At 38.7% G+C, this 109,086-nt stretch overlaps 2 protein-coding genes across 3 annotated transcripts; one reads left to right on the forward strand and one right to left on the reverse strand.

Moving 5' to 3' along the window:
- Positions 1-25,912: 25,912 nt before the first annotated feature.
- CTPS2 (CTP synthase 2) lies at positions 25,913-84,934 on the reverse strand. Of its 2 annotated transcripts, XM_058824840.1 has the most exons (19): positions 84,746-84,934; positions 83,162-83,367; positions 81,661-81,831; positions 81,239-81,339; positions 79,332-79,448; positions 78,557-78,640; positions 75,982-76,062; positions 74,475-74,626; positions 74,095-74,227; positions 71,899-71,987; positions 71,111-71,205; positions 70,249-70,311; positions 69,596-69,639; positions 41,636-41,732; positions 39,762-39,817; positions 38,941-39,037; positions 37,406-37,550; positions 29,108-29,218; positions 25,913-27,469 (listed from the first exon to the last, which is right to left on the reverse strand). In XM_058824840.1, exons 2-18 carry the CDS (start codon positions 83,343-83,345, stop codon positions 29,149-29,151), a joined length of 1,779 nt encoding a protein of 592 aa, XP_058680823.1. In that variant the 5' UTR covers positions 83,346-83,367; positions 84,746-84,934; the 3' UTR covers positions 25,913-27,469; positions 29,108-29,148. The 2 variants fall into 2 exon arrangements, with proteins under 2 accessions (XP_058680823.1, XP_058680824.1); XM_058824841.1 differs by lacking the exons at positions 81,239-81,339; positions 83,162-83,367; positions 84,746-84,934.
- A 153-nt stretch (positions 84,935-85,087) lies between these two features.
- Positions 85,088-103,873, forward strand: SYAP1 (synapse associated protein 1). The gene is made up of 9 exons (XM_058824873.1): positions 85,088-85,318; positions 88,391-88,509; positions 90,615-90,681; positions 92,076-92,149; positions 92,487-92,626; positions 94,582-94,727; positions 98,076-98,134; positions 99,076-99,220; positions 100,761-103,873. Exons 1-9 carry the CDS (start codon positions 85,123-85,125, stop codon positions 100,886-100,888), a joined length of 1,074 nt encoding a protein of 357 aa, XP_058680856.1. The 5' UTR covers positions 85,088-85,122; the 3' UTR covers positions 100,889-103,873.
- Positions 103,874-109,086: the final 5,213 nt, after the last annotated feature.

Genomic DNA, 109,086 nt, shown 5'->3' on the forward strand with positions numbered 1-109,086 from the left:
CAGAATGATAAGTCTTTCACTGTATACCCTTGAGAATGAATTGACCACAGGATGTACATAGATCATCACATCCTTGATGGCATGTAACTGTGTAATCAGTGCCTGATAATGGCTTCAAGACATTAAAGCAATGAGGTTTTAAAACAACCTTCTTGTTAGAGTTGTGGGAACAACAAAATAAGTCATCCTTAAGCTGGAGCCCGGTGTGTTTCTGAAAATGACTGCAAGATGATGCTGCCTGCAGCAATGGGAGAGTGGATTTTTTCTTTTTAATTTTACTTTTTTTCCACAGTTTTTTTTTATTTGCTTGTTGTGAGCAGGGAGGGAAAGGGGCTTTTCCCAGTGTAAGCTTACAGAAAGTGAATGTCAAAGCTGCCTGCAGAAGGGACAGCCGCCATGCACAGCACCCTGGGAACAGATTAGAAAGTGCCAGCACAAGATCTAGCAAGAAAGCAGGGTCATTAAATGCCTGCCTGCACCTGTGGTAGGTCCCACCCATGCCTAAGAGGTGAAAGGATTTGTTTTACTGCACAAGAGATGGACATTGTGCATTAGACTGACCCCAGCTGATCACAGACTCAGTGACAGCTGTCAGTCTGCCTTCAGAGCAGAGAGCACCTGGCACTGCTAACTTGCCAAACCACATTAAAATAAACCATAAACTATTTTCCAAATAAGCAGTTGTTCTAGCTTTTGGAGAGCAAATAAAAGCAGGGAGGAGAAGGAAGGTGGTCTGCAGGTCAGAAAGAGAAATAGGGACACATGGCCAGAAGATGATCTCACAATTGACTGTGATCTGCTTTTCAAAAATAGTTTCTACTCCATCTGCACCAGTATATTTGATGATAAATGATACTCCTGGAAGAGTGGCTAGACATCTTAAGACAAAATTGAAGGGTTTATTTGATTATTTGGGGACGAAGCATTTGCGCAGGCAATGCATAATTAAATACCACACTCTCTACAGCCCTCAGAATGTTGCTGCAAGGTTACGGTATTGTCTTTTTGCCTCCTTTGTGCACTGATTGCATTTTGCCTACACACATGCTCACACACACACACAGAGTCTGTCAGTTTGCTGGATTTGCCACTTTTCTCCTGGTTTGAAATAGTCTTTCCTTACTGGAAAAAATACTTTTGTATCACTGCCAATAGCTTCCCAAATACTGCTAGTATCCAGGGAACAATGACAGGGAATGGTTTATTCATCCTGTGTGTTTCTGTCACTGATCATACCTGGAGACTGAATCCTATTTGAAATACCGACATGTTTCCTGACTGTCTGCCTAGAAAAACAGGTATCTGAATGACAAAGGCTGAAAGGGAACCTGTGGTAGAACAGTATTCTTTAATTTTTTTATTGAATTTTAAGTAGGAAAAATTTTTCTGCAGTGCTGCATGGCAGGGAAGCCCAGGAGTTTCTGCCCAGCACCTGCTTGATGTCTTTGGAGCCCAGATCCCAGGAGCAGACTGTAGGGAGTCTGCTTTCTCCCAGTGTTCTGCCACACCTGACCTAACACAACTGAATGTTTCATTGTCTGTCTCTGCACAGAAGGCAGGCAACATTGTTTTGATGGAGTTTTTAAAGCGCATCTGAGTGCTTTGGCACATAATTATTTCTACAAAAGCTCTCCTCAGCTTCTGCATTCTGTGCCTACCTCACTGCCCTTTTCAAGCTGCCTTTTTCAGTTCAGCTGCTGAAACTCTGCCATGGGAGAGGGCACCTGCTGTTTGTTCTATCTCTGTCTACCACCCCGTCCATGCCTATCCAGGGAAGCTTGTCAGCTTATTATATTGTCCAGAGGGGGGCAAGGATGGCCTTTGGTGAGCACCCAGCATGCAGGGATCTCTCTCTGAGCAAGCACTTCTGAGCACAACAGCAACACAAACATATTGACAAAACAGTATTTGAAATAGAAACAGGATTCTGCCACAAACACTCTGGAGAGCCCCTTTCCCCTCTCTGTTGTAGGAGTTTGATCTCTCTGTGCACCACTTTCACAGCACACTCAGGGGTTCTGAGTAATTTCAAGGGTTTCAAGTGCATTTCTCCTATGTTTTGAATGCAGACATAATAATAACATCTCCTCCTTGATTTTCTTGAAGAGTTTTGTTAATGCATTTCATAGGGATTTGACTTTCTCTCTACTCCATATTTTTAGATGTTTTTCTGGCAATAAAGATGTATTCTCCCTCATGAGAGAGTGAAGACTGTTTACTCCTCAGCTCTTTAGATCTGCTTCACTTTACTCCATCTCTTTCAGGATGAGCCATTGATAGCAGGGCTGGAGAAATACAGAACATTAAACTTTCTGAAACACGGCAGGAGCAAAAAAATCTGGGGTGGGATGGTTCTAGCATGGGGTGGCACAACACTGGTGCCACATCCTGGTGATGGAAAGAAGGATTCAGCAGTCATCACTGCTGAAGCCCTCAGAGACCCTTCTCACCCAGATCTGGAGCTGGCATCCACAGCCTGTTTCCCAGAAAACTACCAGTGGTGAAACACATGGCAAATTATAGCATATGTCTAAATTCTTGAGAAAAATACTCAAAATCCCTCATGTAGGGATATAACAATCCAAGCTCCTTGAAGGGAGGGAGAAATGGGGTAAAATGCAGCATGGATGAGGAAGCAAGAGGACCAGATGGGACATCCCCTGCCAGCAAGATGGCAGTGGGATCAGTGAAAGGGTCTCCGGAACAATGGCACAACACCATGGGCATCAAACATCACGTGGCTGTTGAGCAGATATTTTGGCAGTCAATTCTGTGGGGAGAGTTTGTCCTGAAAACTCATTCCTCATTGCTTCATGTCTGGAATAAAAGCAGAGAGCCTGAGGGAAGTTTCATCCTCACAGGTTCAAAGGCCTTCATGTAAAACATGACTGGAGGTGACATCAAAGAAAGTTCTTCTTGCCCAGCCTTTGTCTGGTGATCCAGCTTCCCTCTTGCCACTCCAGATTCTACTTCATTTCAGTCATCTGGAATAGGTAATGCATTATTCCTTCATGCTCATATACAGATAATGGCCCAGAAGTCTCAAAAATAATGATGGTATCAGATTAAGCCAAGCTTAGCTTTTGTCCTGAGTATGGACTTCAGACCAACCCAAGTTACATGTAAGCTCTTTGTGAGGCTGGTTCTGAACTCTTCAACAAGCAAAAGGCCTCTTTGGATACAGACTCATGTCACTTGTTTCTTTTCATCATACCAATATCTCACAAATCTGCCTTGATCTGAAAGGAAATGATTGCTAAGCTCTTGAATCTGAAACATGTTTTTTGCTTCTTAAACCTAAAAACAAAGGAAAAAAAGGGTGTGTTGATAGCTGCTGTTAGGCAAGAAGAGATCAAAATGTGCTAAAATAGTTTCTTTAGCAGTCTGCCAGAGCCTTCAATTTTTTTTCACCTAGTAAAAATTTGGGATAGTAGCAAAGACTGATTCAGTCTAGGCAATTAAGGAATTTTTATAATGTTTTGCACTTTTTGAAGTATCTTAAGCCATATGTAATTCACTGTAGTTCTAACATCTGTCATTTCCTTGGGAATACTTCACCTGTCAGAAATTAAAATGCACTACTACTAATGAGATATTCTGATTTCAGATTGTCATTTCCGATTCTAAATATAAAAGTAATTACCAGCACATATGACCCCCCACAACTGAACAATTTTATCATCATTCTCAGAAGAAGCATCAGTACTTTTGCTTTTTTCTTGTAAAAGAAAATCCTTTACCATAGTGACACCCTTATAGTCAAGTGGAAAACATTACATAGTCACAAAGGAATGAAATAATTGTATCAGTGTATCAATATTTTCTACATAAAAGAGAAAAAATGAAAACAAGAGGACAGTTATTTAAGTTCTTATGTACAGTCATATAAAGCAGCTTTTGGGTTTGTTTCAAAATGCATGGAAAAAAGTACCTAAAAGCAGAGTCTCTGAAAACTGAGTCCCAGCTTAGTCTCTGAAAGCTGCAGCAACAGCAGGAATGTTTGTGCTACTTGTAAGACTCAATAAATGCTGTTTCTTTTCATCATACCAATATCTCACTTTGCAAACAACACAGCTATCCATGAGAGAACTTTTAAAATACAAGAGGCAGATTCATAAACAAGCTGGATTTCAGAGATAGATGTTGCCAAATGCAAACCTCATATCCATCTCCTGCTGTGCTTTTCCTTTTTCATCAGACCCCTCGCAGTAGGCAGGAGTTCCTGTTGGCATTGTCATCCAATTCACTATTTGGCCCTCTCAAATGGATGCTCTATATTGCATATCCTGTATTTGATATAGAGTATAAGATGTCTCAGAAAGGAGCCAATAAGTAAGCAGGCTTTTAAAGACTCTCCCTTTATCTAGCACATGTAGTTGGAATTATCTAAATAATTGCTGCATTCATACAACCTGTTCCTATTCTGTGATTTAATGCCTCTGCACATCTCTATACACTATAGCACTCCTCTGCATAGCCCCTTCAATGTTTTACAAGTTGATTTTAGATGAGTATTAGTAAGTGTATTGATAATGGTGATTAAATAAGTAAGAGTATTTCCTCACTGCTTACTACTAGGGACTGAGAAACTGTATTTTGAACAAACTGCTCTGGTTTATACTAATAGGAAAATATTTCAGAATAAAGCAGTCTAGTGGATATCTGGTTAGATCAATATTCAGACAGACATTAACTATGTCCTCTTTTCCCATTACTTGTCCAGTTGAAAGACAAAAGGAGTTGGCGGATTTTTGCTCAAATTCTTCTCCTTTTTCTGAGGATAAGACCATGTCAGGAGATTAGGAGAGAAAGGATTTTCTTGTGTCATCAGATCTAGCTTTCTGTTACCCCTATTAGCCATGTCACACACATTTTTCCATAAAGAGACAAGTATCTAAGTTTATTTTTCATTCATATCAGTGACCATCTACTGGTTAGGAATATTGGGCTCATTTCCACTTGGAAATTATTCTTGTCCTTGTTTATTTCCAGTTCTTGTATCAGCATCTGGGTCAGTTAAATGCAGTGAGGTCCTTTGGTTAGCTGCCAGAAAATGGGCTTTCCTTTCTTCTGATTCTCCTCTCCTTCTTTACCCCTGTTGTTTCTCCTCTTCAGACAGAACAGATATCACAACCACGTGCTGTGTTTTGGGTGGGACCTCATCAGTGGTTCTCAGAGGGTGAATAAGACTTTTCCAGTGCCTGCTGAAAGCTCTCTGCCTGATCCAGCCACAGGCCTGTGCTGGCCTTCCCACAGTTCCATCCCAACCTGCTCACCCTGCAGCTGCTTACAACAACAAGGTCTTGTTCCTTCTTCCTTTGTTTCCAGCAGATGAGCTCCAGCTCACAGCAGGAATTTTAGCTACTTAGAGACCTTGTAATTTTGACTTCCATAATGTCGTTATTTCTTTATTATGTCAAGATTTAAAGTAATCCTTTTGTTCCTGTACTGTTCTTCCTCCCAGCTGTTACCACCAAGAACTCATCAGCATGTTTCTACTTTTTCTGCCAAACTCTAAGATATTTCTGAGTCCCATATCCAGTACCCAAGGAATTCAGTTCTTCTTTTTTCTACTACTGATTAGTTCCCCTCGTCCCTTGCATTTTGTTTATCAGACATTTCCTTAGTTATCATATACAAATTAACACTCAAAACTGCAGCCTTATTAATCATTTCCAGTGAGGAAATGTTTAAGTCCAGGCAGATTGAAGCTATTTCACTCCCTCTTTTATCAAAATTTAATTGAATCATGAGGGATAAGTATTAAGTTAGACTGACAAAATCTACTGTCAGGAGATGGCAAATCTACTTTGTGTTTTATACCATTCCCCATCTAGTTCATTGCCTTTAATTATGCTTTTAGAATTATGGGATGAATATTGCCTAAGTGTCTAGTTTGTCTGCATTCAGCATTTTGAATTCAAATTTGTTTATGGGAATTGGCATATTTTATCATCAAGTTAAGAATTACTGGGCTCACTTGAAAACACAATAAGGTTTAATTATTTTTAAGGTTTTCTGTGATGGAATATGTCTATTTCAGCAACTATTCTGCTGAATAAACTTCTTATTTGATTTAAAGTACATTGTGAAGTCTAAGTAAATGCCATTTTTCCACCATCATAATCTTCTTGATTTTGAAATTGTCTTTTTTTGTTATGGATCTGCTCTTTCATTTTTATATGATCAGTCTAAAGAATGCCTTCTTCTCTATACAGAAAAATATACAGAGAAAATCCAGGAAAATTGTGCCTCAACGTTTTTTCAATGGTTCTTCATTCTACATCTGAGAAGGGAGTTTCCTCATCCATATTGCAATTCTTAAAATGGTTTTAACTTGAAGAAGTACTCAAATATTAATCTACTCCAATGCATTCACACAAGCAAGCGCAGATATTAACATAAGGGAGGAAAACCAGCCAAAGATTGTAAGAGTCATTAATTGTGAATCACACAGCACAATAGCACATTTGTTTTTTTCAAACTAGCACAAAAAGCCTTTCTCACTGCCATCCTTACAAGTGTCTCTGTAATCACCTGGCGCATTTGGCTTCACATGTTGGAGAACTAGAGGATTTGACCTAGTTGCTAGATTGAAGGGAAACAAGACATACTAAGGAGGAAGCTGGAGGTTTTCAAGACAAGATGTTGCCAGGGTTACAGGAATTTGCTCGTGCCATCCTCTCCACCACAATTGAACTATTCCAGAGCTGCTTCATGTGCCTGCACAAGGAAATAAGTGCATACACCAAGGTCTTGAGAATGTTATTTCCAGACAAGAAGAAACACAAGATGCTGTGTTCAACACTGTTTTCAGCTCATTTTGTTCCTTATTCCTTATCAAACCAAATATTCTATGTAAAAAAAAAAAAAAAAAAAAAAAAAAAGAAGAGGATTGAGAGGAATGAGGTTATCTTGGTGACCTTGGTTTGAGAGAGCTCTACAGGGGGTCAAGATGTTTTGTTTTGTTACTGTTTTGAGAATGACATCATTTGAGCAGAGACTTAATATTTCATACTGGACTTCATGGTAGTACTGAAGAGTTGTAGAAAAGTAAACCCACTTTTAAAGTGTATATTCACTCATATTTCACCTTATCAGTATGCAACCAAAATAAAATATTTGTTATAAAAGACTACACTGTAAAACTCCTTTAGATTAAGACAAATATTAAGATTTGAACCATGTGGAGCTTCCCTGGCCCTGCCTGGACTTACACCACAGGCCCCTGGTCATTGTCACATCCCAGTCCTGACTGCCCCTGTGTCTTGTGTGAACCTCAAAGTCACATTGCAGCAGTTTCTCTGCTGCTGCCAGGTGCATTCTGGATGTGATTCACTACCTTGCTTCCTCTGGGATTGTTGGTGGATCCTGCCATGGTCACCAACCCACCCCTGCTCAGAGCCTGTGGGACAGTGCCCATTGCAGAGGGCAAACTAAACCCCAGCTCCAAAGGCACCAAGGGATGACAGCTCTGTAAAAAAAATGCTCAAGTCCTGTGGGAGCTGTGATGAGAATGAGTCTTCTTCTTCATTCTTGTAGACAGCTCTGACTTTCCAGGCTGGGGATCAGTCCAACTCAGCCCAGTCTGTCAGCAGCCTGACACAGCTCTTCTGTGGAACTGTCCTTTGAGCAGGAGGAATTATGGTACCATGTGCCTTGTAAGCCTTGCAAGCCACTGGAGAGGTTTATTCTGCCTGGGAAGGTGCTTCTCTTGTCATGTTACAGCCACCACCCCATAGCAGGTACCAGTCATGCTTCTGAGCTTCCCTGGGCATCTACAGGGCCCAGGAGAAGCCAGCAGTGTGTGAAGCTTGATTTCATCTCAGAAACATCCAAGTAAGTCTCTGGATGCTGGTTGCTACAGGTCTTACACAGGGTGTAAGAAACTAACCCCAGTTTCCTTGGGTGCCCCATCCCTTTCCTCAGACTGTGCTTCTAGTTCTAGTCTTTGCTTTGTTTTTCATGGCCAGTCATTAATTGCCCCATTGATTGATGTGAGGATAGGTTGCTTTTGGCATCAAGGAACTTTTAAAAAAAAAACTTCATTCAGGAAAGCCAGTGATGTGGTTGGTCTGAGGCCCGTATGGACAGAACCACAGGACATGTTAGACCCCCTAGTAAGGCTGAGACCAGAATGATCTCATGTGCTGTATTTTCATTACTAAAATGCACCTCAGCAAAGGTGAATTACTTGAGCATGTCTTACCTGGGTTTTTGTGAGAACTCTTAGTGAACTTCCCAGCACACCTGAGTTTTGAAAGACTCACACAGAAAGGGGCAGAAACAGGTCCAGCCTGCTACAGGCACTCACCCATTGTGACTGTATTGTGGTGTTACACAAATGTAATCCCAACAGCCCCAGTGCTGTTCAGGCACATAATCCCCAATGAAATGCAGTGTTCAGAGCAGAGGCATTACACCTTGCCTTGCATCATGGCATACAGCCCAGCCCAGCTGCCCTTTGCACAACCTGGCCCAGAGCCTCTGGATTCCTGACTCCACAAGCAGCTCCTGGGGCTCAGCAGCAGAGCAGAAGGGCAGAAGCCAAGCTGTGCATCCCCACCTGCCCCTAAAGCAGCTCTCCTGGTTCCCAGCCTTGCCTTAATAAGGAGCAGGGTTCCTGTAGGGCATACAGGAGGCTTTCTGAATCCCTGAAGGAGGAGGAAGAGGAGATGAGGGCAAAGATTATGCTGGAGTGAAAAGCTGGGGCAGGAGAATTCATGACCTTGAATTGCATTGTTCAGTGTGGAGACGCATCACAGACTTGTCACCTCTCCTTTGTTCCTGTTCCAGCTGAGCACTCAATGTTCCAATTCCCTCCTAATCAGCATCAACCTTTGCAAGCAACACAAAACGTTTCCCATTTTCTAGATACATCAAAATAATGCCTTGATTTAATCTCCTTCCTGCAGAGAAACAGAGGGAGAAAGACCTTCTTCCATCTCTGTCCCTATACTAAGAGCTGTTTAGTGCAGCCTTATTGACAGTACTCAGAAAAAAATCCAGCTTACTGCCTTCAGAACTGAAAAACAGGACAATCAGGAATAGCAAAAAATCTATGCTGTCACCACTTTAAAAGCCCTTTAAAGGACAGCTCTTAAACCCAGCATCAGAACAGAGGCATGTCCAGGCAGAGAACAGCTTAAGATGCTCTGACAAGGTTACAAATCCTAGGCCCCTCCATCTCATCTGCTCTGAAGTTTTTCTCCATAGTCTTGGACTCAATAAGTAACTGCAAACACCCACTGAAGAGAGATTGTCTTCTTGAAATGAGGTGACACTCAGGTACTGGATGACACTGAGCACTAGTGGAACCATAGTTAAAATACCCTTGTTAGATAGAGACAATATATGTTCTGCTAGACAATAAATATATTTTTGCAAGCATTTTGTATTGGAAGTCCTGAAAATCATGCAATATGGTTACTTAAATGCTTGGCGCAGCTACTGAAAAGGGACAGCTTCAGATATAAAAAGAGACTGTCAGTTTGTGGGAACTTATTGCATGGTCTGATGGTCTTTGGGGCAGCAGAAGAGAACCTGTGCATGAAACAAGAAAACAGGCAAATGAACAGTGATCCTGACAAATAGCACAGCAACTTATTCTAATTAACTAAATTTAATTACTGGAGTCAGACAAACTGTCTTTTTACAACGAGCCAACAAAATCAATACCAAGGATTAGTCATAGCAAATTTTGTAGTGCTGCCTGTTAGGAAAGTGGCTGGACTTTTCTTATTAGAAAGTCTGCTTTTGATCTAAATATTCCTTGCACAGCTTCATCTGTCTGAACTGAAATTGTCCATATGTGATATCTAATTTTGACTAATTTTTCCAGAAAACGTTATCAAAAAGAGTATAACCATTTCCAAGAATCAAAGCAGTGAACAGGATACTGCTTAGCCATGTAACTTTCCAGGCAATTATTTCCACCTTCTTACCCTTTGCTTCAGAGGAGGTACTTAAAATGCAGTAGAAAGTGGAAGCTAGCATCAGAAACTGGAACTGTGCTTCCCACAGGGTCCAGCTAAACTCAGCTAAGCTTCACAGTCCTCAGACACTCCACAGACGCTCTGAAGTGTTTGACAGCTGAACTGCCCAGAGGTACAGCCCTCCCTGAGCACAGTGCACCCATTTCCCTCACTGACGCAATCCAGGAAACTTCTCAACATGCAGGAGCTCTGGGAAACTCTCCTGAACAGCTGCTCTGACTCATTTGGGACTTACCTGGGATAAACAAAGAATTTGTACTTAATTGTACCTTAGGTGGCACTCAAGCAATCCAAGGGAGGGACCAGCTCTTTATGAGTAAGGGCTGTAAATCAAAATAACAAGAAATAAAAAGACTGGCCAGGCACAGCAGATTCAGACCTAGGCCTGGGGCAGGAAGAAGAGAGGCTGAGGCACAGGAGCCAAAGGAACAAAAGCTCAAGAGCTGGGCCCATGGGAATCTCATGAGGTCAAACAGGGCCAAGTGTAAGGTGCTGCACCTGGGTCAGGGCAATCACCAGCATCCAAAGGAAAGCTGGACATGAGCTGGCAGAGTTAGACTGACAGGAGATAGCAAATCTACATTGTGTTTTATACCATTGCCGATCTACCTCCTTGCCTTTAATTATACTATTAGAATTAGGGGATGAATATTGCCTAGGCTTCTAGTTTGAGTGCATTCAGCATTTTGCAGCCCTGCTGTGCGAGGGCATATGTGGCGCTAAATCCGGCTAGCAGAGAGGGAGAGATGGCCGACACCCTCCATGCATCAGAGACCAGCCCCCCTTGGCGTCCAGGCCTCAGGCTGGGCTGGATGACGGAGCAGGATATTGCGCAGGAGAGACGAAGTGAAGAGGCGACCACTTGCTGGGGTTAACTCGTTGGTTTATTGATGGTTCATGAAGACCAACAGGCGGAAGGAAAACCAACAGCAAATGGCCCCGAGTAGGGGGTGAACCAAAATTTTAAAGGAGAGGGGTGGAGAAGGGAGGGAAGCCCAGCTATCCAATAGGAAAACAAAAGGGAGGTACCAAACATAACTGACATAAGAGCGTATCTAATAAACATGAAGTGAAGGAGGGGCCCCGGGACACCAGCCAACCACAACCCCCAGTGGGAAGAAGGTTCTCGAAAGCAGGGAGGAGTGAGGGGTGATTGACTGGGCCCAGGGAGGAGGGAAAACTTACTTATAAGGTAGGGTAGGGGAGGGGAAGTTACATAACTTAAGTGACGGGCAGCTGCAGGGGAAGGGGTAACCATAGTAACGTAACTGTAAAAAACTCCGAGGCGGGAAAACTGGAGAGGAGGGAACCATTTACAAAGAACAATAGGGGGAAAATACATAAAATGGGGGAGCAAACCGAGAAACTTAAAAACACACTACAACATCCTGTGGCCTGAGCTGCATCAAAAGCAGCGTGGCCAGCAGGGTGAGGAAGGGGCTCGTGGCCCTCTGTTCTGTGCTCTTGAGACCCTACATGCAATACTGCACCCAGCTCTGGGCTCCCTGGCACAGGGAGGACATCAGCTTACCTGAGTGAGTCCAGAGGAGGCCAAAAATGACCAGAGGGCAGCAGCACCTCCACCATGGAGACAGGCTGAGAGAGCTGGAGTTGTTCAGCCTGGAGAGAAGGCTTGGAGGTGACATTATAGCACCTTCCTAAAGGGGAAGGTACCTAAAGGGGACTACAAGAGAGCTGGGGAGGAACTTTTTACAAGGATGTGTAGTGATAGGACAAGGAGTAGTGGCTTTGAACTGAATGATGGTAGGGTTTGATTAGGTATTAGGAGGAAAGTCTTGACTGTGAAGGTGGTGAGGCTCTGGAACAGGGTGGCCAGAGAGACGGTGGATGGCCCATCCCTGGAAACATTCAAGGTCAGGCTGACCAGGGCTCTGAGCAACCTGGTTTAGTTGAAAATGTCCTCGCTCACTGCAGAGGGGTTTGGTCTAGATCACCTTCAAAGGTCTGTCTCAAACTGTTCTATGATTTTATCTCGAGACAAGCACCCAGGTGGTATTACAGCGGCCTGAGTGGGTCGCTGCTGGTGAGAGAGAGACGGTGAATCTTGTATCTTGATCAGAAGGCTGAATTTATTAATATATGATATAATACATTATAATTATACTAAAAAGAATATAGAGAGAGGTTTGCAGAGCTGCTAGCTAAGCTAAGAATAGATAGAAAAGAATCCACAACAAAGTTGTGTCCAGGGACTCAGTCCCCTGGCTTGCACTGATGATTGGCCCTTAATTATAAACATAGAAAATGAGCCAATCAAGGTGAATCCTATTGCATTCCACAGCAGCTGATAATAATTGTTTACCTTCTCTTCGGGGGCCTCTGGCTCCCGAAGACACAGAAATATGAAAGAAAAGGATTTCTGTGGAGAAATGTCTGCGACATCTCACCTTTCTAAATTGTATAAAAATAAAAGAAAAATGCTGATGTGGAATGAACAGGAAATTCCTTCACCTATAAAATATAGAATACTAATAATTCACTAAAACAATCCTACAGTATAAGAAAATTGCAAGAAACAATGCAAAGAGAATTCAAGTCCATGCAGCTGAGTTTCAGGAACAGTCCATCAGCTGAAGTTGTTTCTTTTGGACATCTGAGAGTCCTTTTTGGTCCTGAAACAGCATAACACAATTTTAAACAATTTGAAACAATTTGAACAATTTTTCGAATGTCCTTTTCTGGCCCTTCAGTGCTTCAGCACTTCAGAGCTGCTGCCCGCCTATTTTCAATCTTTTTTATTTAATTTTTAATTTTTTTTTTTTTTTTTTTTTTTTTTTTTTGATCGAAAAGCAAAAGAGCAGTAGCCGAGCAGAGCAGTGCCAGAGAAGGAAAGGCCCTGGGGGCCCTGGCCCATACTGGACCAGGAACCCCAAAACTGGCTCACACAGGGGGACCCGGACCGGTAGGACAAACCAGAACCCCTAGACACAGGTGGTGTCTCTAGTCCATAATCTCTGAAGGTTCTTACACATATCAGTGTCCTCTCCAAGATGGTTTCCATGTGGACAAAATTCCCTCAGTGAAAACCAGAGAGAAACTTCAATGAAGTCCTAGAGGTTTCTGAGTGCAATGAGGAACTCCAGGACAAGGGGAAGAACAGGGACTGGATGGAACCAGAGGATATGACACATCACAAGGCAGGAGAAAATACTGCTGTGAGTGACAGAAAAAGATTAATATTTCTTATAAAAGCAGAATTCTAATCAATACATATTAAAATGTCAGTGAGGCAAAATAAACACATTAATTTTATTAATCCTCTCCTCTTCTAGCATGTGTGCTGACTATTCCTAGCCCACAACAGAAGAGACAACCAAGCTTTATCCAACCAGGCTATGAAGCCATCTAACCCTGCCACCACTATGCCTGAGGGAATTCTCTCCTAACCCATTTAAGTCTCAGTGAGCTTAGGAATAGCTGTCAGAGCAGACCTTGATGATCTTTCTAGTAATCTTTTCAGGCCACTGGGGAAGAAATAAAATTGAACATTTTATTATCTGACTTGTTGTGGGTTTGGGCTTGGTTGTTCTTTTCGTTTCTTACTTGAGAAATCCAGCCTTTGAAGGACTGTCTTCAAAATCTTTCTACTCATCTCCTTGAGTGGGGCCTTCCTTCAAAGGGAAATATAACCATGATCATACATGTCTACACAAATGACTGTTGAACTATTTTTTGTCACTTCCCTGCTGGAGATGAACACTTCTCCATCCCAGTGAGGAGAACTGAGTGGTGTCCTTAATCAGTCCTGTACCAACATTATGTTGATTAAATATTCACTAGAAGACAATTTAACCTGCTCTGGCTTACTTTACCCTGAGGTGGACAAAAAGACCTCATATTTGCTCCACCTGGGGGAGCAATCACCTCTGAAATCATCACAGGTATTCCAGCAGGAATGATCTGTCTTCAGCCTCAACTTTTGTTGTGCAAATTCTTAGCACAAGTTTGTGCCCCAGAGCATCTCTTTGCTGCCAAAATTTAGTCCTAGTAATAAAAATGAAAAAAAAAGAGAGAGAGAGAGAGAGAGGGAAATGTGGAAAACACAACAAGTGCTGCTGTATTTCAGTAGTTGTCAAACATTTGGGCTGGAAATGCTGAGTGACATACAAACACTGAAAGGTGAACAAAGTAATCTCCAGTCTTTATTCATACTAGGTTTCCCTGTAATATCTACCTGTTAAGGGAAAAGGCTAGCTTATTTCCTATGCCTCCTCTCCTGTGAATCTGAATCCTGAAAATGCATGAAAAAAACTCCAGCAAAAGCAATTCAAACATGAATTAAGTCATGCTTTGTAAAAAATTGACATAAATTTGTATGGACAAGTGGCCAAACACAGGGAAAGCATTAGAATGCAGCACACAGACAGGCAACTCTCTTAATCTCAAAATAATTTAGCTTTAATGTTCTTAAAAAGCAGATGTCATTGTACAATATTGAATCAGACATGCAGAGCTGTGACTGATGAGAAGCCCAGCCAGCAGTCTAAGCTGGCATTCCTGCTATTTTGCTTCATCACAGAGAGCCCCTGAAGTGTCTGCTCCTTGTCGATAGCAGTCATGAAGACAGGCATTGCCAGCACTGCACCACCTCCCTCCAGCTTCCTGTCTGCACTGGTGGGAAAGGAGACATGAAACACCTGGAGCCACACTTAATGCTGAGAATCTCAACTCATTCTTCACAAAATAGGTTGAAAACCTGAAATCTTGTTTCAATCTATGCTAGCTATCAGATAACCTGATTTCTTTCAGGGCAGGTTTTTAGCTGACACATATCCTGGGGAAAAGCCATAGTGCAAGGACTATTCCACAGCCACCTTTAGAAAACTGCTGCTGTGGTTTCAGATGTAGCAAAGGGCTAATCCCATTTCAGACAAGTGTAAGGAGAGGGAGGGAGAACAGAAACCCACTTTCCTCTCTTCATCTCAAATTGCAGCATTTAATGATGTTAGTAGTGCAGTGGTCAAGTCTGGCTGAGAGCCCTCACATAATTTGTTCCATGGCAAAGAAGGAACCTCAGGAAATAAAAGCCCAGAGAATCACACCTGTGATTCTCTTCCCAGGTAGGCACACCTGGCTTTAGGGAGTGTAAGGATTTCCCTAAGGAAACTATAGGAAGCAGTGTCAATAACTTCTTTCCCTACACTGGGTCGGTTTAAATTTGCTGCCAATTTTTTTATTTGGAGCATTGTTACAACACTTTGATACAAGAAAATAATCACTGATGGGAGCTAGTAATTATCTATGGCAGAGATCACAAGAAGAAAAGAAAGAAATGATAAAACATCCACTGAAGTGTAGCCCATTAACTTCATGTCTTCCAATTCTTCTCAGCTTTCATCTCCTTTTATTTTAGCTACTGCTACTCATCTCTGTGTGGCCTCCTATGGTTCCTGATCCCTTCCATCCAAAAGGCATACATTAAACCTTAGAACAGTGTCAGGCTTTTTCCTAATGAACAATTGTTAAAAAAAAAAAAAAAAAAAAAGAAAAAAGAAAAAAGGAAAAGAAAAATACAAAAAAATGACACGTTTTTTAAGTCACTGCATAAACTTACCCTCTGGTTTATCTTACTTCCAGCTCCCAAACATCTCCTGTTCATGTAAGAATCAAATAGGGATTATTTTTGCTTTCATACAATGTGTCTTCCTGGTCTTATTCCAACACGCATTTGTTGTCATCCTTGCAGTAATAAAAAATGCAGCTGATCTCTATAAGAAAATTAAGCTTCAGCAGAAAAGAACTTCATGGGGCTGATATGTCTCTGATCCCTCTAGTCCAAGTCTCTTCCTTTCATCTTTGGGATGAGAATACAGACAATATGCCTGTTTGAAGGACACTAAAACCTTCTCTTTTCCAACCCCAGGTGGCTGAAATGCTCCCCAGTCAATGCCATAAGGAGTCCTTCCTTGCAGCTGTCTTGATGCACAGTTCTCTCCATAGGACTGGTTTGCTGATGACAGGACAGAGCTGTGAGCTTTGTGCCCCACCCCTGAAAGCCACCAGATGAAACAAGAGCAAGGATTTGGATATTTAAGCAGCACGTGCTCTCTGACCCTGAGCCCTGTGAATAATGACAAAGTTTAAATGCCAAAGCTCTCTTAGCATCATACTTTTGTCACCATGAGCTATTTCACTGTGATAAATTACATTAGTGCTTCTGTGTCTCTCATGGCCAAAGCCAGCCTTGATCTACAGACCCACCAGTTTTGGTGACACTCATGCCCAGGTTTTTACAGTGTGCTAAAATCTTTGCAATATCTGGTTCCACTTATATCGAAGAGGAGATCTGGCTTCTTAATGGGTCTATCATGGTGAGACTAGAGAAAGTCTAATGAAATCCATGCTGGGCTATTTCATTATCTTGCAGGCAATAAAACCATCAAAACACAGCCATTCATTATCTTTCCTATTAAGGAAGAAAACAAGTGATCTATATCATTTAGATTATCTTATTGTCCTCCCTGTTCAATAATGATAGTAGCATAATGAACATTAAAAAAGGCAATGTATATTATTCACTCGTTTCTTTCCACAGTAAGAAAGCAGTGCCTTAGAAGGAAGAATAAGCTTGAGGGCTCAGCTGCATAAAAATTGCCTATTTTACAGCTCATTGCATTGTTAAGTAACATTATAGTGTAATTTGGCCTTTGGGATATAGTTTTACATAGGGTAGACTAGCACTTGCAATTTTTTAAAAATATTCTTTTCCCCCAAATATGTTACACATAACCAAATTCAATATTTGGACTTTCAAATCTGCACTAAGTGGAAATGATTATAAGCATACATGACAGTAGGCTGCTTCTGGACTCCAATTCAAAACCATAATTTTTTCTAAAGTGATATATTAAACACTTCAGAATTGCTCATCTCTACTGTCTATCTTTTTAAAACAGATTATAGGGTCTTTATGATAAGAGCTCTGTCACATTGACATGCCATAAGGCTGGGATTGTAGTAAGATATTTGGAAGGTTAAAAAAATACAATTATTATAATAATTTTTGTCCTGTTTTCATAAGAAGAAAATTATTTCTGTGACTGCAGCATTTTTCCCTATCCCTTCCTCAGTTTGTCAGTTCTAACAACTTCCAGGAAATTTTCAAACAAGTGCAACACAGAAACATGTGTCAGAAATTTAATTCCTCCAAACTTCATGGAAACAGGTTAGAAATGCCAAGGTAAAAGGCAGTTACTGCTGCCAAAGGACACCAGAGAGTTGGGCAATTGCATTGGCTACACTGCTACCAAAGCAAGCCTTGGTAGGAGCACTTCTGGCCTGAAATCAAAGGCAACTGCTCTGGGGCTCACCCTTCATCTCTGATGGCAATGCAAATTTAAATAAAAGGGGGTTTTAAAGGGTATTTAAAGTACTCCAAAGCACACATCTTCCACAGCTGTCTAGAGCACTGGGCACAAATAAAAACAACACCTCAGCTGCAGAGTCGCCATTGGTAGCATGGGAAAGAGATTCAGTATTGACCTTGTGTTTAATGAAAATTGCACTAGAAGTGGACCAGGGCAACTGTGGAGTAGGTTTAGCCAGTGTTTGAATTCAACAAGGCCAGAATTTTACATCTAGGGAATGCCTTTTCACAGTTTCCATAGCATTTTTATTTCAATTAAGCCAAAATGAGATTCTAGTCTCCTTGGCTGTAGGAAATATACTGAAGCTAAAATATATTGCTTCGAGGCAGTGACTGAAATCAAATGCAAATTCAGAAGAATGTGTCATTATATTGCCCATTTCTAGATGACTAAAGAAAACAGCATATAAAAGAGCAGAATCATATATTTTACTTTCAGACTGGATTCTCCTACAAATAAATATCAAAATCCCCAGCAGGTAGTAAAGACAACCAGACTATGTGAAAGCAAAAATGTTCCAGTTCCCCCTAATAAGAAATTGCCCTACAAAGAATTTGACCAGCACACATCATTTTTTAAAAAACTAACTTGCAATAAGACTTTTTTATTTAGTAGAAGAAATTGAAACTAGGAAGCAAATAGTGATATTTCATCTCAGAAGGGGAGGGGAAATTCTGGGTTATATTCTGGAATTAAATTTTAATAAATAAATGCATTATTAAAAAATTAGTAATTCAGGCATCTAAAATGGTTATGTGGCAGCACCTCAGTCCTGTGTTACAGATTCACTGTAATATCCAAATCTTTAATTGTAAGCTGGCAGTAGAAGGTCCTTTGTGGTAATTTAGCTTTAAAACAATTAAGTTCTTAATGCCACTGCAGCATAAATTTTTCCTACCATTTACAGCTTAGCTGAAGGGATAAGGCCAAATGTTGCCTTTGGACAACTGAAGCTGGAAGTAAGGAATGGGAACAAAACCTCTGCCTTGGATTTCCAGAGGGTGGACTTTGGGCTGTTCAAGACACTGGTTCAGAGAGTCCCTTAAGAAACAGCCCTTAGGGGTCCATGGAGGCTGGACATACTTTAAATGAGGAAATCTTGGTGGCACAGGAGCAGCTCATCCCTATGTGCCAAAAAAAAGTCAGAGAGGAAAACCAGTCTAGCTAAATAGGAAACTGTCCCTTGAACTCAGGGGGAAAAAAGAGAGTTTAAGGTATTTGGAAGAAGGGGCAGGTAATTCGGGAAGAGTACAAGGATGTCATTAGGTCATGTAGAGAGGGAATTAGAAAGGCAAAAGCTCCGCTAGAACTCAATCTGACCACTGCTGTGAAAGATAATAAAAAAGTGGGTTAATAAATGCATTAACAACAAAAGAAGGGCTAAGGAAAATCTGCATTTTTTGTTAGATGTGGAGGCAAACATTGTAACCAAGGGTGAGAAAAGGACTGAGATGGAAGGGCTGGAAAATTCCTTCTTTGTCTCAGTCTTCAACAGAAAGACAGGTTATCCTCCAGGCAACTGGCCCTGTGAGCTGGTAGACAAGGATGGGGAGCAGAATGGACACCCTGCAATCCAGAGGAGTAGTTAGTGACCTGCTGTGCCACTGCTGTGCTCACAGGTCTCTGGGGACAGATGGGATCCGGGGAACTGCAGGTCTGTCTGCCTGTCCTCAGTGTCAGGAAAGGTGATGGAGCTGCTCATCTTGAGTGCCATCATGTGGCACACACAGGTCAGCCAGGGGAGCAGGCCCAGGCAGCACAGGCGGCATTTAGGAAAGGCAAGTCCTTCTTGACCAACCTGAGCTCCTTTTATGACCAGGTGACCTGCCTGCCTTTGGATGTGCCTACCAGGAGCTCAGCAAACCCTTTTTCACATCTCTCACAGCATTTTTCTGGAGCAGCTGGCAGCCTGTGCTGCTCTCCCTCTTCACTGGGTTAAGAACTGGCTGATGGCTGGGCCCAGGGAGTGGTGGTGAATGGAGAAAAATCCCAGCGGTGGCTGGCCACCATTGGGGTCTCTCAAGGCTCATTATTAGTCCTATTTAATACCCTTATCAATGATCTGGATGAGGAAATCAAGTGCACCCTCAGTCAGTTTGTAGATGACACCAAGCTGTGCAGGAGGGAGTGTTGATCTGCTAGAGTACAGGAAGGCTCTGCAGAGGGATAGGGATTTTTGGGGTGAAGTTGTGTTTTTATTAGATCAAGATATATTGCTGGGAACAGCAAACTAAATTTCAAGTACAGAAGCTCTCCTTCAGATGACCCAAAAGCTTGCCAAAACACTTCTAAATAAGTATTTCCATTTAATGGAAACAGTTACATCTGCCATCAAGTTTGCTTCTCTAACTTCCTAGTCAAAGTGTTAACCCATGTGCAAAAAGTCAGCAAAGCAGAGGGCATTCAGACAGCAGCAGAAACTCATTCTTTTATCAAGTTCATGGTCCTGAACACTACAGCAAATATTACCAGAATTTTTTAAGCCTGTACAGTAGAAACAAAAATGACATAAATTAACAGCCTTGTAAATTAAGACTCCATACTGCTAAAGAACAAAACAAACAGACTGGGTAAGGGTCTTTTATCTTTTTCACACTCACATATTCTTCTCACACAATGAGATGACCAACAGATGTTGTACAAATGATCTTGGGAAACGCAGTTTCAGAGAACTGGCACTGGCACATTTTAATTTGTACCTAGGTTTTTACTTTATACAGACATATTTTAAGCTATGATTTTGGTTGAACTTTTACATTTGCAGCACTGCAACAATATAAAAAGCACACAAGCATGACCTTTGTGTGATTCCTCTGACCCACCCTAGTAAGCTTTCTGTCAAAATTCTCAAATAAAACAATCCCAGGAGTTCTTCTACACACTTCTCAAATTAATAAGCAATCATGTCTCTGTTCCCCAGCAAAGTCAGAGCTGCATTACCCTGAGTAAAGATCAGATCATTACATTTATAGTCTCATCCCTAATTCACTTAGCTATGTGAGTAGCAAATCTCCTAGATTCTGCCCCTCAGGAGGTCTGATTCTCTCCTGCTCACAATATTACACTGCTGCCTGACTTTGTGTAGCCAGGAGAGCTCTGTATCTTCAGTGAGTTGGAGAGAAATCTTTGTTGGTCAAAACCTTTCTTTCTTAAAGCTCATGTAAAACTGAAAGGAGATATTCTCAAGAGCGATATCCCAGTAAGTTTGTAAACAAAATTTGGCAGTAAGATAACATACACAGAACAATCTTTAAATTGTTAACCTGCTTCAAAATCAACTACACACTAGCACTGTCCAAACTTTGTAAAAATGGCACATTATGCCCCCAAGACTAAACACAGGGGAAGTACATTAGCCAGCCACAAGCCTTAGAAGTCAATGTTTTGACTGTTCAAAATTTTGGATGCCTTTTCAATTTCTCTAACCTAGACTCAACCAAGGCATATTATTAGGCAGGTATGTTAAGAAGAGTTCAAGCTCTTCCAGGCATTGGAACTTTGCTGAGTTTACTTTTATGCGTACAGGCTTCCTTCTATCCCTTTTTGGGATAAAATAAATGACAATCCTGAGTAGGACAGATGATGAGTAGCATATCCAGCAGAGGAAAAGATAATAAGCTGGTGCCTGAGGCTGGCACTAAAAGCAGCACAAACTGGCACAGGCTCTTACAAGCCAGCAGGGACAATAACTGGATGGACAAAGCAATAATGCAGCAACTTCCATCCATAGGGGAGAAAAAAAGAGAGAAGGTGCTGTCACTCCTTCCTGTTCAGACAGTGGGCAAGTTTTTTAGTCCCTTAGGAAGAACTATTCAGTGGTACCTTTGTAAAGGCTCCTGGCTGTTGATACTTGCAACTGAAAAGGGAAGTTGAGGAGCATCCTCTGGATGAAGTGGAATGTTGAAAAAACAATCCTTCAAATCAATGATTAAAAGTGGCCCCTCTCTTGGGATCATTGAAAGAGAGGGATGTCCAAGTTGAAGTGGTCCCATTTCCTTGATGACCTTATTAATTCTTCTAAGATCATGAAGTAATCTCCAATTAGAAGTTTTCTTGTGAATAACGAACACTGGGGGATTCCAGGAACTGTTTGTTGGATTAATGGGGTCTTTCTGCAATTGTTCTTTCACTAAATGTTCCAGAACACTAATTTTCTTTTCTTCCAGGGGCCACTGGTCCACCCATACTGGGTCATTCATTTTCCAGGGTAATTTTAGGGTGCACCACCTCAGAGAAAAGGGTTCAAGACTGGCTTGCCCAAAATCAGAAAGCCTCTTTTTAATGGCATTGGTTTAAGAAATGGGAGTCCTGTGCTCTGGCTCCTTTTCCAATGACAGTTTCTGTCTTTTGTTCATTATCTATTTAAAATTCATACACAGTCTAAAGACATGGGCTCAGGCGCTCTCCCTCCCTCTCAAGGAAGCTCTTGTTGCTTCACCTGCAGAATCATATCCTTGCTGGTTTTCCAATACAGGCCAGTGGGGATTTTGGCAGATGGCCCTGGTATTATGAGAGCCATGAACATTGGTACTGAGAACTGGCTTTAACCTGGAGGAGTGGGCAGCCCCCAGAGGACAGGGGGCCTGGCTGCTTCTGAAAGTCAGGAGGAAAGGGATCATGTCTCCTACATCCTGGGGGAGTGCCCTGGGAAAGGGATGTTTACCCAAGCACCTACACTGGGGAAACATAGGGAGAGGCCCCTGGCTGGGCTTCAACAAGAAAGGTTGCTACATTCAAGGCTTTGACTAACACAAAAATGGGTTTGAGGCCCAAGAGAAGAATGAACTCTGTATTCTGAGGAAGTTCAGCCTGTCTGGGGGTGAGACTGCTCAACTGAGCCCCCCAAAACCAGGGAGCCAGATACATCTAGCTGATTAGTAACAATGAGTAGATAGTAGTTGTGGAGGGATTGAATGTAAGAAAATAAAGATAGTGCAGAAGGTAGTCTCACCCCTGAGGAGTTACAGCTGTACCAATCACCAAAGATTAGGAACAGGCCTGCCCTTAATAGGCCACAGCTGTGTCCAATAAGAAGAAGAGTGCTACAAAAGAGTGGCTTAGCTGGGTATGAAGAGTTGGAGTTTGCTGTCTGTGCTGTGAAGAGACTGGAGTTTGGTTGCTTTGTGAAGAAGAAGGAGCTGCACATGAGAAATCACTGAGAAGGATGGAACTTTTGCAATATGATGACAAGTAGTGACTGATTCCCAGTTCAGCACCTACAACTATCAGGAATAGAATCATCTGACCCAATCTATGTATTTTAGCCATTTGGGCTGGGCTCTTTTTTAAGGTTTATGCCAAGAAAGAAGCAATACCCACAGGTAATTCATCTGATCTGCTAAGGTTGACTTGAAAAGTTCCTGGTTTGTCTGCTGAGGACAAAAGGAGCCTGTAGTAGTTCACACATAGGCATCAATATTTAGCAGTGCAGGTGCGATACAAGCATGGCCCACAAGGCCCAAAGGACTGTCTGTGATGCTGTATTTTGCAGTGTCCCATCACTCAAGTAGGACGCTTACCAAGCTCAAAGAGGACCAGGACTGTGCTGCCTGGTTTCTGGTCTTACATGAAAACACATCCCCAGCAACTCAGAACATGGTGCCTGTGTGGAACCTTGAGGAAGCTTTCAACAATAAAAAATACAAACAAACAAAAACCAACAACAAAAAAACCACAACAATGACAAGGCTGATAGGAAGGTGAATACAAAACCCATACATATACTATGGCAGTGTTCTTCCCTGGGTGGGTTCAGAACTGAATTACACTGCGTTTTGGAATGAATCTTCAAATTTATTTCCTGAAAAGGATCTGAGGTCTGGTGCACAACAGCTGCTGTGCGAAATCAATCACATGTAGTGAGAATATTTGCTCCAAAACTGCACTATTTCTCCAAATTGCAAATCTATATTTAGGCAATGAGGACCATGTTCCAAAGGTAGAACAAGTGATATTCAAACAAAAAGACACCTGAGGTCATATTTTTATTGCTCAGATTGACTCTGTGAAATCAGGGATTATTGAAGCTGCTACTGGATGAGGATCTGTTATGCAGAAGCTCAGAGCAGACTATCCTGACTATTCCTTTAAATAGATGGAGTCTTGGATTATGCCTTAATCCAAGACTTGGGTCAGTCCTTAGGTTATCCAAAGGATGCTATTGTGAACTTCACTAGCATCTCCCAACTTTCCTTAAATTATTAACTGAGGGTCCATAGAAGTAGAAAAAATAGCCTTACCTTTCCAGGAGCATTCCTGAAATACAGAATGTTGTCCACACTTCAGGAAAAACTGGTTTTCTAGGCTCTGATCCAAATTTGAGAGCAGGTTACCAGGAGTCCAAAAAGGCAACCAATTTCTTCAAATGAATTAGAATGTTACAAGCAGGGCAAATATTTCATATACAAACAAATCATCAAAGTCTAAAGATTAAAGTACACAATTTTTACAAGATGAAAGACATTTTAATAGAGTTTATTCCAGCGGTAGGTCAGCTAGGTCACAGCAGGATGTTAAATCCTGCAGTCTCTGAGGTGTTTTAGAGAGCAAGAAACCAGATAGTAGTCAAGATGACTTACTTTTATAGGAATAAAGAACAATAGAACTGACCCACTTCTGTGTTCCATGAAAAGTTAATTCACATTAAACAAAAAAAAGTTAAAAAATGTTTACAGATAAAATCAAGATGATCAACCAGAGATTGGAAAATCAGCATTTCTGGAATTGCTATTCAGAGGGAATTTCCAACTGAGGCAACATAGATATTTTCTTTGGCCATCTAATAGACGCTGATGTAAATATTCTGAGCCATTTTAGGGCATCTATACAAATATGAGCCTGCTGCATAGTAGAACATATGCAGACTCTTTTAATGCAATTATTGTAGATGAGCTCTCAATTCATTTCACCTTGTTAGCACATGCTAGTTACCAATTCAGACAAAACTGAATACCTGAAAAATCTAGACAGTAGCCAGTAAAGGGAGAAATAGCTGAGATGCTAAGTTCATTGTTATCAAAAATACAAAGGCTGCTACCTGAGACAATGTGAGAAATCCCTGAACAAAGTACCAACCATAGCAACAGTGGGGACGGGGTGAAGTGATAAGAGGAAGAGTTTGTCTGGAGGTTATCACAGAACTAACAGCTACCAATTCACTTTGCAAGCAGGGAAAAACTGAGCACTGTATGGGATAAAATGCTGAGCACAGAAATGCACCACAACTCCCATGCAGATGTCCCAGGGAACAAGCCTCCTTCTACCTGTGTGCAAGGATAAGGTGTTATTCAGTCCTAGGTACAGAAAGAAGTGTATAATTTGTTTATTTCCCTGTCAAGCTGAGTAAGTGAGTTTCTGCAGCATGTTGGAAGAGGCCACATGTTCTCCCAAGGACAATATTATTCTGATTGCCCCCTGCTCCCCTTTCTCAGCTCATTTTGCTCACCTCACATATGCAGACAGCAAAGTTGAGGGAAATGAGCTTCAGCCAGTCCCACATAGGTTTCCACAGCCCCTGTTCCCTTGTGCTGATCTGGCTTTGCTGCTAGCTCAGAAGCCCTCTAGGCTGTAATCACACTCCCTTCTGTCATTGATACACACAGAGTTTGGAGAGAATCTTTCGTTTGCATTGCCATGGCAGCTGTAACAGCTCTCCTGAGGAGGTTAGCTCAGGCTGGTAAGTCATTTGTTGCACCTACACTTGACTCTCCCTTGTCATGCTCCACATCATTTTGGGCACCAAGACCCTGCCCTTATGATTAGTGACAACCTGCCTTTTCTCTCCTGAAAACTTCCTTTAGTTTTGGGCTGCAATTCCTGCTTACACAGGTTCTTGCAGAAAACTCAACCTCTACTTTTAAGGTATTGCTCAAAACTTCCAGTGTCTTCCTGGAAAGCCAGGGCTTAGATGCCTCTAGAGGATTTCAGAAGTAGTATGCCAGAGACCCACGAATCTCAGGTCACAGTAAGCCTTTTTTGGTACTACTTTGAACCAACAATCACACTCTGTCTGATATTATTATCTTCAGAAAAACAGCAACCTAATGTAGCATCTGGCCCACCCTCCCACAAGAGCTCCCTGATGAGGAACTGTCTGTTTGGTCAAGCAAATCCTCCTCATTAGATCCAAACTCTGCAGGCATTACCCACTTGCACATGCAGATTCTGTCTCCAAGCAGTTACATAATGGGAAGCAATCTCAGCTTTGGGGTATGCATTAAATATGTTAGGCAGGTGCTAAAGGAGCTCACCTGTAAAGCTGACAGTGAAACAGGAACCCACACTGCTCAGATGCAGCACTGGACTGCAGACAGTAAGAAACAGCTCTGTCCACAGAGTCAGTGAAGTGCAATACCTACCCTGCAGTCCCATCCAAACTTGCATGCTGCTCCCCTTCCTTACAAACAAGCACAGATTCATTAAATGATGAATTCTTTCTTTAACACCACAGTTCACATCACATTGGCACCATGATTCTTTAGCAGTACCCAAACACTTCCAAATAACACAATTTATTGAAAATGTTTTGAAAATACATTTGCAAATTACAGTCAATCTTAGGAAATTCTTCACTTTTCACAAAGCAGTGGCCAGTGTCTCATTGGGGAAGACCTACAGTGACACCAATGATGCTGTCAGCATTTCTAAGGCACATATTCACAAACTACTTTAGGAAAGTGCAGCCATAAAAATACATTTTATGTTTCATTACCATTAAAGCTTCTTTTAGTGAAAAGACAAATTTGATGTGTAACCTGAGATTTTCTAGAGCAATGCACAGCCCTCAAACTTGCTGTTTTACAAAGCTGTAATAAGGAACATGGTGCTACTTATTTTTGTGCAGATATTTACTTTTGATGAATTAAAGCAGACATTTTTGAGAGTTTGACACAACTCTCAAAATTCAGAATTTTTCTTTATAGGAAAGTGTGCCCCAAGCATCTAGAGCCCATCAGTTACATGGATCAGATTCACCTCCTGTGACAGGTTTGATGATGCCCCAATGCTAATAGGATGCTTACACCCCTTACACTTTAATGCTGCCTTACACCCAGAGCAGCACCTCTCACCTTCCTCTTCTGTCCCAGTGGTTCAGGCTCCGGCCCTGGCCTTGCAGGGCTGCCTGAGCTGTGATGCAGTTAAATAACTTGTGATTTCTAAATTAAAACACATCATTCCATTCTATTGGGGAATAAGTGCCATGATGATGGAGTGGTCACAGGATACAGAAAACAAGGGTGAACCTTACTTAATTTGCTTCACACTTATTTACTACAACTAATTGAGTGTGACACAGCTGGAACCCAGATAACACCCCAGGTTTATGACTGGTTTTTCTACAACTTTCATAAAAGTGTTAAAACTGGAGTTTAATATATTAACGTATTTACTTTCTCTCTTACAAAATACAAATATGAAACCACCTTCTAGTATCACTTCTGTAATTTTGTAGGTCAGACTTATGTTCAGCATTATCAGACTTCCAGGAGAAATAGAGAAAATGAATTTATGTGAAATCAAATTGCTTATAAAAGCAAAGTGAAAAAACTTATATCCAACATTAATTACTATAATCACACAGAGCTGAGGTACAGCAACCATTTTTCATTTGTACATATTGAACAGCAAAAAAAGTAATAAAAATATATATATACAAACTTAATAGGAAAAAAACCTGAAATGGTTTTCTACTGCTCAAGAGAAAGACAATTTTCTCTTAAATGCTTTAGTGCATGGCCCTCCTCATTCCCAAGAGCTAATGCATTTATTCTTCCTGTTCCAAGGCAAACTGAAACCAGTCAAATCTTTCTTCAAATCAAGAAAGGTGTGAACTAGTGAATTGATACATATTCACCTGAGATTACTCTGAAATATAGGACAAGATAACAACGATTAACAGCTAAGGTGCACAACTGTTTGGTAACTTTTGAAGCAGCATTTACACAGAACAGTTTTTGCTACAGAACAGTAAAACTGCCATCTGTAATGAGAATTATTGAACATAGCAGGGGAAGAAACAGTATGAGAACTGCAAGCAGCTTACTCTTCTACTTTCTTCTATTCAATATTGTCCTGTTCCCAAGTTTTCTGTAACATAAAAAGAGGGAGAGAAAGGAAGAATAAATTTTAAAATATCAATTATTAAAAATATTTAATCTTTAACTCAGTTTATTTCATGCTTATGTAATTCTCACCCAAATGTGTTGACTCATTTCAAAGTAGTGCTAAGTAAATTCTATGAGTTTTATCTAAAGTGAAACCACAAAGCTAAATATAATCTACACATGTATTCAGTTTTGATTAATGGGTAGAATTAACCACGAGATTAAAAAAAAAAAGCCAATGCTTTTCTTATTTTTTGAAATCTGGATTTAGTTATTTAATCTTTTCTAGAGTAATTCTGTTGAATAAAAATCGTTATCAACTAGTGACAAGTTCAAACAAAATCAGCTTGGCTACTGATAACCACTTAAAAGCATCACAAAAGTGCATTCATCCAAGCACTGAACAAGTCACCTGCAACAGAGAACTACCATCCATAAATTCCATTGAGGAAAGCAAGGGCTTTTCCAGAGGCACTGTCCTGTACCTTGTGTTGGCTCAAGAAACAGAACCATTGTGATGTTTGGAGGTGGGAAGGATCCAGGCAAGAGTGAAAAGGAATGTCTTGTCTACTTATTTTTTGGTTATTTTAGGGCAGGCATCAGTACTATATGTACATGTGCCAGGTCATTTAATCTCTTAACATTCTGTTCTTTGCTCTCGTAATTTGGGGATGGATCATTATCTTTAACATGTAGTACAGGAGAGCAAAAAAGAATTCAATTGAAAATCATAGAAGAAACCCCTGCATCTAAGGACTGAACTCCAGTTTCTAGTATCCCATGCCACTACTTGGATCAGGAACCATCAGGCAGAAATGCTGTTCATATGTAGCCTCAATTGTCTGCTCAGCACAGCTGCTCAGTGTCAACACCATGTGAGACATGTTCAGAGGGGAAAGTTGTGCCCTCCTCACAAAAGTGCTCAGAAATACTGAAAAGCTGAATGGGACACTCATACCAGCCCCAGCTCTGATGAATCTGCATAGGAAAAATAAAGTTTCAAGCCCAAGTTTCAAGCCCAGATCCTGCAGAGATCAGGTGTCTCATAGGAAATACAACCTCCAAACCAAAAGGAAATGTACGACTACCACGTTTACAGGTGAATAAACAACCAATCCAACATCACTCTGGCAAAAGCTATGGCAAACAAAGCTACAATTTTATAAAACCTGTTTGTATCTCTATCACTCTGCAGATTGAATACAAGTATTTATGTTGGGATGTCTTAGTTGCATCAATGCAATTACAGGTGAATATTAAGGCAAAATAAAAACTAATGTCTACACAACGTAGTTGAAGTGATTCTAAATTGTAAACTGAAGACACAAAAAAATTAAATATAATTTAAAAATGCATTTTTAATATATCTTCAAACACACAACTTGGTTTTGTACAGCATCCTACATAAAAGATGTACCCAAAATACTTAGCAGACTTTAACATCTCAATTTGAGAGTTAAGCAGCAGATGAGGAAAACAATTAAATGCTACAGACAAGAAAGAAGACATAAGCTCTCAGATGGGACTTTACACAAATGGGAGAATTAAGTTAACTTTATTTCCTGTTTTAAGTCTAAAATAAATCAGTGTCATAAAGCAGTATCAAAACATTTCAGTTTACCTCAATAGCATCATCCATTTCCGTGCTCACATACAATAATTTCAGCTTGTGTCAGAATAAGGAAACTCTTTTTCTGGAGAGCTGTCATCACTTAGGTCACTGTAGCTGTCACTGTTGGAACCAATAAGAATTCAGAAAGATCTAAACCAAATATTTCATTTCAAGCCCTCCAACCCATGATGCATATGATCAACACTTTCCTCAAATGCAACCCATTTCCAGAAAACTTCTTTAGGCTCATGCTAAAAACATGGTATTTTAGAACACCTTCTTCTAAAGGAATGGGCTGAAGTCTGGAGTTTAAGACCTGATGCAAAATAATGCTCTACCTGATAAACAGTACATTCAATTTCTTTTTGCTTGCCTCCTGTACATTCATTCTGCATTTTGCTGGTGCTGTGTGTCTAAGATCATGGTTAACATGATAGATAATAACAGGTATTCCGAGCTAAAATAAAAGGAATTTCTCCCTTATGGTAAAGAAAATCATTAAGTTAAGACAACTTTATTAGCTCACAATTCTACACTTAAATTATAGTTCTTGCTCTTTTAGTAAGAACACAAATAATTTTCATTGCACCAAGCAATATCCTGACAGTTTTTCTAGAGGTTTTATCCCCATTTGTTGTATCCTGAGAGAAGCAGACTGGTTTTCAGAGACCAAATTGCCATGCAAGTGATTGTTTTATAAGTGGTAAGAACAAGGAAACAGCGAAGAACAGGAATCACCACAGTGACTGAGAGAAAGAAGTGCCCATAAACCACATTTTCAGTTAGTGTCTATTGGGTCTCCAAGCTTATCTTAAATTTAAGTGTACTTCAGAAGTGCCTCCAGCCTCAACCCCTCCCTACTATACTTCATGCTACAGTCTGTTTTCCGGATCTTTTAATTTCCCCAGATGAGAAGCCAGCAAAGGCAGCCCAGGGAACAGATTAGGTACATTTGAGCAGCAATAATTGTGGTCAGCCCTGTGACCCTTCAGAGCCCAGGCCATGGTTAGCACAGCACAGTGGGGATCTCAGACCCCATTTGTGTGGGATCATGACAGCCTTGGGTGCCAACTCTGTGCCAGGCACTGACTGCACAGCTGTCCTGTGACACCTCCCCTTTACACACCCCTTCATCCTCCAGACAACAGGACCCTACTCATGTTGTGTTCCCCATCTCTGGGCATGATCGCCTACTGAGACATGGAGCGCATAGCCCAGCCAGACAGAGCCTTATCAGTGACTGCCTTATCAGTGCCAGAGCCTAATCAGTGACTGCCTGCTGGACACTGCTGCAAGGGAGCCATGCAGCCCCACAGTCTCTGATGAGGCTGCATTGGGGAACAGTGAACAAACTGCACTCAGCTACTCTGCTGCTTGCTACTGAGCACTGCTTTATAGCCTGAATTTCACCCTCTCTTCTTTGAGAGAAAAGGAAAACTAAAGAAAGAATAGGTAAAAAACAGACACTTAAACAGAGTGGGACAGGAGGAATGGCACCAAGAGTCACCTCATTTAATTTCTACCTCTGTTAGGAAAGTTTCCCACAGTTACAGCAAGTCACTGTACCAAATCTGTGTAAAACAGCATAGATATTCTGGCTGTCCTGACATTCAGACTTTGTCTACAGCATTCTGCCCTGGTCTGTGTGACACACACACTGCTGATGTGTTCTTATAAAGGGTGTGTCACATCAGGCTAGTGTGAAATGTTCAATTGGATCATTTCATCAGCTGGTGATCAATTACACAGTTCAAGTGAGGAAAGTGTTGTTAACAGTATGATCAAGCATGCCAGATGCACAAGACAAACACAACATTACCAACATTGTACTTACTTTTTTCTGAAAGTACCCATGGAAACATGGAACAAAAATTCAGTATTATTAAAACAGTTTTGCATTTTCACATCACAGCAAAATAGCAAATACTGTCCACAGAGCAGAGAGTAAAACTGATTGTAGAGAACTGCACAATCTTATGACAGCCATGATTTAAGACCCAAAGTTTTCAGAGCACTTCTATTTTTTTAATTATCTCTGCTAGCCAGTGGCAATCCCAGCCCAAAACCATGCCAGAGCTCTGTAAACAACACAGTATGGGAGTCATGCTTAAGTAGAAGTGCTCACCAACCAACGGGGTGAGTGGGCAACTGCCCAGCTTCATCTCTTGAAGGCAGTCAGGTGCTGATCCCCACCCAGCACTCTCCTCATAGGTCCTCCCCCACTCAGTGACACAGGTTTTAGAGGGATTTGCCCACAGAAGTGGATGCTTCTCTGGTTTCACTGACTTACCACCCAAACTTCTTAAGCCTGTTTTCAGTTTCCCAAAGCTGAGGCTCACCTGGCCACTAGTGCAGAGGCTAGAACACTTAACTCGGATGATGACAATTTTGTTCCCGCTCCCACACTGCCCAATTTCAGTACAGGATTTGACACCAAATCCCAGAGAAGGGACATTCCTGACATCACCACATTCTTGATTTCTGCAGTAGCACCTCACAGTCTCCCCTACTTTAGGGCTGATCTATGGGGTGAAAGTCAGTTTGATGTCTCACAAGCAGGTCACAGGGCAAGAAAGGCAGGGGAAATACCCAGGTAAGGATCAGCGCTTGGGCTTCAGACTCAGGTAGAGGCTATCAGCCTCTCAGGTTCAGCTGCTTGAATGATTTGTCTAAGCATACCCAGAACATGTGGCATCATCTTAAAAATAAAAACTTGGGCCTCAAGGAAACCTGAACTTCAAGAGTTAGGCTGCCAGTGGACTTGAAAGCAAATAGGGACTCCTGAAACTTGGCATATCTGCACCTGTGTGTTACAGCTTCAAAGCAGCACTGGTGTCAGGTTTCTGAGATTTACTCTGATTTCAAACATATTAGTATTAGGTGTAATCTGAAGGAAAAGTTCAGATTTAGGTGGCATTAACCAGGAGCAAGCCATCTTTTCTCTTTGGAATAAATGTATACTTTGTTCCAAATTACAATGAGTTGTACACAGACACTAAACATAAAACCCTAATGGATGCTTCGTGCTCACAGCTGGTAATATTCAGTAACCTTATTTAAATCTGCTGGCTGTGAAAGTGGTAGTGGTGAGAAACCAAATAAGCCCAGCTTTCTTTAATGAAATTCTTTTGCACACTGAGCCAACCACTGAAAAAATATGCTTACATTTGCTTCAGCAAATTAGTCTGTTTTCAAATTAATCAGTAATTATTTTGTGCAGGAGCTCGACACCCACTTCATCTTATTTGTAACAATTCTTACAACAGTGGACAACAATAAGGAGGTATTGAGCAGATCTGAGGCCACCAGATCTAAGACCTAGCCCCAACAGGTTATGTTTGTTTGTTTTTGTTTGTTTGTTTTTGTGGGATCTCAAGTATATAGTGGTGGCCAAGGGAAAAATACATAACAAAACTCAATGTAGTGTCACTGGCTCTAGTCAGTCACTTCAGATGATGAATTTTGGTCACCTCACTCCCGTAAAACTTTCTGGTTTTCACTTGGAAAATCCACATCAATATTCTTTAGAAACAAAGCAGCAGTTTCAAGGAAGCTTTTCCTTCATCCATTTTTAATGTACAATTGATAAAAAACTCCTTTTCCAGAAACATAAGGAATTAAAATAATTACTACAGTAATGCTATACCCTGCAAGGTGCCAAGCTAAGTGCATTTCTTCCTCAGTGCAAATTAAAGATACATGAAGTACAGATAAATTTAATACAGACTGCAGTTGTTTAAGTGTTTAGCTTTTGAGGACTCAGCAAAATGAAATCTGCAAATTATAATAATTAATTTCCCCCCCAAAAATCTGAATTATTAAAATTATTATGTCATTAAAACATTATTCTGAATAAATGCATATTTGATGGTGCAATGGTTATAATTGCAGTCACCCATATTCTTGGTACATATTTTTATGATTATTATATGGTCATAAAAATCTCAGATATCATTTATGGTAATAAAAAATTTATCTGTCATTTAAAATCATGATTATCCTTTAAAACGATGGTCATCATGATACAACCCTATGCCTCCATAAAACATCATTTAATTTGGGAATCCCTCAGCACAAACCCAAAACTCCCCAGTCCTGACCTGTGAGCCCCCTGCCCTCACATAACTGGACCTAAGATAAAATCTTCATCTGGGACAGGCAACAGCAGCTCCCTACAATCACTGAAGAGAAATAGGCTCTGGCAGTGTGTAATGCAGAACTGACCCACAGAACAGCTATAATGAGCTATTTGGTTCCTTAAAGTGCATTTTCACTGAACAACTGCAGAAAAAGACTTGAGGTCACTAGTTCAGAAGGGTTTTCACTAACATTTAAATGACATTTAAACATCTAACATTTAAATGACAAAGTGAACTGACATAACTAGCCATTACTAAGTGCCAGTATGGTTAAGAAAGGATTTCCTTTAAAACTCTTCTGTAGTTTTCTGTAAGAGCTCTGAGGGTAACAGGATCTTTGCTGTCCCAACCATCCCCACTTGGGACCTGCATCACTGGAAGGTCACTGGAGCCAGAGTACTTGTCTTCTGTGGCAACTGTGGTACTGACTCAGGACACCATCCCCACCAGGACAGCTCTCATCCCCGGCTCCTGAAGTGCCATCTTTTGTGGAGCAGCCCCTCTCTTGCTGCTCTCCTGACAATCTTCAAATCCCATTTCCATCAAATCACATGTCTGGATTCAGCCAATGGCAGAAGCATGATGGTGTGCCAAATGTGTTCTTGACTGGGGACAATGTACAGGGGACATCGGGCACCAGAACAGGTCACACAGGCTGGTTTCTGTCCTGTTCATAGGTGCTTTCCTCCACAGCTGGTCTGAGAGAGAGCTGGACCATGCTAATGCAGTAAACACCATATGGGCAAATTTTCTGAGGTTTTTGGTGTTTCATTTAATGCACCATTCCTTCTGTTGTCTGTTCCTTTTGTTCTTTGTCTCTGAACACAGCTCATAGGTCATCTTTCATTAATGTTTTTCCTAGAACTCAAGAGTACTCTGTGACTAGATGGCATTGGATTGGTACTTCACATTAGCATATTCACTAATGCTTTGGAAAGCTTTGTTTTGGCAGTAGTCAGTGTTGCCTACACTTACTCACCTAGGAACACCTCTCATTTCCTACATTTCCTCCCTTGTACTGGATATTTGTGTTTATTTATCTTTAGCTTCTTATCTTCTTCCTCCAAAGATATCATTATACTCAACAGAGATTACTAAATTCCCTACATATTTTTTGTTACTTCTTTGTTCTGAATAGCGCTTTCATCTCTTATTCAAATGACATTATTTGCAAATATAATTAATGCACTCAGGCTTACTCTTGCAGGCCATTAATAAAGGTGCTGGCTGCAGACAAAGAAGAAATAAAGCGTGCTGATGCTAAACTGGATAAGGGGGAAAAACACATCAAAACAAAACAAGTAACATGGCTTTATTGTACACCAATGATTTTGCAATCCATATTATACCATTCCCAAAGACAAGTCAGTTTTTATTAATTTTTTGAAATGAAACTACGTAAGTCTCAGTAAAAGCCAACAACATTATATGTGAAGTTCCCCTCTTCATCCACTAGTTTCCTATTAAAACCCTTTGTTTTATCTTTTAAAGCAGCATATCTGTGGGTATTGAGTCTCATGTAGTTTTGGTTTTCTCTGCCTTGAAAATGAAAATGTAAACTGGCAGCCTCCACCACATTCCTCACTTCTATATGAAATGGTGACTTCAGTATTTCCATGGAAAGGTTTGGAAAAGGTCATGATCTAAAGCCATTCACAAGGAAATGAAGTGCAGGGTTTTGATGGTTGGGCACTCAAGCCATAAAGCACAAGAGGCTGAAACCACAAAGGCAACTTGGGAGCCCAACTAGTACTTCAGGTAAATAAGTAACAATTAATCACTGAGCTACTCTTTGGTCAGTTCTTGGCTGTCTCTTGGTGTATACACTGACATTTCTAGGAACTAAATTTTCCCCAGAGGATGCATTCCAGTCTCAAACTAGGTATGCTCATGCCTATGTGGGCCTATGTCTGTACCAGAATAGGCCTTAAAAAAATTTAAAAGACACTTTATTCACTTTCATTTATTTAGGGCACTCTCCCAGAAGTAGTAATGCATCCTTGAAGTTATTATTAGCTTTGCTTACAAGCTAGGAATTCTATCCAGGTGTCAAATATTCTAAAATCACACCCTAATTATGGGGCTATTAAATGTTCTGGAGTAATAGTTTCCTGTTAAGACTCTCATGCTGAAATACCCATTTCCTTTGTCTCAGGACTTCATCATTCACTCTCTCTTTAGTGTTTATGGTAGCCTTGCTTTGGTAATCTGCTCAGCTTGCTGGTCTCCACAAATTCTCTGCCAGCTTACTTTGCTCTAGTCCACAGCACAACTAAAACACAGGTGGGTGGTGCTGGATGAGGTGTGCAGAAAATCCTCTCCTCAGATTTATTTCAGCCTTGCTAGGACATGCCTTAGCTTTACAACTCAATGACATCACCAGCATTCTGGGGTTTAAAGGTTTACATTGGAAATCTTTCCACTCAGCAGCTGGGTATGTTAATATGAGTATGTGTGCTGTAACTAACTGCAATTCCCTCCTGAACATTCTTCCATACAAAATCTTCCTCTTTTAGCCGCAAAATGCCTTCCCTATTCTAGTGATCTTAAGACACAGGGGTATGCTTGACTGCTGTGTAACTAGGTAAATAGCAAAAGTCTGCAATTTTATAAATTAAGTTTTGGAGTATGGATTTTTTTCTTTGCTAAATGTTTAAGATTTGGTAGGAGCTTATTCTATGAACATGAAGAAAAAGAGTTGGGTATACATTTTGAATGATTAATTCAAGTAAGTCTAAGTGGGGCAAATTCAGTAATGGCTGAAACTTTAGGTCAGGGTTAGATGGCATAGTTGTTATAACACTAAGGGATGTAAATTAGCAGGATACATGCAGATCACTTATTAAAAAAAAAGTAATTTTTCTTTATCTCAGAGAAATAAATATGGTTACTTATGGGACAAAGCAGTGTAAGAAAGGATATTGGGGCCTGTGAAGTGTGAGTCAGAGTGCCCACCAAGAGGGTAATGCTGAAGATCACAGTGATGGAATGCTCTGCCTTGACAAGCACCACAAAAATTTGATCTGTGTATTTCACCAGCACACCTTTTAAAAGGTAGCTAACATTATAACTGCTTCTAACAATAACAGGCTAAGGTAACAGGATTGTTTCAAACAAGCTCTGGTTTGCAGATCAGAAATTCATTCTCTTTGTATGTACATCACTGCACAACCAGGCAGAGAGAATAAAAACTGATACCCATAAAGGAGTAGGGAACCAAAAGAGATTGGTCTGGTCTGGCTTGGCTGTTTTCCCATTACTACTCAAACTTGAATAAAATTGCTATTTCTCTCCTAACAAACACATCTTATTTTAATAGAACACAAGATTTGGGGAAAAAAAAAAAAGCCCAACCCACAGAATTAATAAGTTTGGTGTCTTGTTTAGAGGAAAAGCCAAAATGCCAGAGTTGGATCTGTTCAATGTTATTATTCAGTCATTTTATGATTTTTTAAAAATTTTTGTTACTGTGCCCAAGGCTTCCCCCTGATTTCTTTATTATTGCTACTATAATGAAATTTTAACTGTTCTTAATATCATTGAAATAAACAAGAATTAGTTAACCCTGGATAAAAAAATATTGGTACATTCAATAAACCAAAGCCTCTGTGTCCAAGAGACCAAGGACAGAGTTTTGGCTGAACCATCCAGTTCTGACCTAGATCCAAATCCTTCTGTAAGTCTAAAGGTATCCCAACTCTTTTATTTCAGGCCTGTCTCTGAAAGATAGTATTTATTATTTAGCTACTGCAAAATAAAATCAGTGCTTTCTTTGTTGTTGTTACCATCATTCAAGTACAGCTAGGTATGAATTTCACTTCATTGCTTGATCCTGTAGCAAATCTCTTTCCCTATGAAGCTACTGTCAATGGAAGTTAGCACAGGAGGCTGCTATCTTCTTTTGAATTTATTAATGTTTTTTACTTTTTTCTGATTGTAATGTGGAGTTCTGGCTTTAGCCCTAATAGCCTCTGAAAAGGAAGAAGTGAGGAACTGTGCTTCCTGCTTACAGGTTATTTTACACCCAGGTATATGACAGGCACACAGTCACAAGTAAATCAATACATGAAGAACTCCTTTTCCTCTTCTGGGCTTCTGAATTGAAGGATGGGATAGTCCCTCTGAAAATGTGACTGTCAAATGCAGGCAAGCAAAAAACAAAGATTACCTGGGAGACAATTTACATCCACGCTGCAGGTATGCATTCAGTGTCCCAGTTGCTGCCAGCAACAGTCCAAGGTATGGAGGTGAAGGTTTCATAGGTCTTGAGGAAAATTCTGGGTGGAACTGAACTCCCACAAAATATGGGTGATCTACAAGATAGACATCAAAGAAAATTACACAATGTAGGAAGAAGATAGTAGAAAAACTTTTAGGAAAAAAACTTATTAAAGATTTCAGACTAGCGTCCAGAAGCCAGAGCAGCACATGTGAATTTAAGGGTGAGGGAGCAGAAAACTTCTTTCCACAAAAGGCAACTGACAACAGAGGCAGAAGGTTAGTAGGGCAAACCAAAGAAAAATCATCCTCTGATTCATAAAAACTGAATAATAAACCTGTACCAACATGTAAGGGTGGGAGGAGAGGGACACAATTGGAAAGTCACAAAGTTTACATTTATCATGTTATTTTCATGGTATTTTGGTTTCCAGTATCTATTTATGCATGTCTATTCAGAACAATATGCTCAAAGCAGGGACAAACTCAAAGTTAAATCAGGCTGCTGACAGCTTTGTCTAGTCAAGTTTTGAAGGTCTGGATGGAGATTTCACAGACTCTGTAGGTAATACACTCCAGTAATGTCATATCCTTTGCCTATACTGGATGTATTCATATTCCATAAATGAAACACAAATTGGGAAAAATGAAATACATATGGAGACCTTACCAAGAACATTTGAAGGTGCTTAGGGAGCAGGGCAATGTCACTGTGAAACTGGCATATAGGTAAAAATCTATAAAAAGCCAGGAGTCTCTGATGAGTAGGAAAAGGCAGTCACCATGCTCTTCTTCAAGACAAAAAGAAGGATCCAAGGAACGACAGAAAATTCCTGACGTTCAGAACGTGAAGGTCAGGAAGATTGGAACAACAAACCTGAGAAGAATCTGTCTTTGGATGCAGGGAGAGCACTGGCTTCCCTTAATTCTGACTTTAACAAAGCTTTTCATATGGTTTCCTACCCTTTAAATTGGAAGCTGTGGACAATGGGTAGACCACAAAGTATGTTAAAAAAATGGCCAGACTTCTGTATTCAGAGAACAGTCATGAGTGGTTTGAAGTCCCAGCAACAGCATACTTGGAGGTACTCAAAACTTTACTGATACAACTCTAGAGAAGTTGACCTATAATTGGAGGTATCCCTGTGCTGAAGCAGAAGGTTGGATAATATAATCTCCCAAATCACTCAATGATTCTACATAGCCAAATGCCCCTGAGCTAGACTTAGGGCCTTTTGACAAGGAGCACATTTGTCCCACATAATCAAATACATGCACAGTCTTTGCAAAGTGTAAGACTTCCTAACCCACTCTGAATTTTCACCAATTGTAATACACAAGTGGAGTTAGCAGTTAGCACCCAAAATTATCTTGGCTGTTAAGACAGATAAATATTGTGCCTACATGTCATTCAACAACCTATAGCTTATAGTTCATACAGTTTTAACAGATGCAATAAGTATTACAAACAAGTAAGACACTCACTCTCCAGTTCAATAATTTCCATCCTGTTCCCTTCTGTATCATGACCAACAAATTTCAACCCTTTCTCTTCAAAGCAGTGAGTCAATTCTGGGTTCACCTGAAATGTTGAAAGCAATAACAATGGTAGTTCTGTTTATTTTTGGATTTAACAAACAGTAATTGTAATGGTTTTTACATGCATACAAGAATGAAGAGAATTGGGTAAGGGTTGGGAACTTTTGCTTTCTTATTTTAACAACTCTGGCATAAATTTGTAAAAGTGGTCATGTTTATTAAATAAAGAGATGAACCAGTAATTTTAAAAGTGACTATGCAATATTCAAAAATTAAAGCCAGGACCCTGGACCTTCTGCTTGCTGCTCTTCTGAAACCAAGCAGTCTGAATTCCCCCTTTTTAAATGACCCACCAGATGCCCACTGACCTCCCTTTGAACAGTGAATTTCAGTGGTTATGACAAAAGCTGTGATGCAGCTCTTCCTTCAAACTGAGGAGCTCTGCAGTGAGCTGTCTCATTTCCTTGATGATGTTTTAACCACTCAGTTAATATCCAAACTTGAGCAGGTTTGCCACCATCATATTCTCCTCCCTTTCAAGGAAGGTTAATATTGTCTGAATCAGTTACAGCATGCACAAATCTGATAGTTCAAGGCCCTTTAGAGACACTGATGGAGTCAGATCCCTTCTGAACTACCTTAGAGGTATCTCCAGGAGTCCACCTCATGTGTGTCTCCTTGAATGTCAGTATTCTGAAAGTATTCAGGCACCCTATCCCAGATGTTTGCATACAGAGGAGTGGATCCATGCAAAGGACAGTGCTTACCTCATAGCGATGCCTGTGTCTCTCCTCTACAAACATTTCATCACCATAAAGCTTCCCTGAATAAACAACAAAAGAGAAATTAAAAGCTCATGTGTTGCTTTAATAGTTGCTACAATTATTCCTTGTAATTTAAACCTTAAAGAAGTCACATTTAACACTTGTTAAACACAACAAGACATTATTCATCTCACTGCATTTTTCTGTTCTTCCTGAGTGGAAGAACACTCATCACTCATCCTGAGTGATGACTAGTTTCTCTTAATTCACTGTTACCTGAGTTTATTCAGGATTCAGATTCAACATTCCTTGACTAGAAATAGCTTAGGCAAACTAGACTCTAAACACACTTTAACTAATTTAAATTATAAAGCTTTAAAAAAAAAAAGTCTGAGTGAGCCAGCAATGTAAAATCCCTTCAGGGTTTTACAACAGTTGTACACAAAAGATGCAGGGAAGGAAGCCTTTTAGTAGCATCTGTTCCATTTTAATAGATTATGCATGGCACCTGGCAGAGTACCTCCAAAGAACAGAGAATATTGCTTTTCTCTGTTTTCCTGATCTCATTACCGAAATGACTCTGGCAGTCTTCTGTGCATCATCTCGAGCACTCTGCCTTTCACAGCAACAAGGAGCAAGTTTGAGCAGTAAACCAGATTTCAATCATATCACTTACTTATAATCATGGCTCAAACTTTGCTCTCAATTTACACTAAGGTCATGAGAATTACTGTCTTGCCAGGGGGTTGGTACATGAACTAAACTGCCAAGAACATCTTCAGAAATTGTAGAATAACAATACTGCCATTTTACAAAGTATGGTGTATGTCTTGATTTTAAGGGACCACCTTTTTAAAACTATTCTTTTCATCCAAGTTGTAAAGCATAAGGAAAATAAATCAGATTTCCTGATTAAACTACCATAGCTTTTTCTTATTCTTTCCAAAGATCTAAACAGATTTAAACAACTCTTAATATTGGTCAAAGGTTACAACACATGTTAATTTTTATTAACTTTTCCAAGTGTTTAGGTCACACAATGACTAGAACATTGTGATATGCATATCTATATCACACATAGGCAAAGTATCACCCAGGCTAGTTAGAGCACTAGTATGGGCATCTCTAGAATTGCAGATTTTTCATTAAATGTGCATATGGTATTACACTCTGGTCTCCTGCTGAAGTAGATGTAATTTTTAAGTATTCAGAAGGATACATTCCTTAAGTTTAACATAGTTAAATAGAGAATACCTCAGATCAATATCGGGGCAGGGCAATATAAGAAATAAACATATATTTAGTTAATGGACAAGAAACTACTTTTCACACTTTTGCAGCATCATCTCTATTACTATTGTATAATGGGCTGATTAATAGGAGACAAGCATTACCCCAATTTTAAAATACATGTAGATCTAATTAAATAATTTTTTCTATATTCTGATTTCTTTTATTTTGTTATCTGAAGCATCCTGTTACAGCAAATAATTTTCCTTTTCTGCAACATATACTTTGCTTTCCCAAAACAAGATTCCTTCCAGGATCAAGCAAGAAAATAGGAAGAAAGCACTCTGACCTTCTCAAGAACATAATGAATTAAACTGCCATCAGAAAAATTTCAGTTTTCTCAACATTTTACTCATTGCTTTTAAAAAAGCATTGGACCTCAGTGATAGTTTCACTGGGAGCTACAGATGCCTCTCATTTCCTTTTTTCGCTCCAATTCTCAGTAAATGTAAATAACAGGATCAGAGTGAATGAGCTCAGGGAAGCTGCCACCTAACTGTTTGCTTAAGACTATAGCATTTTTGGTTTTCCATGTTACAAAGCTCCTATCCAAAAGGCAAAGTCATAAGAGCAGAAAAATAACTTACTTAAAACAGAATTTTCAGTTTTAAAAACAGTCCTCCTCTTCCCCAGTCTCATTGTTCCTCCCATATCTCCAGGATTGTGTTCTGGCATGTCAATAACCTGTAGAGAAAAGTTGCTCAGACACTGTTTCATTCAACAAATAAAAAAATCCTAAAACAAACAAGCCTAGCCTAGCAAGTGGCATAGATTTTTAAGTGGCAACTTTACATATTTTACCTCCAACCATTCCCAATCATTATTTTTCTTTTGTTTTTCTAATGTTTTGTTCTTCAATACTGACAAGGTTAACTAGTTAGTGACAAATGTTTTCATCTGATGTTAAGACAAAAGCAACTTTAAAAATTCTTATTTTAATTTTTTGGGGTGGGAAAAACACCTTTCTTTTAAAACTGATACCAAAATGTTACCAATAGGATAACTCTGCCCAAAGCTATTCTTTGTGCTAGGATAGTACACAGATTTTTAAAAATTCAAATTCATAGACCAAAAAAGTCCACCAAGTGATAAAGACACCATCTCTGGAAAAACAAAGTCCCTTGACCTCACAGAGGCTGAAAGATTATACATATTAAATATGAGTAAATAATATGGGTTAAAATTTCTGTACACTAGGTCATTTCTTATATTGCTTTTTCTTATGCCAAGAGGCAGACACAGATGTGGTATCAAGTAAGAAGGCAACCAATCTCTTGGGCAGTAGGAAGAGGGGAAGGGCATGCAGCAGCAGAGTGAAAAGGGGACACTTGTAGTGACAGGACAATGTTGTAAAACCAGAGTATGGGAACAGGTGACTCCAGTATGTGTGTGCTATTTCAGATTATAGATATAACTAACTTATCACAGAAAATGGAAAACCATACCCCTCCTTTTATCTCTTCTAAAGGGTTTCTCGATTGCTGAAGAGTAATAAGAGTATTAACAAAATACTGGGTTGCCTTGTATGAAGAAAATGCTATTTAACATAAAATTTAAAGACAAGGATATACAAATACTGGGTTTGAGGACTGAAGCAGGTGGGCCAAATGGCTTCTACGTGGGTCAGGTGAAACCCAGGAAAGTGGGATTCAGGGCATGTCAGAAACCACAGCCTAGTGGAAGGAGTGCACCTAGCTTTGCTCAGTTTGAAAAACCTTGCAGGTCTCACAATCCAGCTGAGAGGAAATGTGTCTAAGAGAAGTAAAACAGTTTGAAATTGTAGAAACATGAGCTGAAGCTTTGACCTACGTACTTGTATTCACATAAACATAGTCAGTGAGAAATGTAATTGACAAAGAAAAGTTCTAAAAATACAAATATTCACATATATGGGTAATCTCAATGGATTTTTATTAACCTTAATTTGCCCTCTGAGAGTAATGAAAACAATATCTGATGATACACTTCATAAAGTGAAGTTATTCAATTTAGGAGAGATGGTGGAAAGTGCTCAACCTTTGGCCTTGTGCCAATGCATTTCAGCTGTGCAATTATCTCTGTACAACCTTATACATTCAAAATGTTATTTATAAGCAATATATTCATTATAAAATGTCATGAGCAGGAGTTGTGATGAAACCAAAGGGATATTACAGATTCTTCAATTACCTCTCAAATCACAAAAGTAAGGACCTGTGCAAGATGTTGAGGTAAGCCCCCCTCTACAAATACATAAAATAAAAGAAAACCCATTCACTGAATCCTTACTATTTTAAAAATATGAAATTTCCTGAATTTATTTTATTTCCTTTCATTTATTTTCACTTTTTTCCTGAAGTAGTGGCCACAATAAAAGACGAGAGTCTCAGAAGTAGAGCATCTGCTCTGCTGAAGGCTTCTGTCATCCTCTGGGTCAGACCCCCTCATGGCACTGCCAGCACTACAAAAAATTTGGCTGCAGAAATGGTCTCACAGGGAAGGTTCAGGTGAGTTTCCACACCAAGTGTTTGCGTGTATGTCTGTGTGTTTGTGTGTGTGTTTTCAGCATTCCATCTCTCCCAATGCTGTTATATTAGTAAGAAATGGACAAGGTTTGATTTATTACTTTTTGTCATCAGGTGACAAAAGGAGCTATTTATGAATTAATGCCCTGGAACTACTTTGGCTCAGTGGCCCAGATGACCTCCAGCAACTACAACAGCACAGCCCTCAATATTACTTGTCTATATATAACTTGAGTTTCTCTGCAACAACATCTGTGCAAGAAGCTTTTGAAACCGAAGTGGCACTGCTGCCCTACAGCCCAAAGAAAGTCTTGAGAATCAGAAAAGCAATGTCATATTAATGAAATATTTTGCCATATTATATAGAATTTATTTGATCAGAAAAAGAAGAGGTTTAAAATAGTGGTAATTTTGAACTGTGCAACTGAATAGACTCTTCAACAAGCTTATGCTTCCTGGCACAGAATAAATCAGCTCTTCCTATGCATTAGTTCTTTGAAGGGCAGAGAACAGCACAGAACAGGCACCACAAGCAACAAAAATATATCTGTAGGGAGGATGCAAGAATAAATAAGGCATCAATTAGGTCTTTCTTGCCCAAATCTCTGAAAACTACCAACACTACAGGGATTTTATAGAGATTTTATATGTATTACACCAGATAGCCAACATGAAATTAAGAATGAATCACTGGAACACAACACAAAGCACATTCTAGATATAAAGCAGTCTTACCACTATTTAATCATGTTACTAATGAATAGTGACTTCAACTATCCATGAACAGAAATCTTCTTTCAGATATCTACTGCCTGGATTGTTTCATTGTTGATAGAAAACATAAAAGCTAATGAGAAAACTTTTCAAGCCCTGAGACTCAACACAGAGCAGCCAAGGCTCTGAAATCCCCACAAATATCATTTTAGCAATCATGCCAGGACCATTACATTTTATCTTTGTTTTGCCTCATGTTCTGCAATGCCATTTTGAGAAATTCATCTACTCTGGTTACCTTGGCAGGGGAAGGGGAGGGAGTGGGGGGGTGTCTGCTTGGGTTTTGTTTGCAGGCTTTGTTTTTGAGGAGTTGAGGAGGGACATGAGCATTACTTGTTTTGAACAATTGAGAGCTAAGCAGCTTTGAAAGCACCTTTTTACAAGTTTGGGGTCTAGGGGTTTTTTTGTCTTTTTACTCAGCCCTTGACTGGTGAGCAAATGATTTAACAATGCTGAAATAAATTACTACACATGTAAGTGCAGATCAAAGCATCAGGAGATGCCACAGCCCTGGAGATTACCTGAACACTGAGAAGAGGCTCTGAACACATCACACAAGGGATTGTGTAGAGGGAAAGCTGACAGGAGCAGGGAATGCAGTGACAGGTACTGATGAATAGCAATCCCTGCTGAACATAGCTATGGAAAAAAAATCTAGCAGCACAAACTGACAAGGACTCAACCCAAACTTAAGGAATTCATCCTTTTATTGACTCTTCCATCATTCTCTGTAGGATTAGTCAGTACTTGCTAGATTTGATCAAATCAATCAATCACAAGTTCATCAGTAGAAAAATCCAGACACCTACAAATGGGATATTTATACTAACATCTATTCTGTTTTAGAAACAAACTAGTACAAATATTTTAAAGAAAAAGTTGACAACTACAACACTACCAGGGGCACTGAGACCTTCCCACTTGGCAAGGAAACCAAAATGACAGACTTTTGCTGTTCAGAGGGTTACATTTTCAGCTACTGAAAGAATGTGCAAATATTACATCTACCTGCCTTGCTCCCTTTTCCCCCAGAGATTTCCCAGTTCCAAGCAAACTGCATCACTGCCCACCCATGTGAAGCACTCAGTGCCCTAGGACTGAATTAACTGCCAACAAAGCCACTTCCAGATTTCAGACTACTCAGTGCCCCATTACTCTGATCGGAGTAATGTTTTTAAAGGACATCCACCATCATGTGTAAGATCAAAGCAGAAATTATCAATAGCTGATTCATGCAATTACATACTGATACAAGCAACCAGCTTGAAAAATCCTGTCCTCTACTCTCTTCAATAAACTACAGCACAGTATCCAAACATTCCAACAAACACCAATTTAAATTTCTTAAAACTCTGAAAATCCCATAGAATACCGCTGTCAACTATTTTCCAGTTTGGGTGATCCTCTTCTCCACAGATCTGTTGTTTCCTATTTTAGAATTAAGTAACTGCCATGGAGCATTCATTTATTAAAGTCTAAAAGCTCTCTAAGGATTCTGTCTAAGCAGAAATTCTGCTCCAGAATGTTTTGTAACATTTTCTCTAGGAGAATTCATGAAGGCCGTGGCTTCTTTTCAAACAGTGCTTACTCACTGGTAAGCAGAGTGCACTGAACTGAGGAAGTTAATGGAGATGTTGATATGCAAAGCCCATAAAGATATTGCTTAACAACATTTTGAGAACTCATTCAAGTTATTCCAAACACATGTCCTAGAGTTGGCTTAAAGACTTAATCAAGCAGAAAGTTTCAGACTGTCAGCATTAGTGAAAGGCACAGGGTCAGATAGTGCTGGCTACAGAAATACACTGGAGCGTCAGTCACGCCATGCCACAAAGGGCAGGATTTGCCACAGACTTGAATAACTAAAAAGGATGTGCAAGGGTGTTCTCAGACTTCATAATGGTCCATCTCACATCATAATTAATGACTAAATTCTAATTTAATTTCAGAAAGATCAGCAAATCTGTAGCTAGGTGAAATCCTTAATCCTATCATATATATCTTTAAAAAATCAGAACTCTGTCACTGCCTTTGAAGAAGACTTCTGCAGCTGCAGTTCCAAGCAGGTGAAATTCTTAAATCAAATGCCCTTAAATCTACATCAGGTATATCAGAAAGAGGAAGGCATGAAGCAAGTCTGAGCATCCTAAAGAGAGGGAGAACCTAGAGAGTGAGATAGAGCCTGGTGAGTATGTTCATCAAACACCCCACCCACAAAGGTGAGATAGGAATAATCAAACACAGCCTGGGACTGTTTGAACAGCGCTGTGCTTGGGTGGTCTCTGACTCAGAGAGTTATTACATCCTGCAGGCAGCTGCCACAGAAGACTGGGCCACAGACAAGGCCCATTACCTAAAATACACAAAATAGCCACAGAAACATGAAGTTGTCCCTGGTGGACACAAAGCACAACAGATGTTTTACCCTCAAAATTGTCCAATATTCTATACTTGCTCCTCCCTGAGTTACCATGCTTGAGCAAGTATCCATTCCAGTTGTTTCTCATTCATTAACAGACCTGTGCTAGTTTAAACCACTTCATTATCAGTTATCTCTGCCTTCAGCAAGCAAGACAGAAGGAAAATTGTTTACTTCAAGGAAAGTGAGCAGGAAAACTGATTATTTCAAGTGGTCACTACTCCAGACCATCACTGAGGAGAATTACTGATACCAGCTTTCAGGCAGTGCTCAGCGCCATGACCTACACTATCATGGTACTTCTTGAAGAAATTCTATTCATCTGCCATAAAAACCATTATCCTCACAGGGAACATGAGGAGAACTAACAACTGTTTTTCATCCCATTTCCCTAAAGTAATCAGACCACCATCAGACTTGTAAGAAAGGCTACCTGGAGTCCAACCACTGATCCCTCCCACAGAATGGTGTCACCACCCATTTGATTTTCTGTCCACCTTCAAAATCTGCTCAGTGATGATTTGGTACTCAATAACCAGAGACACAGAAACTGAGGTATTTCTTTGAGAAAGGAAGTGAATGGGCAGCAAGTAGAAAATTACAGATTGACCCATTTTAATTCTTTTTCTAGTTGGAAATTGTTTTTATTGTAGTGTAAAACTTCCCAGCTAAATGTAGAGCTGAGAAGAAATCCCTGGAAGATCAGCTGAAAGACACCTGTGGACTATTTATTTGATTCACTGGATATGGAAAAGCATCCTATAAAAAGGATAGCTATTTGAATAGAAAATAAAAAGATAAGGACCCTTAGTTGAAAAGTTGAAAAAGAGACAATATTTTCAAGTAAGAGCTCTACTCACAGAAGAAAGAAGTGCAAGTGCTATCTAGAGCATGAAATCCATGTCAGTTTTAAGAACACAAACCTGAACGTCTGTATTTTTTGTGGTTTTGCTTCTGTTTTAAGAGAAATTATTTATTTTCTTTTTGATTCAGCCTGATCATTCATTTTTACATTATCTGACAACACACATTTGACCAAAGCTTAAACAACTTCTAGCTAAGATGATTTCACCAACTAGGTTTAGTTGCATCTGATTAATGTATCATTAAATTGAGGTTTTAAACTGAAGGACAAAAATATACAATCACACTGGTTGATACTGAAAGAAGATAATTCCTTACTTACAATTTGGAGTAAATGAATGAAACAGAAAGAATGGACTCTAGCTCCATAAGGATTTCTTTGCTACAGAAAGATAGGAAGCAGCTCTCTACCACTCCTTCTAATTAGGGTATTATGCTTCATATTATGCCCAAAGATCAGTGTCTGACCATCACTTTAATGGCTGATTGATCACCTTTTGAAACAGACACCAGAATTTAAAATCTGACATTTCTACATCAAAAAGAATTTTCTACTAGTTGGGCTAAATCGGTATCTCATTTTCATGAACATTCCATGAAAATCAGCTGAATAGAAGGAAGAACAAACTCAGAATAAAAAATGCTAATTTTTAACTCTTCAAAGAACAAAACCCCTGTAGTACAATTCAAAATCCCAAAGAAAAGTAGTGAGAAAATATCTTAAAATGTGTTAAAGACACCACTGAGCAAGCATGTTAAACTGCTACAAGGTATGATGCAAGCTGTCTTTGGAAAAAAATCCCACTAAAGATAACTGCAGACAGTTGTGAAAGTAAATCTTGATCTATATCCAGTGCCCAAATCTTGTGCCAATCTGACTCCTTCCACAAGCAGCTCAGCTGAGTCCACTCTGGAAAACCACACAAAGCAGGCAGCTCATGCCCACCACTGTAACCTTTAATTGAAACAATTTGCTCTCAGGCACAAGTCTATCTTCTTTTCAACTGTTCTTTTACATCTAAGCTGTAACTTTGTAGAAATAAAAATAGATGTACATAATGAAGCTCTCATACTAATTAACAGTAGAGCCATGCTTCTTCCTACCTTCCACTTCATTCTGTTCTTCATTTACATTTTTTCATTTTGAAACAGCATCTCACAGAGGATCACAACCAGGAAGAACACTGCAAGCTCAAATAACTGGTATTGGAATGCATGCAGGATCACTTTTACTGTTTAAATTGATTCATATCTACCATGTAGAGATCTTGAAATATTTGACATGCATTTTTGTAATGCCCTCCTTCTCTCTTCCTCTTTGAAAGCTTCTGGTTTGATTTAACTCCTGTTTAAATGTCATCCCAGTTCCCTCACCTCTACAACCTACACCCCATAACAAAGCAAACAAAATGAAAGGCCCTCTAGAACTGAAGCTGACCACTCCATTACTTAGTGGTACTTCCAAATTTACTAATTTGAGAAATTCTAGTAATGTTAATCTTATGGATTAAGAACAGAACAAACATATTTTAACATGGAATATCTAGGCAGAAAGCCTCTGGCTCAATCATTCTAATTTTAAATACTACTCTTGTCTTCCATTGGATGCCAAGAATAATACATGTACTTTGACATATCTGGTACATCTGATATATCTGTCTTTCCTGTCTATAACTTTTCCTAAATTATAGAGAACATGAATGCTGGGTATCTTGTTAGGCATACAGTATCGACATTTATTCTTCTGGAAAGCTCTCCAGCAACAAGCAATGGGATTTTCTTTCCCCCATGAATTCAACAGCAGATTATTTCCTTGAGTCCTTATCCTCCCTCCCACACATACATCATAATGTTTCTCTTCTCATTCTGGAAAAACTGAAGCAAGAGCTGGATATCATATAGTGCTCATCAAGGAACTGAACTGTAATTCTAGGATTTTCTAAATCCTATCGTTTCCTAGTGTGAACTATATTAGAAAAAAAGACAGCATAGGGAGATAATTACAGCACGACTTTAAACAGATTATTTTGTAAATACTTTGGTATTTCCATTACTGTCTATCCAACAACAGTAAACATCTTTTCAGCTTCAGAAAACCAAAAGGAATGCTGCATATTTATATCATAGCAGAGATTAATTACCTTGATTGTCTCTGCCAGGCATTTCAGGGATGCTTTGAGGCACATGATCTACATTACATTTAATAGCTTCCTGCTTCCATTTCAGAAAAGCTTCAGTTGGCCAAAGACCATCTTTTCTGGAAGACTCTATTCTGATAAAACACTTATGACCTACAATACTTTTTTTTTTCCTCAAGTAGAAACCATGATGTTTTCCTTCTGAGCAGGATCCCTCCCATCTCATTTTGTCTGTCCTACTTCCTCCAAAAACCTAATAAACATCACTGTTCTGATCACTATTTAATTCTGCACTTCTTGTGATCTTCTCCCCCAGCATGTTAACTCTATCCCCTTCAACATGAAATGACAAGAATTCTTTAGAATTTGCTTTCCTTAGTTGTGTTTATAATGTATAATCAGGGGGTAGGTTCAGACACCATTCAAAGGGACAAGTGGCTTGACCAGTTGCACCCACACCACGTACATCAAACAGTAATCACTTCCTCTCCCATTCCAATAACAAGGCCCAGAGTTAAAATGACAGTCCAGACATGCCTGTGCAGTTCCTGCTTGCTAACAGATCATAAAACCAGAATTGCAAATCTTCATTTTCATTTTTAGGGATGGACATGGTACACACTTTTAGAATATAAACCCAAAGAAAGAGCTACCTGTGAGGAAGTAAGAAGAGAGAGCAGAGAGGATGTGAGTATGCATATGGAGAACCACTAGAAAAAAGGTCAGAGAGGAAGAGAAATGGATCTTCATATCGCTTCTTATTTAGCAACAAGATGGTGAAAGCCTATAGAAAAAAATACCAATATTGTTTCTAAGAAAGTAACATTTACAGATTTGACTTTATACTAGTGCAGATCAAGCAGACATTCCATTAGCATGACATCAGCTGAACACACCCAGCAGAATTGTTCCTCTGTGAAAAGTGTGGGTGGCCAGGTACAGATTAAATCAGCAGATAATGCAGTGATCTACTCAAATGCTACAAATGTTTACTGAGCAACCAAAAGACATTGCCACACAGCCAAAGCTCCAGGCTGCATCACCACAGTGGCACACAACAGGCACCTAACAGCCAACCTCACAAAGGCAAAGTTTCCCAGTGGCACCCATACAAAAATAATTTTTATCCTTCACCTGCACCTCTGATAGTCTCCAACAGCAGAATGAAGAGACAGAGAGCACGAGAAAGAACTTTTAGTTTAAAAGCACAGATCTACAGCACATCACTGTCAAATCCATTGCAAATGCAGTTCTGTTGTTCAGTGCCTAACCCCCCAGTATGGAACACTGAATTATCACATACAATGAAGGATGGGAGGCAAATAAATACAGAATTAAGGAAACAGAAAACCTCATTAATAAAAAGGTCTTCCTTTTGGGGAACTTTCATAATTTTCTTATATTCCACATCATTTTTTTCTCCATCACATCAACTTCACGGGAGGGGTCAGGGGGCAGACCAGACCCTCCCCATGAACTAAACTTTATGCTAAAATGAAAACTTCAGCTAATAGCTTTTTTTAGTTTTAATAAAAATTAAATACTTCACAACATAATAAACAGGCCACTCACATCTAATAAAACACACCCTCCAATACAACCATTCAACTGATTTGAATCCTTTATTTTTCATTGCCCATGCACTTCTAGGCACATGTTCAGCTCCAGTTCTCACACTGGGGTGTATAAAAGGCTATTAGGAAAAGGGTGGAATTCCTCAGCTGCTGCACAGACCTTTCTCTGCAGGTATCAAGTCACTTTACAAAGGCAAGTGTGCTTCATTACCTCCATTTGGTATGGGAAAAATAAGGCAGATTAAACAATTTTTTTCACCTAGCAGAACCAGGATTTCTGTGATATCTAATCTTGTTCCTACACTTTATAAACAAGGCAGCTAAGGATACAGAAACCACACCTTCCCAGGTAACCTTCTAACAAGGCCAGTGCCTTAATGTCACTTGGTGCCTCATCTGAGTGGGAGAAATGTCTACAGAAATGGCATTCATAAAATTGAAGATTTCATGTCATTTTCAATGTATGAACCCCAGTAATCTATTGAGTTATGCAGGAATCTGTGAACATTAAAATAAGGAATTAAATATTAGGTAAATATATAAATTGAATATAAGGTAAAATATTTCATGTTCCCTAATTTTTAGATCTTTTGTTAATGCACAATTTCTGCAAGCTTGTTTAAGGCAGTGGGTGGAGGAGATGTTTTGGAATTGTTATACCAAGCAATATAGTCACAGTATTAAGGGATCTGGACAATTCCCCTTTACATTATTGACTTGCCAAACAGAACAATGGTGAGGAACTACTTCCCTAGTTACAGTGTTTCCCCTATGTGTGACAATCACCTCACATAACTTCAGCTGCATAACTTCTAGATAAACAATTTAAGGGAACCACCCAAGTGCTTCTCTCTGTAGAGACCACAACACAGACAGGAGGCAATACATTCAAGCTGGAGAACCTCACCAAAACATGTGGCAGCTTGAAAAGCTCATCTAAGCCATGAGGTGAGCAGTGCTGATCTGCCCTAACCTGCACAGAAGGAGTTTTGTGAATGTCCCTTCAACATCCATTCTTTGTCAACACTCTACAGCATCCCAGAGCATCCTCAGCTCATTCTGAAGTGACACACAATATATTGCAGCATTACCCATGCAGACTCAGGCACACAGTTCTCCATTAAATAAAATGTTCTCTGCTTATTAAATCAAACCCTGACAGACACTCACCTACATCCACTTCATCCAGAAAAATGTTTTGTACACAGCACAAATTTCCCTATTTGATTTACAATTAGTTACACATAATTCCTTTTGTAAGTACTGGAAAGGGCAAAGCTTTTTTGATAATCCAGCATACATTTCTACTTAGAAAAATGCTTTTTTTTGAAGAAAATTTTAAGAAAGAAAAAAGGTGGGAGTTCATTAACAGCAAAAAGGCATTCTTCACATAAACTAAATGTCCAAATGAAGAAACACAAATACCTTTAAGTTTATATATATATAAATACCAAATAATTTACCCCATCCCCCAAATATTTAAGAAGAACCTTGTAAAAGGCATCAGTAACTGAGAGTCAATTGTTTTTATTCATTTTCATTTAAGGAGAAAAATGGCATTGTGAAGTTAATCAAATATCAGGACTAAAAGATAAAATAAAAAACTCATACACAGAACAATGACCATGGCAGATAAAACATGAGCATTCTGCTTGTGTGCAGTGTCAAGGAGTTGAAATTGCCAAGCTTAAATCCATTTTCAGGGGAAACTCTCAAATTGAAGTGTTAAAAGAAGTGGTTACAAACCAGACAAAATAGACAGCAAAAAATCACTGAAAACAGGTGGTACTCATTCAATTTTGAAGAGACTGAAGGGTGAAACAGCTGATCCAATACCTGTGGGGAATAACTTCCCAGCAGCCTTGTCACCCAGCCAAGTGGCAAATGCCTCATGGAGATAGAGAGACCCAGGGTCTGAACAACCTGACGGCCATGCCAGGCAATGCAGCTGAAGCTTTAACAAAAATGTAGAAGTACAGAGCACCTGGGCAGCTATAACAGGTTGGGACACTGACAACAAAGATTTTGTAAAGGGAGAGACAGGACAAGTCTGGCCAAGGGGCCTTTGGCCTGGATGGAGCTGTGGCCTGACCCAGTGTGCCCTTGTTAAAGGCGATACCGTAGCATGCACTGTAGAGCACCACACACATTGCCTTCCTGTGAAATAATTACAGGTGTGCTTAGCCACAAATGTATTTCATCAGCTCAATCTGGGTCTCCAGAGGAAAGCAGGGTTCTCTCCTTTTAATTCCTTATCTAAAGTAAAGGTCCTCTCAGTGCTATTTGTCACTTGACCTCCACATTTTGCTGAGTTTGCAAGTATGTGGTGGAATGAAGAAAATAAGTTCACTGAAAAAATTCTTTTTAGAAACTTTTTCAGTTGTTTGCTTAATTACTGGCTGTCTTATTTCTCCAAGAAGAGAGATATTAAATGTCTCATTACTTAAGAGTCGGCTCAGAAAAAGCAGGTAAAAATTAGTTGAGTGAGAAGGTGATAATATAAATATATTCACCACATAATGGTGTTAATGATACTAAATCTCTAAAATGGTAATTTACTTTGTATTAGTTAATTCATACTGTTTCTTTATAGTCTCACAATTCCAGATTCACAGTGAGAGAAACAGCAAGACAACACAAACCTTGCAAGAACTCTATTTATCATTACTTAAAATGGATTATCCTGAGAAAGATTAGAATATTTCTTTGCCACAAGACAAAAAAGTTGTACACAAAGTCAAGCTGTGCAAGAAAGTACAGTCGCTGATCTGTGTCGTTTGCAGGCGCAGCATGTCTGCTGTGATTTGTCAAAACTAATTTTTCATTTTACAGCTTCAGCAATACTGAGGTTTTGGTGGTTTTCCCAGGCTCTTGGGCAAGTTCCTTCTCATCAATGAAGACCAAAGTTAAGAGTTTCATGGCAAGTTATGTCTCTGATGCCTACATAGGCTCCCCCTAATTAGCCAGGCCAAATGACAATGCCAATGGAAGCCACAGCTAATAAATCTGTATTATCTTTCAGTGGCAATGCAATAATCACCAAGTGGTTTTAGACATATATTTTCATTTTTTTCAAATTTATAATTTCAGATTCTTCACAGCTAGATACTTAATACTAGGATCCAATGGGCAATGGAAGGTGACTGTTCAGAGGTGCTGGGAAAAATGGACTTCTCTCAGAGGATAACCAATGTCTGGGAAAAATGTCTCAGAAGAAAAGCAATGTTTCTCCTTTTTTGATGTTTCAGCATAGCATGCACAGGTATCTTGGGTTACACAGCTCTGCTCCAAACTGGCACCAGCCTTAAGGCTGAGCTCTATATGGCATCTGGTGCACTGCCTCACAAGCTAAAGACACTTAAAACTTTCTTATAAAATTCACTCCACTCTTGATTCTGAATCCTAAGAAATTACTTAAAGCTACATTTTGTTACAGCTTAGCTGTGAACTCCTGTGTATTACAGGAAGAAAAAAAAAAAAAACAAAAAAAAAAAACCCAAGTCCTTTTGTGTTGAAGGGAAGACTAGTCACTAACCCAAAATAAATTAAACTGCCTTTAAGGAAAATTCAACTTAATTGATAGTTGGTTTCCTCACTAGCACAGCTAAGAAGCAAGTTATGGCTGAGTTGGATAATTGTTCATTTCAGCTTACAAAATGCAAATCTACTTCTTCAAAGCTCTGGTTTACAGATGTTTAAATATGATGCACTTGTCTAAACTGAGAAAATCCAAACTACTACTCCAGTTACTTCTTGAACCTAGAATAATTTGGTTTTGATTTAATATTCAAATTGAGTAATTAGATAATCTAAAATTAAGCCAGGTGTACAAGCACTACCCTTTCTTAACTACAATTTCTGTAAATAGCAACAGCTTAATTTCTTTCAATAGGCCATAATCACATACAAAATAGTTAGAAAACTGATTGCTCTATACTGTTTGTTAGACAACTGCTACTCTTCTCATAGGCCTCATTGGTCCCTCTAAATTCATTGATTTTCCCTCATGTCCACTCTTACTTGGTCAAAATAGAGGATAAGGGGAGAATTTTCTGGGAGCTTCTTGCTTCCATTGTCCTAAATTTCCATTAACCTTTCAGAGAGACCTGAAAGTTACTAATGCCAATTTTGACAGTTTTCCTTTGAAAATAATTTAGCAATAATTTAGCAGTATCTATTCTATCTAGACATTAATACATCAAAATGCTAACAAGATGAGGGATTTCTATGCCAAAGGTAAAGCCATTACTTTGTAGCATCATTTTTGTTATGCTTCCCATTGGTAATGAAACATACCCCATAATACCACTAATAATCTGATTTTACAAAGCATGGCTCACTTGCAGTCTTCTCACTGAGAACTAGTAACTTCTGGAGCTCTACTGGTGCATATAAGCATCTCTTTCTCCAAATCAAAGAGAGAGCTCCAAAGTTCTTACCACTGTTCTATTTATTCCTCTGTCTCTGTATTTTGTACTGCTGAGTCTGATCAGGCCAGCAAGGCTGACCATCCAGATACACAGTGCTGAAGGGGAAGAAATTGAAGAGAATCAGAAGTTTCTACCAAAAAATGACCTCCATTTATTTCTGCCTAAGGGCACCTCTCATGTTTGCTGCTGTTTTCTCCACACTTACCTTTTCCTGGCAGAATGTAGGTGGTCATTATCTAGCACAAGCACCTTCAGCTCAGTATTTTGGCACTCCCTCAACAATTTCCTTCCACTTCAGCAGCAAAGTCAGCACAGCTCCAGCTGGGTCCCAGGGGCCTAAAGGGTCACTGCAGCACAATTCTGATAAAAGACCTCAGTCACTGATTGATAGGGGCTTGAACATGGTTGACTGCTGAGAGCCCCCTGTCCCTGCTCAGTGTACATCCACAGAAGAGTGCACACTGGTCCATGGGGGAAAAACACCAGAACACTCCTTCTCCCAGCTTCTGTTCTTTAAAAGAAAAGCCAGAACTGTTTTAGAGAACACAGAACCCAATCCCCCATCTTTCCCACATGCACACCATGTCAAGAGGATCCTATCATGTCACCACACCACACCTATCACCACACCATCATCTCAAGATGCAGGCTTTATAAGAAAGCCACACAAACTCATATGGTATCAGACTCCTGTCTGTCAAGTCATTTTCAATAAATTCTAAGAATACAAAATGGATTACATCCTTCCAGGATCAAGACAAGCAGATATGACATTTCTTACTCACCAGTAGGATTATTACATTGAAAGACAGTAGTCCTAGACTTGCATGAAAACAGATTATAATTATTTTTAGATAAAAAATATGCTGGGCAAGGGAGTTTCTTAGTGGTACATTTCCTCTTTTGAGATCAAGCATCTCAATGTGATATAATCCCTAAATTAGGTGCCCATTTGTCTTATTAGATGCACCTCTAGACCTCTTTTGAACAGTCCATCAGGTTTGCACTGCTGAGAGCAACAACAATGCTCTGAAAATGAGCTACAAACTTGATCCCAACTCCCCTCATCGATTTTTTCTTCAGGATTAAGAAAGGTTTTTAGATACAGATGTGACATCTAGAGACTCCAGTTATCTCCAGTGTCAAAGGGCAGCTGAGAAAAGACCTCATCTCACCAGAGAAATAAACTCACTAGTGCCTCTTGTACAGCATTATTGTACTTATAGTTACTTTGCACTACCTGAAATTCAACCAAAGCCACTCCTCCATAAATGCATATATGCTTTGCTGGAATGGAGATTTACACATTTTTGATCACTCTAAAGAATTTCAAAAAACAAATCTGAGTTAGTATGCAACAAAGAAGATAAAGGGTTTTAGCAGCTACATAACTGTAAATTTCAGCTGTGGCACTAACAACCAGACTGCACTGCTGCACGAGTCAAGGTTCACAAATGGAAGGATAAAACCTCTTATTGAAACACATTCTCCCTCAAAACTATCTTGTGCAATACAGAATATCTACATCACAGGGAGTTTCAGTAATAAATTAGTCTGCCAGATGTGTACATATGACAGTAACAGCTGACACATATAGTTACAATGAATAACACATCACCAATTTAAAGCTGACTACAAACAATGCATCTTATTAAATAATTCATCCCTGTAGCAGTCACACCCCGTCCTGTTTAGGGAGACACCTTCAACATCTCATTAGGTGTATGTCACAAGGGAGGGCCTGCAAGAGACTCTTGTCAGGATAACCCATATAGCTCAAGTTTAATTTGTGAGATGAGACAACCCTTTTACACGTCACCACTACAGGTTTTACAAACAATGACAATTTTAACATAGGGAATGCATCACCTGTGACACATAAAGGATTTTACAACTCATCCCCAACTTCCATCTAACAATTCTATCCCTCAAAGCAATGCCATGTTCTCTACAATGGCTGCAGTGCAGTTTGCTGAACTTCTCACCCACAATTATTTGATCTTTTTCAGAAAGTTTGTTCACTGAATGTTCCTTTTCTCTCAGTCAGTCCTTTGTCTTCTCCTAGGCTAACAGTAATAACCAAGTGACAACACTGAAATGTTCTATCACAACGCCCCTATTTGCACTACAGAGCTATTTCCCACATCTGCCAGCACCCCATATCTTGGAAAAATTCCCCATGGGTTACACTGGCTCTCAGTATCCCAACTTTAAAGCCCGTTCCTTTCTGTAGACAGGTCAAGAATGCCTGAAGATGAGTGCCTAAAGCTGTGGGACTGACTCTGCAAACTCACCAAAGCCCTTAGAGCTGAAATGAACTCACACCATGGTAGCAGCAGCCATCTGCACCTCCATGGATTTCATTATTTGCAAATTATCTACAGCACAATGTATCCCACATTTAACTTCAGATGCAGCATGGGAATTGGTAATTTACAGAGGCAGAGGCACACATACATTCTTTATACCAGAACTAGTTCTACACAATTTCTGCTCTGCCTTTTCACACAACAAGAAATCAAAACTTGACACCTTGCAAGATTTCTTTGCAAATCACATAGGACTCATACATTCCACAGAGTCCCCAGTCCACCCCAATTTACTTTAATTGTCCCATCATTTTTCTCCCACATCTCCCATCTTTTTCTGCTACAAAAAACAAGCAAAGTTAACAAAGGGCTTTCTTTGATCCAGTGATGGATGCCTGTAAGCCTGAGATGATGCACAAGCACTATGTATGTAGAAATAAGTGAGTGGACACTAAGCACAAAGCCGCTTCCTGCTCTTTTTTTACAAGTGTTCAACATCCACAAAGGTATGTTCTCCATTGCAGCAAACTTCACTTTGACAGCAGACATTTCAGTACTCTGGCTAGGCTGTGAAATAAGCCTCACAGAGATCCCTGAAATTGCTTAAAGTAGCTGGGTTTACATACAAGTAAGCCTGGTGCTGCTACAATAAAATACACCAAAGAAGGTGGAAAAATACTGGAGGGTTAGGGCGTTAACCCATCACCAGGGGATTAAACAGGATGATTTGAGATAGTCACTGCCCTCAGGTGACAGCCCCACCCCTGTGGAGAGTGCCCTGTCCCTTCCAACAGTGTCAATGAATGGCATAGAAACCCTCTTGCAGACCAACCCGATTTATTGTCCATCACCTTAAGGTAAGCAAAGAGCACAGAATCACATAACATTCAGCCATCAGTGGTGGCAGGAAGGATGTGACAAGGGCAAAAGAGACAACACCTGGATTACCATCCCACTGAATTCATCATTAAATGCACATGACTGTGATGCTGTAAACTTCACCCCTCCTACCACTTTGGTGGCACCCAGACTTCAGCCATCCCTGCAGCTTGTGCTCCCTTACTTTCCAATGTGACTGGAACTGCTTCCTCCAAATATGCCAACAAGCCAGTTTACTGGGGAAATATTCACCAGTAGCCAGTTTTGAGTGAATACTGAATGCGTACACTCTGAAAGAAAATGACACACCGCCACCACAGGGACATGCATTAGCCATTGCTAATGGCTTTGTACCTAAGCTAAAATAAAAATGCCAGTTCCAAAAGGGTACTGTGCTTACAATGACTTCTGTAGAAGAGGGCAAACCCAAGTGAATTATGCCAGAAACTGCAGGAATTATATATTTTCATACCTGCAAGAAAGAGCAGCAAGGCCCTGGAACCAAAGTTGGATTGCTGCTTCTACACTGGAAGTCAGCTTGCACAGACATCAAAGCTCCAAGTGCTGCTCTTTAGTCCAGATAAATGCTGATATCTGCTAGTCACACATCATCAGGGCAGCAACAGTAACATACTATCTTCCCCTACTTTTGCTCAGATTCTTAGTGAGCAACCGGAATTCATTCCACCTGGATATCATTCTGCCATTGCTGGGCTGTGCTGGGTAAGGTGGATGTATTTCAGAATAACACTTAAGTTCTACAAGGAGACACTTCTGGAAAAGACAGAGTACTGGGGCCTGTCAAACTGAGTTCTGTGGCTGATTCCAGAGTTCAGAGATGCCACACAAACTACTGGAGGAGGACAAAGAGTCAGGAGATCAAACTGCAAATCCCAGTTCTGCCATTCTCTCATTCAAACAGCCTCACAGATAACAGTGCCTTGTGAACAGAGCTGATCTGAGAACACTGGATTCACCCCCAGATTTGGCACACAACTCTTGAGGAAATCACCCACATTTCCAGACCTTGGTCTCACTTTCCCAGGAAGATATTTCAGTAAAACTGGTTATGCTATTTTGCAATTAGGTGGTGTTCTTTAACGAACTCTCAGTAAATTACAAGGCTAATGTGCTGAATTCTGAGTTGTGATCCCTCAAAATGCAGCTTTTCCATATCTTACTACTAAGCATCTTACTACTCCATTCTGTACTCAGGGAGGTGCCTTAGGTACAAAGAGAAGTCATTTGACTACTTAAAACAAATCTTGTAAATACTGTAATGTCAACAATTCAGATCAGGCACACCAGCTTCCCAACACTGCTTCCAAAAGGGATAAAGCAGCGAGGATGGTGAGGCCACCAGACAGGAGCTGCAGGGAGGAATTAGCAGGTGTGGAACTGAAGCCTTAGCAGATTAGCCAGTCACACAATACTACTAAAATTTGACCACCTACCAAAGGTGGAAAATAGGATGAAAGGAGAAAGAAGCAGATATTTCTTTTTCATTTTGTTGGCAGAAAGAAAAAGAAGACAAAAGGACTTATCATTATCTTATTGTCAGGAACAACCATGGAGTTCATGCCCCAGTTTGGTGTGTGGGACTCACCCTAACCCATGCAATGCATTCCAGGCCACGAGCCCCATGCTTGCTTGCACTGCTACTCCCAAATCCCATAGCAGCAGGAGAGGTTCTGTTAGTATAGACAGCAGCAGCTCCTGAATTTCTGTAGAGCCAAAAAGCAATTCCAGCTTTGTCCCTCAGCTGGACTGGACAGATACTGGGGGATGCCTCGCCCCAGTTCTGTGAATTCCAAGCCAATGCCAAGCTTTTGCACTGAATTTTAAATCACTGTATTTGTGCTCTCCACAATCTTGAAATTAAGTGTCAAGGAACTTGACAAGTCTTCCACTGTTAAAACTCTGTAGCTGGACACTTCCCTGTAAAATAACACAGAGATTGTCCTCATCTGCCAAATGCCTCTGGAACTATTTAAATCTGCAACACCACCCAGAGAGGGGAACAAGTGGCGCAACTCTGGACATGGCATCTCAAGCAGAATGGGAAACAGCTGAAGAAAGTCAAGAAGAAATTACTAAAACTAAGTAGCTGGACTCACAAAGGAAGACTAAACTAGCAAAGATTTCTGATTAAAAAAAAAAAAGGAAGACAGGGAATTTCACTGATGTCAAAGGCCATTTTAAGAAGGAAGATGTCTGTTCTGCCTATCTACTGAGACAGGAGAATCAAAGGGCTTGAGTGCAGCAAGGCTTGTGGACACACAGTAATACACTCTAACAAAACCCAAAAGGAATAGACCAGATAAGGAGGCTGTAGATGCCCCGTTATTAAGGCACTTAATAAGTTGAGCAGACAACCAGTACAAATATTGATAACTCCACTCCAGGGAAAAGGAAATAATTAGCTATATGATCTCTAGGGACTCTTCTAATACTCTCCTGACACTTGGAAGTGAGTGCAAGCACACTCAAATGGGCTGCTAATGCAAGGTGTGTATCTACATAATTCATCTACCAAAGTTTGCCTGGTTTTCTCAGGAAACCTCCTACTTACCTGTTATGGAATCCTACACCCATACAGCTGCAGTTCCAAAAACATCCCTTCTGCCCCATCCATGTCCTACAGAACCACAAAGCTCTTTGTTTAGAGTTATAAATGATGAAATGATAACTGATTCTGAAAAAGTGATGGACAAGGTGAAAAATCTAGTCAGTGGGTCTGAAGCCAAGCATCAAAAAAAAAAAAAAAAAAAGACAACAGACAGCAGGCAGATTAGAAACCACAAGAAGAAACCACAGCCAGAGCCAGCAACTCAGCAGTTGCAAAATTAACAGTGTTGGGTCATGAAGCATCAACCACAGGCTGATTATCAGCTCCAGGATGTCCCACAGACCATCAATGGAACATGATAAAACCATTGGAACATTCAGAATGGAACATTCAGAACCTGCAGAACACAACAGTCAGTTATAAAGGTGTTCCCAAGAAGGGAGTGTTTTTCAGAACCTCACATTCAACTTTCTCATTTAGAACACTTCCATTTTCTACCATTCACATCATGCAACGTTTTGTTTCTTAACACTAGCAACCAATATTTTATTCCAAAGGAACTTCATCTTTTTCCTGTGCTAAGAAATAGCACAAAATATGGAGAAGTGTGATTAACTACTCACACAAAGAGTGAGTAGCTTCTTAATATTTTATTTACATATCTGGATAGGTTTAAAAACCCCTTATATTTGCCATTTTCCAAAAGACCACTATAATAAAAAATGCTATACACATCGCCATAGGAGTCTTTTCCACACTTCTCTGAGTGTAGTTCATCTTGAAGTGAAGAATACACAAATTCAAGCAAGAAAACCTCTCCAGTATCACCCATAAAGACCAAATAAATATACACCAAGTGCAGTGGAGGATGATGACATATTTCAGAGATAAAAAAATATTACTCATTTCTACTACTAAAGTGTCCTATTCCTTTGACTACTGAAAACACAATAACTAGTGCACTGACTCAATGACACATGCCAGTTTCATAATTAGGGTGGAGCATGCAACTATAAAGGTTGTCCCAATCTGAGACTCTCACTGCTGGACATCTGAAAGCTCTGGGTTCTGAGTGAGGTAAGCATAACCTAAATATATTGGGTCTTTCAAACCCTTAAACCTAACTTAGACAATTTCCTTTCTTGGGAAAGTTGATCAATTTTACAGAGAAAAAAACTCAACTCTTTTCATGTAGGTTAAGTATTGTTCATTAAATGGTTAATTAAACAATGAAGAGTGTCAGATATATTTCAAATTGTGATTGTTGTTGTCTGTTCTGTTTGCAGTTATTCTTCAAGACAACATCTGAGAAACATGGAACATTTACTCAACGAAAACCTCCTGAAGTATTTTACCCAGTATGCTTTACAGGAGGGCAGCACCAGTGCCCTGTCCATTGGTGGGCTGAAGAGTCTGCTTCAGAATCAATTTGCACAGTACCTGAAGGTAAGTTTCACTCTCATTCTATTCACTGTGCTTCTATGGAATGCATGAGAAAAAGGAAATAGAGTCAATGATGTTCAGGGCAGATTACTGTGTCCAAATTGTTTCACTAAATCCATAATTCTTAAATAAGGTTTGGCTTATAAAACTTCATTTACATTGGTAACAGTAGCTTCCAACAGATATTTGAGCACAGAGTTAATACAAAGTCCTATGAAATCAAATGCAAAAAAAATGTAAGAGCTGTTCTGTTTGGGTGTGGTTTTTTTTAATGCAATCTGAAATACTGTATCTGAATCTTATAAAATATTTTTCATTTCAATCTAAATAATTAATCTTGAATCTATAAAATATATAGAAAAAATCTATAAACAGAGTAAAATAGTAGAACACATTTAAAAGCAAGAGACTTCAGCCATTTTCTATCTAGGTTAAATTACCACCATCACAAAATAAAAGAAGTTTTGCCATTGCAGAACGATGCCAAGTAAAGAAAAGAGATGCCACCAAGCTGGAGAGAGAAATACCCATTTCCTGTAGCTAGAAAAAAAAAAAATCTCTGTTCTGATTTTATATATATTCTCTCATTTTATATATATTCTCTGCCAAATCTTTCCTGAATTGCATTAGGAGTCAATTTAGATTTTTCTGCTAGACTAATATTTGAATACTGTGTTTCGGATATCTCACAAAAGCAATTTTTGCTGAAGGTCTGAAATAAGTGGCACTCCCATTGAAAAACAGTATTTTGAGAACTACAGTAATCCAGTTTAATAAGTTCAATTAACATGAGATGGCTTATTAACAACAGGCTCCCCAGAAAACCCAATAAAACACAAAGGGTTTTTTCTTTCTCTTAAAAGACAGCTTAGAAATTGGTTGTCAAAAATTAACAGGAATGTGATGGCAAATTCAGAAATATAATGCTTTCTGTAACACTGAAGACAATTCAGCATCATACAGATTTTCCCAGCTATGTGGAAATGGAACTGTTCAGAAAAAGCAATATTGATGTTTTCTGTCTGGACCTCAGACATTTTCAAGCAACAAGTCTGTTTCCAAATATTTAGGACGCCACAATAAATCAATATCAAAATATAACAGGTCATTATAAAACATGCAGAGATCCAAGGTATGAACAAAAGAAAACATTTTATGAATTTAAATTATAACTCCAAATTTGGTTTACATTATTTAATTAGCCTGATCAGGGTTGTTATCAGAATATTCACTGCATCAGGATGCTACATGCACTCTTACCAGACACAACAAATAAAAGAAGCTAATAATGTATTAGAAGCTAAATGTATTACATCAGCAAAAAGTTTTTAGCAGTGAATACAGTATTCCTGCTAAGGAGGCAGAAGGGAGAGGGAAAGAGACCCTCAGATCCTGGCCCAAAGCATAAAGAAAGTAACAATATTTTTTCAAAATGTGCATACAGGGCCAAATTTAGTGTCTAAAAAAGGAGTAGATCATATGCTAATTAATTTTGACTGGTGATTATGCACCTGCTGCAGCTATTTCACCTGTTCCATTTCCCAGATTCCAAATTTACCCAGAAGAATGAAGTAACCCATCTGAGTAATACTTCATCTTTCTCAAATATTTATACATCTTTGTTAACATTTTTGGCAGGCAAAAGCAGACACTGTCCTACTAGTTTAACCAGTCAAACCAGTAAATACAACACCACCAGTAACACCTTCAAGCAACACTGACTGTTATTGACTGCATCATTTCTTGGCAACGTGCTTCATAGGAAAATGCTCATGGTGATCTAATCATTTCATTCTCTTTTTTTTCTTTAATTCTTGTCTTATAAAAACAGGATCAATTCTCACTTGATAACATAATTAAATCGTTGGACAAAAATAAGGATGGATCTGTCAGCTTTGATGAGTTTATGATGATTGTAAAAAAGATAACTAGTACAGGACAGTGAGGCATCTGCAAGGACGAGTATCACTGCTTTGGAGAAGAGCCTGGCATTTGTTTACACGACATGTACATCTAAACCCACAGATTTGTTATTATTTTAAAGCATATGGAATAAAGATTTAACAGAAAAAAGCATGTCTGCATTGCATTTTATCCACAGTCACCAGCCACACATTCCAGATAAAATGCCTTCCAGTAGTTCAGAACTACTGCTTCTATTTCATGCTACATTTGAGGTTTTATTTAACAAATTCTGCTCTACCTGGGCTATTATTTGGACCTCTAGAGAAATTCAAATCACACAGCTTCTAAAACACACAAAAAGAAAGATGCAGCATTCCATTTGAGGAGAGTTTCCTAGAGTACACTATCCAATACTCCTCACAGTTCAGTTTCATAATTCACAAAAGATGACACTTCATAAAACAAGCCTTTAAAATTTTTCAAATATTAAGTATTTGTTTTCAATATGTTACATTTTCAATGTAACAATGCCAAATATGATAACTGCAACATTAGCTGCTCATTTTAAATTATATTTACAGAAGTATGTACTTTTTTTGTTATGACTCTGTGAATGGGAACATACAAGTATATATATAAACGGAGTGACTGTCGTTGCAGTTAAAGTTCATTAGCTTTATTTGGTGCAGTCTTAACCTTTTCATTGCATGATTCCTGTAACAGATGTGTTTTCATGGGCATTATTATTTACTTCAAGAAGAAATTAGTGAAAGAGAAATATGAAGAATGTATATTTTGAAGACAAGTAATCAGTGGATTAGGGACTAATCCTACTAAAGAACTTGGAATTTTGGACTGAATTTTAACACCAACATCATCCATTATACTGATAAATCACATAGATCTCTTAAGTTACTTAAGGACTTAAAGACATGGCTTAATTGCAAAGCCTGTGAAGTGCATTCAAGATCCCACACTACGGTAGCTCCCATCCCTGAATTTCCCCTCAATGAAAGGAGGAATAAAGTACTCCACACCAGTGATGTATGAACAGAAGCCTTAAAAAATATGATGTTTAAACATCATATAATTGTCCTAACATGCTCCCAGGCCATTCTTTTACAAAACCCCTTTGGTTGTTGAAATATGTTATTTCTTGAAAGAAAGAAAATTGTATGTATTGTTTTTTTCCCTGGTTTGCAAAAATATTTTAAATTAATGATATGCTTTGATTTACAAAGTAAATACACCACATGCACATTATGCTAACCAAGCTCCACTAGCAAATTTACACACACACCTAAGTACAATCACAGAATTTTAGGACTTTTTACATGTGTGAGACATACATTCCTTTTCATCTCTTAGACAACCTTAGAAATTTCGGATTTCAATCAGGTTACTGACATCCTGAATAGGAAACATGGGCACTAGGAAATTAACATGTTTTAAGAATGTCACCTACTGGCAAAAAATACTTCTGCACAATTTCTTGAGTATATAGAAAATGCAGTTATTTTACCCAGTGCAGTAAGATCAGGTTCATGATCCTATACAAGATGTAATTGCTCATGAAGAACAATGATCACAATTAAAATTAGCTTTTGTAAATCAAAGGAAAAAAAAGGAAAATTATTTCCAGAAAGTTTTTTTTCTTCTTCCAAAGCAGTATTAGATGCAGTTGCAATAAAACTGACAAATAACATAATTTAAAGGATCTTTTAAAAAAAAGCTAAGTTTAATAGTAGAGGAAGATGAGAGAAATGGAACAAAACAACTCTTTATCCATCCAGTGAATCCAGTTCACTAGCAGTTCAGACCATATTGTTTCCCTTTAAACGAGTTATTTGTGAAATTACTATTTGCATGAGAAAATTCATACCAAGCTCTACACTCAAGCATATGCATGACCTTTCTGAACAGCCATCCTCCTGCAAAGAATACTAAAAATTTACCTATCATTATTTATCAAAAGGGCTAGGAAGTAAAGCAGAAAGCTTAAAAATATATAATGGGAACATCATCTGCAAATAATCAATGAAGAACTTGGGCTGTGCTCAGAGCTCATTTATCTCCCTTATTGCCTGCTGAGCTAGGGCAATGCTCCAGGCTTGGGAAGAGTGACTGGAAATCTGCTCTGGGCAAAAGGGCATGGAGGTGCTGGAGTATGTCCAGAAAATGGCAACAGAGCTGAAGAAGGGTCTGGAGCACAAGTCAGACTGGAGCTGTTGAGGAGGCTGGGGTTTAGCCTGGACAAAGGGAGGCCCAGGGGTGACCCCATCAATCTCTACGACTGCCCAAAGGCAGCAGGTGGGCACCGGGGAATTCTCCCAGGCAGCCAGTGACAGGATGACTGGAAAGGGCCCCAAGCTGTGCCATGGGAGGTTCAGGATGGAAATCAGGACTAATTTCTTCTCTGAAAGGGTTGCTAAGCATTGGAATGGGCCAGCCAGGGATGTGGTGAGTTCAGCATCCCTGGAGATGTTCAAGACACAGATGTACGTGGTACTTAGGGCTGTGGTCCAGTTGACAAGGTGGTATTTGGTTTAAGGTTGGACTTGATTTTGCAGGTCTTTTCCAACCTAAGTGATTCTGTGATTCTGTGTAATACTGACTTACAGGACTACTTGATAATTGTAGTTTTTATTTGCCACAAAAAGTTTAAATTTACATAGATGCAGTCAACAAAGAGAAACACAAGAGACCAAAATATTTTCTAAGTGCTTTAGATGAAACTATCAACTTTAGTAGTACAGTTCTGAGTACCTGAATGCTTAGCAAACTAAGAAGCAATGTAAGTAGCTGCATCTTTTATGATGCCCCTCAGTTCCCCTGCCAAACTACCTGTCAAGTTCTATCTTTTTTTAAAAAATAAAAGGAAATGTAACTACTGCCCCACCAGTACCTTTCTTCTCCCTCCTCTGTTTTCAAAGGAGGAGAAACCAAAAGAAAAGTACACTGCTTCAATCCTAATTTAGTGCACATTGGCATCACAAGATATTATCAGTGCTTATATACTCCAATTAATTTTCTTGGATAATGAAACATCTACATCAGTTTGATAGTTCAGCAATCTGCTTCTCTTCCAACTGTTATTATTGATTACATAGAATATCTAAACAGCTTTCACACAAGATGGACTCTGCTAAGGCAGATTATTTAGTGGCTGTAATTATTGATAGTGCAAATCTCCCACTTGGAATGATTTACATCTGTTTCTTGTCCAGAACTGAGGTGTCAAAGATCAGATTAAGATGCTGAAATATGACTGTCAATAACCAATTTCAGAAGCTTAATGCAGCTCAGAAAAACAGAATATCCATTATACACACTGTAATGGCAACACTTCCATCATAAACAATGTATTAATCTTCTATGACACATTCACTCCATTATTTTCTTAACTTTATGTACACATAATTTTCTCTTTAACAGTCTACCTTACTTGCCCTTGAATGTAAACTGCAGATCACCCAGTTAAACACCATTAAATAAAACTGACACTCAAATTAAATAAATATCATTAAATAAAACTGACACTCAAAAAGCTCTAGAAATAAGGATGCCCCAGAATCACTCTTCTGTGCTCTATCTTGTTCTAACCTAAAATTCTACAGTAAGCTTGCAACATCTTCCACATTTTACAACACATTGCTATTATGAAATTGACCCCTGCAGAGAGAGAGTACATTTTTGCACATAATCAAGGAGAAAGGAAGAGACTTCTAACTATGGCAAGACCACAAATTTCATGCCAAAAGTTTCCCTTCACTCACCTGTGCACTTCTCCAAATACCACCAAATTCTAGCAGCAAGGCTACCCTGAAACTCTGAAGGTCTTTAATTTACCCTCAGAATTTCAGACTAGATTATCTTTCCTATGCAAACAAGCAACGTTGACAAACTGAGCAAATGCTCTAAAAATCCTCTTATTTGCACATTTCAGACTAAGCAGATGTGAAAAAAAAGTATATTTTACTTGTAAATCTCAACAAAATTCTTTTGAAGGAAATTTATAGAGAAACAGTAGGTTACTGTGAGCAACCTACTTAATTTGCCACTAGAGCAAATGTTTATATCTCACACCAAGATATTGCTTTATTTCTCATATTTACTTCTGTTTCATTTTCTTAAAAACCCCCTTTCCCTGATCACTTATAAGTTTTACTACATTAATAATGTGGTGAAATCCACTCTAAAATCCTATCATCAGAATATGATGCAGAGAGTCCTGCCATATCTGGGGCATTGACATTTTTGTCAAAAGGAGGATCATAAGATGCATAGGGAGGATGGCTGTGGTGGTTATTTATACTATATATATATATATATATATATATATATAGGAAATATAAGAATTTTCCAGCCCATTTCTTGTCTTACAAATTTTTATTTTGGTAATAGCTTGTGCTACACATTTCAGCTCCCTTTTATATTTTATTCCCTAGTAAAGCCAACTTGAAAATTATTGTCTACTCCCAGCATGAGTTTACACACAAGGAAACCATTAGAAAAGTTACAAAAATAAAGCTAAGGCAATTCACAGAAGCAAATAGGCAATGGCAAGACACTATCAAAAGAAAATACCTTTCTAAGCAATACTGAGTAAAGACAGGAGATACCACCTCATGTCCTACCACATAGAAATATAGATAAATTTTAAGTAACACAGAGTCAAATTCTCTTTTTAAGAAAGATGTATGTTCACAAAACACATGCAGGGAAAAAACAGTACTTACAACTGGGTTTTTTGTGTCTGGGTCAAATTCTGTAGAATTTGCATCTAGAACAGAAGTTCAAAGTAAGCACAGTACATTTACTCTACATGCACTAAAAACTCATAACAGCTCTGTGGCATTTCAGGGCTTGTCTACATTTATGTTACAATCTCATGAGTTGAAATGCATCCTGCACCACTTTTGAAGCAATAGTAGGAAGCATATCACCTCAGACACATAAGCTCCCTCTCCAAAACACTTTCCTCTCAGCTCTTAGTATTAGAAATTGTTGATAAGTTAAATCTCTTCATACTGCTACTGAATGGCTCTTGTTTGGCCACTCTGGCTAATGAAGGCTAGTGAGAAAACTCAGCTTTTACTTCTCACCACCAGCACACTTCAGAAAGAGACTACAGAGGTGAACTCTAAGCACACTTTCTTCTACACTCTTTAGATCAAAAAGCAGATTTCAAACAATGCACATAACAAAGAGTTCTTCCTCCCTTGCACAGAGAGGTAGCACAGGGTACTTAGCTGAAAATGGTCTTGCTGCAAGGGCTAAGTATCTAACAACCACAGGATCTGGAAACAGTTCTAATAATAGGCATACATTTCACACAGAGAATAAAAGTCCCTCTAAATAAATCATACTCACACCAGCCTACTGAGCTCACCTTCCCAATTCAAACAGTTTCTTGCAAATTCCACAACTGCTAACTGCATTCCCAGGCAAACTCCTAGAAGAGAAAACAAAAACTCCAGAATTTCCAGGCTGAAGAGTGGGACTGACTAAGTACTTGCTGCTCTGTCTTAAACTCGACTGCTTTGAAATCTTGGTATTCATTGCATATACACAGACTTACAAAAAACTTAAACCAAAAGTGGCTGCTCAATGTAAAACTCACACTTGAAACTTGGCACATTATAAATACACGTGACACAATTATGCACTTTAAGTCCTTTCAAAGATATTTTATTCCTCTCATCTATTTTACCAATAATTATTGCAAATACAAACAGAAGCTGAAAGCCTGGTATATACAGATTCAAACTTTGCTTTGGCAACTACTCAGACACTTAAAAGTAAGAAATGTGGAGTGGGAAGCAAAGCCTCAGAGGTACACAAACTTAGCTTATAGGCCAGATGACATTTTTTACTTTACTGTAATAACATATAGCAGTAAATTAAAACAAAAAAACTTTAATATAGCAAAAGTGGTGCAAAGACATTTATGTTTTCTGCATACTGTTTAATAAAGAGAATTATAGTGATATAATTACAATGAGAAGCAAAGACTCTCCACTTTTGTACATGTAAATTAAACCTTTGCAGAAGGGATTGGTTTTTTCCCTTCCTCATACAGCAGGTGTGGTACAAGACTATGCTCCTGGGAATTCTCTACATGGCAGATAGTCACAACATCACACATACTTCCCTAAGACAGGATACTTCTCTAATGTGGGGGTTTGTCTTTTTTAATCAAATCAAGCTATACATCTCCTAAACACAGAAATTTCTCACTCTAATGATCTTACCAAGAAAAGGTTTTTTCTTTGTTCTTGCCCAGGAGATAGCTTGGAGTTTGCCTTCTGTTCCTCTGATTCCAAAACCTCCTGGGACCAGAATGCCACTGTAATGACAGCCATATACAAAAGAATATACATGTAGAATCAAGCCAGCAGAGGAATCCACACAACTTGAAGACTCTTGAAGTTAAAACTAAGCAAGCACAATTCATGAAAGGCATGTTTTATATGAACATTCAGAATACAAAGACATTAAAATTGGAGATTTATTTCATCTACCTACCCCAATTCTCATCTGACCAATATCACATTTCACAGTGAAATTCCCACTGCTTAAATAAATATTGCTCAAATAAACTAGCTACATATTCACTGCTTAAAATCCTAACACCCAAAATTTAGATCTTTTAATACCAAAAAAACAAAATGCATCTAGACAAGAAACATCACTTCAAAAATACAAATTGAAATCCTAGCAATGATTCTTAACAAAGACATTTTCAGTGTGCATTTACAAGCACATTTCACATCAAAATATCACTTTTCAATCAAATCAAAACCCTAAACCAACAACCAAACAACTGCAATTTGTCTAAAGAGATTAAGCAGACTTTGAGGGTATATGTTGAGACTTCAATTTGCTGAAGTTTTTCACCACCCATTTAATTTATCCTTTCACATAAGTAACAAAAGTCTGGATGCATTGAGAAATTATTTAATTTACTGAAGCATTTTTCATCACATGAAATAAATATCATAGTCTGCATTTAGGATACAGAATGCCCAATGTCACTTACTCTGCTTTGCACAGTTTGTGCCATGCCTGGTGATATTTCACTGAGTTCTCTGCTTCCATAGAACGTTCAAGTTCTGTTGAATCTATGTACTAATAAAGAAAAACATACAATGAAATGGTCTCTTTTTCCACAGAAGGAGCAGTAGACAGTACATGATCAAGTGCTAAGAGAAACTATTAACAGTTTCAAGTGAATTTGCCAATAAACCTGTAACAACTTCACTGAAGAACCTGTATTTGCTTTCAAGATCCAGTGTTTGCTCTAACTGCAGCAATCTGTGCCCTTTTCTTTGCACACAGCTCAGGAGCTGGGTCTGCCTGCAGCCCTGCTTGGCACCCTCCAGGGAAGCAGATTGACTAGAATTTGCAACTCTGAACCCAGGTTACCCTCCTAGGGCAACCAGGGCCAAACAAGGAGTGGTGCTGACCTTTTCCTGCCATCCCAATGGGATGTGGCCAGGATCTTTCCTTGCCTGGCTTTTGGGTGCCACAGCTTGTCCAATCTTATAATGAGACTGGAAAAATCTGCCTTGTCTGTGAGAAAGGTGTTCCTGGGTCTCTTGGGTAGAAGGGGAGAAAGAATCATTACCTATGCCCTAGTGGAAATACTGCATTAGAATCTCTCGTGTCATTAAAAAGCACGGGTCCTGACGCACCACTAGAGTTAAGTGAGGGAACAATGTACTGCACTGGGGACACAAAAGATCAGAGTTTGATTCTGGATTCTGTCAGCTTTTTTCTCAGATTAACATAATTAACCACATTCTGATATAGACTCCATCCTCCATAAAAATGAGATCATCTGAAATGGCAGAACTCACCTGTGTGCAGAGAAAGGCAACTGACAAGGAGATTGCTGAAAGTTTCCCAGACAAGACTGCTTTCTAGCAAATATTTTCTACTTTTTCCACATTCCAGAAGGCATCAAAAATACAACAGAAAAATAACTACTTTTGAATGTTGCTATTTTATACTAGAAGAATATTACATAACCAACTAAAAAGACACTATGATAGTGTGAGGTTGGAAAGAGAAACTAATGACAGTTGGAGTTAACTGTATTTTCCTTGCCAAACATATTAAGAAGGAACATTTATCAGTTAAAGAAGCATCAACATTTTGTCATTCAGATAAAGCAGTTCCTTCAGAGCATGGGATTATACTGACAGCCTTTGGGCATAAGCACTAAAAGGAGATTTGGACATGCAGTTAAGTACAGTGGGAACTGTGTCTGTTAACATTGGTTGCAACTGCACTAGAGCTCAGCAACCATCAGTTTTCATGTTTGTTAATGCAGAAGTCCCACCAAAACTAAGACCAGCTGCACATGAAGCTTGCTGTGCATTTGCAGACAGGGCACCTTTCACCTTTTTTGCTAAAAGCAAAGCTATTTTTCATATCATAAAAACTTTCCCCTCTGCAGCTGTCAGTACAAAACACTACAGTGACACATTCATGTAGGGCAGAAAGGACATTGGGAAGTCTCCAGCCTCATACCCTGCCCAAAGCAAGTCAAATTAGAGCAGGCTGCTTAGGATCATTTCCAGTCAGGATCTAAAAATCCCCAGGGATCAATTCTGGCTGTTCCCATTTTCTTGTTTCTTCATGCACACAGAAACAACTTTTTTAGAGTATTAGCTAATACTCTTCCCAGGGAACAAGAAAAGGCTGACCATCTGCCATTTCCCCAAATGCTATTTTTTACCTTTTCTTTTTTTTTTTTTAAGACTGGTACATTTTCCTTTTTCTAGTCATAAAATAATTAAATTCTAGTCAATAAATAATTCTAGTCACAAAATAAATAAAATAATTGGAAAGGATGTCTAAGATCATTGAATCCAACTATTAACCCAGGACTGCCAAGTTCACCATAAAACTATGTGTCATGAAAACAAGTGAAATCTAACTATGGTAGTAAAGACAAATTTGCAGATAAAGTCTGCTTTTTCATCAGATCCAGTTTTGGGTAACTTCAGTGTTCCTTTCAGGTAGTTTAGTTCTAAATAAAATAATTAAATCTGTAAACATTTCTTTTAAAAAATGAAAGTCTCCAGTCTGTATTTATCTGCATGATTAATTTTCTAGTTTTCACATGAATTAAAACTGCCACACATGATGGGAACTAGTGGGTTACCACAGAATGATACAACAGTAGAATCAAAGTATTCCTGAAAGCAAAAGCCAGAAATATGCTTACCATTAAATCCAGTTTGTAATTAATTGCCAGTGCAGAGTGTTCCAGAGCCTTGAAAACAGATGCATAGCAGTCACTTAGCTTTGTGTACTTGCCCACGAGAGCTATGGAACACACCTTCAGCAACCTTTCATATCTGACAAAAACAAGTTCTTCAGTTACTACACCAAATTTCACAAAAAGAAGAAAAAAAAAATTTAACAGCATTTGCTTTTTCTTTCACTCCACAAAGTATCTCCTAAAATTCCCAAATGGTTTTAAACCCAGACCATTCACAGGTGTCCATCAGCACTAACCCACTCAGTCCAGTCGGTGACTTCATAGCAGCCAAAACTGACCTGGAATTACAGCACTTCTAGAAAAAGCAGCAGGATGTAGAATACCTGCAAGCCATTTTCTTCCACTTCATTAGAAGATCACTTGGCTGGTCATCAATAGGTAAATTTAGCCTCTGTTTAAAATACTTAATGATGCCTTGCTCCTCCAATAGGATTGGTACTCGGTAAGTAGAAGAAACATCATGAATAAATATCACCTAACAAAAAAAAGGCAGAACATAAAAAACTTATGTAAATTTTTCATAGGAAACATTCATTCTACTTTTAGATACTACATGCATTTTTTATTCTATACACATTCTGGTTTTTAAATATTTGAATGAGCAGGACAGATATTTAAGGTTCTATTAAATCTACTATTTAAGGTTCTATTAAATCTACAAGAAAAAAGTTACTCAAAAAGTAAAAATGTGTTTTACTTCCTCTTCACACCATCATACATGCTTGTGAAGCCTATCAATGCATCAGTTTTAATGCAAACATCTGGCTCCACAAACACTCATGCTTGCTAGCAGTTCTTTCCTCCCCTCTCACAAGCTTGAGGAGTATTAAGCATGAAAGCAAAAAAACAAACCTAACAACAGACCCAATTTGGTTGTGACAAAGTCACCTAAAAGGATGTTGTTAGTGAACTAGCCTATGTAATTACTGAGTACAGTCCATCTAAGGACCTTTTTGTTCAGAACACATTTACAAACTGCATCCAAGCTGCCAGCAATGAAGGTGATTGTGCTTGGTTTACCTGAGATCACAGAGCTCAGAATCCTGAGCACAAGTGTTCTCAAGACATGAACAGTAAAGAATACTCTCTTTGTTACCCCTGAGCTGTTTCTGCTCATCACAAACCTTGTACATGTGTGTGCTGCCCCCTGCCTCTCTGTGTGCCCATTCAATCTGAATCTGTTGTACCTTCAGCATTATCCAGAACATTGAAAAGTAAAAAAAATGCTCTCACTTGCAAAAATATTTAAAGAGCAGTGAATTAATCAAAAGTAATATTTGAATAGCAATTAATTGTAAACTATTAGGGGGAAAAAACAGACAAGAATTATAGGAGAATATATAACTACACAGTAGATGCATGCTTGAGGGTATAAATAGCCTATTACATATAATCACAGTAAGAGTGTTCATGTGGCTGTGACCATCTGTGGACATAAGCAAATCACCAAGCTTTAACTACACTTTGCTAATCCATTATTATAATCACCTGAGATGGTTTATGGACAATAAATACATAATGATAAATAATGAATAAAACCAGCCATAGTTGTGAAAACTGTACAGTTTCATGCTATGTATAACAACTAACCATGCACTCAAAATCTATTTTTTATTAGCTTTTACTCAACACGCATTTAAACTATTCATGACTGTCTGACATAAAACTTAACGTATGTACTCCTGATATTTTGAAAATGCTATGGCATCCATAATAGCAAGATAAAAAATTACAAAAACAATCACATATGAATGAAACAGTGAGAAGTTGAAAAGAGAAATGCACAGAAATATTTGTATACTGTCCCACATGTAATATTGAAATACAGACCTGCTCAGGCTCCACATGACAAAACATGGAAATCTTCTCCTTTACGGCCATCTCTATAGGTTTTGCACTTCTGCAGACTATCTGTGATAACAGAAGGAAAAACTTCAAATATTTACTAGGCAAACCAATAGAAGATCCTCAATATTTCATAGTGAAATTCATCTCTTTTGGAAGCAGAGCACAAACAAATGTGCCTTTTTTTACTCTTTCCCCCCTTTTGGAGTTCTAGGATATATCAGAGCTCACAAATATGTACTAGCAAGGCAGAAGCAAATCCATCACCTGCTCATACTGACCAATTTTCATTCATCTTTCATTGGCATTCTCTTTAATATTCCTTCCTCATAATCTTATTTCTTGCAACTACTACTGTAATACTCTTTGCCTCAAGTCTAGCAGCTCTATAATAATGAATATGATGAATCAAAAGAAATATTGTAATCAATATGATCAGATTTAAATTGAGAGAAATAATACTTAGCTTACATGCATGAGTATTTCGGTATTTCAGTATCTTCTTAATTTAGACATCATGACAAAAACAAGGCCAAAGAGGAGAAAACTAATTCATAATTTTGTGGAGTTTTTACTGGTACTAGTATTTTGCTGATACATTTAAACTCCAGTAATTTTAGAAAATATTGATAATTTTTAACCAATTAAAAAATAATTATATACTTTGGTGTTTGTTGGAAAGGGTCTTTTTGTGCATTATATAATTCCAGGCAACTAGATCAAAACGCAGAACTGCTCTAGTAAAGTGCCTACTTATTACTCAGTCCACTCCCTTCAGTTATTTTGAAACCTGAAAGTATAACAAAAAGTAGGATGAGCCTGTTACAAGGCTACTTCATTACTTTCCCCATCTTTCAAGCAAATGCAACTACTTAATTCATCCAGCCCTTTTGCTCAGAAACTTGTAGCTGCCCTTTGATCACCTTGCTAATGCAGCTTAGCTACTTTGATACTGATGGAGTCTAATTAACTTACCCTAACCTTAGAAGTAATTCTGGAAACAGAAAAAAAATGCCAAGTATAAGGGAAAATTAGTGTGCTTTTAGATCAAAAGGTAATTAGGAAACAAACTATACATTCTATTCACTTAAGCACAATTCATTTGTAAAATTTGGTACAGTTTGAATCTGAAGGTATAATTTATAAACCTTGATAGTACAAGCACATGAGTAAACCCACTTTGAAATCTATCATCCATCTTGTGGAGACAAATTTAAAGCTAATGCAGACACAGAAATCAAAAACATCAGAGCCAGCACAAAAATAGCAAAGCTACAATAAAAATGAGAGAGATGCACTGCAAAGGAACATAACACACAATGAGGAACAATTGAATCCAACAGGGCAGCTCTGACAAGTGCACACTCTAAGTGCTGCATCAGAGCACAGGATCTCTGCAGCCACAGCACATTTGGCACTCAGAACAGACAGGCTGGGGCACACAGAGCTGAGCAGCACCCCCAGGGATGCCTGGGGCAGGCAGGGAGGCAGCAGGGATTCAGAACTGGATGGAACAGGCTCAGCTGTAGGAGCTGCCCCATGTTCTGCCTGGCCAAGACAGCAACCATTTAAATATTGTCCTGAAGCAGCACTCAAGGAACTTTGTAAGGGCACCAAGAGGCTGCACCTGAAGTGAGAGCTGTCCCTGCTTCAGGTGTCAACAGCAGCAGTCAAAAACCAAAACAATACTGTGCTCCTGGCAGTCCCAGAACTGCCCCAGGCAAGAACCCAAGATGCAAGACAGTCACTGTTTTTGTCTGTTCTCCTTCTACTACACACCCACTTAACAGGCTTTTTAAAAAAAATTATTTTTGGTGGGGAAGGAGAAGTCAGGCCCTGGAAATTGCCCTAAAGGCTTTCAAAGAACAGGAAACTTTGTTATGCAGTTAGCACTTCAAGAGGGATTTTGGAGATTAGGCCCTGAAACTTGGAACACGGTACAGCATTACATTAATAAAAGTCTTTCCTTCCACAAGCTGGTTATGATTATCATGTCACAGCCACTTCACAAACACATCTTACGCATCCCCTATTTCCAAATCCATTGGTTTTGTAGCTAAAAACACATTCATTCATAAATGTTAAATGAAAGAGCTCAGAAAAAAAAAAAAAACAGAAAGAAGCACAACACAAAATTTAGTTGTGTGACTATCTTAAGAATAAGTTTTCTTTTATGAGGATATACACATTGCCTCTTCTTAATAATGCAAAAAAAATCTGAATGTTACAAGAAAACAGAAACATTCTAGGTTTTTCTAAAAAGTGAATTGAGATTTCAATTATTTTTAGCAGTGAATAATTATTTTTGTAAAAAAGATGCCTTTGAAGGACCTAGCTACAGTCCCAAGATATTGCAAGAAGTTAGTTGAATTAAGTTAGCTTAGAGTGATTTTGACTAATTTGATTTCCTGTGGCTTTAATGGAGCTATGCAGCACATATTTTGCATTTCTTCTAAAATTCTCATTTCTCCTGAGAGACTACGGCTTATTCTTTGAACACAAGTTATGTAAGGATATTTCTAGATGACCTATAAATAAAAATCTGTATTTATTGACTCACCAAATCTGGAGACAAGCCTAGACCCCTCAGTGCTCGAACGCTGTTCTGTGTTGGTTTTGTCTTCTGTTCACCAGTAGCATTAGGCTGAAAAGGCACATTTTGAAAGCTCAAATAGCAGCTAATATCTGCTAACAAAGCAGTTACAGATTAAAAGACAAAATTCATTGCAAGTAATAATATTTGCAGGAAATAAACATATCCAAAGAGAGCCATAATATGCCAGAAACAGAAATGACACGACTGTTATCACTTGTATATGAAATACTGTGATGAAACCACAGGGTTCCAATTCATGTCAAGTTTATTTTGTTGTTTTTGTTTTCAGAGAAAAATTTCCATATAATTGGTTTGGACAGTAGAAGAAGAATATTCTAAAAGTTGGATTTGGCTAAAAAATGGAGAATGTCCAACACAGCACAAAGCCTCCAGTGACTGTTTTTGAGATATTCACATGTAATAAATAATTCTGTTCTCAATTACACAGAATTGATCCTACCAATTGCTGTTCAATTCTCTAATCCACAGCTGTAGTTGGTAATTATCTTTTTGTCTGTAGAAGGTGAAATCTATCATCATTACAAACCTTTGCTTACCAAAATATCCCCAGTGAGTAGTGAAGCAAAATTTAGAGTTCAAACGAAAAAATACTTTCAGTCCTGTACAGGGAGTTACAGTGGTCTTGACTTGACTCCAGCATGAAAGGGTTAATGAGACAAGTGAACAAATATAAAGCCAATATAGATTAAAATTTATAATATTAACTCTAATAACTTACCTGTGGTACTAGGCTAACATGGATATTACAGAAGTTCTCTCTTTTTGCTTTGAACTGAAACTGTCTGAATGCTTCAACAAATGGCATTCCTTCAATATCTCCAATGGTTCCCCCCAGCTGAAAAGGAAATGGATATGTCAGAGTGGCAGAATGCAAACACAAAATAAAAAAAGTCTCACGTATTTCAAGATGTTTTCTGAAACTTTTATCTGAAAAAAACCCCTGACAATTGAAATGTGCAAATATACTCTACAAAGTGCTTTCATCTACTCTGCACGGTTTGTTTCTTGTGGAAAACATTAAACAATTTTCCAGTTTTGTTATGTTCACTTTCCACCAAATACACAAGCTTCCCAGGGGAAGATGTGTGGTGCTGCTGAATAATACATGCCTCACACTGCCTTCAAAGTGGTGAACCAGCAATCAATAGTTAAACTGATGCAAAGATTTTTATACAGGAAAACTTTATTTCCTGTCAGATTAAAAAATATTTGTGATTAACTAGAGACAGACATTTCTCAATATTATCACAGCTTTCCAACACCAATAATTGTTTATTATCAAACCAAAATGCAAGACTAAATCCATGCTGAAATTTATTTATAAAGACAGAAATCAGATGCCTTTCAAGGACACAGGGAGAAATAGCAGACTAAGCACTGAATAAAGCAGCTTTGCACACAAGTCTGATGAAATAGTTGTATTTCAGAATGATCTTTTTGTGCCACCAAGTGGTTTTCAACAGAATTGCATATTTCTGTTCATCCAGTACCAGAAAAACTGACATCTATATTTGTACACCACACACATTTAGTCTAACTCCTTCAGGATTTTACAATGGAAAAATGTTACAATTATTTTTAGAGTACTAAAGAAAAATCTTTGTCAGGCTAGAGGTATAAATGTAACAAAAACAAACAAACAAACAAAAAACCTCCAAACCAAAACAGAAAAAAACCTGAAAAAACTGTAGCTAAAGGACTGATATGACCATCTCTCATTAATGTTTTTGTGCAACTTTTGTATTTACTTTTTCATATTTGTTTTAAATTAAGTATTTGATTCCTACTGTGAACATCATAAAAAGATCTATAGGTATAGTGGTAAGTGTGTCTCAATCAAGGCAGATTCTTCTGCATAAGAAACACTGAGTAATTCTGCTGCTGGGTCACAAAGTTTATGGTACTATTGATTGCAGAGCTCACTTCTGGCATTAAATCTGTGAGATGTTCTGTCAAATTCACAACTATAATCTTTTTTTCAGTATTTTCTGCTGTAATAGTGCTACTAGCAAATACTGGCTTTCATCCAGCTGTCTGAGTGCCCTACTAAGGGCGGGTCAAACTCCTTGTTTCCATTGTGCAGAACATCAGCAGGTTCAGTAATTAACAAAGTTGCCACCAAAGATAACATCAGAAAGTGGGACACAAACTTACACATTGTTTAAATATATTCCTTTAAGCATGACCACAAGCAACAAGATGAGCATTTGAAGTTCTACAGAAGCTACAAAGGCTCTTAAAGGCTCTCCTACAGACCACAGGAGATTTGAGGTATTACACAAGTTTTCTCAATACTATTAACAGTATAAAGCTCCAGTCAAACATCTGGATCTTGGAATAGGCAGTTCACATTACAGTAACTGCTTTAATTCTCTAACTTAATGAACTCTTAAGAAGCTCAATTTCAGCTGTATTCTAGAGTGGATTTAGTCAAGTAAATGGAAGCTGTAGAGATAAGACCATGCCTGTCTCTTTCAGACCAAACCAAAGAACATAGGAAGTGTTTTTGAATTTCTGCTCTCCACAAAACTTCAGTCTGACCCCTTTACAGTAAGGAGCAAAGAGAAAGCAAAGAAGCTCATCGTGTTCACTGTAGATAAACAACCTAAAAGGTTCTATACTTGCCTCAATTACACAGATTTGTGGCTCTTTTTTGTCATCATCCACAGGAACTTTTGCCTGATTCATTACCCATTCCTGAACTGCATCAGTAATGTGTGGAACAACTACAAAACAAAACCAAAGAGGCAAGCACAGCTTACTTTAGGTCCATATACTAATTTTTGCATGCTAAAGGGGTTAAGTGAACAGAAAGCCAAGAAGAAACTACTAGGTCCTTTCTCTAGTTCTCCTTTCCTTGAGCCCAGAAGCCAAACATTACAGGAATATGCCCATATCTTTTGGAAGGGAGAAAGGAGGAAGGTGGCAGAGCAAGAAGCAACCTGTTCTAGCTGATCCCCACTTTTGTGAAGACTGAATGACTAAAATTTAAAAATACAAAAACTAAAAATTAAAATTACAAAAAAATACAAAATTAAAAATATTACCTTGAACAGTTTTTCCCAGATAATCACCATGTCTTTCTTTATTAATGACATGCTGATATATCTTTCCAGTGGTGATATTGTTATCTTTATAGAGACTGATGTCCAAAAATCTCTCATAATTTCCCAAATCTAAGTCAACTTCTCCACCATCATTCAATACAAAAACTTCACCTGAAAAAGAAAGCAAAAACAGGCAGAAAATCAACAAAATAATCAGAAATTATGAAACACACAGCAGGAATTCCACAGACATCTTAAAATAGAAGAAAAAAAATTAAATTATGTATGACAACAACATATCAATAAAGTCCATAAAGCAACCCAACCTGCATTGTCAGTCTGTATGACTTAATATCCAAGTCAGTTTTATATCTAATGTCCATCCCTCAGATACATATAGTTTTGCAAATAAAATGAAAATTACATTGCCAAAATATTTAAGCCACATAAATATTTAACCAGCATTTCAGCAGCAGAGTAATCCTTCACTGGAAGAAAACAACCTCTGGGAATCATAAATCAGCAGCAAATAAAATATTCATTTACCAGCAGGAGAGAAAAACTACGCTTTTGTAAGCATGAATTATTATACATGTTCAAAGTGTTTCACTATAAATTCTCATTGATTGGATCTATTTTAAAGATTGAGGCTTCAATCAGGAGTAATGTTATGATGAAGTAAAATGCTTCTTCAAACATCATCACCATTTCTGAATCAGTTGTTTCATCCATGCCCACAACAAGGGTTATTTCTGACCCTGAAAAATCCACTTAAAATACCCTTCAGGTTCACACTTTTCTCAGGCCTCTAAAGAGTCTCTAAATTCTGAACTCAACTTACTAGATCTTGAGGTAAGGCTGGAAAGCTCTTCAGAAAACTGTAAATATTTTGCCATGACCCAATAAAATCAATGGCAAAACAAATTACATGATTAATGCAGACAAGAAAAAATGGACTACAGGAATGTATATTCCACCAAAGTACAACACTCCACTTTAATGAACTTAGGTTCTCTAAGCTTCACTAATGTTTTTGAATAATTTTTTTTTTTTACTAAAATGAGAACTTAAGCTAACTCTCATGAAGGCACTTATATTAGAAGGCCCTGATAGCCAGAGAAAAGCATTCTCAAGTAACTCTTATGGACTTAAGTTTCAAGTAAGTTTCATAGCACTGTTTAAAAGGGGTTTTTAATCAAGTTGAACTGAAGACAGCATTAACTGAACAAGTCTTACAGCTAGGATTTTCCCAGTAAAGTGGGATTTTAGAGAAAGGAAGCATCTGCTCATAACAGTATCTTCAAAAACACAGGCTTCTGTTTCTTAACTTAGAGCAGACAGTGTCCTTGAGAACACAGAGTAAGCAATAAACTTTCAAAAGAATGATAAAACAAGTTGTAAACACCATACTAGTGTTTGGTTGTTTTTTTTTTTTAAAAAAAGAACACATTATTGTAAATATAAATGTTTATGTGAAAGAGAACAGCACTTATCTTCATACCATGTTCATATGGGGAAAAGGTTCCAGCATCTATGTTTATGTAAGGGTCAATTTTGATTGCAGTGACACGAAGACCACATGATTTCAGGATGGTGCCAACGCTGCTTGCAATGATCCCTTTGCCAATGCCCGAGATGACACCACCAGTTACCAGGATGTACTTCATTGGAAAACCAGCACACATGCACACACCTTGAGCTGGAAATCTAAAACAACAGAGATTTACTTCTGAGGAATGTACATTCATGTCTGGAAAGATCACAGACTCAATCTGCAAAGATCTAAATTGAAATGACCTTATGCAACATACAATAAAAATGACCATCCTGGAACCTGGGAGCAGGACTCACCTCTCCCAGATTGTACACCAATCTGTAAGATAAACACTTATCTTATGCTCTAGGTCCTGATGGGGCTGATCAACACACAGAGCCGAGGTATTAATTTATGTTTCTAGATAGAAAGGGGTGCTGGGTGGCAAAACCACAGAAGTACTATAAAACTTTTTACTATTTCCATATTTTAGCAAACATCTACAAGCTGCATTTTTCCACCCATCTGAGAGAGGATGACACATATCTCATCTGTAAACAAATTCACATTCCATTCAGGCAGCTGTGGAGGCTAAGCACTGAACAATTTTTGACCAGTGACAGCATGGCTCACCATAAAGCAAGAACTCTAGGGGCAAGAAAATCTTTCCAATCTTTCCTTACTTAAATACTCAATTCACCCAAAATAACATGCAACAGCACTTGATCTAATGACCCTCAATATAAATCAAAGCAATGTGGTATTTCAGCTGCTGGTATGAAGCAGTAGATACCTAATGAACATTTTAATTCTTCTTTTTGTTATACTAAAGTAACATAAATAAGGCCTAGATCTTCAGGAGACTGAGTTCAGGAATGTAACAAGGCATGTTATCAACGTTTCTGGTAATCGGAATTAATAAACTATTTGCTTGTCAATATGATTGAAAAGACAACCATAACCATTAAACACATTTGACTCAGGAGAAAAAGGAACACCAGGATTACCTTTCCCTTGACATTTAATTTTAATATGTAATTCTTTTAATAGCAAAGATTTTAATACTTGGACCCTACTACCTCTGTTTCCGGCTATTCCTTCAAAACTTAGCCAACTTCGCTGTCAACACTAACATCATAAACATCTAAGCCATTTTCAAAGCCCTTTTCAGGAAAACAGGGGGGATAATTTCAACAACGGTATAAATCTTGAGTACACGCCACTTTAGAACCCTTAAATCTTGCTTACAGAAAGCAAAATGGAATTTTTGCTGTGATTTTAGCAAAAACAGCGATATCCCAGCAGCTTCAGGAAACGCGTTTACTTCAAACAGGTAAAGAGAACCGCAGGTGGTCAGGGAAGACACTTGTAAAAGATGAAGGAAATAGCGTTACGGAGGAAATCATTTTGCTGGGGAGTAGCACACGAATAGCTCCGTCCAGCCTTATCCACAGGAGCCGCCGCCTCCAGCCGGGATTTGCGGGCGCTGCGCCCCGGACGCGCCGCACGGCGGGAGGGCTCGGGCCGAGCAGGGAGAGGCCTCAGACTTACGCAGGTGTTACAGGCGGCCGCTCCGAGCGGAGCCCGGCAGCGCAGAGCAGGAGAGCCCGCCGCGGGAGAGCCCAGCCCGGCGGGGCGGGGGCGGCACCTGCCCGGGGCGGGGGCACAGCTCCTGCAGGCACCGCGCCTCCCAGCGCAGCCCGGCAACACGCGGGGGGCCGGGGACAGCGACAGCCCCGCTGGGCACACCCCGGTCGGGACCGCCCCGCTGGGCGCTCCCCGGTGCCTCAGGTGCCGAGAGCCCCGCGCCGCCCCTCCCCTGGCGGCGCCGCCTCCCGGCGGAAGTGGCGCACGCGGAAGCCGCGCTCAGCGCCGCCCGGTTCCGCAGCAGCGCCGGGCCGGCCGAGCGCCGCCGCCGCCCCTGAGCCATGTTGCGCGGCCTGGGCAGCTGGCTGGGGCTGGAGCGGGCGGGCGAGGAGCAGCTGCTGCCCGCCGGCAAGAGGAGCGGCCCCGCCGAGCAGGAGCGTGAGGAGGAGGAGGCAGGGCCGGCCGGGCAGGAGCAGGAGCAGGGCGAGCTGCAGGGGGACTCGGAGGCGCTGCTCAGCCAGGCCAAGGGATTCGGCAGTGAGTGTGTGGGGGCTGCCGGCTTTCAAATATGAGCTAAGGAAACAAGGCTGCAAAGGGCCCTTCGATTATCGCCTCCTTCAGAGCGTTTCTTAAGTATCTGTTGTGTTGGCACTGTGGGAGGAGGTGTGTGTGTAGAGAGAATAGGTCTGTCTACGTAATGTACTACGTGCATTGCACTGTGGGCATTTGCGATTTTTTTAATAGGAAAATTATAGTATTTGATGATTTTGTTGAACATGTCTGCAGTCTTAAAATCACAGAATGGTTTGGGTTGGAAAGGACCTTAAAGATAATCGCATTCCAACCCCCCTGCCATGGACAGCTTTTGCTAGACCAGGCTTAATGCCCCATCCAGCCTGGCCTTGAACGCTGCTGGGGATGGGGAAAGCTGTAACTTGCTGTAAGTGAAATCCCTACTTTACTGTAGTGAATTCTTGGTTAAAATCAATCCACAATATAGACCTATACTCATTACCAAAGGATTTTTTTAAGGTAGGGGCTTTGGGTTTTTTTAAATTGATGCTCTGAAATTGTGGATCAGGATCATCTGAGAGGTTAATCTGAGCTTCTTTACTGTCCATTGTCTTGGGCAGCCAGAACTGCAGCAATTCAGTCGGTGTAGTCTGGTCAAATACCTGTCTTGTTGTGGTAAATTGATACTAACCTGCTGCTGACTCTGGTTGTTCCAATCTGCAGATCGCTCTGATTGTTCAGGAAGGATAAAGTTTCTGGGGAAGAATAAGTATTGACTATTATCTATATAAAGATCCATCCCATAACTTGCTCTGTAAATGAAATTTTGGTTTAGTGGTCAATGGGTCCATTGTTTGTGACACCAGAATAGATTGTGGTGGAAAGGCTTTCTTGCTGTTTTAACACATAATCCTAGAAATCTCTGCATGGCCAGCAATCTGGGTAGCTGTTTAAAAAGAATGTCCTGGCAGATAAAGAATTTTACTGGTAAAACTGAACCCTTATAGACATTATTTTTGCTCATTATCATGACATTACAGAAATTATGAGCGTTTTGCCAATGTGAACTAATAATAGAAGTATTGCTAGATACATATTCTTAGTACAGGCATACACTTGTAAGATGGAAGGTAGGTTTCTTAGTCATTTGAAAGTGTTATTTTCACCACTCTTCCTATTTTTCTAAGGCTAGGTACCACCCCTTCTGCAACTTTACAGGTACCTTAGTTCAAAAGAATATTTGCCCTTAATGGAAGTAAAAAGCATTTTGCTCTTCAGCATGGGTTCACTTTGTGCCATAGTGCCAGAATGTCACCAGACAGCAAATGCCTCTGCACATTTTGCACCTAAAACAATTGCAGAGAGGAGAGGTTCCAGGGACACATGAAACAGCCAATAAAAGCTGGTAGGGAGTAACGAGTCCAGTAGGTTCCTGCTTCCTCTACTCTCACAAGGGGAATAATGTATGTGTCTATGTCTAAAATGTAGACCTTTACCTTTTTTTATACCCAAATCATGTGATGGATTATAAAGCCTGATAACAGATACAAAAGATGCCAGTAAGTTGAAGGATGTTTGGTTACAACCATTGTGACTTGTAAGCGAAAGTTACATATAAAAATTTGTCTTAAGGCTTGGCTGGACCTCTGCATATTTTGGTATTGATTTGCTGATATCATTACAAGAGGACATTTTATCCACCACAGAGCATAGTCAGCTTTCCAAGAGGTGACATCAGTGTTCCAAAGTAACTCATTCTACCAGTGGCTAACAACCATGTGTTAAAAGAACGTTTCTTAACTTTTTTTTTTATTTATTTTAAGATTATTTTTTACATTTTTAACCCATAGAGAAACTGGATTTTTTGAGAGTTCTTGAGAAAGAGGCTGGTCTTTTATTTGAAACAGAGGACCTGGGTTTTGGTGGAGTTTGTTTGTATTGGGGATTTTTTTGGTTAGTTGTTTGATTTTTTTTTTTTTTTTTTTTGACAACCCCCTGTATAGAAGTCAAAGGTGATTTTATGGAATAACTGAAATATGTGACTCCTATTGAGCTGATGACCAAGCAGCACCCCCAGATCTTTTCTGCAGGGCTGCTCTCCAGACACTCCCAATTTATATTCATTCCACATGAAGAATCCAGCATGTATTCCAGAAATTTATCGTGAAATTTCATGCCATTGATGTTTGCCTAGGAGTTCCTATCTAGATCCCTCTGCAAGTATTTTATTTCCTGTGGCACTGACACAATGTATGCACTACAACTGAGGCACTGCAGTTGGAATGCAGCCATTTGGGTATAATTAAGTACTTGTGACATCATGCTAGCTGAGAAACAGCACCAATGGCTTAAAATCACTTGTCTCTAAGCTGGGTGCTGAAGGTTTATGATATACATCTTTTTTCTTGCAAGTTTGTTCTCCCTAATTAAAATAGAATAGTACAATGCAGATGGCCATGCTATGTGTATGTAGTTCTTCCCCTGACACCTCTCTTCACTTCTGCACTGCTAATACAAAGAATGTGAGTCTTTGAGAATTGTCTTCATTGCTGTTCTGGCACTGAATATTTTCAGAAAATTTGGCTCAGAAAAATAAGTGAACAGAGCCACAGTGCTTTTCACTTCCTAGAGGAAGACAGTGCAAAATAGATAAGAGCAAACATCAAGAACAAGCTTCTATGCTAAGACTTTTAAAGGTGTTACCCGCCTGAGTTTTTTCATGGATTTGCTGCCTCAGTTTATAAGAATTTATTGAGCATGTTGATTTTCTTAAAACATATAATTATGTTTTAACACTGTGGCTAAGTTACTTTATGGCTTAATGCCTCCAAAATACTTATGTGAAATCAGGAAAGACATGTTGCTTCAGAAAACTCATTGGAAAGGAGTATTTCAAGGACCTTAGCAATGTTTGATAAAGAAAAGGATAAATAGAATTTTAGGAGTTTTTTGTAGGCCAGAAGCTGGGTTAAGTTATTTTGAAAGAAACTTTTAAGTAAGTATCCAAATGTCTAAAGAGAAGATAAAATAAATGTAGAAAGAGAACTGGATGTAAAGAAATCTATTCTCAGGTCTTTGTTTTTTTGTCTGTAAAAGGTTACCTCTTCAATTTTGCCTCTGCTGCTACAAAAAAGATATCTGAGTCTGTTGCTGAAACAGCCCAGACAATAAAGAAGTCTGTAGAAGAAGGAAAAATTGACAGTATCATCGATAAGGTAATTTATTTCTAGACACGTGATCTGAAATATCTGTTTGCTTACCATTGTTACAACATGTGGCATATCTGGCATTTGATAACATTTCCTTAAACTGTCTTTAATATTATGTCTTTCAAGAGATACAGTGCATCTCTTGTCATGATGAATGATGTGACTGAAATGTTTATATATGGTAGTTTCCTAAAAATGGTCACCCTGCTTTTCTCAGTGCTGCACCCGTGTTTGTTCACTTCCCTTAGGATGTTGATAGACTGGAGAAAGATCAGAAGAAAATATGAAAAATGCTGATAGGTGGAAGGGCTGGATAAATTAGAGACAGGCATTTGGAGAATGTCTGTCCCAAGATGTCTGGACTGGTTTCTTTTTGCCCCACAGCTTATTTAGTTGGAAAAAGGAATGAGGTAGCTTGCACCTTAAAGGCAGAAGTCAAAATTAGCTTGGCATTATATATATTGTATCCTAGGACCTGGGGTTATACAGGTGCAGCTCTGTAAGAACGGGTGAGCTAATGAAACACTTTGTTACTGTCCTGTTCTTCTCCCCACCCTGACCCTGCCCTCTTCTTGCCCTCTCTGTTCCTGTCAGCTCCAGTTGCTTAACTTGTGCCATCAAGTGTTCTTCCAGTGCTTCGAGCCACAAACCTGGCAGGAGGAGAAGAAAAAAAGAAAAAGGCAGCAATAAGTGCCATGAAGTGTTCTGTGTTTGCTGTTGAGAGTATCTGGGAAGGGAAGGGAAAGGGAACTGGTCAAAACCATCCCAGCAGGACTGTGCATCCAGGAGTGTCTGACACAGCAAACCCCTTTTCCTGCTCTTGTCTCTCAGACAGCCCTTCTGGGGAACTACAGCATTGCCTGTTTATTGTTTAATACAACAGAATCCTATTTCTTGACAGAATTAGTTTTCAGGTTGTCTTCCATCAAATGGCATCAAATTAATTTCTATTGTGATCACATTTTACATTTTGTCTTCAGATTTCATAGGCACTTGTCTATATAATTATAGCAGAGATCTATTTTCTTCTACAGTAACATCAGAGTCTGTAATGTAATTTTGATCTGCATCAAAGGGGGAAGATCAATTAACAAGGTTATTTGTTAATTTAATACACTAATAATAATGCTCCTAAGAAACTGTAGCCAACTACCTACAGTATATTTTATACCAAAAATACAATTTTCTTTTTTCTAAATGTTTTAAAGTAATATTAATTCCCTGTTTCAATTAATCAGTATTACATACAGGAGAAACAGGATTATATCTGTATCATCACAAAGCTTTCTTCTTATACCATATAAATTATTTTACCATAAGTAGAAAAAAATTAACATAATTTTAAAGCAGAAGGAACCACAATAATCTGTTTGTATAACTGACACTACTGTAGGTCTCTCACTGATAGTAATCTTAAACTGGGTCACTGAAGAAAAAAAGAAGTAAGGAATTTATCAGGATTTAGCTTGAAGACTTCTGTGCTTTTTGGCAACTCGTTAATCCATAGACCTCACCACATAAAAGTATTTTTGTGAGTGATTTAGGTATTCGTTTCTAGCTTCATCTTTTTTGTTTCTGCTTTCAACCACAGAACATTTGCATTCTTAGCTCTAGATTATGGCATACCAAATTCTGAGACCATTCTCCATTTTTTAAATTCAAATTTCAATATAGAATATTTCTAAACATGATTTTTTTAAATGAAAAATTGTCAACAACATAAGTGGAGAGGCTATTTTGTTTCAGCTAAGCAGGTGTTCTGAAATGCAACTTTACAGTTTTGAAAGTCCAGTTTCTTGCCATGGATGTATTTCTTAGGCAACTCTTGAAACTGCTGTAAGGCCAAGAGTATCTCTACGTGTTAGTGCTTTAAAAACATGTTTAAATAAGTCTAAACAGTCTGTGTTGGCTCTGTCTTAGACAAGACAATACGTGGATATGCCAGTGTTCAAATTGATTTTCTTTATTTTTTTTTCTTGTTCCCTGAAATTGATAAAACTATAAATATAATCTTGAAAGCATACACAGTAGTTTTAAATGCAAAATCAAAAGTTTAAAGAAGATTGATTTTTAATTTTCTTTTAATTGTGCTTCCCTATTTTTTGTTTTAGACAATTATTGGAGATTTTCAGAAGGAACAGAAGAAATTTGTCCAAGAGCAGCAAACCAAAAAATCAGGTAATGTATGCTTTTTTTGATGATGTCTAGCATCACATAAGTGAAACCTTGCTGAAAGCTGGATAATTGAGCTGTATCTAAAACTAATCTATCAAAACACTATTTCATTAAATACATTATGACAGAACTTAATGCTTGTGGTGGAATAGGAAGATTGTATTTTTAAGTGAAGTTGGTGTTACATTATGTAGTTGGCTTAGATTTGCTTTTTAACCAAATTCTGCTTTGTGAAATAAACTCAAAGATCACCATGCTAGCAAAGTTTTCTCACATTGTGTTTCATCATTGACTTTTATTGTTTTTATGTTACCTGAATGCAATAATTTCTGACAGTTTGAGTATGTAGTGTCTCTGTTAATCTTTAAAGTGAGCTGGTTTTAATGGATTGTGATAAAATTTTTCATGGTGTTTTTAATTAGTATGTTAGTTCAGTTTCTTCTTGCAAGATTGTTTATGGGATTGTGTTGTCTGTATTTCTGTCTTTTTGTCTGTTAGTAAACTTGGGATTCTCTTAATCTATTTCTAAAAGCTTCATGAAAATAGGTAGCTAGATTGGCTGAAGGAGGAGTGACAGGTGGCCTGACTGAAAGAAGGATCAGCATCTGATGTGGATCCATGTGGGTGAAAGATCTTGCTGATATCAGCTGCACAGGCAAATATGTGCTGTTTTGTTAGTTTAAGGGCATAAGAGTTATTTGTCTGCTACAGATGCATCAAATTGTCTCTGTAGGCTGAATTTGCATTGGCAGTGAAGAGATTGATAAATATCTATACATCTATAATAGTTTATTTTCCTCTCTGTACAGCCCAAAGAACTATTTTGAAAGTATTGGCAATAACAATAATGACCAGCTGAACTGGAGTAGACTTACTCAGTGTATAACAGGTTGTAATTCATAACAAATTTATAACATTTTTCTCCATTGTTAAAGAATTGGTATCTTCTGGGTGTAAGTTACTTTGCAAACTTAATTTAGACAAAGTTTACACATTTTGGAAATACTTTTTGCTGTCACTTTAACCAGTTATACAGCACTACTTCAGTAGCTAAACTAAGAGGCACCAAATTCTGACTGCTGCATGCTGCAAAGAAATCCCCACAGATTTATTTTTACAATTACAGAGATCAGCAACTATTTAGTTGTTGTTTTGTTTTGTTGTTTTTTTTTTTTTTCCTCTGATAAGCAAAGATCTATTCCTAGGTTTCTCTCTTGGGCCAGGGACTTAGTTTAGGAAAAAGACACAATGACTTGGCCAATGAGTGTAACTGTGACACAATGAGTGAAAACTCTGCTTGCTTTTGTGACACTGTTACCTTATGTAAGGTCTGTTATTTGAAGTGAGGTTTTTTCCAAGTAATTTACATACAATTATCTTCCTGTTTTCAATAATAGAAGCAGCAGTGCCTCCCTGGGTAGACAGTAATGAAGAAGAGACAATTCAACAACAAATACTGGCTTTATCTGCAGTGAGTATTTAATTTTCTGTAAGATTTGGAGATTTGTAATTTGGAGATTTAATTTGTAAGATTCGTGGAGAAATTTAAACTACTGGGTTTTTTAAGTAAGTTTATTAAATTATGTGTTTTTACGTGTGTTTTATGTGTCCTACTTTTAATATGTCTGTCACCACATGAATCATGTGCAAGAGTAAATAGCTCTAGCATTTTCAACTTGACCCAAGCAGATTCTCAATATGGTTTTTATTTTTATAAAGGCTTTACAGATTGCTTTACTGCTCTTGTGTGTGAAATACGGTGTCCTTTTTCGGATATCATTTAATGGCTATAAATATGTTCTTCAAAGGATAAACGGAATTTTCTGCGGGATCCCCCAGCAGGTGTGCAGTTTCATTTTGACTTTGATCAAATATACCCTGTTGCACTGGTCATGTTACAAGAAGATGAGCTTCTCAATAGGATGAGGTTTGACCTTGTTCCCAAACAGTAAGTAATTTCTTCTGGTAACTGTACCATCATGCTTTTAATGTGTCTGTAAATACTCATAAATTATTCTTTGTTCCTTTCACTTCCTTCAGTCTTTATGTTCTTCCAATATACATATATTGTGTACATATATTTTTATGCTAGTGTCTAAGACATGCAATATTGCACATGCATTGCAGTGCAATTTGCAATTTGAGGTAAGAAAAAAAGTATTTGTGAGACAGAACTAGTAACGACCTGTTGACTTAAGTATGGGAGAGGTCCTCAGTATTACTATGTCCAGTGTGCTAAATTTTATGATTTTTTTTTTCCTCCAAAGAAAGGTAAAGGCAACAAGCAAAATGTTCAGATCTGTTGGTGTAGCTGATATCCCATACAGGTGATTACAGTTAGTCAGAGACTGCCCCTGGAGAAATGGTAAGAGAATGTGTCACAAAAAAGCAGCAATGCAAGCAAGAAAAACTGGATTTGGATAGGAAATGGGAAAAGCTGTGTTGCAGAGCTTTATTCTGGAGCTGTTATTCCTTGTCCAGTCCCAGACTTATTTCTCAACTCATCTTTCTATTTAAGGGAGAGTTCCCAACATTAGTCTCCTTGTCTAAGGATGAAAATGGAAAGAAGATCTTTCCTTGCGACATTTTCTGTCTTAAATCTCCTCTATGACGGTGTTCACAAGGGTCTTAGTTTGAGGGAAGAAATGAGGATCTGACTCCATGTTTCAGAAGGCTTGATTTATTATTTTATTATATATATTTACATTAAAACTATACTAAAAGAATAGAAGAGAGGATTTCATCTGAAGGCTAGCTAAGAGTAGAATAGAAAAGAATGATAACAAAGGCTCTGTCTCGGACTCTCTGTCTGAGCCAGCTGGGCTGTCATTGGCCATTAATTAGAAACAACCAACATGGGCCAATCACAGATGCACCTGTTGCATTCCACAGCAGCAGATAACCAATGTTTACATTTTGTTCCTGAGGCCTCTCAGCTTCTCAGGAGGAAAAATCATAAGGAAAGGATTTTTCATAAAAGATGTCTGCAACACTTCTCCTTTTATAAACCTTCCCAGCTCCTCATTCTGTTTACCTTCTTCTCTGTTGTTAGTTCTGAAGATCTGCACATATTCTCTGATGCTCCCATATTGTCTTCAGCCTCTGGTCATGCTAGCCTTGCCTTTTCTACAACATTGCTTAATATTTGTTTTGCCTGTTCTTAGTCTCAGTCACTGTTTGCCTGAATAGGTGTGAAGGTAACTTCATTCTTTCTCAGCCTACACGAGTTCCTCCCCACAGCTCTTGCCATTTCTGCTTTCTGTTGCCTATGGGTTAAAATTGGATCTTGTCTTTCTTGCTGGAGGAATTTCAGAGGGAAATGTTACCTGAGGTAGGGATAGTCTGCCATTTACCAGAGCTAGTCATTTCCAAGATGGCAGTTTCTGGTTACTATAAGTTCTGTGGATGTGCTGAAGGATGTGCAGATAGTGAAGTAGTACTGCTGCAATCTGGGATTGGCTTCTGCCACCACAGATGTTCCAGTTCCACCCGATGTCTAGGGAAGATGTGGACAATTATAGTTTGACAATAATAGAGGGTTTGGCTTAGAGGGGAAGAGAACGGAGTTTTTTGGCTTGTTGGGTTTGTTTGCATAATTTGTCAGGAGAAATGGAGCACCAGAGTATTTTTCCATACCATATATTACTGCATATTTTTAAGCTTTATCTAGAGTTATAACATTACTATTGTAGGTTCAATTCAATTGCAAATTGAGAGATCAGGAACTTCTAAATGATAGACTTCTTAGAATGTGTTAATGTCAGAAATTTCTTTTTTAAGATTTTTCTTAAATATCAGCTATGTCTATTCCTCTTCTCTGCATATTTAATTTTATTTCACTGCTAGATGGTAAAAGGAACTGTATTCCAAATGTAATAATAAAAATGTGTTTGTTCTCTCTAGTGTAAAGGAAGAGGTGTTCTGGAGAAATTATTTCTACAGGGTGTCCCTAATTAAACAGTCTGCACAACTCACAGCGCTTGCAGCTCAACAGCAAGCAGCAGGAAAGGAGGAGGGCAAAGGCAGAGAAGAGGACAGTGAACTGAAAGGTATGGGAAACATTTGTTTTAGCACAGTTCATTCACTCAGTGTAATGCTGTTGTCTAAAATCAGAAAGAAAGAATTTTTCATTCAGTAAAAGAGAGAAGAAACATTTTTCAAACAGTATTAAAATTGATAACATAAAGAGCAATCTTTTATTGAAAGCTTTCAGTTGCACATATAAAACCTATATGTATGTGCAGCATCAAATTTTCACAGTTTTTATAAGTTTAATTAATTATAATGTTTAGCAAGTACGTCCAATAGGAGAACAGTTGCCCTGTAACCCACCCTTGGATCTGTCCCATTGGAGCCCCTCCAAGGATTCTTAGCCCTACATGGTGTTATATCTACAAAGTATCTGATTATTTCAGCCCAGGTGCTAGTGCAAACCAGGATGTCCTTGTTAGAAACTCTTTCTTCTTGAAAATAAGACCAAGCAATTTCAAGAATCTGGCATAATATGTGAGAAAGGGTAATTAGTGTTCCAAAGTGTAAGAAAGTGCTAGAAACTATACAGCTGTTTATTAAAAATGTGCAAAGCTACAAATTTATTTAAAAAAAAAAAAAAATCTACAGGCATCAACAAATGTTCACTGCATACATCAGGTTGCTATCACATTTTTATCCTGGATTGCCTATTAAATCAAGGCTTCTCTCACCATACTTGGTGTCTTTGTGTAGGCTGGGGAAGAGAAGGCTCCTGGTGCTTTTAAGCTGTTTTCCAGTTTCAGCCAACTTTGTTAGATGAGTGGAAGTCTCAAGAGGAGAAATGTTGTACTTGGCTTATGACAGCTCATGACCGTTAGTGGTCGTAGGTATGATCTTTTACCTGTCAGAAAGAAGTAGGAGATACCTTTGGTTCACTTGATCAGACAACAGGTACTAGCCAACCCAGCTAGCTGGCATATGGATTGCTCTTGGCTTTTGCTCATCCCTCATGCCAAACAGAAGTTAGTGAGTGATACAGGGGTAGAACTGCTGTGGTGGTGGAGTGCAGGGTGTGCAAAGGCCCATAATGTATTGTGGAAACAGAAAAAAAGGGGGCCAGGAGGCTCCCTGGGATTCAACCTTGAGATGAAAAAGCTGCTTCAACAAAGCTGTCTTCAGTTACATTGATCAGTTTCTACTGGTGATTCTTACTGGCCCTCTTACAAACCACTGCACCTCTTTGCATGTTAATAGATTCTGCAAGCAGGAATATCTGTGGCTTAAAGAGTATAAAGCAGTTAGTTATTGGCAGAAATTTTCTCTGAGTCGATTCTGCAGTAGCCTGTCCTGTCAGCATCATCATCCAAGCAATGCTGACAGAACAGGCAACTCCAGACTATACTGTAGACCAAGAGGCACCAATTCCCACTGCTTTTATTCAGGACAGTTGTTTACTGTCCCAAAACTGTGGCTCTTTTAACTGAAGTGTCTCAGCTTTGCAGGAGATACTGCATCTGATCCTATTGAACAACAGAAATGTTATGTTTGAGTCACCCAAACCCTTGGAAAGTACCATTCAGTCAAAGAGAAAGTTGCTGGATTCTAGTAAAATTGCCGTTGTGACTAAAGCAAAACATATCTCCATTTTAAAAAAAACAAAAAACTCCATTGTCTTTTGGCCTGTTGCAGCTCTTCTACAGTTCAAACCACCAGTATGGGATATGCAGATAGATTTCCTAATGACTGCATGTTCTGTAATGGCAAAGATAGATGTACCAGACTGTAGTAAATGCATGTTTTGTTTGACTCAGAAATTGCATAGATTTGGCAAGCTCTGAATCATACATGATGTTTTTGGTATAACCTTTTTGAAAGTTGGTTTCCCTAATTGGAGGCTAAAACTGGAAGTAATTGCCTGTTGGTAGTTCTTCATAATGTTCAGGGTTTCTTCTTAAAGCTGAGTGTCTATAAAATAGAATTGTTAGCCTTCCATTTCTGTGTCTCCTCCTTAGCTGCTATTTTCAGAAAGTTAAATAAGCACGGTTGATGGGAAAGGAAAAGAGAAGAGACAAATGGAAGAAATTACACATTCTAGTGTAAAGACCATGTAAGACCTATAACAAAATGCCAAATTCCAGCCCTTCTCTAGGTATTAGCAGCTCTGTAGTTAGGGAGTAAGTCACCTTGGGATGAGAGCACACTGCAATGGAGGAGATGATGGCAGGCCTGTAGTCCAGAATGGTGCTAATAGTACATCAGTCACACCTGATGGGGACATGGCCAGGGCAGAGCAGCTGTGTCCCACCTGCACCAGAGCAGCAGGGGGGTCTGAGGCCCCTCTCTTGAGCAGCAAACAGTTACTGCCATGTCCTACAGCTTCCTCTGGCAGGGAATGCTGGAGCCTCTTTGGCTGCAGTGTTGGGTGCAGTGAGACTCTCTGGAGACAAGAAAGTGGAAGAAAGAGAGGAGATGGGACAGAGCAGTGGGCATTGAGTAGATGAGCTATAAAAGCAGGGACAGCTACCAATTAGGGAATGATTTTAATTAAAACTGACCTTGATTTTAAAAATTAAACACAAAGAATGAGAAATTGCTGAGTTAGCAGGAAGGATCCAGCTGGGCACCCTGTAGAAAGCAGAGCTGCAAGCTCAGAGCTGCTTTGCATGTTTAAGCAAAGAGAACTGCTAAACAAGCACTTGACCACTACCACAGCCTCCCCTGAATGTTAACTGTTCTTGCAGCCACCTGGCTCTTCATTGTAACTCCTCTCCCCTGAGAGAGAAAAAGCTGGGGCATTCCTTTACCTGCCAGGGAAAAGATCTAACCTTGCTTGTAAACAGTCATTGTCTTCCTAGCACCGTGCTCTAAATACAGAATACACACCAAGTTTTCTTAGGAAACTGAGACCAGCTTCTAGGGTTTGTTTCTCAGTGACTTCCTTTGCCTGTGTGAAAGGTAAGGCTGCAGAGCACTGTTCCCATGTGCCCTTAGGGTTGTGCATAGTACATGGGCAGTCTGGTCTGCCCAAGAGCTAACTGGCACCCATGTCAGCAGTAGAACCCAGCCATGGGAGTTTGAAAACTTCTGTGATAGACACTGACTGGACTTCGTGAGTTTAAGTTTTAAACTTACAAGTTTATGCACTTGTAACTTTAAAGATCTTGGGATGTCCTTTTGAGGGTCAGAGGGATCCTGTCTATTAAGTTTGGAGCCATAATGAGGAAATGGCTTGCTAAATTTGTCTTGATTAACAACAGAAAATTGTTTTGCTTTGTTTTTGAAAATGGTTCACCTGTGGCTAAATTCAGCCTTTAACCACAAGGATTCCTTAAAATACAGTATTTCTTTGTATACTTAACAGCTATGCAAATTAAATTAGATTTTTAAATATTTAAATGTTATCTACCATTTTTTTCCCTTGACAGAAACAGTACGGCCAAAAACACCACCTGTTACGATAAAGCCTCAAATAAAATCACAAGAGGTAAAAATGCTGTTTTATTTTATCTGGGACTTAGTACATGAAGCTGTTCCTTAATAAGTAATTATCATCTTTTTGACTAAGCTCTGCTATGAAACCATAATAATATAGTATCTGACAGCCCTAACCTGCTGCTGCTTTGCTGTGATGATAATTTTCAGCATATAATCTTGAAACTCATTTTTAGTAGCAGAAACAGTATTTATCTGAAGAATATTTCCCTGCACATAATGATGTGATTTTACTGTCAAGAGTGAAATTTCCAAAATGTTTGGGAGTGGAAGGTTAGCATTGCATTGAGACATGAGCAGTACTTTCATAAAAATATATTTGTGTGCCATGTTCTGTCCAACTCTTCAAGCAGTAGTCAGGCTGAAGTATAAGGAATCTAAATGATGCATTGCAATATTAACACTGTTCTATTTCACTCTTGCTGGGTACTGCAAAAGCCTTTACCTTAGACACAAAATGACCTTTGTTTATTTCTGGATTGTAAAATTGGTGCCAGAGAACACTCTTGGCAGAAGCAGAGCTGTGCATTCACTTGCCAATAATATGCAGCAGGCAAAGATTTCCAAAGAACTGTCCTCTCTTAATCTTACTTTGGTGTTACTGAATTGTGATCAAATTTTTAATGTTTAAGTCTTGTTCTAAACCACTCTGGAGTTTATTATTGTTTCTGAAGATTACAAACTCAGAATTAAAGTTAAGACAACACAAAAAGCCTAGAATGTAAACCAAATAATTTTCAGTACAGCTATCTAACATTCTTGTTTGTACAAAAATACATGTAAGGAAAATTAGCCAGTAAAGAAAAATAGTTGTGAAAGTAATGTGCTTGGCTTTTGCCAACTCTAGTTAAAAGCAGTCACATAAGTGGAAGTATGTATTGGTGACTTTTTTTACTCTGTCTGGTAAGTTTGTACTGAAGTGTCTTGTTGCAGGATGAGGAAGAGATTTCCACAAGTCCAGGTGTATCAGAATTTGTGAGTGATGCTTTTGATACCTGTAACCTGAATCAAGAAGATCTAAGAAAAGAAATGGAACAACTAGTGCTGGACAAAAAGAAAGAGACTTCAGTAGTAGAAGGTAAAGCTACTATTACCTCTGTATCTTACATAGAGCAATTCTAAGACAGGTTGATTTAAAAGAAAAAAAGGCTGTAATTCAATTTAGAAAAGTAGATCTGTGAACATTTTTTCAAAAGTGTACGAAACAACCTTCAATGAGATATTGCAGAAATTAATGATCATTTTTGCCGTGGTCAAACCACATCTTAAATAGAATATTAGCTGTGAGGGCTTTAAATCCAAAGAACTTAACACTTTTAGGTCACTCTTCGATGAAAGTGAGTGTGGGGTATTTTTTCTTTTTATCTCCTCCTTTCTCTTTCATAGGTTCTTCTGCATGTGAATTGTTTTCTTTAATTGACATCCTTGTAGGTAAAGTACAGTATTTGAAAGTCAGGCTCCGTTTTCTTCTTTTGGCACCAGCTAAAAAGGCAACTTTTGCACCAGACTATGAGTTTGAAGATTCAGGCTTCTCCCTATAAAGGTTTATAGGCATTTGGAACACTTAAAATTTAACAAATAGTTTGAGAATTATGATAAGAAATTAAGTGAAGCTTATTAATTAAAATAATTCAAAAGAACTAGTATCAGTGTAAAGAGCATAAAAACAGCCTGTGAAGATGTGACTCTGGCCATAGATAATTTACTTTGACAACACTTTTATATGCAGATGCTTATCACAAAATTTGCAGAATTTGCTTAGAATGTGCTTTGGATTTTCTTGCATCTTGCTCTTTGATTAAAGTGTTTTAATAGGTCATTAATGTGTTACTTGTTCAGAGCAATCTCAGCTGGCCTGAGCTGATTTGGACTCTGGAATTGCTTACCAGGCTGGAGCACCAGCCAGCGTGTAGCACGTGAACACCCTCTCCTCCCCCACACTCCTGCCTATGATAGGCAGAGCTAATTAAAACAGAGATTAGCAACACAGGAATGCCTTCTGACTAATTTTTTGCCCTGAAGTATGAAATATGATTACCTTTAACCCTGATTAAATGAGCTTGCCTAGCTAGTGAGAAGAGTGTTTAAAATGATAGTGAGGAGAGTACCTTTTTTGTTTTAAACCAGCCACAGTATTTGACTTGATTTCTTTTTTTCTGTAACAGTATATCCACACTTTTACAAACTTTATTTTTTTTAATGGGAATTTAAAATTGTAAAGGGAGATTCAGTTGAAAGCAGAGTGAAAGATTGTAGAAAATGATCTTGCAAAGGGACACTCATAATGACATAGCTGTGTATTTGCTGTTCATATCTTTATTATAGTATGCATATATTAATATTAATAATAATTAATTAATAATAATTATAGTATGCATATATTAATTAATTAAAATATTTAATTTAATTTTTTTAAAAGGAACTTCAGAAATTTCACCTTCCTATTTGTGATCTATAAGAAGGTGAAATTTCTGAAGTTCCTTTTGTTTCTAAGGAGAATAGTCCATAAAGTTTAGAGGATATAAGAGAGATTCAGTGCAAATATATCTAGTTTTATATAAATAAGCAACATACAATATTATCTGTTAAATTCTTACACATCTTTTTTTCTCTTTTAGAAGAAACTGCTGATTGGGAAAAGGAATTACAACAAGAGCTTCAAGAGTATGAGGTGGTGACAGAATCAGAAAAGCGTGATGAAAACTGGGATAAAGAAATAGAAGAAATGCTGCAAGAAGAAAATTAAACATTTTCACAAAATCACTATAACCCAAAGCTCTTTTGGAGGACTGACATGGATTTCTGCTTTCATATTTTGCTTACAAAAATATCTTCAGAAGACATAAAAGAATCTAAAGTCATTATAATTCCATATGGGAATACAACCAGTATATCTGTTCTTTATATGAGCAGTTTCTGAACTTCTATATTCTTCAAAAGAAAAAAAGAGGAGGCAGATACTGCAGGTTATAATTAAAAGTGATAACATTAATACATGAAGCAGTGGTTCAGTTTGAGGCATTTTTAGGTGATCAAGAAGCTCTTCGAAGAGATTTCTAAATCTAAGAATTGCAATTTTTTTTTTGTCCACAGCCTTCTGTTTGGGATGTAAAAATGGATGTTGTAAGTAACTTAGTCCTTGACAACAATTCTCTCTTGATATTTGCACTCTGATTCCTGTATAATCTGTAAATGTGTACTATTTTTAAGGTACTTATAGTTGGTAGATTTCACATGTATTTAGCTTCCTTAATGTATGTAGCCAAAGAAATGATAGAAAACCCTATTGAATAACCTTCAAGGATTTGGTAAAACACACTAATGCAGAATCCAAAAGAAGCTGATTATTTATCAGTCAGGCAGCAAACATTTAAGCATTTAAATTAGTAGAGTTAGTAACTGCTTGAATTAAATTTGGGTTTGTTAATCATTTTGAGATACTGCCTTTCCCCACAGAGAGAAATGGTTTAATGCATTCTTTCTGCAGAAGGCTGTTATGTTTCCATTTAATTTTACTGTCTTAGCTGAGAGCAAATTAAATGCTTCTCTTTAATTTTAAGTGCTGAAACATTTATGTGAAAACTTTCACTGGTTTGGACATCTTTATTAAATATTGTAAATATGTATAAGATTGGCTCATTTGTTTGGAGGGAGGGCAGTGAGGAGCGAATTATGCTTCAGACACAGATTTTAAAAATAGACTTTTTCACAGTGCTTAAGACATAAAATTTAAATTTAAAAATAGGGTTTTTTTTCTCTAAAAGGTTTTTGATTCTTCATAGGCATCTGGGTGTTTCCTGTGGTTATACCATTAAGTCAGTATCTTTATATATAGATAAATTAAAATTTTATGTTCGGCTTGTCATCTATTTCATAAACTCCTATGACAAAATATTAATGAAATTCCAAATACAAAGGAAAATGGGTAAAATTAAGTAGGTCGGAGCCATTAAGCACAATTGAATTATAGGCATGTTACATACAGTAAGCTCGGTCTTAATGACATAATTCTGCAGAAAACTTTTGTAAAGAGACTGAAGAGATTATAGCTGTAATTACTCAGTCAATATTCATCCCGTGGGAAATGAAAAGAGCTAAGTAGTTTCCACTGCTGTTACTGTAAGAAAGGAATATTTTAAATTGTCTCCATTAGCAACTTGGACAGAAAGTTCTCCTCTATTTCTCGTTATGGAAAAGGAGTTGTTTTAAACCTGCATACATTTGGTTTCTTAAATTACTTCATTGCTATATAATTTCTCAACTTCAAACCATTTAAAGCACAATTTGTATTTTTCTAGTGTTTTTCACTTAGTTTACAGACGTGAGGTAAGTCACGGTAAATAAGATGTACTTAAGGAGCTTTTATATCTGGGATTAATTAAAGATGACAAAAGGTAAATCTGTTATGCTTATAAAAATAAGTATTCACAGCTCAGTGGTTACTCCTGACAAATATAACTGCTGGAGATTTAAGCTGGAAATATAGGAGCTATCTACTGTACAGTTTGACATGGCACCTTCTAAAAAGATGGGTAGTTCTATTCTGATAGTGGCAAATATTCCCTGGATGACTGAGAGCTCCAAAATCACTGCTCCAAAAGTCTGCTTTCTTAAAAACAAGCCTGATCATTCCTAATGTTTTCAGATGTATGATGGCCTTATTTGCATGGGGCTTGTACATCAAGCCTCATCTTTCTTTTCATGTTAGCATAACCTGTATAGTGGTCATAGATATTAAATTCCATTTCTCATAAAAGATGGTTCCTTCATATAAAATGCTCATTTTTCCCTTTGTGTGAAAAGCAATTATATCTATAAAATAAAAGAAACCAACCCACTGCTTAAATTTGCATTTAAAAAAGACAATGTAGCAAGACTGAATTTGACTTGAGCTCTGATATTTAAAGTCTCTTATCAAAAGTCATATTAATATTTTCAAATCTGGGTATCTGGTTTTTAACTGGAAAACTGAAGTAAATTCTCCATAATCCTGCAGTTTTCAGGCCTGGCCTACGACTTTTATTTAGGTAGGTGCTACAAGTGCCTATCAGTTCTTATTGTGCATGGGAAGAGGGAAAGTTTCTGCATTCCACTTGCCACGGTGGAGGAGCACAGGCAGACCTTTTCATGTTTGTGGTGAATTCTGCATGCCTTTGTACCCAAATGTGTCATATTAGTATATTACATAAGCAAGTGTTTTTAATCTTTTCTTAACAAAAGATGACAAAATCAGAAGTACTGGGATGGTACAGTGCATCCCAGCAAAACAGTGCTACAAAATGAAACCAAAAATGAATGTAAATAAGATCATCCTGTGGATACAGTGTGATAGAAAGTACAGTTATTCAAAACATTGAGAAGAAGCTCTCTTGGAAGATAAACTTGCAGATTTTTTTAATTAACTTTTGGGAAACAGGCAAAGATCACCCAGGAATTATGTAGGTAGCTTAGAATAGGTCTGAGAGACCAGCATTTCCACTTATTCTGTGCACTGAACAATCATCTTCAACTATTATATTTCCAGTTGCTATTAGTTAATACCTGTATGGAATTTTAAAAATTTAATAATCTGTCCTGGAAGAAGAGGAAAGGTTGTCAAATCTGGAAATAAGAAAAGTGTAGTGAAAAGTTCCCCTATGTTTTTATGTGATCACTTAGAGATGATCTGTTATCAAAGTTAATCAAAGCTTTCAGTTTCCTGAATTGTTCTAGTAAACCTCTAGTTTTTTTATTTTTTTGTCTCAGTATTTTTTTCCTTGGTGTTTGGTGATCTTGGTGGCTGGTGGGGTGATTTATGCCGTATTGAAGTGCAGGATGTCAATTTTACCCTTGTGCATTTAAATAACCCTATGTGCAGGAGTGTGTTGCTGGACTGTGAGATGCATCCTTGAACTGTTGGCCACTCACATATTATTGACTTTTACCTTGAAATATCTATTGATAGAAAGGAGCAAAGTGTGTCTGGTTACTTCTCTGTGCAGTGCCAAGCAGCTGCATCAGGCCCTCAGTCCTGGGGCTGTCAGGAATGTGGTTGTACCATTGATGCCTTTTTCTCTGGTCCTAAAAATATGAGCCAGACACAGTTAGGGTGATAAAAAGGGTTTTATATAAATCTTTATATAAGGATCCTCAGGTGCACAGCTGGTTTGGTGGAAAACACTGAACATGCATGCCCTGTGTGACATGTGTACAATTTTTATAGATTTTGTAAATTGGCATATCTGACAAGAGCCCTGCAATTAGCAACTGACCTGGTAAAGTAATCCCCCCAGTTCTAGTACCTTCTAAATTCTCCCCACCTTCAGTGCGGACCAGGCCCTGTTTACAAAAATATGTCTCAAAAAGCTGTTTTCAACCTTGGTTTCTAAGGACAACCAAGACAGCAGAGGGATCCAGGAACTTGTTTTGTTTTCCTGCCTAGGGAAATGCTGAAGCTAAGCTACAATAAGAAGCTACAAATATATGTGTAAAGAATACAGACAATATATAAAAGAAAAAAAGGTAAAAACCAAAACCATTTACCACCCTGATAATGGTCGGGGTTTCAATTCAGCAGAAGTCAACAGGATGTATTCTCTGGCCTGACACTCTTATGTCTCAGTAAGAGCTGAGTGATAGATCTGTAACAGCAGTACAGTAGTCTAGCCTTAAATAACATTACCCATTAGTAGATTTTCCTTCCAAAATACTAATTTTCAATGCTTTTCTCCTTTGTTTTAAACATGTGGATTGTTTGTGTGTGTTAGATCGTCATTCTAATTTTTTTTAACGAAATGGCAAGTCAATTGATTTCTTGCTATATTCTCTGTATATATTACAGTTAACGATGGAGAAAACAAAAATTTCTACAAAAATATCAGAAGACATGCGTGGCTCTGTTTTATTCTCAGTACAGCCCAGCATTTCTTATTGATAGATCAAGACCATGCATACATATAAATGCAAACCCACATGTATTATAGTGTCTAAATATATTAAACAAATTATCATGTACTTTTCAGCTGTTACTTTGAACTAGATACCATTGAGAGACAGTACAACCAAAATAATTAGCATTAGTTTGTCACACTGGTATTTATAATGAGATGGCTCTCTGTAAAAATTAAGAATTAAATCAATTGCTTTGTTTCCTAAAAGATTGGCTTTCACTATGAACAGGTTGGGACATTTTCCTTTGCTAATTCAGGAATTCATGAATCTATGACAAACCTCTCCAGATAAACTTGGGAGGTAGAATTACCCCAAAACTACATAGGCAGATAGGTTATTTTGTCTCGGTGTGATTCTGGCAAAGTAGGGAAAGACAAGAAAAACGCCTCTAGTTAAGGGCTGTATATAAAATTAGAAGAATAAATATTTGATGCCCTCTTTGATATATGATGGTCTAAAGAAAATTGTGCTTAGTAGGTTTTTTTTTAACTTGTCTGCCTGCATAAAACCTTAATTCTGCAGTTGCTTTTATTTATTTCTTCTCGTGGCTATGGTTTCCATACACAAATGTGAGGGTTGAAAAGCCAGATAAAACTGCTGCTTTTCTGCATTTCCTCTCCTTCCCAATTAAATTTGTTTACCTCACAGTCAAATCATGGCCAGAGAATGGGTTGGTACACCCAGCTTCTTGTCCCACTTACTTCAGAAATGTTTTAATGCTGGCCTTATGCCCTTTGATGCCAGCAATTTAAACATCAAACAGTTCTGGTTGTGCTGTATCATCACCACCTTTCATCCTGTATCATGTGTAACAAGATTTTCAAGCCCATCGTGTGTTGGGTGGATGAAAGGTCCTGCTGTAAGGATGTTATTGGGGTGGAGAGGATGTAGAAACAACAATCTCATGGTGGGATGTAGTGTCAAAAAATTAGTGGGCAAGTTCATGAAAAAGCAGGAACCATTGCCTAAGCAGGCAAAAGTACTGGTGCAAAGGATCTTTCAGGTGGAAGAATGTTGTTATCCAACCCACTCTGGGTTTCTCTGGCTGTGGATGTATTTGGTAGTCAGCTGACATGTCTGAGCACATGTTGAAAACAGAATGGTTATAAGCAATTACAAAGACCACTAATAATGTTTGCCCTGAGTCAGCTAGCAAACTCTCCATCCCAGCCACTGTTCCCACTGGAGCTGGCAAGCACCCTGGCTTTGGAGGCCAGGTGCCAAGGGCTACAGGAGGGAGTGGTCTGCATCCCCTTGGGCTGGGGAAGCAAGCAAGAAAGAAAATCTCCTGCATGTTTAAGTCACAAGTGCAAGAGCAGCTTCTGGCTTGGGTGTCAGCCCCCAGCCTGGCTGCTGTAAGCCAGGAGAGGTGCAGTTTCACAGTGAGCAGTGCCAGGCTCACACAAACCCCACACCAACCTCCTGCCTCCTCCCTGGGGCCACAGCTCCCCTTCCTACCCTGATGGCTGACATCCCAATTCCATTGCAAAGTATGTTTGCACAAACATGCAACTGCCTATTGTTCTTATTCATAAAAAAATACAGCTCTTTTTTTAGAACTAATTCATTACTTCCCAGGTATTGTGGGGTAAGAATTTATTCATGTGTGAAGGGGACAAATCTTTTTATTGATTTTGAATTTACCTGAAAAGTATGTGACATAGGAGAAGGACTTGACTTTGCCTTCTTTCTATGTCCCACAAGTTAACTTTCTTGAGTCAAGTGAGAAGTTTCAAACTTCACTCTTTTCAAATTTTAATGGGGGCAGTTTTCCATATACCAAATAGTGTGTAGCAGATTTCTTCAAAACTCACCTTTGGAGGTCATTCTCTGGCAGTGAGGTGTGACATGCAACAAGCACATACAAGAAAGCACCACCCAGCTGACACATCCTGGTTTTCTGTATTTCTCTTCATCTCATTCCACATGTACCTCAACTTCTTGTTTTTATCTGTAGCTATATAATATATTCAGCCAGTACATGTTTGTAGTGTTGTCCACAATGGACCCCAGGCAACTTCCCTAGCCACCACTGAATTTTAGGATCCTGTAAAGGCTGGTGATTTGGGTTTGGTTTTTGATTTGTTTGTATTTTTTTCTATTTCCCTCCTGCCTTCATTTTAATTTTTGATTAGTTATTCTGTGAAAAGTAACATTGGAAGAACTACTGCTCCTACTCAGTGTCATGGAGAGAAATGCTCCAAAAAAAATTCTGATAGTCTTTACCTTCTCCAAAGTTTCAATAGAAGCAATTATTGTAATCATCATGAGGAAAGGACAAAATGAAATACTCTCCTGACTGCATTGCATGTTGTAACAATGCTGTAAGGAAAGAAATAATATCTTTATTTCACAATTTCTCAGTTGTCTTTGGTTAAAGATTTGAACGTCTTGTTCTAGTTGCCACCTTGCTGATGTGTTTAAACATAATGGAGGAACTAATTTTTCTCCCAGTTGCCTGGGAGTGCCTCTGCAATGAGGGCAGTGAAGCACCCAGGAGATGTGTCAGCCTGGCTGGAAAGTGGAGAAGGCTCATGAAGTCAGACTACCCTTAAGCAGGGTAATAACCACATAACTTGGCTGTAGCTCATAAAAACAGAGTACTCCAAAATTTGTAAAAAGTTGATGACTAAAGATTTCTGCCAATGGATATTTAGTTATATCCCTAAATAATAATTTAAAAGAACTAATCTTCCTAGAATTTCAGCTTCTTGCCTGTCAAAACTTGAGACCACTGCACCTTCTTGGCAGCAGCCAGTTGGGTGGAACACCTGCTCCTGGTGCGTAGGATTGCACCAACAACCTCCAGCAAGGTCATTTACAGGGCACAGCTGAAAATATGTTCTCAGTACCTGTATTTACTTGCAGGAATGTATTATAAATTTCCCATCCTGTTGACATGCACTTTATTGGTAACTGGGGAAGAGGGAAAGCATGTTCACATGAGCACAAGAAGAGACACAGGTAGAGAATGTTAAAGGTAATTTAAAATTCTAAAAGTAATTATTTTAATTCAATTTCTCATTTTTATTCTCCAGAGGACAACAGCACTGCAGGCAAACAGTGCACCAGAGATCTGAGTCCTGCTGGTACCTCTCACACTACACCTGCATCAGCTATCCTCAAAAAACCCTGAACTTCTAAAAAACTGACTTACTAGGAATAGTACCTTTCTTTACAAAATAATTATAATTGATCTGTGTCACTTTACCAGCAGAAAGAAAACCTCAAACATGCAGTTCATGTGTGAAAAGCATTACTGCTGGAAATATATTCTCCAACATCTGATAATTTTTGAAGAAAACTTTTTTCTCTTTGACAGATCAGCCTTGTGCCTTCTTCTACTGCACAATATATGCTAACTTCCCTGGCACCCAAATTCACCAAAATAGAGCTCACATTTAATTTTATTATAGACAGCAAGAGTTCTGTCGTTCTTTATTCTCTCCAAGTACCTCGTATTTGCAATTAATCTTCCTTCCATTTCAAAAGTGTCTAAGAGGGGGACAGTGCAAAAGTAATTTATGTTTTGTAAATTTATATATATATGTATGTATAAAAAATAATGTTTGGAAGAAATTAAAAGTAATCTTAAGGCCCTATTTAAGGATTTCATGAGCTATCCAGGGATCAAACAGAGCATTTTTGATGACTGGATCTCTTGCCACACTCAAATGGAAGGGATGCACAGGGAAAATACTAAAACAACAAAATTCTGCTGGGGAAGAGGAGTGGGCTGTCTTCCTTTTTCCAAGAATTTTTACCAGTATTACGCATGTTTGTAAAAGAGCAAGTGTTTGGGGGGACAAATCTCCCATCCAAAGATCAGGTTGATACAAAGAAAATGTAAAATTATTTTTGATTTTGAGATTAACAGTTGAATACTTATTCTAATACTCTAGTAAGTTTAGATTTAAGATGTAAGGACAAGATATTTTAAGCAGTTACTGCCCCATTGAAGCAACTTTATTCAACACTAACACTTGACATGTTCTCTGAAGTATTAAGTGCTTT

This window comes from Ammospiza caudacuta, chromosome 2, assembly GCF_027887145.1.
Source record: "Ammospiza caudacuta isolate bAmmCau1 chromosome 2, bAmmCau1.pri, whole genome shotgun sequence".
NCBI lineage: Eukaryota > Metazoa > Chordata > Aves > Passeriformes > Passerellidae > Ammospiza > Ammospiza caudacuta.

What these genes read in the sequence shown, in the direction of transcription:
- CTPS2 (XM_058824840.1), bottom strand. Translation starts at nt 83,345, where the DNA reads ATGTGTGCTGGTTTTCCAATGAAGTACATCCTGGTAACTGGTGGTGTC. An exon ending in ATTACAAACTGGATTTAATG is followed by an intron (nt 71,988 to 74,094) that starts GTAAGCATATTT and finishes TTTCTTTATTAG; the next exon opens with TACATAGATTCAACAGAACT. An exon ending in CAGACACAAAAAACCCAGTT is followed by an intron (nt 41,733 to 69,595) that starts GTAAGTACTGTT and finishes TTTTCTCTACAG; the next exon opens with GTTATTGACATGCCAGAACA.
- SYAP1 (XM_058824873.1), top strand. Translation starts at nt 85,123, where the DNA reads ATGTTGCGCGGCCTGGGCAGCTGGCTGGGGCTGGAGCGGGCGGGCGAG. An exon ending in CCAGGCCAAGGGATTCGGCA is followed by an intron (nt 85,319 to 88,390) that starts GTGAGTGTGTGG and finishes TGTCTGTAAAAG; the next exon opens with GTTACCTCTTCAATTTTGCC. An exon ending in AGAGACTTCAGTAGTAGAAG is followed by an intron (nt 99,221 to 100,760) that starts GTAAAGCTACTA and finishes TTTCTCTTTTAG; the next exon opens with AAGAAACTGCTGATTGGGAA.